At 38.9% G+C, this 134,834-nt stretch overlaps 8 protein-coding genes, 2 long non-coding RNA genes and 1 pseudogene across 10 annotated transcripts; 4 read left to right on the top strand and 7 right to left on the bottom strand.

The window, feature by feature from the left end:
* Nucleotides 1-11,156: 11,156 nt before the first annotated feature.
* On the bottom strand, nt 11,157-14,760 carry LOC121810344 (interactor of constitutive active ROPs 3-like; the record flags this gene model as incomplete). Its single annotated transcript, XM_042211135.1, has 2 exons — nt 14,740-14,760; nt 11,157-12,710 (listed from the first exon to the last, which is right to left on the bottom strand). Coding segments are annotated over exons 1-2 (1,575 nt in total), but the record flags the coding sequence as incomplete, so codon positions are not given.
* A 5,469-nt stretch (nt 14,761-20,229) lies between these two features.
* Nucleotides 20,230-22,357, bottom strand: LOC121741378. Its single transcript, XR_006037848.1, has 3 exons — nt 22,097-22,357; nt 21,103-21,191; nt 20,230-20,706 (listed from the first exon to the last, which is right to left on the bottom strand). It is a non-coding gene; the product is annotated as an uncharacterized LOC121741378 (long non-coding RNA).
* Nucleotides 22,358-41,799: 19,442 nt separating this feature from the next.
* On the top strand, nt 41,800-44,357 carry LOC121742569 (tetraspanin-3-like). The gene is made up of 2 exons (XM_042135745.1): nt 41,800-42,442; nt 43,732-44,357. The coding sequence occupies exons 1-2, from the start codon at nt 41,927-41,929 to the stop codon at nt 44,077-44,079; spliced, it is 864 nt and encodes a 287-aa protein (XP_041991679.1). The 5' UTR covers nt 41,800-41,926; the 3' UTR covers nt 44,080-44,357.
* Nucleotides 44,358-58,885: 14,528 nt separating this feature from the next.
* Nucleotides 58,886-59,998, top strand: LOC121811077 (LOB domain-containing protein 1-like). The gene is made up of 2 exons (XM_042211856.1): nt 58,886-59,190; nt 59,441-59,998. Exons 1-2 carry the CDS (start codon nt 58,969-58,971, stop codon nt 59,750-59,752), a joined length of 534 nt encoding a protein of 177 aa, XP_042067790.1. The 5' UTR covers nt 58,886-58,968; the 3' UTR covers nt 59,753-59,998.
* Nucleotides 59,999-64,643: 4,645 nt separating this feature from the next.
* Nucleotides 64,644-66,186, top strand: LOC121742600 (shewanella-like protein phosphatase 2). Its single transcript, XM_042135793.1, has one exon. It carries the CDS (start codon nt 64,751-64,753, stop codon nt 65,915-65,917), a length of 1,167 nt encoding a protein of 388 aa, XP_041991727.1. The 5' UTR covers nt 64,644-64,750; the 3' UTR covers nt 65,918-66,186.
* Nucleotides 66,187-70,642: 4,456 nt separating this feature from the next.
* Nucleotides 70,643-73,694, top strand: LOC121742429 (ATP synthase subunit d, mitochondrial-like). The gene is made up of 5 exons (XM_042135564.1): nt 70,643-70,952; nt 72,043-72,124; nt 72,605-72,669; nt 73,196-73,282; nt 73,387-73,694. The coding sequence occupies exons 1-5, from the start codon at nt 70,653-70,655 to the stop codon at nt 73,486-73,488; spliced, it is 636 nt and encodes a 211-aa protein (XP_041991498.1). The 5' UTR covers nt 70,643-70,652; the 3' UTR covers nt 73,489-73,694.
* Nucleotides 73,695-79,981: 6,287 nt separating this feature from the next.
* LOC121811249 (adenylate kinase isoenzyme 6 homolog) lies at nt 79,982-82,669 on the bottom strand. Its single transcript, XM_042212068.1, has 3 exons — nt 82,381-82,669; nt 80,488-80,633; nt 79,982-80,408 (listed from the first exon to the last, which is right to left on the bottom strand). Exons 1-3 carry the CDS (start codon nt 82,588-82,590, stop codon nt 80,222-80,224), a joined length of 543 nt encoding a protein of 180 aa, XP_042068002.1. The 5' UTR covers nt 82,591-82,669; the 3' UTR covers nt 79,982-80,221.
* Nucleotides 82,670-83,909: 1,240 nt separating this feature from the next.
* Nucleotides 83,910-87,213, bottom strand: LOC121811248 (annotated as a pseudogene).
* Nucleotides 87,214-92,214: 5,001 nt separating this feature from the next.
* LOC121741542 (elongation factor 1-alpha-like) lies at nt 92,215-95,143 on the bottom strand. The gene is made up of 3 exons (XM_042134358.1): nt 94,993-95,143; nt 93,356-93,836; nt 92,215-93,272 (listed from the first exon to the last, which is right to left on the bottom strand). Exons 2-3 carry the CDS (start codon nt 93,815-93,817, stop codon nt 92,385-92,387), a joined length of 1,350 nt encoding a protein of 449 aa, XP_041990292.1. The 5' UTR covers nt 93,818-93,836; nt 94,993-95,143; the 3' UTR covers nt 92,215-92,384.
* Nucleotides 95,144-104,079: 8,936 nt separating this feature from the next.
* Nucleotides 104,080-105,250, bottom strand: LOC121742312 (4,5-DOPA dioxygenase extradiol-like). The gene has a single exon (XM_042135420.1). The coding sequence runs from the start codon at nt 105,229-105,231 to the stop codon at nt 104,299-104,301; it is 933 nt and encodes a 310-aa protein (XP_041991354.1). The 5' UTR covers nt 105,232-105,250; the 3' UTR covers nt 104,080-104,298.
* Nucleotides 105,251-110,282: 5,032 nt separating this feature from the next.
* Nucleotides 110,283-112,210, bottom strand: LOC121740994. The gene is made up of 2 exons (XR_006037732.1): nt 112,057-112,210; nt 110,283-110,483 (listed from the first exon to the last, which is right to left on the bottom strand). It is a non-coding gene; the product is annotated as an uncharacterized LOC121740994 (long non-coding RNA).
* Nucleotides 112,211-134,834: the final 22,624 nt, after the last annotated feature.

Below are 134,834 nucleotides of genomic sequence, written 5' to 3'. Positions count from 1 at the left end.
TGATTAATAAAAAAAAGTACTATAATGTCGTTTGCTATGAAACAGATTCGAATACAATGCTTCCACAATTCATAATACTAATGGGCCTAATATTATTTTTGAAAGCGCAGTAAGAATTGCTTTGATGTTTTTGTTGGGTATTTCTATACACTTGTTCTGCTAAAATAGAAAATAAACAATAGTAGTAATAGGAGTACATTACTATGTAACAGTTTTATTTGTTTTTGGGGTCATGGTAATCTCAATTTTAGAGTTCTACTACTAAACTCCAAATTTGTAATCAAAACATGTTTAACTAAAAAACTTAGAAATTTTCAGACAAATGGACTATGGAAGTAAAGATACTATCACACAAAATTAGGCCTAAACTCTGGGTAGTATTTCATTAGTTTTTTCTTTCTTTGCCTCTCAGAATACTCTATGCATCATAAGACCAAATAACCAGTTATGGAACTCGTGAAATAAAGTATCATAATTGGAAATAGAAGATTTAATATTTTAGATGGTCTCACTCACAAAAGAATATAGGTGTTATAAAAAGTGAGAGGGCAACTACTATGTTAATTGCACTGAAATAAACATCATTGAATTCATGTTAATTCATATCTTCAACCAAATACCCCTAAAAAGAAGTGTTCTTAGGTGTTATAAAAAGTGAGAGGGCAACTACTATGTTAATTGCACTGAAATAAACATCATTGAATTCATGTTAATTCATATCTTCAACCAAATACCCCTAAAAAGAAGTGTTCTAAGAAAGAAAACACAGAGGTCATCCATCACCTCACAACAATATTCATCAACTCTACCCTTATTTCTGAGGCTTCTTCCATAGCACACCAAATGATGATTTAGCGAATTTTTGATGGGAATAAATGCAAGTAATAAATGAAGATCACAACACTGAAAATTACGTGGTTCGATTTACTGAGGTAAATCTACGTCCACGGGAAGAATAGAGGGCGAATTTGTATTGCTTGATCTAGCTTACAGATTACAATACTGATTTGCTATATGAGATTCAGGATCTAGAGAACTTAACCCTGGTCTATCTGATCTAAGTTCTATTTATACATTCGAACTAAGATCGTGGTTTGCAGCCCTGGTAGGGGGGTTGATAACTGCTTAATACCACTAAATAGATCGTGGGTGTAGTGGAGGTCGTGGAGATCCTGCATGGGTCCACTATCTCCTTGTTCGGTCGAATACTGAGACCGAACTGCTGAACTTTGCCGATCAGCTTTTGCCGATCTGAGAGTTGAGCTCGATTAGTCGGCTTTTACCGAGCTATAGGCTGTGACCGAACTCTTTGGTTGTGCCGAACTGATACTCTTTCTTGGGTTTTGGGCTGATGGGCCGTCACTGCTATTGGGCTCGCAATTATTGTTTAGTTGTTTAGTTCGTATCCCATCACCACCCCCCCGAAAAGCGAAGTGAATCACTTCAGCATTTTGGATAAGTGTAAGGGGGAGGCTGACGTCAGGGGACGTGCTCTGCACGTGTCTGCATTAAATGTGACAGCAAATACGGCCAGAGAATCCGGAAAAAGTGGGATTTGAAACGGTGCGACGAATTTGAAACGCCTCTGCGAATCTGATAACTATTTCCTTTCTTCATCATTGGAACACTTTTGCGATTATTTCTTCTGCATTCTCTCTCTTTTTCGTAAAATTTTCTTCCGCTTCTTCAAGAATTTCTTCAGAGACTTTCGACCATCAAAGAGTAAGAATCATGTCTTCTTCTTCTGAAACTGTTTCTGAATCAGGTAGTGGTAGGAAGGGGGGTAAGGGATCTTCTGGCCGGAAAAAGTCCGGGGAGAAGACGGTAGAATATTTTCACAGCATTTTGAGTAAGGATACCGTGATATCCTTACACAGAAAATATTTTCTTCCTGGGGGGTTAGTGGTGATTCCCGACGACACTCATAGGGCTAACTCGCCGCCGGAGGGTTATGCCACCGTTTACGAAGCCTGCTTAGAATGCGGGCTTCGTTTCCCTCTTCCCCCCGCCTTTGTAGAGCTTCTTGATTTTTTCCAACTTCCTTTAGGTCAGGTGACTCCAAATTCTTGGAGGCACTTATCGGCCTTTGCTGCCGAGCTGCGTAGACTAGAAAAGGATCTGTCTCTGAGGGCAATCCTTAATTTCTTTCAGTTTAAGAGAAAGGGATCCTGGTTTTACTTGATCCCTTTACAGCCCTTTAGAGCCTTCTGTAAAACCAAATGGCCGATGTGGAAAAATCGCTTCTTTTTTTACAATAGGACAGCGGCTCCGGACTTTTCCTGGAGAGGGCCGAAGTCCGTAATTCCTCATCCTCGGGTAGAACCGTTGGACGAGCTCGAGGGCGGGCTCAATAAGATTCCCATGATTAGGAAACAGTATTTGGAATCTGAGCTCGTCAAGGGTGACTTCGTGTTCGACTCCTCGTCTTCGGACGAAGAGACTGAGGGTGAGGATTTCTTTTTTATGCTTTACTGCTTTAGCGGCGAAAACTAACTTTGTTTTCTTGCTTTTTGGCAGTGAACATGCTAAGCAAGCTTGGTCGCAAATCCTCCGAATCAAAGGAGCCGGAGAAACAGAAAACCACCAGCTCGGCGTCTGATGCCGAGAAGAATCCGAAGAGGCAGAAGACCTCTTCGAGTCAGTCTTCGGATCCAAAAAAGCCGGGATCGACCTCGGCAAGGGGGAAGGCGAAGACTCAGAAACCCCCAAAAGCGCCAGAGAGAGACATTGTCCAGGGGGGTTATGGATCAGGAGTGGTTACGGCCACTTCGGAACATATCTCTGAGCCCTTTTTATGGCCAAAGGACTTTGTAGAGGTGAACTTTCTTCTTGATTTTCTGGCTTTGCTTCTTTCCTATATTTTTTTTGTGGCCCCTCTGTTGACTTTTTCCTTTTTCCATTTTCAGAGGAACAATATGCTCTGCAAACTCGTCACAGTTGAACTCTCTAAAGCGTCCAGCGATTATGATGAGATGCAGAGGAATTTGAATGCTGCTCGTCACCAGGCCGAACAGGCTCGGGCAGACTTTGAGAGGGCAAGGGCCGCTATGATCTCGGCTCAGGATGAAGCCCAGCGTGCCAAAGACCAGCTCGTCATCCAGAGAGAGCGGTCGAAACAGAGGGAGGCGGCTGCCGTGGTTGCTCAGGGGGAGGCTCTCCGTGTTTACACGGAGAAACTCTTTTTGAGCAATCAATTTTCGGCCCTTATCGGTGATCTGCTGAAATTGATGACCGATAATGTTGAGCAGGAACCCGAAGTCGTCTTGCCGCTGTATGGCCGAGAGATTGCAGCGCGTCTCCAGAGTCTGCCGCTCCTTGAGGAGCTTGCGTCTTCATCGGTCCTGCTTTCTGCTGAACGAGTCCGTAATTGCCGTGCTGACCGTGACGAGAACATGGAGGCCATCTTTGCCTCCTTGGGGCCTGTTTCACCCGCTTCAATTTTCAAAGAAGAGGGTGAGCAGGAAAATGAGGCCGGCAAGGAGACCGAGCAGAAGGATCAGCAGACCGGCGACGGGCACGCCGAGCAAGAGGTGCAGCAGATCGGCGATGGGGGCGCCGAGCAGGAGGGAGGGAGGAGGGAGGCCGAGGCTGAGACCGAGGTCGACAAGGAGAAAGAAGCTGAAACCCACAGGGAAGCCGGAGACGAAACTGGCGGAGTATGATTTCGTCTCCCTTCTCTTAGTTTAGTTTCTTTCTTTCTATTTGTAAAATGGCCTTGAAGCCCTCCTTGTGTAAATTTTTTCTTGTGAATGAAAAAAATTCTTCTTTCTACACTCGTGTCTTCCTTATAGCTTTTCTTAATCTCTTTTACTCCTATTGTGGTTTACTGCCTGCTCGGTAAACTGAAATGCCGAACTGACATAGCTGCTTCGTATTCTTAACTCTAAGGAGCTGGAGGTACTTCACTGGAAGCGGCTATACTCTTTGGCTTTAAATGAAGCTGAGAAAAAAGCTATAGATGACCAGATGAAGTATGATGAACTCTTGGCTCGTTTAGTGGAGCTGGAGTCCAACAATAAGGACTTAGAGTCCATAAAGAAAGATCTGGAGGCCGAGCTGAATACTGTCATCGCTGAGAGGACTGCATATGAAGGTTTCATCTGCGGGCGCGGGGGAATGACTATATCTGAAGTTCAGAATCAAGTTGATGAACTGTGGGAGAGGCTTCATGTACTCCGGAAGAACAATGTGCTGGAGAGCTCGGCTTGCCAACAAGTTGTGAAATCATTGCGGCGCTTGGCTTCTCTGTACGACATCATTCTTTCCCGGCGTCCCTCAATCGAGAGATTCCTTAGCCGTTTCCCGCTAACAGATGCTCACACTCCAACTCAAACCTCTAATCCACTTACTCAAAATTCTACTCCAAATCAGCAACGGACTCAGGAGCAACCGGAAACGTCAAGACAAGAACGCCCTGAAGTTCGTAGAGGAGTTGTGAATATGAGTGAGCAAGATCAGCGAATGCTTCGTGAAGAGACTCTTCGCCGCCGAGGTGCTAGAACTTCCCGGACTCAGGGAAGAGGCGGTAGGTCGATCAGAGCATCTCGTCCACCTACTTATTCTTCAACTGCTCGGAACGCCCGAACTCAGCATCATGAGGATTTTTCGGATAGGTGGCTCAACTTTAGCAATCGTAGACAGTAGAATAGTCCTTTGTAATAGTGTAACGCATTCTCGTAGGGCAGCGGAATTGTATGCCCAACAAGACTTAGTAAATGAAATTTTTTCATTTCGCTTCTATCACTGCGTATTTACAGTTCAGCGATTTTTTATTTCATTTATTGTACTCGTCCTCGGTCTTATGAAGTAAACTCTTCTTTGACCGGACTTAGTTAGTGTCCTTATTTGGCGAGTTTTATCGCTTGGATTGGACTTTCCCTAGTTAACCGGAGTGGTTTTCGGCTTATTGCAGTTCGTTTCAGACGAATTGCTTGTTTCTTAAGCTGAATTGTGGAATCTTGTATCTTCCTTAGAAGCTTGGACTCACAATTGTCTTTAATACATGATCTAAAAAAAGGGGATCAGCCTTTAAGGAACAATATACCTCAGTAACATTTGTAAGAGACAAAACGCACATAGAGAGACAAATAAAAAGGACGAAAAAGATTTTAACCTTTTTAAAAAAAACGACAAGTATAAAGAACAATAAAAATATGAAAGCACATAACCTTAGGACCGAACTAGACACAAGACTGACCGGACCTTGTCTCTTACAAATAGAACTTCTTGAGGTTGGAAATATGCCATGTTCGGGGTACTTGTTCTCCTGACATGTGAGTTAATTTATAAGACCCTTTTCCCAGGACTTCTGACACCCGATACGGACCTTCCCATGTGGGTTCAAGTTTGCCCAGCTTTTCTGCTCGGCTTACTTCATTGTTTCTCAATACGAGATCTCCCACTTGAAACTGCAGCTTTTTCACCCTTTGGTTATAATACCGGGTTACTTGCTCCTTGTACTTGGCTTCTTTTATGAAGGCCAATTCTCTTCTTTCTTCGGCAAGATCTAGTTCGGCTCTCAGTCCGTCGTCATTCAGTTCTGTTGAGAAATTAAGGGTTCGGGGGCTGGGTATGCCGATCTCAACCGGAATTACGGCTTCAGTGTCGTACACTAGACTGTACGGAGTTTCACCGTTGGAGGTTTTTGGTGTAGTTCGGTAAGACCATAGGACTTGAGGAAGATTTTCTACCCATTGTCCTTTGGCTTGTTCTAACCGAGTTTTTAATCCTTTCACCAAAGTACGGTTTGTTACTTCCGTTTGTCCGTTTGCTTGTGGGTGAGAGACTGAAGTGAACCGCTGTTGAATATTCAACTCTTGGCACCAATTCTTGAATGTTTTGTCAGTAAACTGAGTCCCATTATCTGAAATAAGGATATGGGGTATGCCAAATCGGCAAACTATGTTCTTCCAGACAAAATCTAATGCCTTTGAGCTTGTTATCGTAGCTAATGGTTCAGCCTCCACCCACTTTGTGAAGTAATCCACGGCAACGATCAAGAATTTCATTTGCCGGGGAGCTTGTGGTAGTGGTCCTACTATGTCTATGCCCCATTGCATAAAAAGCCAAGGGCTTTGCATAGCACATAGATCAGTCTGCGGCGTCCTTGGGATATTTGCATGGATTTGGCATTTCGTACATTTCTTAACTAGCTGTACTGCTTCTTGTACCAAAGTTGGCCAATAATATCCCCATCTCAGAACTTTTTTAGCTAATGCTCTAGCTCCGATGTGGCTACCGCAAGATCCTTCATGAACTTCTCTAAGGATGTAATCCGTCTCTTCTGGTCCTACACATCGCAATAACGGTTGAAGGTAGGACTTTCTATATAGGACTCCTTCATGAAGTTCATACCGACGTGCTCGGCATGTGATTTTCCTTGCTTCTCTCTTATCCTCGGACAGTTGTCCTTGATCTAGATACTTTAATATTGGCGTCATCCAGTTTGGTGAACTGGTTACTGAGTGTACTTCAGCTTCAACAATGCTTCTGCGCGGCAATTCCTCCACCTTTGAGCTCGGATATGAGGCCAACTTACTTAAAGTATCTGCTCGGCTATTTCCCGCTCTGGGAATGCGGATTATCCGAAAATAAGAGAAATTTCGGCTAATACTTTGCGCTTTGTCCAAGTATTTTTTCATCTTTTCTCCACGGGCTTCACTTGTACCCAGCATGTGATTCACTATGACTTGTGAATCACAATGAATTTTGAGAGATTTGACAAGTAGACATTGCGCTAACTGAAGTCCGGCAAGAAGGGCTTCGTATTCGGCTTCGTTATTAGTGGTTGGGAATAAGAACCGAAGTGAATAAGTTACTTCGTGTCCGTCGGGAGCGATAAGTAGAATACCAGCTCCACTTCCTGTCTTATTCGAAGCTCCATCTACGAATCCAATCCAACAGTCCGGCGGCTCTACTTCGGGTTTCTGGGGCTGTGTTAGTTCATCATTGGTAGGATTTTTCTGTTCGGCAATAATAGGGATTGCCTGATCGAACTTTGCCTCTACAAGAAAATCTGCCAAGGCTTGTCCCTTGATGGCTTTCCGAGGTAGATATTCTATTGAATGTTCTCCCAACTCTATGGCCCACTTGGCAATTCTGCCTGATGCTTCTGGCTTAGTCAAAACTTGCCGAAGTGGAAGATCGGTTAAGACGCATACTTTGTGAGCATAGAAATATGGCCGCAGTCTCCTTGCTGCATTTACTAATGCCAGAGCAATTTTTTCCAGAGGTTGATACCTTGTTTCGGGACCTCTTAATGCTCGGCTTGTAAAGTAGATAGGACGCTGTTTTAGGCCTTCTTCTCGTACAAGCACCGCGCTAATGGTTTGATCTGATGCTGCTAAATATAAGAATATCACTTCGGCATCTGTTGGAGCAGAGAGAGTAGGAAGTTCGGTTAAATAACTTTTGAGTTCGTCAAAAGCCTTTTTCTGTTCGGCTCCCCACTCAAACTTTGGTGCCTTCTTCAAAACATTGAAGAACGGCATTTGCTTTTCGGCTGCTTGGGAAAGGAATCTATTCAGTGCGGCTAGACATCCAGTTAGCCTTTGCACATCATGTATGGACTTCGGCATTGCCATGTTCTGAACAACTTGAACCTTTAGGGGATTTGCCTTGAGTCCTTCCTTTGAAACCCAACAACCCAGAAATTTTCCCGAATCTACCAAAAAGGTACATTTTTGGGGATTGAGTTTGAGGTTGGCTTTTTTGAGCACGTCGAGAGTGGATTTGAGATTGTTTTCGTACTCCGAAGTGCTTCTGCTTTTAACAACTATGTCGTCAACATATACTTCAACCTCTTTTCCGATCAGGTGCCGAAATAGCTTATCTACCATCCTTTGATATGTGGCTCCGGCATTCTTTAAACCAAATGGCATCTTTTTATAAGCAAAAATACCGAAGTCAGTAATGAAAGCCGTTTTTGAAGCATCATTCTCATCCATTAAAACTTGGTGGTATCCTTTATACAAATCAAGAAAACAGAAAATTTCGAAGCCTATCAGAGCTTCTACTTTTTTATCTATGTTGGGAAGGGGGTAGCAATCTTTAGGACAGTGCTTATTTAGATCCGTAAAATCTATGCACATCCGCCATCCTCCTTCTTTTTTCTTGATCATCACAGGATTGGCCACCCAAGAAGGATATTTTACTTCAAATAATACATCCGCTTTCAGTAATTGGCGGACTTCGTCATGGATGACTTGATTTCTTTCTGCCGCAAAGAGTCTTTGCTTCTGTTTTATAGGCCGGACTGAAGGATCAATATTTAACCGATGTGTAATTACCTCGGGAGACACTCCAGTCATGTCCAACGGAGACCACGCAAAGACATCTTTGTACTCTTTGAGGAGCTGGATGGTCTTTTCCCGGAGTAGAGGTGTTCCCGCGAAACCGATCTTGACCGTTCTGGATGGATCATCTTCGTATAACTGAACTTTCATCGAGTTCGGCTCCGGTGTGACTTCGTTCATTTCGCCTGCCTCTGACTCCGGCTGCTGTGATTGCTATGCTTGATGGTGCCGATCTGATTGTTCGGCACTTTTAAGCGCAATCTGCAAACATTCTTTTGCTCTCTTTTGATCACCTCGGATGACTGCTATCCCTCCTTTAGTGGGGATCTTGATTGTGAGGTGATAAGTAGAGCAAATGGCCCGAACTGTGTTGAGCCAGTCTCTTCCCAGTATAATGTTATACGGGGATCGAGCTTTCACCACAAAAAACTCGATCACCGTACTGGAGCTAGTAGGCGCTCTTCCTACCGTAATCGGAAGGCTGATAATACCTTCAGGGCGGGTGTCCTCCTGGGCGAAACTTTTCAGAGGAAGTGGGGCCGGACTGAGCCGAGCTGGATCCACTTCCAGTTTATCAAAACATTCTTTAAAAAGAATGCTAACCGACGCTCCTGTATCCACAAACACTCTGTGGATCAGTTTGTTTGCCACTCCAGCTTGAATGACAATAGCGTCTTGATGAGGAGAAATGGCCGGGACGGGATCTGCATCTGAAAATGTAATTACTTCCTCCTTCTTCAGCCTTTTATGTGTTGGCTCCTCTCGATTGAAGCCTCTGCGCTCTGATTTTAGAGACGATTTAGTCTTCCCGGCTGGGAGAGCGTCAATAGTCTGGATTACTCCATCATATTGCGGCTCGTCATCGTCTTCGGGATCCTGTTGCCTTTTAGGATCCTGAGGAGCGCAGTTCGCACTTCTCTGTTTCTTATTCTTTTTCGGCGGCTTGCTTTGGTATTTTTTTAACGTCCCTGCTTTCACAAGAACATCAATACCTGCTGCCAAATTTCGACACTCCTCGGTATCGTGACCGTGGTCTTGATGGAAGGAGCAATATTTATCCTGACTTCGGCGCGTGGCCAATTTCGTCATCGGCTTTGGTTTTTCGAACATATCAGAATGCAGTTCGAAAATTTCCGCTCTCGACTTGTTCAATGGTACGAACTGAGCGGGTGGTTTCTCAGGATTGAGACGTGGTCCCAATATGTCTTGTACCGGTGCCCTTTGAATTCTTTCAAAAGGAGTTCGGCGAGGATGTCCCTGATCGCTATGATCGGGCTTCCTCTTGTCTCCTCTGGAAGAGCTGTCTAAAGACCGTTTTCGACGGTCTGCCTCATCAGCACGAGAAAACTGGTCCGCAATGTCCCACATCTCTTGAGCTGTTTGCGGACTGCATTCAACGAGCTTTCTGTAGAGAGCTCCTGGCAGAATTCCATTTTGGAATGCCGAAATGACAAGTAGATCATTGAGATCATCTACTTGTAGGCATTCCTTGTGGAATCTTGTCATGAAGTCGCTAATTTTTTCATCGCGACCTTGACGTATAGAAAGCAGCTGAGCCGAAGTGATTCGGGTTTCAGCTTTCTGGAAGAACCTCCTATGAAAAGCATCCATTAGATCTCTGTAAGATCTAATGCTGCCTTGAGTGAGGCTATCAAACCACCTTCTTGCGTTCCCGATGAGCAGCTCGGGAAACAGCTTACACATATGAACCTCATTGAGACCTTGGTTCGCCATATTATACTGATAGCGTCCCAGGAAATCATGAGGATCCACTAACCCGTCATAAGTCACTGACGGAGTTCGGTAATTCTGTGGCAACGGAGTTCTGGTGATATCATCCGAAAATGGAGTCTTCAGCGCTCCATACATAGCGAATCCGACATCTCTACGGTATGGTGGAGATGTTCTCCTGTGATTTCGGTAACAAGGAGGAGAAGGAACATATCGGTGGTGAGGATTCTTTCTCCTGGAAGATACGACACTACTGCGGTAGTGACTTTCATGTCTGGAGGGGGAGGGAGAATCCGCCGTTTTCTTCTCCGGCTTCTAGCTCTTTTGCAGGAATGTTAAGAACTCATCCTGCTTCTCAGCCAAGAACAACTTGACAGCCTCATTCAAATCGAGCTGCTGGGGAGGCTCGGTGCGATGACTTTTTGAGTGGTTTGTTCTTTCACCGTGAGAACTGGAGGCAGATTTCTCCAGAGGCTGTTTTCCAGACCTACGGGCTGGACTAGCTTCCTCACGTTCATCACGGACGGAAGTATGGGTATTATGTGATCTGGTACGCATTTTTTGGTGGAAGAGGATCAAAAACTCACTTTTATCACAGTTTTGGTTTTCTGTGTTCCCACAGACGGCGCCAGTGATGATTTAGCGAATTTTTGATGGGAATAAATGCAAGTAATAAATGAAGATCACAACACTGAAAATTACGTGGTTCGATTTACTGAGGTAAATCTACGTCCACGGGAAGAATAGAGGGCGAATTTGTATTGCTTGATCTAGCTTACAGATTACAATACTGATTTGCTATATGAGATTCAGGATCTAGAGAACTTAACCCTGGTCTATCTGATCTAAGTTCTATTTATACATTCAAACTAAGATCGTGGTTTGCAGCCCTGGTAGGGGGGTTGATAACTGCTTAATACCACTAAATAGATCGTGGGTGTAGTGGAGGTCGTGGAGATCCTGCATGGGTCCACTATCTCCTTGTTCGGTCGAATACTGAGACCGAACTGCTGAACTTTGCCGATCAGCTTTTGCCGATCTGAGAGTTGAGCTCGATTGGTCGGCTTTTACCGAGCTATAGGCTGTGACCGAACTCTTTGGTTGTGCCGAACTGATACTCTTTCTTGGGTTTTGGGCTGATGGGCCGTCACTGCTATTGGGCTCGCAATTATTGTTTAGTTGTTTAGTTCGTATCCCATCACCAAACTTCCTCAGCACATTCACATTCTTCTTCTTGAACATTTCATCATCAAGATCATCCGCGTAGGACGAGGTGATGTTCCTCATCCGAGGGCTGTAGTTGTTGTCCATCGACCCCATCCTCTCCACTGCGTGCCCGTTGTTCCCAACAGATAGCATGGACGCAGCCACCTCCGCTGCCTTCCTCCACTGATCCGACTGCACCTTCAGCTTTCGCAGCTCTGCCTCCATCTCCGCGTTGGCTGCCTGCGCTGCCTCCAGCTGCTCAGCCACGCGAGCTGCCTTCCTGTTGCTCCTGTCCACCTCCTCTGTCATGGACCCCACCTTCTCCAGCGCCTCCCTCTCTGCTACTCTCGCTGCCTCTAGCTCTGACATAGCCTCGCTCCTCGTGCTATTGTAAGCCTCCATTTCTTTCCTCAATGCTCTGTTTTCCTCTGATATGTTATGGTATTGTGCTTTAATAGTCTCATTTTCTGCTCTCAGCTCGTGCTCCCTGTGGCCGGATAACGCGTTCTCCAGCTGCATTATGAGGGCGTCGTTCTCCTCAAAGATGCTCTGCAGCTCAGTCTCCTTATCCATGAGATTTGACCTCAGCTCCTCGATTTCATAGCTGCATTTTCGAAGCTCTGCCTCCAACTGAGCCTCTCTCTGCCCTGATGTGGACTTGATCTGTTCCACAATCTCACAAGCGTGCTTTACTTGCTCTGCGCTCCGAGCTTGATCCTCGTTCCGTCTCATCTCAGCAACAGCTAGAGCAGATCTCAACTGCTCCACTTCAAGCTTTGCAGAGGCGAATTCTGCTTCAGTTGATGATACCTTTGCCTTCTCGTCTTCAACTTCACCATTGAGTTTCCCAACAAGCTCTTCTAGAAGCTCTACACGAGCCTTCGACTGCTCCAGCTCACTGGCTGCAGCCTCGTAGACTCCTATGGTTTTACAACCATCCGACCTGAGCGTCTCCACCATCTTCTTGGCTGCTTCCAGCTGCATAAGTGTCTCACCAACAAGTTCTTGCGCTTCAGATTTCTTGGACTCATTTAGCTGCTTCCTCATTTCTTCCACAACCACGAGCGTCTCAGTTTGTGCAGATTCTAAGTGGCGAGCTTCAGACTCAGCTACCATCTCCAGCTGATCTTTGAGCCTTTTGATCTCATCTAATGCAGAGGCCAAAGCAGCCGATTCTTGCAACTGCTGCTTCTGTAGAGCTTCCAGCTCAGCTTGCTGTGAGCTGTCTTGTTGTTCACACGTCTCAGAGATCTCTACTGTGAGAGCATTCTGAGTGGCTGAAATTTCTAGAAATTTCTTCTTGGATTCTTCAAGCTTCGAGGAGAGGACTGAGAGCTCTTGGTTGGATTCCTCTGCATCTCTCTGGGCTTGCTTCCTAGATTTTTCTGATGAGCATAACTGATCCTTCACATTTTTCAGATCAGATTCTAGCTGAAAAATCTGCAACTCGAGCTCAGAAACTTTGGTCGGACGCTTCTTCTGCAGGTTGACTCATCACATGGTACAAGATTTCATTACAGCATCGTGGTAGATTCTTGTATATACCGAAGAATCTGTGTTTCGGTTCACTTTATGCTTCGAGCACAAAACAAAAAGATGCTAGTTATTTTTAGTACCTCAGAGAGTGGACTTGCCGGCGAGTTGTGATCAGAAACTCTAAGGTTTGTCTCTTTTGGCGATCGAGTTGCTAGGTTAGAAGAAGAGACTGTGGGCTCTAAAAAACGTGGACCAGTCTTGAGCTGGCGTGGAGAATGTTTTCTGGATGACTCGGAGGGATTTGACCGAGGGGAGTTCTTCCCCAACACCTCAGATGAAATTGTAGGAATATTTATTCCTATATATGACCTATGTATATATTGGTTTAATATTAAAGATCAAGTTCAAATATATCAGTTGGATTCTAACATGAAAGAAGATACCGTGATGGATCGGTTTCGATTAAAGAGTTAGAATCAGGTGTATTGATAACCCTCTTCTCTTGCCTTACATAGATGGTATAAATATGTGTACATTAAAGTATATAGAATATGAAAAGCTGTAGAATAAAGTCTACATAAAATCTGAAGAGTTTTACATGAAAGGGTATAAGTGAACGGATGCAACCTTTCGTGAACGGATGCAACCTTTCGTGAAAGGTTGCTTATATCTTATATAAACAAATCAGATTTTCAGATTTAAACACACAGAAACCTCTACAGAATCCTATATACAATAAAGTCATATTGATATCGAATTCTTCTCCATCAAAAGAATTCATAAAGGAAAGGCCAAAGAGACGATAATATCAACCGCAGCTTTTAGGGGAAACATCAACTCGTGGAATTCCACCCTACATCAAATATGAGCTATGGATGGAGGTTGGTAAATCATCTCTTTGATGTGGTATATATTATGGTTGAATTAATACGAATCTAGAATGTGATTTCGGTATAGAAATCGGTAAAGACGGCTAACAGTTGGTATCAGAGCCAATCTAGATTTGGTTAATTCACCATTTTTAAGTGTTCAAAATTGAAATATAAATATCATTGTTTCATTTTGATGTTATTTGATTCCGCTGCGCATTGGGTGATTGTTTCATGAAATGTTGAAACATGAAAATCGAAGGGAGAAAACGAGTACAGAGAAAACGCCCGATCGGGCGTTTCAAATGCCCGGCCCGGGCATTTTCAAAAGAAACGTCGGTTGGTGAACGCCCGGCCGGGCGATTACAGTTATTCAAAACGCCCGACCAGGAGAACTTTCTGGAGTCGACGATGCAAGGCGTTAGAACGCCCGGCCGGGCATTTAGACGGAACAAAAAAAAAACGCCCGACGTGGCGAACTCTCTGGACTCACCGATGCCAAACGCCCCGGTCGGGCATTTAGAAGGTATAAAATTGCCCGACCGGGCAAACTCTCTGGGATTTCCGAGTGTGTTATTTTTTAATCCTTTTAATATGCATGTTAATGTTATATAACTTGTTAATCACCAAAGTGGTCTTGTTATATGATATTATGATTATGGAAAAGGATGAAATGTTATTTATTGATCATGATTAAAGGATGCTAAATGACATGAAAGTTGATTGATCAATAACTTTATTATCTATATACTTGGAGATCACCCAAAGGTGGATCATTGTATATGAGTTAATAAAACGAAAAGGATCAATTTTGTCTACAGTATCACATGTAGTATGTATACCCAAAGGCAACATGCTTATTTGATATGTGTTTGATTTGATTGATCATTAAAGTATATTCTAGCATCAAATGAAAGTATGCGTGTTTAAGTATTGCCCAAAGGTTGCTTGAATGCATGTTGTTTAAAGTTTATTACAGTTATCTGAATCTGTGTTAAAGTCTCAAAGCACTAATAGAAAGCATGTATAAATGTTGTAGCCTCATAAAATTTGTATGCATTTGCAAACTCTGTCGTTAAGTTCAACGGGCAAAACTATGGTCAATGGTCAGAACAGATCCGGTTTTCACTTAGTGTTATGGTGCTTGACCATGCCATACTTACGGAAGATAAACCCTTAGCCATTACAGAAGAGAGCTTCGAAACGGAACAGTCTCGATATAAGACTTGTGAGCACTCTAATAGGCTGAGTCTAAATCTTATGAGGATGACGATGACAGAAAGTTTTAAGTCATCTATGCCTAAGACAGAGAATGCAAGGGAATTCATTAAAAAGATAAAGGAGTGTTCACAATCGGAATTGGCTAACAAGTAAATTGTAGGGAGCTTGATGATTGAACTCACTACAAGAAAATTTGACTGGTCCCAACCAATTCTCGATCATGTAACACACATGTCAAACTTGACAGCAAGGCTCATGACCTTGGAAATGGAGGTTCATGAACAGTTCTTGGTTCAATCCATCATAAACTCTTTTCAAATTAAATTTGGCCAGTTCCAGGTGAATTATAACACCATTAAAGTGAAATGGAATTTTTTAAAGAATTAAAGGCCATATTATTTCAAGAGGAGGGAAGATTAAAGAAGATGAATGGCCAAGTAGTGAATCTAATAGGTCACGGAGGAACAAGCACTAGTAAGGGTAAATCAAGTAAGAAGGACAAACATATGGATTCTTCTTTTCTGATAGACCTCAAAAAGATAATCCAGAAGGAAATGAAGTGTTTCTTCTGTAGAGAAACGGGACACTTCAAGAAGGATTGTCCAAAAAGAAAGGCATGGTTTGATAAGAAAAGTAAACATAACAGTCTCGTTTACTTTGAATTGAATATTATTGACTTGCCTAATAAAACTTGGTAGATTAGATCATGGTGTAACCAGTGTTGTTAATTTGGCGCTCGGGTCGCTCGGGCCGCCCGGGTCGCCCAGGTCGAGACCATGACCGCCACAACATGGGTGGGTTGATCGAGATGCATGGGTCGCGCTGGGTCGGTTGGGTCGGCGGGGTCGAGCGTTTCGGGTGGGTTCGAGCGTTTCGGCTACAGTGTTTCTGCGTTTTTTTTTACAGAGATTGAAGGAAGGGCTGAAGGAAGATGATGGAGAAGAGAGAGGAGAGAGGAGAGAGGAGTATAATTATGAGCCTTGGGAATAGAGTACATCATTTGTCACTATTCATTTGTTTAGTGGGATTAGGAATATATAAAAAATTGATATAGTTTATCTCATTTTTTAGGCAGCAATAAAAATATTATTTTACCAAATTTTTGATTAGTTAAATTAAATTCAATATATTTACATGGATATATTGTCAATCCAATGTTTGGAGTATAATTTAATGGTGGAAAATGAGTATATTATTTTAGGAATAAATTAATATTTGTTCTTCTACTATATACATGTTTCGAGATTCAAATTGTACTATTTAAAGTTTTATTATTTTATTTGTTTTATTATTTTATTTGTATAATAATCTATTGTATTAATCAAATTATTTATTCATTTTTCTGTAATTATTCCTCTCATATTTTATATAGGTTTGTCTACTAATACATATTCATTTATTTTTTACTAATTTTTAAAATAGATTTCACATTCCACTCCTATTTTATTATAAGTTAATACTACATACAAAATGACGCACATTTCATAACTTTTTTCTTTTGACATTTTCAGACAATGGTTTCAATTATTTATTTTGTGTTATACTTATAACTTATGAATTGTTTTGATATTTTGATAATTTTTATTTTCCACTTTATCTCTATTCACATGAATTACGTCTACATTTATATTATTTGATATATTATAAACATTAGAGTAATATATTTATTTGATTTAATATTAAAAGGCAAAAAAATTAGCCTAGATTAGTGGGTCTCTCGACCCAGTCGACTCGTCGACCCGCGACCCGAATTTTCACCTTATCGACCCGGTGCGACCCTCGACCCTAACAACACTGGGTGTAACTACTCATGTGTCTCATATTCAATAGGGATTCAGTACGATCCAACCTATAAAAGAAAAGTGAACAATACTTGTTCATGAAAAACAGGATCAAGGCACAAATTAAAGGCATCGGGACCTAAAAGATTGATCTTAGACACTGGATGTCATATAGATCTTAAGGATTGTTCCTATGTACCGGAATGTGCTAGATAATCTTGTTTATGTTAGTAGGTTGGATAAGTATAGGATTTAAAGTTAAGATTGTAAATAGTGTATTCTCATTGTACCGAAATGATTACTTCTATGGAAGTGGTACTTTGTTTGATTCGCTCTACATTTTCAATCTTGATGCAAAGCTTTTGAATCCCTGTTTAAAGTAGAGGCATAAAAAGTAGTATGTCAAGTGAATGTTCGGCTTACTTGTGGCATCAAAGACTAGGTCACATATCCAAAGAAAGGATAACGAGGTTGATAAAGGATGAAATTCTTCCTCAAATTGGATTTTAGTGATCTAGATATGTGTATAAATTGCATAAAGGGGAAGCAAACGAAACACATAGTAAAGAAATAAGCCACAAAGAATTCTCAACTTCTTGAGTTAATTCATACTGATATATGTGGTCCTTTTAATGCACCTTCGTGGGATGGTAGAAATTACTTTATCATCTTTATTGATGATTTCTCACGGTATGGTTATATATATCTATTGCGTGAAAGGGCTGAATCAGTGAATGTCTTGAAGATATTCATAGATGAAGTGGAAAGGCAACTAGATAGAAAAGTAAAGGTTGTGAGATCAGATAGAGGTGGTGAATTCTACGGAAAATTTAAAGAGTCTGGACAATGTCCGGGCCCTCGAAAGTAAGGGCATTTGTGCACAGTATACAAAGCTCGGTACTCCGCAACAGAAAGGTGTAGCGGAAAGGCGGAATCGTACTCTTTTAGATATGGTTAGATGCATGTTAAGTGGATGTAATTCACCTCTTTCGTTGTGGATTTATGCATTATAGACTGCAACGTATATGCTTAATCGGATTCCTAGTAAGGCAGTTCCAAAGACCCCTTTCGAACTGCGGACGAGAAGGAAACCGAGTTTAAGGCATATACGTATTTGGGGTTGCCCTGCAGAAGTAAAGTTGTATAATCCACATGAAAAGAAGCTGGATTTTAAGACGGTCAGTGGATTCTTCATTGGCTATCCAGATAAATCGAAGGGATATACATTCTATTGTCCTAACCATAGTACGAGGATAGTTGAGACGGAAAATGCTAGGTTCATTGAAAACGATGAAACTAGTGGGAGTGGTGAACCTCGTAAAGTGGACTTTAATGAAGTTCAAGAAAAAGTTGTTCATCCACCTATTGTTGCACCTAAGGTTGTTGTTCCTATCGAACAACATGAAGTGCATAACCCACTTGTTGTGATTGAAGATGAACCAGTCATAATTCAAGAACAGAATAATGAACCAATAGAACCTTTAAGGCGATCAGTAAGGGAACGTCGATCGGCCATATCGGTTGACTAGGTGGTATATTCTGTGGAAAGTGAATGTGATTTGAGCATTGATAAGGACCTGATCTCATTCCAACAAGCCATGGAAAGTGACGATTCAGAAAATTGGTTAAATGCAGCAAAGGATGAGATAAAATCTTTGAGCGATAACAATGTTTGGGACTTAGTAGAATTGCCTACAGGTTTTAAAGCCATTGGTTGTAAGTGGATCTTTAAAACAAAACGTGATTCGAAAGGTGACATTGAAAGGTACAAGGCTCGCCTTGTCGCCAAAGGTTTCACTCAAAAGGATGGCATTGACTACAAGGAAACCTTCTCTCTAGTTTCAAAGAAGGATTCTTTGAGAATCGTGTTGGCTTTGGTGGCTCATTATGATTTAGAGCTTCACCATATGGATGTAAAGACGGCCTTACTAAATGGAGTGCTTGAAGAGGAGGTATATATAAAACAACCCGAAGGATTTATGATACAAGGACAAGAAGAATCAGTATGTAAGTTGAGAAAGTCAATATATGGACTCAAACAAGCTTTTAGACAATGGTATATAAAGTTTAATGATGTCATTGTGTCATATGATTTTGTAGAAATCATCGTTGATCGATGTATCTATGTTAAAATCAGTGGGAGCAAGTTTATTATATTAGTCCTATACGTTGATAACATTTTGCTAGCCGCAAATGACATGTGTTTATTACATGATGTAAAGAAATATCTCTCTTTGAACATAAAGGATATGAGTGAGACATCTTATGTGATCGGAATAGAGATATTTCGGGATGGATCACAAGGGTTGTTAAGTTTATCTCAGAAAGGATATATCAATAAGGTCTTAGAGAAATATAGAATGGATAAATGCTCCGTAGGGATAGCTCCAATTCAGAAGGGAGAAAAGTTTAGTAAAATAAAATGTCCGAAAAATGAATTGGAGCATAAGGAGATGGAAAAGATTCCTTATGCATCAGTGGTTGGGATTTTGAACTATGTTCAAACATGTACTCGACCAGATATCACCTTCGCGGTTGGTATGTTGGGTCGTTATCAAAGTAATCCCGGTATGGACCACTGGAAGGCTACAAAGAAAGTCCTCAGGTACTTGCAAGGCACCTAGAGCACATGTTTATGTATAGATGATCTAATGACTTAAATGCCATTGGTTCAGATTCAGATTATGCCTGATGCATCAATGGTAGAAATTGATGATTGGCTATTTGTTCCTTTAATTAGTGGGAGCAATATCATGGAAAATGGAAAATAGTTTGTCATTGCTATTTCCATTATGAAAGTTGAATTTTGGTTTGCTTTGAGGCCAAAGTTCATGAAAAGTATGCGAAACATAAATCTTGAGACTTGGGATTGTTAACATTATAGCCAAGTCACTAAGATTTTGTTATGATTATTTCGCATAAATCTTCTTCATAAGAATGATAAGTACATAAAAGTGTGCGTACTTATTTGTAAAGGAAGAAGTACAGAAACATAAAGTGTCTTTTGAGCAGAATAGAACAATATAATAAGAACGTTTACGTTAAATGAAAGTTTACCCAAATGGCCATGAAAAGTATATGGGTATTATAGAGAAAGTCTTGCTATATGAATTATATTGTGCTCATAAGGAGTAAGACACTTGGAATTCAATAAAAGTCTGTTTCTGTTTATTGGTATGTTATCATTAAGGTTTGTATACAGTATGGTTATTAGATAACATATGTTGAATTGAGAATAAAGGTTCATCTCAATGGAAGGATCATATGAAGTTAGAATTGATTTGTGATACATGGAAGGAATCATGTCGACTAAATGAGTGTGTGACCGCCATGATCCAATTAAATCTAACTTCATAGGTATTTAAAGGATATATAAACTTGGTTGTAAAGTGCGCAGAAAAGTTATTAAACCATTGAGAGCTACAAAGGTCAAGTGGGAGAATGTAGGAATATTTATTCCTATATATGACCTATGTATATATTGGTTTAATATTAAAGATCAAGTTCAAATATATCAGTTGGATTCTAACATGAAAGAAGATACCGTGATGGATCGGTTTCGATTAAAGAGTTAGAATCAGGTGTATTGATAACCCTCTTCTCTTGCCTTGCATAGATGGTATAAATATGTGTACATTAAAGTATATAGAATATGAAAAGCTGTAGAATAAAGTCTACATAAAATCTGAAGAGTTTTACATGAAAGGGTATAAGTGAACGGATGCAACCTTTCGTGAACGGATGCAACCTTTCGTGAAAGGTTGCTTATATCTTATATAAACAAATCAGATTTTCAGATTTAAACACACAGAAATCTCTACAGAATCCTATATACAATAAAGTCATATTGATATCGAATTCTTCTCCATCAAAAGAATTCATAAAGGAAAGGCCAAAGAGACGATAATATCAACCGCAGCTTTTAGGGGAAACATCAACTCGTGGAATTCCACCCTACATCAAATATGAGCTATGGATGGAGGTTGGTAAATCATCTCTTTGATGTGGTATATATTATGGTTGAATTAATACGAATCTAGAATGTGATTTCGGTATAGAAATCGGTAAAGACGGCTAACAGAAATAGAGCGAGGAGAAATCCTCGGAGCTGCTCCTGAGGAACTGCTTCTGCAACAGAGTAATGTAAACCATCAAGATGTTCTAACTCATGAGGCTCATTATTTACATGTAAATTGTGTAGAACCAGAGACATGAAACCTCACCATCACAATGTCACTCTAAACATGTTTATAAGCAGTTACACACAGATGACTAATCACTATATATAAAGAAGAAATGGACAACCAAAGCTATGCAATTTCTCAAAAGTAATCCTTCAACCTCTAATGGCCTAATCTGGTCCCATCAGACAAGATTTACTCAATTTAGCATATTCATCGCGTATTTACTCAAAATCATTACAAAAAAGATGATCATTAGTTCCACAACACTTAAATCATTAAGTCAAATAAAAATAATCATTTTCATGAATGCTTCATTGTTCTTGTAGTCACCGAAAGTTACCTTGACTTAGGCGTCTGCATATTCAAACTAAACTTGAAAATGGAAAATATTTGGATGCTACTCAAATGCTTCCTGCCCCCACACAACACCTGCAACAGTGGAGAGACACCAAATGCATAAGTGAAAGAAAATTTTGTAGAGGTATGATGGAAATGACAATGATGTACAAGTCAATTGTTCATTTAAGGTAGGCATTTCTACCACATTGCAGAGAAATACAAAGTTAAATGTTTTATTGGGACAGAAGAAGATGATGGGATTGATTAGTAGAATGTCTCACTCCAATGTCTAACCAAAATATGACATCTATGAATCCTGCACCTCTGCAGCAGAGAGGAATTCAAGAATTCTTGCTGCTTTTGGCATTAGTTATTTATTACAGCATTTATTGAGTTGGTTGAGGCACATTTTGATAAAAAGAAGTGTGCATGTAGGCTAATAGTGACAAATGGTTCAACTAAAATGGCTCTTGGCCGGAAAAACATAACATGATGAAACAATTAACAAGAAAATGGTGAGTTGAATGTCATCATACAAGAAAGGTAACAATTATAACCTGCAGCTAAAGTAGTTTCCATCAGCAATAAGCAGATTGCTTTTTTTTCTTGTATTAGTACTCTTACTATACAACCAAATTCAAAAAAGAAAGCATCTTGGAAAGGAGAAGAAAAGGTGGAAGCAGCCAAATGAGAAAAGACATACAAGAGTTGTGAATTTACTGAAAATGGATTTATCATACACAGCCTTTGAACAAAGCCTGTAAAGTGGCTTTGAGGTATGGTTCTCAAAATATACCAACATCACATTTTGCATCCACCCCCATTAACCCAAAAAAAATGCATATTAGAAACTCTCTCACTCTGAAGCCTGAACCCACAAAATGAAATTCAAATGCAATTAATTTCCTCACATTGCTATCTCTTCCATTAGCCAAGAAAAAAAGAATACAAGTTGAGTGAAATGGAGGAAACAAGATAGAAGCAGCTTTTCTCACCCAGAGTTGTTTAGAGGAAGCTGTAAATTGAGGGTTGCAACGGACTAGTGCATAGTTTTGAAAGAATCAAGAATAAGATAGACACATCATCCAAATTAAAGAGCTTATTAGCTCTTATTCCGAGGGCAACTACTGCTTCTTTTTCTAGTCTCTGCAATTTGCTATGTGTCTGGTTGGTGAATCTGTATACGTAGGTTGGAATCTCAAATACTACAATTTGCTATAGTAGTACTACTTTCCTCCGATGTTTGTTAGCTTACACATTTATTTTCGATACGAAAATGAAATACTACAATTTGCTATAGTAGTGTTACTTTCCTCCGATGTTTGTTAGCATAGACATTTATTTTCATAAATAAATACGAAAATGAAGAATAGTTTGTCAATTAGATGATGAATAAAGTTAGAGAGATTATTTTAAAAATAACTTAATTAATTTATAATTTTTTAAAATAGAAAAATGACTCGAACTAGGGAGTACTATTTAATTTATTATGGTAAAAAGAAATAGAGTGGAGACAAGCATATGTATTACGAGGATATGAAAATGAAGAGATAGTGGTTGAGCTATAAAAGCTAGCCCTTTTACCTCTAACATACGATGAGTGATTAATGTTCATTTACTAAGTTTGACCTGTATCTTAATCATAACCCGCTACTCCATTTACTTACCTCAATTTTATGTAATTGTGGGTCCCGTGTGCTCCACCAACCCTTCCCAATGTAGTCCATAACATTATGATATATTATTATCATGTCAATTTATTCACCTATTAAGTTTATTATCATATCAAAATCTGACACGGCACATTTATTAAATGCAATTTGACACCAATTTGTGTAAAAATAAGAATATTTGGACGGTATAAGAATTATTATATAATTAATAAAGTAAGAAAGCACATTTATTAAATGCAATTTGACACCAATTTGTGTAAAAATAAGAATATTTGGACGGTATAAGAATTATTATATAATTAATAAAGTAAGAAAGATAAATAAAAGTGTATTTAAAATTTTAAAATATTGTTAGTGGATAGTACGACTCATATTGTTATAGAGCATCCTCATTCGTGCTCTTGCCAAAGAGCACGGATGTGGGTCCGGACCCATTTTTACTCTCTGCTCTTAGGCCATCCACAGTGGGGGCGCCCTAAGGCGCGCCTAAAGCCCACCCTATGCACCGCCACGTCAGCATTTTATTCTCCTGCCCTTCCATCTGCAGTGGGGCGCCCTAATGCGTGCCCTAAAGCCCGCCCTATGCACCGCCACGTCAGCATTTTATCCTTCTACCCTTCCACCTGCAGTGGGGCGTCCTAAGGGGCGCCCTAAACATTTTACTATTTTTTTGTTAATTAATTTAAATGTTTTCAAGTATATAAATGCAAACTTATTAAAAAACGCAACGATTAACTAAGAACGACAAAAAATTCAGTGATTATAAAAAAAATTACGCGAGTTAGAAATACAAAAATGACTATCCTACAAAAGCCCCAACTTCCGGCTCAACTCTTCGCTCAACATCTGGAGGCGCTCGGCTCTGGCCGGATCCGTACACTTCATAAGGGCGTTGTGCGTATCCAACAACGTCTGCGCCAACGAGGCTGTTGCCAAATCCGCATAGGCAAGTGTCGTCGCGGTCATGGTAGGGGTCGGGATCGGAATCGGCAATGGGGGGCGGCGGCCTAGGAGGATGTCGCCTTCGCCTTCCCCTTGTTCTTCGCAGCCTTGACGCATATGGGACGCTGCCGGGATGACATCGGTGTGCCGGAACTCTCTTCCTCCGTGCACGTCTGGTTGAGTTCCACCGGACGAGTTCCGCTTTCGCTGGTCGTGTAACCACCAGTGTCGGTGGTCTTCGTCCTCTTCGCCGCACCGGTATGCAGAATTCCGCCTTAGAACTTCTGCTTGTCCCTCAAGAGTGCCCAGATGTTGAAATGCTTGAAGTCGTCGTACATGGATTGGTATGACAACAGCGCTCTATCGCGCACGTCGCTCAAGCTCTCGCAGCTTCCCTGATCCCTCGAGCACTTCAAGTACTCCGCCGCGAACAAGTTGACTTGCTTCTTCACCTGATCTCAGTGCTTGCGGAGCTGCTCCCGTTGGCGCTTGTACGCGCTCTGCGACTTCACATTATTGTAGCGCTCGACAATGCGCTCCCAGTACGCGAGCTGCTTCTGGTTGTTCGCGAATATCGGGTCCTCCGATATATCCACCCAACACCTCGCTAAGACGAGGGTTTCATCCGGCTGATAGTTCGTACGGCCGGAGGCGTACTCTTCATTCATTGCCGGAGGTGGCAACTTGTGCGCGCGGTGCTTGGTCGCTTCTTTCTGGCAGAGGGGGCAGCGGCAGGGCGAGTTGGAAACGGCTCCATGTCGGAGAGACCATATGAATCCGTACTGAAGTCCGGATCGTACTGCGTGTTGGCGTCGAACGACCGATATTCGCCAGGTTATGCACTCGGCCACCGTGCGACATCTCTATACATCGGGCTACTAGGACTTGAGTATCCACCGGAATCCATTTTATTATAGCGTAATTTGAGAGTTGAAAAGTGAGAATCGAAAAGTTATAAATGAAAAGTGAAGCCGAGGGTTTATATAACAAAATTTTCGAATTTTAAAATAAATAAAAAAACTAAAACGCGTTGCATCGTTCGCACCATCGTCCGCGTCGCCCACAGTGGGCGGACGATGCCCTATTGTCCGCACTTCGTTCGCGGACTAAGCGTCGGGTGCAGACGACTTATCGTCCGTCGTACGCGGAGCACAACACCCACATCCGTGCTCTTTTGCATGGACAAGCTCAAGGGTCTCACCATTCTATTATTCAATTTAAATAAAAATATTTCCACAATATTAAAATACATTAAAATTACCCGGAATACTATTACAAATTATTTAAACAATTACATAATTAAAATCCTAAAAATTAAAAATTACATAATTAAACGCCTAAAAAATAAAAATTACATAATTAAAGGCTAAAAATACCGCCGTGAAAGACTATTCATCCGGCTCTACCCCCAATGTTCTTTGGAGATCCCGTATCATTGCCACATGCGATCGAAGTTGCTCGGGCATCATAGTTGACTTATCGGCCAAATTGAGTTGGGCCAAAACCCCCCACAACGAGTTGGTGGGGTTGAGGTGGCACAAAGAAAGCAGGATCGGGATCGGGGGCGGATGGAGTCGCGGCGTGGCGGCGGTTGGCCGTCGACTTCTTCCTTCCCTGCGGCCGGCGTTGGGAACTACTCGGGCAGGCGTCGGGGCTACCCAAGTTAGCTCCGGCGAGCTGGGTGGACACCTCATCGGAGCCGGTGTCGGATAGGGATACCGACCTCGACCGTTTGCTTGAGGAGCTAGAGGAGGATGATACGTGTCCCCTATACTTCGGATGCACACGCACCTCTTGCCAAACATTGAGGTACTTGAACGGTTTGTAGTGTTGGGATTGGTAGGTCGCCAATGCGGCACTGATGATGTCGACCTCGCTGCTGCCCCTCCCCGCCAACCGCTCTTCTTGGAGGTAATACCCCTGGAACTTTTGGATTTCTTTGTTAGCTCTGTATATGGCATTGCACACCATACTCTCGTTGCGCTCGATTGTTCCAGCCGGCCGGTTTTTATTGTACCGGCGACAGATGCGCCACAAAAAATGATCCCCGGATTGGTTCGTGCCAATCTCCGGATCTTCGGAGATAGACAAAAATGCTTTGAATAATTGATCCATCTCTCCCGGAGTGTATGGGGTGCGGACACCACGAGTAGGAAGATGAGGAGTTTGAGAGTTGTTGCTCCCTCCCGCTCTAGGTAAGGGTGATTCGGGTGCCCACCCGTATTGCCCATCGGGGGCATCTTGGTCGTCCACCAGGTAAGGCCGATAGCCACCCGGAGCTTGCGAACTTTGGGTTTGAGGAGGGACCGAAAATTCCGTTTCTGGACTAGCAAATGGTTGCGAGCCGAACCATTCGTGGTTCCAACCACGGAAGTTGGAGGGGTGAAAGAAATATTGAGAATTGTAAGAATGGAAATGAGAGAATTTAGATGAGAATTGTGTAGTGTGGTGTGAAATTTTTTACGTGGAAGTGGGGTTATTTATAGATGAAAATGTGGATATTTTGGGGGAAAATTGAAAAATAAATTAAAAGTTGGGAGAAAATGGATATACTTTTTTGGGAAGTAGGAAAATAATTTTTTTAAATTTTTAATCGGATTTTTTAATTAAAATCTGATATAAAAAAAAAAGAAATTCAACGGCATTGTCGTTGGCCAATCAGGCGTTGACACGTGTGCTGCTCGCTGGCACGGACGTGCTCGATGCATCGAGCAGCGCCCCGCCAGCGGCGAGGAGCGGTGGGCCGCGCCACTGGCACGGACGGACGGACGGTGTCACCGCTACGGATGCTCTTTCTGTTTAATGGTGGGACCACTATAAGTTGCAGTAGTAAATAAATTGATATATATGAATAAATGAGTTTGAGAAAATTTTCCAAAAATGAAAAGGAAATATATATTTATGGGACACATGCAAAGGGAAGTGTTCTTATTTTTATGGGATGGAGACAATGTTTTTTTAATAAAGATGACAAAATCAAATTTTTCTTATAAAAAGTTGCACGTTTAATTTATTAGCGCGCACACATATATTTATATATATATATAGAGGTGTGATCAAATATAAACTCTTTATGATACAAACTATACAAACTGATGTCAATGGAGTATACAAATTCTGTCAACGGGGGCTGATGTCAACAGGGGCTAATGTCAACGGAGTGTACAAATTCTGTCAATGGGGGCCGATGTCAACGGAGTATACAAATTCTGTCAACGGGGGTTGATGTCAACAGGGGCTGATGTCAATGGAGTGTACAAATTCTGTCAACGGGAGGCTGATGTCAACGGAGTATACAAATTCTGTCACGGGGGGTTGATGTCAGCAGTGTGTACAAATTCTGTCAACGGGGGTGTATAAATTCTGATTGTTCGATGTCAATAGAGTGTACAGATTTGTAGGAAATGTTGACATTAGAAAAATCTTTTATATTAACCGTTGATTAATTATATTAAGTGAGTAGGATTAAAGTTTGTATAGTTTGTATTATAAAGGGTTTGTAGTTTATCACACCCCTATATATATATGATATATCTAATGAAGTAGTCGGGAAATCATAATTTGCAAGTATAAACAGAAATCCTGTTTATTTAAATTTTACTGCTACCATATTTAGTACTTCATCCGTCTCATATTAGATGTCACACACTTGAGAGATGTATGAAATTTTATGAGACGTTATTTTGTGTGTTAAGTGATGAGAGAAAATATAATTTTATAATTGATGTGAGATGAAAGTTTTTCCAAAAGAAGAAATGTGACATTTTTTGTGAGATAAATAAAAATGTGAAAACTAATAACACACGTACTCACTGCACATATATATATGTGCAACCTGTGTCCATATACAACGTCTCTATATACAACAACATATATATATATATAGGTGTGATCAAATACAAACTTCCTATAATACAAACTCTACAAACTATGTCACCGGAGTGTACAAATTCTGTCACCGGAGTGTACAAATTATGTCAACAGGGGTCGATGTCAATATGTCACCGGGGGTCGATGTCAACGGAATGTACAAATTCTGTCACCGGGGGATGTACGGAGTGTACAAATTCTGTCGATGGGGGTGTCCAAATTCTGATTTTTCGATGTCAAAATGTTGACATTAGAAAAATCTCTTATATTAACCGTTGATTAATTGTATTAAGTGAGTAGGATTAAAGTTTGTATAGTTTGTATTTTAGAGGGTTTGTAGTTTATCACACCCCTATATATATATATATATATATATATATATATATATATATATATATATATATATATATAGGGGAACGTTATTCTCCTATTCATCCCTTAGATCCTTTATTCTTCTTAATATGAGCCGTTAGATCTCATTCATCAACGGTCCAGATGATCTGCATTATTACACTATAATGGTGCATTATTAGTCGGTGTGCATTATTCAACTGAAAATCTGCATTATTACACTATAATGGTGCATTATTAGTCGTTGTGCATTATTCAACAGAAAATCTGCATTATTAAATGACACGTGGCACCAATCTAACCGTCGGATGATAAAATCGTGGGGCTAAGATCAAGAAGGAAAAAGGAGAAAATATGCAAAAAGTAAATGAATACATCCCTATATATATATATATGTGCAACCTGTGTCAGTAGCCGGGTGATTTATAATCTAAATATTTTTCTAATAATAATGAATTAATGTCCATGTAATGTCTTGTGAATAGACTTATTTCGCAAGAGGAAGGAAATTAATTTAATTAATTTAGAAGTTAGTGATAATTTAGAATGAATGTAATGAAAGTAACAAATGGAAATTAGTAAAAGAATGTGAACAGTGTATTGCTTACTTTTTTAGTGATCAATGACTGAGGGAAGCATTTAAAAACGGGTGAATAATATAGTGCTCAAGGATTATTGATACTTTTATCTTTTCAGGTCTTTTCAATCTAAAAGAATTGCTAATTTACTTGCATGAATTTTAATAAAAATTGATTAGTAGATGTGGTTTAAGTGATTAAGTATATATACTAAGTTATAGTTCTCTTATAGCATCTCCAAGGAGAGGATACATGGAGATGTAAAGTCATATAACTATTATATTTTTAATATTTCCATGAAAAATCATTCTTTAATGGGAGAGGTATTAAAAAGGTATTATACCTTTTTTCCCAATGTGAAAGAGATATTTTTACCTCTCCGTCAATGGAGAGGTAAAATCTTATAACAATAATATTTGGTTTCTTTTCATGAAAAACCATTCTCCAAAGAGAAAGGTATATGAAAAGGTATTATGTGTTATGTTTTTTAATATATTTGTAGTATTATTTAATTTTTGATTTACCTTTCTATATACCTTTTTTCCTTTGAAATGTGTTATTTTTTGGAAATGTATATTTCACTTTTTATAAAGATAAATAAATGATATATCTCTTTTATTTACTTTTCCTTGTTTGAGATGCTCTTGCCGAGACAGAAGGGGTGTTTTGAACGTTAAGTTGAGTGTGAGGTCATATTTTTAAATGGAAATTGATGTACATTTGAGAGATACTACTAAATACAGTAAATGTGTTATTTTTGGAGAATATATTGTGTAATAAGCATTTGTTCAACGTTTGGTCATTTTTTTGCCAAACCATACCTTAACCAAAAAATTCAAAATCTGAATTATGAAATTGATTTGAACTGGAAAAAAAATTGCATAAAATATTTAAAAAAAAACAAAAAAGGTAAAATATATATGTATAAGGACACAAAAATCAAGAAGCAGTTACTTCGAATTTTTTTTAAAATAACAATAATTTATAACGCAAAAGAAAACGTCTCTAGATTAATAAAAGATTAACTTAATATTTTACTTTTTTATGACACTTTTATTAGCATCTTCTAAATGTAATTCAGACACCCACAATAAGGACACTTTTTGAAGTGTTTGTGATATATTTAGGAACACAAATTAGCATTCTTAGTTGCATTAAAAATGTCCATAATAGTTTTTTTAGTGATGTAGCCGGTTACATTTTTTTTAATATCTATATACCATTACATTCTCATTTAAAAATAAATAGAATTCATCATTATTTAATAAAATATAAACTCGAAATGGTGGAGAGAGAGAGTGAAGCGTTATGAGAGAGCCAACACACATGGAACTCAAGAAAATAATAAAAATAATCATTTTTTATTAATAAAAACATTCTCATATTTTTATATACATAAACTGAATTGAGCAAAAAAAATTGAACTATTTGAAAAATCAAAATCCAACTTTTCCCAAAAATTATAAATATCAAAATAAATTTTAAATTAATTCAAATTGAAAATATGATTTTAAGATATTAAAGCATTCACAATAGTGGACGAGCGCGCGGACGAGCATTGTGACCGGCGAGCGCGCGACGGACGAGAGGTCATCCATCGGATAATGCGATCGTCCGTCCGCTCGTCCGCTATGTGGGTGCTCGACGGACGAGAGCATTTTTCGATTTTTCCCCTCAAAACTCTATATATACGGCTCATTGCACTTCATTTTCATTTGCACCACTTGTATTTACGAGTTTCTCTTCTTTCTCTCTACATTTCTCTCTACATCCCGAAATGACTAGTGGTAGTGGTAGTGGTGCGGGTGGTAGTGGTGGGGATGCTAAGGATGTAAGTCGGCGAATTAACGAAGAGTTGCGGGCATGTACGTCTGCGGAGATAAATCGCTTGTACAAGCGGCCTTGCAGCAGCAGCAGCCGGTGGTACCTCGTCACATCCAGCATCGAGCTGTAGTAACCCGGGACCACGTCGTTACAAACCAACGGCTGTTTGACGACTATTTCATTGAACAGTCGTTGTTTGGGGACAACTTTTTCACACGGCGTTTTAGGATGCACCGGAATCTATTTCTGCGTATCGTGAACGTTTAGATTGTCGGTACAAATATTTCCGGTTCAGGTTGGAAGCGAGTGGCAGCCCCGATCACTCACCTATACAGAAGTGCACTGCCGCAATAAGACAGTTGGCCTACGGAGGCGCGACCGACATGTTCGACGAGTACCTCCTCATCGGCGAGACAACTGCCCACGAATGTCTCAAGTATTTTTGTCAGGGCGTCATTGAGATATTCGGGGAGAGGTATATTCAGAAGCCTACCCCCGAAGGCTGCCATGATCTAACGGCTATGCACGGGTTTCCCGGGATGTTGGGCAGCATAGATTGTATGCATTGGGAGTGGAATAACTGTCTCACCATTTGGAAAGGGATGTACACGACCGGCTTCAAAGGCAAGAATCTCACGATGATCCTCGAAACCGTAGCTAACTACCGGCTGTGGATTTGGCATGCGTATTTTGGGGTATCCGAGTCGAACAACAACATCAACGTCCTCCAGTCGTCGCCCCTTTTCAATGAGCAGTGCATGGGCGTTGGTCCGACCATCAGTTTCGTCGCCAACGGCAACCAGCACGATATGGGCTACTAATTGGCGGATGGGATATACCTTAGGTGGCCCGTCTTTGTGATGATGATTAGATGCCCAACAGATCCAAAGAAGATCTACTTTGTGCAAAGACAAGAGTCGGCGTGCAAGGATGTGGAACGAGTATTTGGTGTGCTCCAAGCTCGATGGGCGGCGGTAAAAGGTCCAACACATTTGTGTTATGAGGATCGAATTGCTGATGTCATGTACGCATGTATTATCATGCGCATAATGATCGTCGAACAAGAAGGTGTAGAACTGACTGATTGGGCCAATGAAGATGCTGTCGGTCCAAGCCACGGCGTGGCCACCGCCAATATACGAATGTGGATACCTCATGGGGATGCCGACCGAGTCCGTGCATTTGCCGATCTTCGACAACAAGAAGCTCATATTCGACTCCAGTTGGATATAATTGAAGAGTTATGGGCACGGAGGAGTGCACGTTGATATTTATAATGTAATTTGTGGAAATCATTTTTTTAATTGTACTTTTTAATTATTTTTATTTTAATGAAATTATGATTGCACTTTCTCCGTCTGCATTTGAAATTTTAATTCCGTATTTGTGAATTTGTGAATTTGTTTGTTGGGATGTCCTAGTGCTTGTCCACTATTGTGCAGTGCGCTGTCTAGTGATGTGGCGGTGCAGTGGAATGTCCTAGTGATGTGGCAGTAGGTGTTTTGTGGATGTCCTAGTGCTTGTCCGCCGAGATATTCGCCCTTTTATGGATACTCTTACTCCTACTCCCTTCGTCCCAAGGAAGATGACCCCTTCCTTGGGCGTTACAGGATTTTATGCAACTTTATTTTATATATTAAATGGAGAGAATAAAGTAAAAGAGAAAGAATAAAGTAGAGATAAAAGTATTTTCATTTATGGTAATAGATTATCTTAGTTGAGAGAAAGAAAAAAAAGAAAATTGATCCTCTACAGTAGAATTGGACGGTGGGAGTACTACTTTCACCTCAGATATTCGAGAAAATAGAAATAAAATTGACATGAGTAATTTTTTGGATTGTGTGAATATGACAGAAAGATAAAGGAAATAACACTAAAGACGATGTTGACCGGAGTCTGTTTGAATTGGGCACAATCCACCATGCCCATGTGACCAACTGCAAATTGTGGGCCCACAACCGCTCATTTCCGTTTCTTTTTTATTAATCCTTTCCTTTAGTTATACTCCAGATTAATTATTTCATTATTCTCAAGTTAAGAGCATTTATAATTATATTATTTTTATATTCATCAAACAAAACGGTGGTTAGTACAATTATTATTGTTCCTGTCAATAAATGTTAACATTTCATATAAATAATTTTGAGTGCCATTAACTGCATACTGTGTGATTGGCCTGTTATGAAAGCCCAATATGATATTTATAAAAATAGGCCCAATTGTTGATTAAAAAAAAGTAAATGAAAGAGAGTAAAAATTGAAACCTCCATCAATCATGGCCCAAATTCAAACTAGATCAATCGACACTCGAATGATATAACTCATACATACACAAATATAATTTTTTACTAAAGTTTCATGAGAGTATGATGCGATGCGGGCTCAAACTCGTCTCAGCGAGACGAGCCAGCATCGAGATAGCGATGCAGCCCTCCCGTCGCGTCGCGTGTCCCTCCGCCTCGATGACGCTGGCGAGCTCTGGCTCGAGGCGTGACGCCCACTCGCCGGCCCGCGAGTGGGCGTCGTCATGCTGAAGCAATAAATAATTTTATTTTTTTAAAAAATTGATTTTCCGAAAAAAATAAAATTTAAAACGGTAATATTACCGTTTGAATTTAATTTTTTTAATTTTTTAAAGATTTTAATTATGTGTTTTTTTTATTTTTTTAGGATTTTAAATTGTAATTTTTTTTATTTAATGAAGTGTGTTTTTATTAATTGAATTTGTTGGAAATAAAAATAAAAATAAAAATTGAATGAATAGTTAAGGGATGAGATGGTTAGGGTGTCCACTATGGTGCGCTCGCGGCTATAGCCGCGGGTTGGGGGCGGAGGGCGGGCGGCTTATAGTGGAGAAGTTGTCCGCCCCAGGCGGACGTGGTTTGGGGGCGGGTGGACGGCGGACGACGGATAGGCGACTCCGGGGAGAGGACGCGCCTCCTTCGGGGCGGACGCGGCTATAGGCGCGGCACCTATAGTGGCGGGGTGTCCGCCGGGGGTGTCCGCCCGCCTTTTTTAATTTTAATTTTAATTTTAATTTTAATTTTAATTTTAATTTCAATTTCTTTAGGTATAGTCGACTTCTTCTAACTACGTATAGCCCGATATTTTATTCATAATTGTTTGAAACATTATAAAATGAAAATTGATTATAAAATTTGGGGGGCTATTGGAGGTGTCCACTATAGTGGCGTAAACAAAATTTTGGGGTGTGGACAACAAAATTGGGGCTATGTACAAAAACTGGGATGGGGCTATTGGAGGTGTCCGCCTCATAGTGGACACTCTTAAGAGATGGAGGGTTGTAGGTGCTGTCTCTTAGTTAAGAGATGAGATAAAAAGTACAGTGAGACCCATGAATAGTTAAGGGATGAGACGGTATTGAGACAGTGATGTGGATTGCCTGATCAATTTCTACATTTTCAAAGTATGAACATATTTACACATACTTTTCTTTTTTTTTATTGTAGATAATAATCAAATTCATCAAATTTGATTAAATTTAAATCTATCCTCTAAGATTTGAAAAAAAAATATTAAATTTGAATTTAAAATCCTCTCAATTGATTCATTCATGTACAAATTAAGGTCATTTAGTGATGTCAAACAACGTTGTTTCACACAAGTAAGAATATAAAAAAATGGAATAACGAAAAAGGAAATACTAGTGCTTATTTTAATAAGAGATGCTAGTTCGAGTATTATCAAATGATGTTGTTTAATGTTCACAATGAGGAACTGTGAATAATATAAAATTTTGAATTTATTATGTTATTTAAAATTTTTATTGAGAATCAAAATGTCACCAATTTTTATGATTGTATAGATGGCTATCCATTTTTTTCGAATAGAGCAAACTATATAAATAGTTTTTTAACTTTGTATGTCGTACATTTGTGATTCCTGGAAAAAATATAACATGCAAAGTTAAAAAACAATTTATATAACATTGCTCCGATGCATAAACATAATTGACTTTTTTAGCATAAAATAAAGTGACAAGAGAGAGAATGAGATACTAATAGATGAAAATAATTAAACAATCAGTCTAAAGATATATACAATGTATTTTCATTGAGTATCACAAATATGCATTATGTATTCATTATTTTTGTACAGTAGGAGTATGGTATTTAGTGCTACTATGACTTTGGGTATCTGATATGCAATTTATTTGAAATCTTTAAATGATTGCTAAATTAAGTGATTATTTTAGTGTAGAAAACATAAAAATACCTCAAATATGATAACATCAAAATCTATATAATTTCCAATATTTTTACTAATTCAAGTGGATAATTCTTGATTCAAGTGGATAATTCCTAAATCGGCAAATCACCGATTTATAGGTGGATGTTGGACCACTATTTGAATCACCGATTATTTTTTCTCCTCGACAGGGAACCACCGACCAAATTGGCATATACACTGCTTTTGAAATTTAATATTTTTAAACGGGAAATGATTTTTTATTAGTCGGATTGCTATTCTATCGTGCACTACTCCATATATTATGTTTTGTTAGTATACTCTTATATTATAGATAGAAATAAATTAATTAACGACAATAATTTATCTCGAAAATTATGGAAATCACGATGGAGCTATGTTAATATCCTCATCCAAATAACAATAAAAAAGTACTACTCCGCTACATATGTTTCCTGAAATAACTCAAATCCTTGTTTGTGTATAATGTACTACCCATTTCACATGTAATAGTGATATTTTATTTTTGCTTTCATTTAATAGAATAAATTGCCATTCTTTCAATTCTTTATCATTTTTATGAATGACTCATCACTTTTTTTTATCTTATTCTTTACTATTTTTTGTCTTTCTTTCTCTTATTTATTTTAACTATCGATGCTTTAAAATTCTTTTAACTCTTATTTTACAATTTTTATGGAGTAGGCGAATAGAGTGCTATTGAAAATGGAGTATCAGTTAGGTTTTTGTAAATTATTAACCACATATTTTGTTATATTTGAATAGATTCACGCTTAACTTTTGGCTTTTATTTTCGGGATCGGGTGATAAACTAGAATTCGCTGTGCATGATTGTTTTAAATTTTATTTTATGGTTAGTTTTTTATATTTAGGTTTCTGAAAATAAAAATGTTTGTTAGGTCGACTCGTAAGGATTTATAATGATATTTCAGCTTAAACAATTGCAATTGTTTTTAGTTATCAGCTAGCAATTTATTGCAACTGTTAACTACTGTTGATTATTTCATTATTAATGTGTACTATAACTTTATTTTCATATTTATATAAACAAAGCTGAACAACAAAGTAATATAAAAAAGTAAGACCCACCTTCCACTATCTTTTTTCACCAATTTTCATTTACATTTCTTAAAATCCGTGCCGAACTCAACTGAGACTCTTAAAGTGGGACGGAGGGAATATTTTATTTTATTTTATGATGAAAAAGCAAATTTCATAATTATACACATTAAAAGTCAATAGCTTTAATTTTCAATGCTAGCATCATCCGCATAAGCCAAGCAAATCACAAGATGGGCTAGACCATCTAAAACATCATACCTTTTCTTTAATTGATTGAAATGTAACATTAGTGGAATAAGTATTTAATGAAAAAAATAAGCTCTTTTACATTTTAACTTTACAGTAAAAATATAAATGAAATGATTAAATAAAGGTGGGACACAACTATTAAAAATAGTAAAAATATACTTCTTCCATCCCACAAGAATATGCACTATTTCCATTTTAGTTCGTCCAATAAGAATATGCACTTACCAATTTCAGAAACTCTTTTCTCTATAATGAGGTGAGACTCATTTCCCCTCAACAATATCTTAATTATTTTTTCTCTTTACCTCTCTCTTATTTCACCAATTTTGACAGAAACATAGTCTAATTTGGTCAATCTCATAATTTTAAAAAATAGTAAATTTTTAAATTATAATTTTAATAATTTTTTTCTCAATTATCCACCATAATATCAAATTAGAAGGAAATTATAGATGATATGACAAATGAAAAATATTATGCTCAAAATGTTCAACTAATTTAATATACTTAGTCATTCACATTTATAATTTTTGCACATATGCTGGCATGTCAATAAATTCAACCACATAAAATTTTCCTTGCGTGACAATTAAGAAAAATATTAAAAGAGTAAGGGTTATTTCTTTCCAACATTACTATTTAAAAAAGTTGTCCTATAATTGTCCAAAATCTGAACAAATTTGATTTTTTTAATAGCGCCTAAACTGAAATCATCTGAAATAAGATATTTTTTTACTAAGAAAACTTGAAAGGTCTAGTAAAACATTTGTAATAGTACTAAGAGCATCCCCAGCGGTGCTCCTGCGGAGGATGACGTCCGTGCTGCTGGCACGTCACGCCCCTGTCTGCTGTTGTGCTCTTGCCAACGGCATGACTCTGCTCGATACATAGAGAACGCCCGTGCCACTGAGCAGGGCGACGTGACGCGTTTCTATTGGCGGTTGACATTTTTTTTAAATCGAAAATAATACCAAAAATTAAAAAAATATATTTTCGGATTCCCAAAAATATAGCCGTTTTATTACCATTTTTATGAATTTTGTTAAAAAAAATTTAATTCCAAAATCATCTATAAATACACACATTCATCATCCATTTGGGCGAAATTAGGCCACGAGTAGTGGTTTTTTTAATTTAGTTATGTAATTTTTAATTTTTAGGATTTAATTATGTAATTTTTAATTTTTAAGACTTTAATTATGAAATTTTAATTTTTTTTTGTAATTTGTAATAGTATTCCAGTTATTTTTAATGCATTTTAATATTGTGGAAATATTTTTATTTAAATTGAATAATAGAATGGTGAGACTCTTTAGCATGTTCTTGCGGAAGAGCATGGATGTGGGTGTTGTGCTCTTAGGGAAGAGCATGGAGAAAAAAATTAATAAAAGTGGATCCGGGCCCACATCCGTGCTTTTGCCAAAGAGCACGGATGTGGATGCTCTAAGAAATTTGGGGTTTTGAGTAGGGTGTGTGGGGAGTAGACCTACACCTAGACCTGCCCAAGGTTTACCAAACCAACTGTTAAAATCGAAACCGTAACCGCCGGTTACGGTTTTGAACCAAAATCGTGAGAATTTACCCGAACCAAAACCGTCGATTTTTGAACCGTGATTCAGTTCAAGTTCAAAAATTTTAGAACCGAAACCGCGAAAAACCGCCGGAAAACCTTCGGTTCGGAACCGAAACCGAAACCGGTGGTTTTGGAACCGGAACCGGAACCGGAACCAAAAAACACCCTCACGGTTCGGTTCCGATTCGACAATTTTCAAAACCGGAACCGGCAGTTTCGGGACCGTGGGCACCTCTAAGAGTGTTTACTATGGGACGCCCGCGGCTATAGCCGCGGGTTGGGGCGGTAGGCGGGCGCGCCATAGTGGCGGAGTTGTCCGCCCCGCGGGCGGACAACATTTCCGGGGCGGTAGGCGGCGGACGCGCGTTCGCCGACTCCGGGGCGAGGACGCGGCTATGGCGGGGCGGACGCGGCTATCAGGCGCGGTGCCTATAGTGGCGGCGCTGACCGCCGCGGCTATGGCGATTTTAATTTTTTTTTTTACATTTCAATTCACCTATAAATACACCCCACTCCATTCATTATTTTCACACCATTCCAATACAACATCTATACAAATTTCTCTCACTACAATTTGGGGTAGGAAATGAACAATTTGTGGAGAGACAACTGGAATGCTCTGATTCAACAGGTGCAACACCAGGCCGCCCAGGAGGTAGCGGCCCGTTTGGCGGAGGAAGAGGAGGATGCGGAGGGTGCGATCCCTCGTGCCATTACTCATCGGCGGATAATCCCACGAGACCACGTCAGTGCTCACCAACGTCTGATGGATGATTACTTCGTGGATAACCCCCGTTATCCATCCGAGATATTTCGCCGGAGATTCAGGATGTCGCGGCGGCTGTTTAACTATATAGCGACGAATTTGGCAGAGCGTTACCGGTGCTTCACCCTCCGGCGTGATGCGGCTGGCCGGATCGGGCTGTCCACACAACAGAAGTGCACCGCAGCAATCCGACAGCTTGCCTACGCCGGACCAGCGGACATGTTCGATGAATACCTACAGATGAGTGAGACGACTGGCCTCACGGTGCTTAGGCAATTCTGTAAGGGGATCCGGGAAATTTTCGTTGGGGAGTTTCTACGGAAGCCCAACCCGGATGAGTGTCAGCGGCTACTGGATATGCACGGGTTCCCAGGAATGTTGGGAAGCATCGATTGTATGCATTGGGAGTGGAGGAACTGCCCCGTGGCATGGAAAGGCCAGTTCACTACTGGATTCAAAAGCAAACATCCGACGATGATACTGGAAGCCGTTGCGGACTACCGTCTGAGGATCTGGCATGCGTATTTCGGCGTGGCAGGTTCGAACAACGACATTAATGTTCTTCAGTTGTCGTCGCTCTTCAACGAGGAGTGCCGGGGGGAGGGGCCAGAAATCAGCTTCGTAGCCAACGGTACGTAGTACAGTAGGGGCTACTATTTGGCATATGGAATATATCCGCGGTGGCTCGTATTCGTGAAGACTGTCCGCCAACCCGTTGGACCGAAGAAACAATATTTTGCGCGCAAACAAGAGAGTGTTAGGAAGGACGTTGAGCGGGCTTTTGGTGTCCTCCAATCGCGGTGGGCTATTATACGGTGTCCGGCACGAGTTTGGCACGAAGATGATGTCGCGAATATTATGTTAGCATGTATCATATTGAATAATATGATAATAGAAGATGAAGGATTTGCGGCAGAGCGATGAGCGACGGAAGAGCGAGCAAGTACAAGTCACGGTGTCGCCTCCGCGCCGATCCAGATGGGCGTACCACAGAGCAATGAATATTTGATCCAACGCTTCGCTGATATGAGCAGGACCACATCACATAACACACTTCAGACCGATTTGATTGAAGAAGTGTGGGCACGTTGGGGAGGTGGTGGTGCTGTGTAAACATGGTAGTGATTTGTACTAGATTCAATGTAGTGTGTAATTTTAATTTTAATTTTAATTGTAATTTTAATTTAGTGTGTAATTCTAATTTTAATTTTAATTTGTATTTTATTTTTGATTTTAATTTAGTCGGCTTCTTCTAATTACATATAGCCCGATAAATTTGTTCATAATTACTTGAAATATTATAAAATGAAAGTTGATTATAAAATTTGGGGGCTATTGGAGGTGTCCACTATAGTGGCGGAAATAGAATTTTATGGCTGTGGACAATAAAACTGGGGCTATGGACAAAAACTGGGGCGGGGCTATTGGGCGTGTCCGCCTTAAGGTGTCCACTATAAGGCGGACACTCAAATAGCCCCGCCCCAGTTTTTTGTCCATAGCCCCAGTTTTTTTGTCCATAGCCCCAAAATTCTATTTCCGCCACTATAGTGGACACCTTCAATAGCCCCCAAATTTTATAATCAATTTTCATTTTAATATATTTTTAGTTTCAATCAAGTTTAATTTAAATAATTGCAGTGTAAATAATTAGAAAACGAGGTAATTAGGCCTGAATATTCGTTGTATTGCAAACCGGTAAAATTATACAACGAATAGCCAAAATAAAATACAACTACAAAACACCGCCACCGTCTACTCGGTGTCGGAGTCGGCTTCCTCGTCTTCCTCTTCTTCGTCTTCTCCTCCTCCTCTCTCACTGTTGCAGGCCGCGGTATCCCCAGGCGCATTATCATCCAACCCCAGTCGAGTCTCAAGCCGATTGATGAGCCTCTTGTAGACGTTCCTGACGTACGGGTCAGTTTCCCCGGCGTATGACCTGCATACGTCTTGCAATTGTTGCATCAACGTTATGTCTATGGTATTGGTCAATACCTCGTGGGGTTGCACATTGGGCAGTGGGACTCCGCCGGGCTGGGGGAAGCGCGCCTCGGACGCGCCACCCGAGAGGCGGGAGGCACTTCTACCCCCTCTGGCACTGCGGATAGAGGCCTGTTGTCCCATAGGCCGTCGTCGCCTTGTGTGAGTGGCGGCTGGCTCTTCGACTTGTTCGGCGGACTGCTCGAACTCGTGCGAGCCGCTTCCACTGCTGTAGTCGCCGGCAATGTTGTGCCTTGTGCGCTTCGGCCCAGGCGCTGCTCCCACCTCGAGCGCCACGATCGACCTGAATTTCGGGCAATCCGCGAGGAAAAGATACTCCTCCCACGAGTTGAACTTCGGCCTGCCCTTCGTGTGGTATTGGCCCTCAGACAGGACCTTAACATCTGTAGCGCTGCGGCCACTCTCAGCGTGCCGAAGGTTGTTCTCGTATATGGCCGCGAACCGCTTGGTCGCCCGGAGAATCCTACCCCACTTTTTCCGGAGCTGTTCGGCGCCTTCAGGTTTGAGCTCCTCGTACGCAATCATGACGCGCCTCCAAAAGCTCCCCTCGGCTAGATCGGTGCCCACCACGAGGTCCGAAGTGACAGCATCCCAAGCCTTCGCCACGACAACGCTCTCGTCTTTGGTGTATGGCTTGCCGCGGTTGGACCCCGAACCAGAGCCACCGCTCGTGCCATCGCCATCGCCCTGGCCACTCGGTATGCCGGTCCCGGTGCCACGACTGCCGCCTCCGCCCCTACTGCCTCCGCCCCTTGAGCCACCCGAACGTCTACTGCCTCTACCTGCTCGGGTCGGAACGGGTGTTTCCACCCGTGCTGCCGGCGTATCTGGGATGTCGGAACTGAGCAGACCCATCATCGTTTCAAATGCGTCGTGATCTGCTTCGGTGAAGAGAGATTGGCTGGCCTGGAAAGGCGAACCCGGTCGCGGCTGGTTAAGCGCGTCTAAGTTGGGTCTGTAATCTCCAAAAGCGGAATGACTCAGATTCCGCTGTAAAGGTGGCGGAGTTGGAGAAGACCTCCACGACTGAGATGGAGGAAGGGGTGGACTCGAAGCCCACGGTGGGGGAGATTGATTCCAACTCCATGGCTGGGACGGAGTCACATATCCGCCAAATCCCGACCCCTGACCTGCATATCCGCCAAATCCAGCTGGATGCGAAGGATTAGCCGACTGGTTTGATGGATTGCTGCCATATCCCGATTCCTGAGAGTCGGGTGATTCGTCGTCTCCTCGGTGCATTTTTTAGAGAGTGGTTGTGTAGATAGTGGGTGTATGATTTTTGTGAAAATGGTAAAAAATAAGTGGGGAAGAGTTGTATTTATAGAGGAAAAAGGAAAGGAAAAAAAAAACCCAACGTCCATAGCCGCGGCGGTTGTCCGCCACTGTAGGCTCCGCGCCTAGAGGCGCGGCTATCCCACCTCGTCCGCCGCCCTTCGCCCCCGTCGCCGCGTCCACCCCCGGGGCGGATACCCCATCCACTATAATCCGCCCGCCAACCGCCGCGTCCACTCCATAGTGGACGCGTGGACACCCTTAGTAGACCACAAATCACAATAAATAAATGAAAATCCACACTTAAGTTTCTTAAATAAAATAATTGCCACCAAAACCTCAATCACAGAAGAAAAGCAAATCACAAAAACAAAAGAGCTCCCTTTCCCTCTTCCAACACTTGAAACTCCTCCTCCTCCTCCGCCGCCGCCGCGATGAGAACGAGCAACCACCTGATCGGTTTCCTAAACTTCCTGACCTTCCTCCTGTCCATCCCCATCCTGGGAGGCGGCATCTGGCTGAGCACCCGCGCCAACAACACCGACTGCGTGAAATTCCTCCAGTGGCCCATCATCATCATCGGAGTCGCAATCATGGTCGTCTCCCTCGCTGGTTTCGCCGGCGCCTGCTACCGCAACAACTTCCTCATGTACCTCTACCTCTGGGCCATGTTCCTCATCATCGCCGCCCTCATCGGCTTCATCGTCTTCGCCTACGCCGTCACCGACAAGGGCTCCGGCCAGCCCGTCCTCAACCGCGCCTACCTCGAGTACTCCCTCAACGACTACTCCGGCACCTGGCTCGCCGACCGCGTCACCAGCCCCTCCTACTGGTCCAACATCCGCTCCTGCATCAGAGACTCCCACGTTTGCCGGAATATGGCCAGGAACTTCAACGGCGTCCCTGAAACCGCCGACATCTTCTACACCAGAAAACTCAGCCCTATTCAGGTTTAATTCCAATTTCAATTTTTCGTCTCTTTACATTTTCGATCTGGGTTTTTTGTTTCTTCAAAAGGGCTTTGTTTTTAATTTGTGAATTTGCATTGATTGATTCCAAGGTGTGATCTTTGAGTTCGATTATCATTATTGCTTGTGGTTTGAGTTCTTGTGATTAGAGAAAGAGGGTTTTTTTAACAGTTCAGAGTCAATTAGTCAGAGAGAGTGATTATGATACCCTAACCACCCATTTTTGTCGTTTAATAATGGAAATTGAGACCATCGTGTTCTACTTTTTCTCCAACAAAGTAGATATTTGATGTAAAAAGACAAGAACAATTATTTTTTTTGAATCGATAATTAACCAATTTTATTTTTTGGCGCATGAATAAATAAATTAGTCTTTTGGGTTTTTGTTTTATTGTTTGTTTCTATTGATGGTCTATTTGGATTTCCATCTCAAAAATGTTTTGATTCAAATCGTTTGAATTGTTATTTATATATATGTCGATGCAATCAGATTCTTTGTGTGGTTTCTTTGCTCCCCTACATTAAATATACCTTGATTCCTTTGTAGTAAAATTTTTGTATACCAGATTCGAGATTCTCTTTTCAATTTAGTGTCGTTTTGAGATCTCAAAAGCCAAAAAAGGTTTCTTTATCATTGTCTAAACTTCCAAGATTTCTACAACTTTATGGAAGGGAAGTTTTCACGAAATTGGTAGGAGGAGTGGTATTTTTTACCTATTGAGCAACTGCCAATGACGTGCTCCATACTTCTTCACGTGGTCCGAGTAATAAGATGAAGATGGGACCTTTAATTATTTGGTATGGTGATATGGTGATTGAAAAGTTATAGGTACATCCTTTTAAATTCAATACTATTATTATTGTTATGATTCCTCTTAAATGGAGTAGTTGGAAACCCTTTAGCAGCTGATTTGAAAAGTTTTAAGAAATACTTATTAAACCATAGTATGAAATGAATTTGGTGGAGTGCTAAAAACGGGGAGGGAATTTTGCGTGCTTGCTTGTATTTATTGTGTGCCATACTTTTCTAGTACTATTGGGAATTTTCTTGGAACTTTTAGTTGCATACTTTTATCTAAATATTGATTTTGGTGAGCAAAGGAATCAAGGTGAAAATTAAGTATGCAACAAAAATACTTTATAGTGATGGTGAAAAGCACTTCTTCAAATCTTTTTTGGCTTATTTCATGTTTCTATATTACTATTGGAATATGAAATATATGTTGTGATGTAACACACATCTCATAGTGAAGCATGGGCTTGTTATGTAGTCTGGATGTTGCAAGCCTCCCACATCTTGCGGCTACGTCTACATGAACGAGACGTATTGGGCACCTGGAGCAGGGCTCGTGGGGACTGATCCGGATTGTTTGAAGTGGAACTACAACGACCAAGAGCAGCTCTGCTACGACTGCGACTCCTGCAAGGCTGGTGTGCTGGCAAGCTTGAAGAAGAGCTGGAGGAAGGTCTCTGTCATCAACATCGTCATGCTCATCATCCTCGTCATAGTGTACTGCGTCGCCTGTGCGGCCTTCAGGCACAACAAACGGATCGACAACGACGAGCCCTATGGGGAGACCCGGATGGAGAAGTCGCGGCCGAGCAGGATACACTTATGAGGACAAAAGCAGTGTGAATAACAGAGATTTTCAAGAAATTAAAAGAGTGTGGGATTTCAGTATTTAGTAGATGATGGGAAAGTTGCTTGGTTAGTTTTGTTTTGAAAGAAAATATCTTGTGTAATATTTTATTATCATACTCTTGCGTCTTCATGGATAGGGATCGAGAGAGAGAGTGTGTGCACATGGAGCAGTAGTGTATAATACATATGGGGTGTTTTTGCTACTCCAAGAAATTATAAATGTTGGCGTGTTTACGCAACTATTATTGATTTTTAGTGTTGTTTTGGCAATTAAGTTAGGTAATTCTGTTGCAGAGAGAGAAAGCGATTACGTGTGCAGGAGAATGCTTCAGACATGGATCCGAGGAATCGGGAATGTGGGTGGGGGCAATTTCAACTAAATCCGTTGAATTCAAAATATATTTTTTTAAAATTAACTCCTATATAATGGAGTAAATTACAAATAAACTCATATACTATAGATAAGAGGAAATTACAACTGATGTCAAGAGGGCTCGAACTCGGCACCTCATGCAATAATGTCTAAGCTCCTTGCCGCTAGGACAAAGGCTCTGGACTCCGTTGAATTCAAATTAGAATAGTAAGTCGTTGCTATTTTCCGACATCAGATTCCAAGTCCGTGTGTTTAGTGAATCAATATATAAGCAAGGGCATCCACAATAGTTAGGATATCCGGGTGGATTAACACTAGGGCTAGCCAAAAATATCTCATGCCACGTCATTAGGACTAGTCACTGCACCGTCATATTATTAGGACATCACACTGCACAATAGTGGACTAGCACTAGGACTTCCCAATAAAAAAATCACAAATTCACAAATTCACACAAATACGGAATTAAAATTTCGACATATAAATTAAAAAAATATACATAATAAAAAAAATACGTAGTTCACGGAAAAAAACCATCCTCCATGCATCGACACCCGCTGCCCCCCTCTCACTCCTCGTCGCCGCCTTGGCCAGACCCGGCGGCATCAGAGTCCTAGAGGCTCCCCCTGTGCCGAGGGGTGGGAGCCCCAAATCGCGCCGCATACTGTCAATGACCCCCTTGAGCATCGCCTTATGTAATGGGTCAGTCGTCGTACTCCACTTTTCGATGACGTCTATCATGCTCTGCTGCTGCTGCTGCATGCGTGCGAGGTGGGCAAGCTCGGGACTCGGCTGGACACTAGGAGCTGCTAATTGGACCTCCTGGGACCTGTCGGTGCCTCCCCTAGACATCCAATGTGCCGTCTTATGCCCAATCGGGCGACGACGGGAAAACTTGGGAGGGGTCCGAGCCTCTGCAGCATCGTCGGGGAGGTCGTGGGAACCGGCGCTGCTGCTGTACTCGCCGACGATTTTGACCCTCTGCCGCTTCGGCCAGCCAGCGTCAACACCCGCACGAAACTTGGCGGAATCCATCAGCACCAAATAGGCGTCCGAGTATTTAAACTTGGCGTACTTCCCTTTCTCGGGGAACTGCTGCATCAACAACGTCTTCACATCCTCCATAGTCTGGCCACTGGTCATCATGCGGCTGTTGTTTTTGTAGATGCCGGCAAATCGGGAGACCGCAGCCCTGATTCGGTCCCATTGCTTCTGGCACTCCTCAGACAAATATGTCTTCCCATCCGGGGTAAAAAACCTTGTAGGCTTTGGTGATGCGAGACCACATGTTGTCGATTCTCTGATTGTTCGACACAAAGAAATCGTCGCTAACATTGATCTATGCCTTGGACAGCGCGGCGCACTGCTCCTCAGTCCAAATGATCCTTGGTTCCTCCTCCTCCTGCGAAGACTCGCCTGCCACCCCTTTGCCCTTGCCGCGGTCCTTGCCCTTCTTCTTCGAATGGCCCCGACGTCCTCCCGCCGTTGGACTCTGAGTGTGAGGCACCCCAATGGGAGATATACCCAACTCCTCCAGTGAGAAACTCTGATCAATAGTGAACTGAGACTCCAATGGAGTACAGATCTGGGAAGCCCATGTCAAAAAGTCAAGAGTGGGCCGATAGACATTGTCCCCGGGGAATTCGGAGACCCCCACCCTACTACCACCCGCAGCGGCAGGTTGCCCCCTGCATCACCCCCGTCATCCCGCTCACCCCGTCATTCCCATCATCTCGCTCGTCCCTGCACTCATGCCCGCCATTTGGGGCATCCTCTGGGCATCATTCCACTCACCCCCGTCATCCCTGCACTCATGCCCGCCATTTGGGGCATCATCCCTGCCATCCCGGCCCAATGGTACATATTGTAGTACCCGGGCATCATCCCCGCCATTTGGGGCATCAGTCCAACCATCCCTTTGGTGTTCCCGCCCATCCAACCTCCAACGGAGAACGTCAAAGTTTGCGATTCGCTCGTGGCTGGAGAGTCTTTGTTCTGCTCCATTTATCTTGAATAGAAATGAGAGTAGAGAGAGAGAAACTCGTTAATACAAGTGGTGCAAATGAAAATAAAGTTCAATGAGCCGTATATAAAGAGTTTTGAAAAAAAAAATCGAAAAACTGCTAGTCCGTCCGCTCGTCCATCGGGAACCCACAACAGCGGACTAGCGCCTTATCCGACGGACAAGAGCTCATTTGTCGCTCTCGTCCGTCACCCGCTAGCCGGTCGCAGTAGTGGACTAGCGCGACGGACTAGCGGCTTGCCGGTCATTAGTCCGCGTACTAGTCCACTATTATGGATGCTCACTTTTATTTTTTTTGATACTCAATAAATGAGTAACTTAACCTATGGATTTTGTAATAATGTCATAGGACTCATTCATCCTTAATCAAATAGTAGCAGCTTTATTTTTGGGCTAGTTGTCCCACCCTTCGAGATGTCTATCAATCAGCGTGAGGAATAGTCGCTATTTCGCCGGTGGATACTCTTGGTCTAATAACAAATGAGTAACTTATTTTCCTTTTGTTATTTTGACCCCGTTTCCAAAAGTTTTTGAATTTACCGAATTTTGCAATTAAGTAGTACAACCACATACTTTTAGTTTTTCAAATTGATGTTTCTCTTAAGTACTAGGAAAATAAGAGATAAATAGTGTAATTTAATTTGTTCGAAAAATCATGGGCATTCATCCGAAAATCCCCAAATCGGTTATGTATCAACTTTTATCAACTTTTGTAAGTTGGTGTTCGGTTTGTAAGATAAAATAATATAAAGATACAATCTATGATTGAGTTGTAAGATTTTTTTAGTCATAAGGGATTAGCTATGACTAATTACCAAACACACAACAAATTTAATCTCGGATACAATCTTGCAAACCGAACACCCCTGAGTTTTAGCTTTAGCTATCTTAAGAGGTTAGTGTGACATATGAACACTTGTATTTAATTATGTTGTAATTTAACTATACGTTTGTTTATATACATAGTTATTTTCTTTACTGTAATATCGCATTTTCTTATCAGAGTATACTGTATTTTCTTTTCCATATTAGACTTTTCATTGATAATAAGTCATTTGCATACTAGTACTACTAAATTAGGTTTAGATGTGAAAATTTGAGAAAAGATTAAAAATAGAATAGAAAATTAGTAGTATATCTGATTAAAATCATGAAGGCAATGGGATATTTAACCAAATTTAATTTCTAAAATTTTTATAGCCCTAAATAGTTATATCTTAATAAATGCTTGATTTGGAACTAGAATAGGTAATTTGCCTTTGAAAATTTTAAACTTTAGTGAACTTCAAGTTTTGCATCTTGATTCACAATTTGTCTGAAGACAGACACCCTGTTGGGCCTTCTTAATTCCAAAGATGAGCCCTAAATAAAATTGAAAGATTGGGCCTAATCTTTATAAACATTATTGCCTATAAATCTATAATAAAGAAATCATTAGGCGAAATTAATTCAGATATTTACATTAGTCCCTTTAATCATATTAATGAATGTACTATTTTATCTTAACAGAACCAATATTCTTCCAACAATTTTGCGTACCTGCAATTAATAAATCAACATTAAGTTTTTTTAGGAGGATAAACGATGGTTCCCCATCTACCACCGAAATGACTCGGACCCCCGACCTAACGGTCGGAGGTGAAGCGTCTTACCACCGAGCTGCGCTTGAGCTTCGTTGTCCCCTTGGGAACAAACGAGTCAACTTGCCACCCCCAGAACTGGTGCATGGCTAGTCAACTGTCACCCCAAGGTTGGGTACAGACGAGTCAACTTGCCACCCTCAGAACTGGTACATGGCTAGTCAATTGTCACCCCCAAGAAAAATTAATCCCATATTGGACCTCCCAGGGATCGAACTCGTAACCTTCAGGATGGACGTGGTATCCCGCGCCCTCAACATTAAGTTCAGTAGTCAATCATTTTTCGTCATACACTAGAGTTATATAATTAGTAAGCCCATTTGGGATTGAGTTAATTTATTCTTAATTAATAAGATCACTAGCTGTATTCCTCATTCTTTAGCGCGTATTTCCCAATCATAACAAAAATTATTACTCCCTCCGTTCGGCATTAGGAGTCCCGGTTGAGTTGGGTGCGGGTTTCAAGAAATGTTTGAGTGTGTAATAATTGGAGTGTGTGATAATGGAATGTGTGACCCATTTGCATTATTATTTACTTTATTATTTGGATGTGTTTTTACTTGTGCTTTTTAGTGTTTTATTTTATAATATTTTTATTTCATTTTTTATGGAAATGTCTAACCAGGACTCTTAATGCCAGACGGATGAAAATGATCAACCGAGACTCCTAATGCCGGACGGAGGGAGTAGGAATTTTTCCGTATTGAGTGCGACTTTGTTAGTATCATACTATCAATCAACCAATAAATTTATTTAAACACTAGTACTACTTTCTTGAAGAAGAATATGCATTTAAAGTTAGTCCTGATGGCTAAACTAATTTCTAGGCTGCGTGGGCCTCTTAAACGTAAAGGGAACAACTAAATTCTTACGTTGACCCAAAAACATCGATTTGGCAGTTCAATCCTTTCATGTTTCTTAATTTCATTTACTGTATTATTTATTTTTTTAATTTAATGATTAACAAAACAAAACCTCACATGTCAAAAGGAGCGCCACATGATAATTTTTTTATGGTTATAAGATCTGGTGGATTAAGATATACTGCTATTGCTCGCCAATTTTTAACTCTGGATATCTCTTTTGTATTAAAAAAACTGAAAAGATATGTTTTTCATAGACTTGTTTGCTATGCAAAGAAGATCATATATGGTAAAACTCAATAATCTCCACTTTAAATGATAATTCTTCTTGTCACGAGAATGTGAAAACCATTTTCAATCATTGAATGGTGAAAATTTTTGTAGTGAACCATCTCTTTAATGCATGAATATAGTTGTTTAGGTCAAACCTTAGCAAAATATTTACACGTGTACATTCTTGGCGGATCTAGAATTCGTATTATATTAATGAGTAAAAACACATTAATTAGGCTCACAATTCGGGTCGAGTCCACTTCCGATTTTGAACGATATGATATGTGTGTGTGTGTTCGTATGTGGAATGTCATTAATTAGGTATACAAACTTAGGTATATATCACTGGCAATGAAAACGAATGTTATTTGGTCAAGAATGTTTGGCCAATTAATTAAATTGTCATGCAATATAGTGTTATTTATTGAGAATAAGGTATTTATTTATTTACATACTACAAAAAAGTTAAATCATTTGATTTGTGGACTGTGGACTGTGGATATAGGCGTAAATTATATGATTTAACCATTGCGATTGCGATTTTTCTTTAATATATTGCATTAAACTTATAATCTAGTCAAACGGAAGCATTAACTAACTTTGATTAGTCTCCCTCAAGGACAACCAGAACTAGACTTACTAGAAATATAATAATAATAATAATAATAATAATAATAATAATAATAATAATAATAATAATAATAATAATAATAATAATAATAATCTATATCCATGTCAATATTTTCGTTTGGATCAATCAAATATTTGTCATCAGTTATCAATCAAGTTATATTCTGTTACAAATATATTATTTATTTTTGGAAATTTTCATATATTGAGTAAGGAGATATATTTGAGAAAAAAAATCAGATGTCGGAATATAACTAGATTGGGTTAGTGATATCTAAGCTGTCAAATACTGTATTATTAATTGAGAAGAGTGGTAGAATTTGACCAATTAATTGCGCCATAATTATTCCCAGTCCTTTACGGTTGTTGACACGTACCTTTTATTTTTCAATTGCATACTTTACCTTAACACCATCATTTTCTAGAAACAAAAAATTACTTGGAATTTCTTATATTAATTGGGTAACCTAGCAAATGTCATCTCTTTGCCTTATGGACTGCTGAGAATTTTTTCAGACAGACCTCTTCTACAAATTTTTAGTAGTATCACGTTTATTTTTCAAAGTGGGATTTTTTCAATTTTAGTTGTTAACTGATTGATAATATATAATATAGGAGTTATTTAATTTGTAGTATTAATTAATTTGTTGTTTTAATTGTGAGAAATTTTATTTAATATTTTTTCAGTTTACAGACTAACCGTTTAGTTAGTCTATAAATAAGGCTATTTTTTTTATGTATTTTGCAGTTGAATTTTGATCAATTGTATTATTGTAATTTTTATCAACGTTCTTTTTTGGTAGTAGTATTATATAAATTCTAATCACCAGAGTAGATGTTTTCCATGTATCAGTTGGTATTAAAATCTTGATACGAGATTTCCACATGTAGTCCACACGATAGTAAATATTTTGCAATTTTGGACAATGCTATTGCTCAATTTATATGGCTGATTGTTCAAAAACTTCGATTTTATGTTCCAAATAATTTTTTTGAAGATAAATTTCCTATTCACTGATGATTTGTTTCGATACAGGGGAGAATGAATTTTATGATATACTAGTAGTATAGTAGGAGTATTTAAAATTTCAATTAACAAACTAGACACATTAAACTTTTTGTTTTAAATTCGATAAAAATTTTGTACAGTAAAAATTTAAAACTGTATATCATGATCTTAATATTTGCGTGTATTATTGATTAAAATTTTCTAGGTATACAGATATAATTATAGTTGAAATTGAAAACGATATTCCAGAAAATTTGGAGTAGGCAATTTCTTAACCGTCAAGACACAAGTCAATTTGTCAAATTAATTCCACGATAAATTAGTCCATGTCCAATATTTACAATTTTTGTTGCTAAATTTTCTCTGACAACTCAGGTAAACAAGTGACACATTTGGAATTATACATTCTTTCCAACTCGGAAAGGTAGAAAAATCGATAAATTTGAAATTTTGCATCATTCATTTGAATCTGAGTGTACAATACTCGAGAAAAAAATTATCGTGGTCGTAGAAACTTAATAGTACTCCATATAAGATTCAAGTTAATACTGCTATAATTGATTTCTTTTTTCATGTATAGTATTCCAAAAGATATAATCCAACACGCATTCATATTAGTCTTAGTTCCAGCTTATCAAAACGATTGTGTTTAGATTACCTTATTAGTTTATTTTTTTTATTAATTGATTGTAGCCTTTTAGTAGAAGATAGAGCTGCATTCCGGATTTTCTTTATCGGTTCTTCTGTATAATAGGTAGCGAAGTTAAAAGCAAATTTAAAAAGTTTTAAAGTATGGATTTAGTTGTAGTTAAAGATATAATCAATCATCATACTACTACTAAAAGATTTACATTTAATAAAAAAAAAAAGTGATCCCAAAAAACGTGCCAAACGAGCTGATCGAATTATATCTTGCACCATGTTCCACGCTAGAGTGATATGACACGTAGTGAAATGGTAGTTACAAGGTAAGAAAATTCTGCATTCTGAGTTTGATCTTTGATTTGGTTTACATTCATGTCTCACAATTCAAATTTTCTCATTTTTAATTAATCATAATGCAAAATTGAACAATATATAGTTTCATTTGATCTTGTAAGTAGAGGAAAAGTAATTTATTTTATGTGAGTGTGTTGGAGACAGATGCATAGATACAGTTTGCGTGGGCTAAAAAACAACGTTGATAATTATTGGAACATCAACAACATCTATAATAAGAACAGATTCAAATGCTATTTGATATTAAAATTCACTAACTCACATAAAGTTACACTGAATAAATCCTAGGCGACGAATTTGGCATATCATGATTATAATGTTTTAGTACATAGTTACTCAAAAGTATGGCATATCATGTTCAATAAATAAATGAACATTATTATCATTTTTAGTTATTCAATTATTAAAATCTCATACATTATACTATATAGATACATCTTCTTGAATATAGATCTTCGATTCAAATCCCGGAGGTATTTTTTAATATAGTTAATTAATGACGAATATAGTGTATTTTATATACGTATAGTATTCTCATGTTCGAACAATAAGAGTTGTTTTTTGAATCAATATATATTTATGTATATAATCGAATTACAATGAATAATAGTAGTACTATATGTAGGAGTCAGTGACAGAGTAACCAATTTTAATTTTACAACTGGATAAAATGAAGTGATGAAATCCAAATAATTGAAGTTTCATCTGAAAGAAGAATAAATCCGTGCGCAGCCTTGAATTTTTGCGATAAGAGTCGGGACTTCCAGTGCGCATAAATCCAAAATGTTTGGAATTTGGAGCTATACTTGCATGTAAAGAGTCTCCCTTCACACAAAACAAAAGTAGTTTCTCTTTGGTCTTTCTTTCATGTGAAAAATGCACACACTGACATACGGGAGATGAATATTTAGAAATCAAATACAACTAATAACATGATTTTCATTGAAAAGGGTTATATATGCCAGCATTTTTTCTAAAAATGAAAAAGGAAGGGGAAGCAAACATTAAACTACATATCTTATTGTTTTGGAGGAAAATTGGAGCCCCGATAGATAATCAACGTAGAAATTATGAGATTCAAGGGCCCTTTTATGTGCGTGGAATTGCAACTGAAGGATTTAATACGAGTACTATTGATCACTGCACTTAGAGCATGTACAACGGTGGATGGACGGCGTCCGTTCGTGTCGCTGGAACGGACAAGCTCCGCCGCTGCTGCGCTCGCGCCGCTGGCACGGCGCTGCTAGCTGCATCGAGCACGTCCGTGCCAGCGAGCAGGCGACGTGGCTAGCAGCGATTGGGTAACGGCATAGCCGTTACCTTTGAATATTTTTTATTATTAAAAATCGGTTTTTAATTAAAAAACCGATTAAAAATAAAAAAAAATATTTTTTTCAATTCCCAAAAAAAATATCAGTTTTTTACCGTTTTTCCACTTTTAATTTTTTTTTATTTTTTCCCCCCCAAAAATACACATTTTCATCTATAAATACCCCACTTTCACACCCAAAAATTCACACCAAACTATACAATTCTCATCTTCATTCTCCCATATCCATTCTCATCTTCATTCTCTCATATCCATTCTCAATCTTTCTTCCACTCCTACAACATAACAATGTCCGGCCAAGGCGATGACCCCCCCTCCCTCCCACGGTTGGAACCCTGAATGGTTCGGTTCACAATTGTTTCCTAGTCCGGAAACGGAATATTCAGCCCCTCCTCAAACCCAAAGTTCGGGCGTTCCGGGTGGCTACCGGCCATACTCAATCGACGACCAAGGTGCCCCCGAAGGGCGATACGGTGGACACCGGAGCCTAGGCCGATCGCCCCCTCCCAAACTCAGGCTCCTCCTACTCGCGGTGTCCGCACACCGAACACTTCGGCGGAGATGGATAAATTTTTCACGACGTACTTGGAAATCTCCGAAGATCCGGTGGTTGGCACGAACCAATCCGACGATCACTTTTGGTTGCGCATCGCTCGCCGGTACAATGAAAACCGGCCGCCGGGAACAGTAGAGTGCAACGAGAGTATGGTGCGCAACGCCATCTTCCGAGCCAACGAAGAAATTGGCAAGTTCAATGGCTATTTCCTCCAGGAAGAGCAGAATGCGGGGAGCGGCCGGAGCGAGGTCGACATCATCACTGCCACGATGAGCACCTACCAATCCATGAACTACAAGCCGTTCAAGTACCTCAACGTTTGGCAGGAGACGCGGACGCACCCGAAGTATATGGGAGGCATAACATCCTCCTCCAGCGGTTCCTCCAAACGGTCAAGATCGGTATCCCTATCCGACGCCGGCTCCGAAGAAGTGGCTAGCCAACTCGCCGGAGCTAACTTGGGTAGCCCCGACGCCGGCCCGAGCGGTTCCCAACGCCGACCGCAAGGAAGGAAGAAGGCGGCAGCCAACCACCGTCGAGCCGCAGTTGCAACCGACGATGCTCCAGTTCCCGCTCCCCGTTCCCGTTCCATATGCGCCACCTCCACCCCCACCAACTCGTTGTGGCAGCTTTTGGCCCAACTCAATATGGCCGATAGGTCCACTATGATCCCCTCGCAACTTCGATCGCATGAGGCCATGATATTGGGCCTCCAAAGACAATTGGGGGTAGTGCCGCCGGATGAGTAGTCGTCTACGAGGTATTTTTAGCTTTTAATTATGTAATTTTTAATTTTTAGGAGTTTAATTATGTAATTTTTAATTTTTAGGATTTTAATTATGTCTTTTTTATTTTATTTGTAATTTGTAATATTTATTGTGGTTTTTTAATGAATTTTAATATTATGGAAATGTTTTTGTTAAATTGAATTTTAAATTGAATTGTGCTCGTTCTTGCGGAAGAGCACAGCTGTGGGTGTTGTGCTCTTGCCAGAGAGCAGACAGAAAAAGTGGGGTCGGGCCCATAACCGTGCTCGCTGGCAAGAGCACGGTCGTGGGTGCTCTTATACTTTATTCCGTTGTCGTCTTATCATTCCAACTCTAATCTTTATAATTATTTTCACACATCTTTATCCAATAAAAGAATGATTAAGAAAAAAATTGAAACGCTTTCATACAATTCAAGATAGCCAACACAAAACACATTTGCTTAACTTATTACCAATAATCTTGATTTGGATATACTACACAGATTTAAATGCAAAATACTTTATAAGTTTTAAAAAATAATTCCAACTCTAATATTTATAATTATTTTCACACATCTTTATCCAATGATTAAGAAAAAAATTGAAACGCTTTCATACAATTCAAGATAGCCATCACAAAACACATTTGCTTAACTTATTACCAATAATCTTGATTTGGATAGACTAAACAGATTTAAATGCAAAATACTTTATAAGTTTTAAAAAATAATTCCAACTCTAATCTTTATAATTATTTTCACACATCTTTAACCAATAAAAGACTGATTAAGAAAAAAATTGAAACGCTTTCATACAATTCAAGATAGCCAACACAAAACACATTTGCTTAACTTATTACCAGCAATCTTGATTTGGATAGACTACACAGATTTAAATTCAAAATACTTTATAAGTTTTTAAAAATAATTAGAACATTAATAAGATTGAGTTTCACCTTATTAAAAAGAGAAACATAGAATAAAATGAAAGACTTTGATTTTTATAGATGGACTAAAATGAACAAATAGTATAACTTAATAAACAAAAAATATAAATGACCGAAGCTAATAAAAATGAAACATGACATTAAATACTTTATAAGGTACTCCACTGCTAGTAAGTACTAACAGTGGCGGACGCAGAAATTTATTTTGGCAGGGGCTCCACAGTAAACTTCATTTATTTAGATTTTAAGTCTCGCCCCGTAAGTGGAAAAAATAAATGTAGTATGTGTCATACTTTTATATATTAAGTTTATAATGAAATATGAATCTAGTGATTTAGAAAAGTAATAGGTTCACTTATCCAAAAAAGTGAATCAGGCTTTAAGTTGCGGACGTATTAAAAAGACAAAATGTGATATATTTCTCGAGCGGCGTGAGTATTTTATCTAAATAATAGTTGCATTGAACCTACAAGATAAAAATCAAATAGGCAAACATCAATTTTAATAAATCACTAATTTTATACTCTTTCCATCCTATCTTAAGTGGAATATTTTTATGTGGTACAAGATTTTATATACTATATGAATTAGAGTATCTCCATCCGTGCTCTTGCCAACGAGCATGGATGTGGACCCGGACCCACTTTTACTCCATATCCTTAGGCAAGAGCACAACACCCACATTCGTGCTCTTCTGCAAGGACAAGCTCAAAGGTCCCACCATTCTATTATTCAATTTAAATAAAAACATTCTACAAAATTAAAATGCATTAAAAATATCCGGAATACTATTACAAATTAAAAAAAATAAAAAATTACATAATTAAAATCCTATAAATTAAAAAGTGCATAATTAAAATCCTAAAAATTTAAAATTACATAATTAAATTCATAAAATTAAAAAAACTCACTATTCGTGGCCGAATTTCGCAAAAATGTGTTTTATTAGGTCTTCTTGTAGCTCAATGTGGGCTCGGGTATCGCGCATTGTGTTCCTTGTTTCGATCCTCTCGCCCACCGTCGTATGCACACCTCGGCGTGGGGGAGACCTCGCGGTTGAGCTTCTAGATTCATCCTCATCGTAAAAGCTAGCTGCCATCGGTCCTTCGTCAGCTATTATCATGTTGTGCAAGATAATACACGTGTACATGATGTCGGCGATATTTTTCACGTACCAAAGCCGAGACAAGGCCTTCACAATGTTAAATCGGGCTTGAAGGACCCCAAAAGCTCTTTCGACGTCTTTCCGAGCGGACTCTTGATGCTGCGCAAAAAGAACCCGTCTCGGGTCTTGTGGGTTGCTGAGTGTCTTCACGAAAGTCGGCCACCTTGGGTAAATACCATCGGCGAGGTAGTAACCCATGTGGTATGCATTTCCGTTGACGGTGAAGTCGATCGCCGGTGCTACACCATTCAAAACATCATTGAACAATGGTGAAGAATAAAGCACGTTCAAGTCGTTGTTGGATCTGGCAATACCAAAATATGCATGCCAAATCCATAGGCTGTAGTCGGCGACCGCTTCAAGGATAAGTGTTGGGCCGCCACCTTTGTGGCCGCTTAAGTGTTGCCCCCTCCAAGCAGTCGGGCAATTCTTTCACCTCCAATGCATGCAGTCAATGCTGCCAAGCATAACGGGAAAACCATGGACTGTTTAGTGAAGACGAAGCAACCATTGACAATCATCGGTGGTGGGTGCCCGAAGGAATTCCTCACCGAAAGCTGAACGGACGTCGTCTCAAAATATTTGACTCACCGACATGCAAATACTCGTCGAAGAGGTCAGTCGTTTGCTCAGTAGCAAGTTGTCGGATGGCACACGTACACTTCTACAACGCTGAGAGACTTTACGACCGGTTGCGTCTGTACTTGTTTGAAAGTATTCAACACGGGCGGATAATGTGTTGACAATACGCATAAACAAGCGTTTTGACATGCGAAAACGGCGCCGAAAGTAATCTTCCGGAAACTGCGGCTGGTCGAAAAAATAGTCGGCAATGAGCCTTTCGTTGGCTCCCTCCCGGTCACGATGGATGTAGCGGCGAGTTGATCTAGTTGGTCGAGGAAGAGGGGCGGGGGTATTCGCGGTGACATAGGCTTCATAGGCGGCACGATATTGTTCATAGTATTCTTGTTCTTCGCACTCCGCTTCCGCAATGAGATTGGTGAAATCCATTTGAGAGGGTTTGAGTGAGAGAGGAAGATGTAGATAAGTTTTATGAAAAAATATGAATGAGAGATGCATGGGAGATGATTTGATGAGAAAAATGGATGATAAATGTGTATATTTATAGATGATTTTGGGAATAAAAAAATTAAAAAATAAAAAAATCCAGAAAACGGTAAAAACAGCCATATTTTTGGGAATTTTTTTTAATTTTTGGTATTATTTTTGATTTTTTAAAAAAATTGAATTTCCGACGGTAATGCCGTTGGTCAATCAGAACGCGCCACGTCAGTTACTCGCTGGCACGGACGTGCTCGATGCATTGAAAAGCGCCGCGCCAGCGGCGAGAGCGCAGCGGCGGACAGCGGGTGCTTGTGCCGCTGGCACGGACGGACGGACACTGTCCTTCAACCACTGCAGATGCTCTTAAGTAGAGAAAAAATAATATAGAAATAATGATGTTACCATTTAATAATGTGTCAATTAGAATGTGATGATGAGTATAAATTTAAACGACGAACTCTAATTTTTATTATGAATTTTTTATATTAAAATAAATAAAAAGAATTGTTAAAACCATTTTTTATATAATAGAGTTGAAAGATAATTAAAGTTAACCGTCAAAAATTTGTTAGTGTTAAAATAATGAAGAAATGGTTTTTTTAAGCACGTTTCGTTTCCAATTTCTTAAACTAATAAATTAAAATACTAGTAGTATTTCTAACAAAAAATATTGTCACATTAACAAAAAATTAGTACATAGTTGTATAAATTTTAAATATACTCTTTAACTTTAAAGTGTTGATACAGGTCATATTTTAAAGGAGTATTTTATAGAAGTTAAATACAAAGCCTTTATGGGCCTACAACTATTTATAATAATATTAATATTATATTCTTACTTAACTTTTTAGTCATCTTCTTCAGGAAAGTTACGACAACCATTTTTATCTTTTGCAATTTTCGATTTTCCAATTTTTTCAGCCCCTTTTATTCATTAACATTCGACAATTTACCCTTCCGTGGTAAAATATTAGGAAGAGATATTGATAAGTTTTGAATTTTTTAAAAAATTTTAGAAGAAGAAAAACATAAAAAATAAAAACTTTTGGGAAGGACTTAAGCCCCTCCCCACTCACCCCTCCTTAGTGTGTCCGCCACTTAGTACTAATGAGTAGGACCAATAGGTGTATGTAAACAAACCACACTTTTTCAACGAAAGCAACTCTTCCTCCGCCTCTCTATATATATCCAATACTCTGCTTTCACAACCATTCAATTCCCCTGTAATATTTTGAGAGCCTCAGACATGGAGGGCAGCGACACCATCAACACATCCTCTTCCTCCTCTTCCTCTTTTCAGCCTCAGCCTCAATCCGTCGTCATCAGCCCTTGCGCCGCCTGCAAAATCCTGCGCCGCCGCTGCGTCGATAAATGTGTTCTAGCGCCTTATTTCCCCCCACACGATCCCCTCAAATTCACCACCGCTCATCGCGTGTTCGGCGCCAGCAACATAATTAAGTTCTTGCAGGTTTAATTAACAAACCTTCGCGCTCTCATGGTGTTCGATCAAAGTCCTTTATACTTTATTTGCCGCGTGGATTTTATTTTCACATTATAGACAGCAGCAGCAAAAATGAAGCGTGATTTAATATTTTATTTTAAAAATTTCTGAAATGGATCAGATCATCAGAATTTAACTAAATTTCATGATTTAAATGTCTATTACCTTAGTTTAGACACGAGAATGTGTAATAGAATTTGAATGATATATTTATCAGGAACTCCCGGAGGAGCAGAGAGAGGACGCGGTGAGCAGCATGGTGTATGAGGCGAAGGCGAGGCTGAGGGACCCAGTGTATGGGTGCACAGGGGCGATATGCCAGCTACAGAAGCAAGTGACCGATCTTCAGGAGCAGCTAGCCATCGCACACGCTGACATTCTCAACATGCAATCTCAACACTCCAATCTAATGGCCCTAATCTATATGGAGATGGCACAATCCACAAACGCCGTCGACCACACCAAAACATCCTTCTTCGTCGAAGACACCAACAATCTGGGGCTCCTCTTGGAGCCCCTCTGGACATAAATTTGCATCTCATCTAATTAAAACTTATCGCCAATCAAAAATTCTGGCTTCGCCACTAGCTGCTAAGTTATAGTACTACCTAGGATTCTTGTATTTGGCGGCACGAGAAATGTGACCTAGTAATAGTCTGTTCCGGGACAAATAATTAATCTTGTAACATAGGTGATTAATTAAGTGAGTATTTATGTTTGTCATGATTGTATTAAAGCAAAAAAATGAGATTGAGATTGACTGGTCTTCTTCCTACCGTGTTATCTTATCATAAAAAAGAGGAGAGATGTCACTGTCTTAATTTCCATTGTCAACTTGACCCAACTTTCTGGTTACCTAATGCTTTTGTTTTCTTTACAACCAGTCTCAAACATTGATCTATTTTTCAACTGAAATACCTTTCATGAGTGAGTTATACAATAATATTTTGCATGTGTAGTAATTTCGTTATAGATTAGGTAATTGTTACTGTTTCAATAGTCTAATGGTTGACGTATTACTGTGAGTGTGGAATGTTAGAACTACAGAAAAACAGAGTAAATTGGGCAGGGCAGGATGATGTTTGATGTAAGGTACATGTTTTTTTCACAACTGCGAGAATTTATGGTTTTGAAAGAGAGACGTACAAACTAGTTTTACTCTCTCGTTTGGGATTGGGTTTATGAGTTTCTCTCCGAGGTTGCCCTTTCTTCGCTTGTTTCAATTGCCAACACCCTCTCTTAAACCCTTCAAGGTGAATCTTAGAGGGGTTGGATTTTCGCTTAGCTTAGTTATCTAGTATTTCAGCTCTCTAGCTTAGTTTAGTTCATTTCTCTAACTTAGTTTAGATAGCTTAGTTAAAAGAGCGACCAAAGGGAGCGCTGCAGAATACTCATTTCTGTTAGCGTAACTTAGTTATCTAGTATTTCAGCTCTCTAGCTTAGTTTAGTTCATTTCTCTAACTTAGTTTAGATAGCTTAGTTAAAAGAGCGACCAAAGGGAGCGCTGCAGAATACTCATTTCTGTTAGCGTAACTTAAGTTTCCCGCTGAGATTCTTCTCAGTTTTTACCGCTTTTTAGTTTCCGAAGTGTTAGCATAGTTTAATTTCAGGCTGTAATCAGTTTTTCTAGTTTAATCGAAGTTATTTTCGTTTACATCCTCGCATTTACTTTTTCGCTGTTACCTGCAATTCACTTGACCCAGTAGTTAAATTTCCATTGATCAAGCTAGTTAATTTAATTCTGCCTAGATTAAAAACAGTAGTTAAAAACTCCCAAGTTAGAGGGGTCGGACTTTTTTTTATACTGCTCAGTCATTTTTTTCCGTTTCAGCCCAGATATACTAACCCACAATCGGCCCAATCTTTTTATCTTGGAGGGGCCTTCAAGGTGAATCTTGTGGGATATTATTATATTCATTTTTATGTTTGTGAATCTTGGGTTGGACTTTTTTATGATCGATTGGACAATCGGCCAATCTTTTTTTCGATCGGTTGGACCACTGACCCAAATTTTCAGCCCAGTTATACTGCTAGGTCAGTCATTTTTTTCAGTTTCAGTCCAAATATACTGCTGGGTCAGTTAAATATGACCCACATTCGGCGACCCGCTCTGATACCATGATAGAAATCAATGAGTTACATTCTAAAACCAATTGGTGATAGGAGGAGAGGTTCATGAGACTTATATAGTGAATTAAGCTCTTTGTGTACAGCGGTGTGAGATATTATTATATTTATTTTTATGTTTCAATTGCCAACAGGATATACTAAATGACAGAGTTGAACACTTATTTGAAATCAACTAGCCACAATGACATTAATATGCCGCGATGACAAGAATTCAACGAAAATTGATAATCGTATAAAAATTTAGAATAACTGAAAGTACATATGTTCGGAGACAAAAAAAATAGTTTACATGCAAAATAAGAATCGAATCAAGGTCCTAGTGTCTAAGCATTACTTTCAAAAATAATTTCAAATTTTAGTTAGTGCATCTGACCAACACTTGGAAAATGTCGTCGGCCAAATGCCATGTTAATTGAGATTAATTAACAGTGTGCAATCACTGCAATGTGATAAAAGTATAAATTAGTTAGATAGCAGGTTTTGATGAACTATAATAGCCCTAGTTGTGGATTGGGCAAGGGTTCATGATTAAAGATGTACAATGAAATATGAGTATTATTATGTCAGTTAACATGGATGGTCTGTTCTGTTCAGTCTATGTTCATTAAGCTTTAATCCCACTTTGGTGATGTTATGTTTCACCTGCAGTTTATAGAAACTATGATTGTTGGTCCATGACTTTAGTAAAATGAGATATATTGCTGGTATGAGGCAATTATTCACAACAGAAAGTGAGTTATCTTCTACTGTGTGTCCTTAATCAAGGATGATTACAAGAATCCGTTTAGTTTATAGTGAAAATTTAAGCTGTCGGCAAATGGAATAAATGATATGGGGCATGCTTATAGTTCCTAGCTACACCTAATGTTGCCTAACTACATAAATATATCATTTCTCTTTAGTAAGTAAGCATCATGGCAATCGCCTCCATCTTGGTGTTTAATTTGTACTCATCACTTTTATTCTACTTTAGGGGTACAACTATCATCATTGGCTACCTCCATTCGAGAAGATTGCGTCTTCACACCTATCTTAATTCAATCAATATAAATTAGAATATTGGTCTTTAAAATAATAAATTTTGTACAAATCCTAGTATTTTCAATTGACTTTAAAATTGGTTTAAAGAGTCAAACTTTTCAAAGTGCAATTTTTCCAATTTTTCCAATTTGATTCAAGTAGAAATTTTTCGCCGAATTTTTATTCTTAACATGAATACATGAAACGACATTGTTTCGATGCCCTAATTCTTGAATTTAAACTTTGAATATCTGTTCCTATTAAAATAAATAAAACCTTGTGGATCGTTATGGTTTGAAGAATGACCCCGTTGTGGGAAATTGATACCAATATTAAAATTTATGATTTTTAAGATCATATTCAAAGTTCATGAAAAATACTCTGTATAGTTCACCTAAACATTATGATCTTTAAAACCAATATTCCATATACATTTCATTTCCCAAAAGTAAAGGGAGCAATGCGTGTGTCAGTGTGTAGATATGATTGATATTTAATTTTCTATATAGGCAAGTATTATTAAGCCCTAATGCTTGTGGGCAGTGTGAATGTGAACCATTTCATCCTTCAAAGTTCAGATTTAAAGAGAAGAAAGAAATTTGTGAATTTCCAACAGTTTATTCTATTGGATTACAAAACCGATAATTTCCCCTTAGAAAACACGATTATTCAACTATGCCGTTTAAAAGAATTTAGACAAAGACGATTAAAAGAATTAATTCCTAAACCAACACTATAGTTTGGTTCGAGTTTTCAATTTTTTGTTTAGTATTATTCCAAAAAATAAAAAGAATTCAGTGGTTTAGAATATTTACAGTGGAGCCCTATATAAATATATGGAGGAGTATTATTCAGTTCAAAAATTTGTTCAACTTAGTTTAGCGCATCCACAATGGGACGGATGTCCCGGCGGACATCCCGACGGACTTCCCAAAAACACATTCTGCCACGTCATAAGAACATCCCACTGCATTGCCACGTCATAAGGACATCCCACTACACAATGGCGGACATCCCGACGGACATCCACAAAAAACAATAAAAAAATCGGGACGTCCGCCGGGACGTCCGTCATGTCAACGCAATGGCGGACGTCCCGGAAAGCCGCGGAACTCCGATGTCCGCAGCGGACGTCCGTATCCGTATACATGCTGCCTAATGGCGGACGTCCGCCGGGACATCCGCCGTTGCGGATGCTCATATGTTAAACGCAATTGAATCTTGGTAGGGCGTAATTTATGTAAGAGCCAATCCAGATAGTAATAAAGCTGAAGTAAGAGCCAATCCAAAAGCAGGCCTGCAATTAATAAGATTGGGCTAAAATTGAATGGTCCACTAAAAAAAACACAAATTTTCAATTAAATATTCTAATAAGATTTAATTTATTCATTTGTTTATCACTTTATCTGAGATTAACTAATATGAATAAATTAGAATATTTCGGTAAATAATAGTACTACTTAAATAAAATTTAAAATTGGATAAATACGTAGTACTACATAGTTGTTTAATTAAAATATTATTTTTATTTATATAAAAAATTGGTTAAAGATAGCTTGATTTCGTTTCTATATAAATGTATACCTTTCAAATCAATGCAAACATAGGCCATAGCTCCGATTATTTTAGTTTTTGAGCATCCAAAATAAAATAAATAAAATTTTAATTGATATAGTACTACTTAAAAAATTCTCATAATTAAAAATGATTAACTAAAGAATAAATCAAATTTATTTCTTTTTAATTCAAAATCAAAATTTATGACAAGTTCATCTAAAATAAGTTGTTGAAGAAAAATATATGTACGTCCTTAAGTCTTAATGGACCCCTGGTTAAAATAGAGTATAAATTTCCAAAAGAAAGACTAGTACTACTAAGTTTGATAATATTATAATCCGTCATACAACTTTGCAAATCAATTAAAAAATACATATAGTTTGGATTGATTCTCAGTTAAATTTTTAGTCTTCTATAATAGTACTTAATACGATATTGTAGTTTTTATGAATAAACAATGCTCCTATTATTCAATTCTTGAGATATCCACTTATAATTTTTCGAATTACCAGTAATTTCACCAAAACTTCTCTATATGGTCCAAATTTCATAATTTTTCAATAATTTACCTTAAAATAAAAGATAAAAACTTGTGATGATATTTTCAATTTCTAAAGACTTGAAAATATTTTTAAATTTTAAAAATGTGAAAATACAAATTGAGGAACTGAAAATGAAATTTCCCCCAATAGTAATCGATGTATTCTCATTTCTCAAGCTAGTAACCTAATTTCCAGTTAAGAAACGTTGAATAACTATCTTGGGTCAAAAAAGAGGGCTTCTAATTTAACGGCTGATTCCAAACAGCAAAGAATCGGCGATGGATTGCGCAACCGTTCCGTCTCTCATCTCCGAATTCGTTAACACATTCGTCGATTTCTCCGTCAGCGGCGGCATTTTCCTGCCTCCGGAACCGGAATCGGTTAAAAACTCCACCAGTCCTCTGCGAACCGTGTTTCCTCAGCCCGCCCGCCTCGTCGCCGTTGGAGACATCCACGGCGATCTACCCAAGGCTAAATCGGCCCTGAGGCTCGCCGGCTTGATCGGAGCGGACGACCGATGGTCTGGCGCCACCGCCACCGTTGTCCAAGTAGGCGACATATTCGACCGCGGCGGCGACGAGATTAAGCTTCTTTATTTCTTCGAGAGATTACGGAGGGAGGCGGCCAAGGCCGGCGGCACGGTCATCACGATGAACGGGAACCACGAAATCATGAACGTCGACGCGGATTTCCGGTTCGTAGCGCGCCAGGGGGTTAAGGAGTTCGAAGATTGGGGGTTTTGGCAATGTGTTGGTAATGGTATGAAGAGAATGTGTTTAGGAATTGGTAGCGATCTCGTGTTTAGGGATTTGCTTGACGGCGTGCCGGATGAGATCCCGGGGATTCCGCCGGAGTATTTGAACGGAATTAGGGTTCGGATTGCTGCTCTGCGCCCTAATGGATTGATCTCGAGTAGATTTCTGTCGAAGAATCAGACTGTGGTGGTGGTGGGGGACTCGGTGTTTGCTCACGGCGGCTTGTTGGAGAAGCACGTGGCTTACGGACTGGAGCGGCTGAATGAAGAGGTGAGGGATTGGATTCGTGGATTGAGCGAGAAGGTGGAGAACCGGCTGGTGAGGGGATCGGACTCGGTTGTTTGGTTGAGGAGCTTCTCGAACAAGCTGGTGAAGGACGGGGATTGTTCGATTCTGGAGCATGTGCTGGAGACTATCCCGGGGGCGAGGAGGATGATCATGGGGCACACGATTCAGGAAGAGGGGATTAGCTCTGCCTGTGGCGGCCGCGCCATAAGAATTGATGTGGGAATGTCTAAGCTGTGTGGTGATCGTTTTCCTGAGGTTTTGGAGATTGATGAGAAGTCAGAGCTCAAGGTTTGGACATCCAATCCTTTGTATATCAAACGGCAGTATGATGCTATTCCGAAAGATGGTTTAGGTTCTTTGATCCCTGATCAAAGGCCAAGACAGGTTGAGGTGAATGCTTGAGCATTTGATGGTTTCTTGATTTACTACTGCATTATGCTTGCTAGCAAATGTAGGTGATTATGACTGTTGCTGATTCAAAAGCCTTCAAGAAATATAGAATTCTTGAAGCTGCAGATTGTTTGGCTGGATTGTTCTTGCCAAATTGCTATTAAGCAAATGAATTGCTCTGAAACTTTTCATTAAAAATAACATGTATCTCTAGCACTTAGTTTTTGTGTTAAAATGGTAGCAGAAGACATGAATGGTGTGTTCTTGTGTTTGCATTTTCACTGCTAGCTGCATTGATTCCTATCGTTCTTGTGGTGTTTTGATTAAACATTTTGGTAATCTGATACGGGCCTCCCATCGCCAATCCATCACCGTGCAGCCCTACATCGTCACCATCCGTCAAGCAGCCCACCTTCATTGCAAGGTCCATGCGTTCGTCGAACATTATCCGAATGAATCCACAAGAGCGTGCTGCAATGTGATAAGGCCAACAAAAAGTCGAGACTCTATCTAGTTAGCGTTTTAGAATTTAGGATAAAGTCATTATTAGTTTAGCTAATTAGAGAAATAATATTTCATTAGTTTTCTCCTAACCCTACTTTCAATAGCGTTGCCTCTTTTTTACCTATTCTATCAGTTCTTTGGTTTGCAGGTGTTCTTCGTGGCGCTAATATTAGTTAGCGCCTATCATAATTTGAAAGCGCATGCAAAGTAATTACCACTCTTCTAACAACTTCTCTTTGATATAATAGAGTTGACAAACTTACGAAATACCCAACTTAATAAACCGAACTTACGAAATACACAATCAAAATATAACACCATCTCCAATCATACACCAAAATTCATTTTTGGCATAGACAATTTCTCCAACCATACACCAAACCAAAACTCATTTTTAAATTTTTCAATGGAATAGCAACAAATATGATGTTACTGAAACAAATACTCACAAATGGTTTAAAACTTAAATATAGTGTAAATGATTGGAGTAAAATTACTGTTTGGTATGATCTATACTAAAAAAATGGTTTGAGTTTAGCATAAATGGTTGGAGATGACCTAAGTAAAAACTAAAAGAATACCAGATAGATTTGAGGTGTAATAACTAGGGATGTCAATTGGGCCAATCCTACTTAAATTTCTGAGTTAATCGGACTGCATACCGGTTAGAAATTTTAATCCCTAACCCTAAATGTTCGGACTCTGAATTAGTCCATCAGACTAGTCGGACTAAAAACTACATGAAATTATCTTACAGTATAGTACTTTATAATCTTAAAGATTCTATATTTCTTGTAGATAATAGTATGTCTATATTATTAACAAAATTAAAAGTATGTTCTACTTTATAAATAAAAATATATTTAGCACAAATTTAAAATATAATGTGGATATTTGGAAAACATTAAATTCATAAAAATAAGGAAATATAATCAGTTCGTAAGCATTAATTTATATACTGTATAATTTTATTTGTCCTTGCTCTTTTTTTGAGACCAATATATATTTCCGTCCATCTTTACTACTCGCAAGACGAAAAACAAGTTAAAAAAATCAATTTTTCTTACAAGCCAAACGAACCTGATTAACCCGCCAACCCGAACGGACTAGCCTAATTTCTAATCGAATTGAAATTTTCTAGTCTTAACTCTAATTTTAGCAGACTAATCGAGTCAACTCATTGGGTTCAGGTTGAACTGGCATCTTTATTAGAGCATCTCTAAGGAGAGAGTCAAATAGTGAGGCAAGTCTTATAACTATATCATATTTATCATTTGAGGGAACATCATTTTTGGTCTATGAACTTTGCCAAAGTATCATTTTAGGTCCGTGAACTTTGAAAATATCATTTTAGGTCCGTGAACTTTGAGTTAGTATCATTTGAGGTACTTTTTACTATTTCCAAGTTTTTTTGGATGAAAATACCCTCAATACCTTAAAGTGTATATATTTTAAATAAATTTATCATATACTCATAATTTTTTATAAATATCTTTACAATATATTTTTGACAAATTTTCTAAATATAATTTGACCTTAAATATTATCACTTAATTTTGTGACATGCAAGTAAAATTGCTTCTTCAATTTTTTATATTAGTTTTTTTTTTAAATTGAATAAAGAACTTTTCTTTAATAATAAAAAATTGAATAAAGATCTTTTCTTGCATGTCACAAAATTAAATGATAATATTGAAGATCAAATTATATTTAGAAAATTTGTCAAAAATATATTGTAAAGATATTTATAAAAAGATCTTTATTCAATTTTTTATTATTAAAGAAAGTTCTTTATTCAATTTTTTTAAAAATTAATATAAAAAAATTGAAGAAGCAATTTTACTTGCATGTCACAAAATTAAGTGATAATATTTAAGGTCAAATTATATTTAGAAAATTTGTTAAAAATATATTGTAAAGATATTTATAAAAAAATATGAATATATGATAAATTTATTAAAAATATATACTTTAAGGTATTGAGGGTAGTTTCATCCAAAAAACTTGGAAATAGTAAAAAGTACCTCAAATGATACTAACTCAAAGTTCACGGACCTAAAATGATATTTTCAAAGTTCACGGACCTAAAATGATACTTTGGCAAAGTTCGTGGACCAAAAATGATGTTCCCTCTTATCATTTTTTCATGAAAAAATATTTTCTAATGGGGATATTTGAAAAGGTATTATACCTTTTCGAATTTTAAAGAGGTATCGTTATTTTTCCATGAATGGAGAGGTCAAATCTTGTAACTACAATTACCTTTTTCTTTCATGAAAAATCAATATCCAAGGGAACAAGTATTTGAGAAGTTATTACACATTTATGTTTTGGGATGCATCTTGTACAATTTTTTTATTTTAGAAAATAATTTACCTTTCTATATACCTTTTCCTTTTGGAGTTTGTTTTTTTTTGGAATGATATATTTCTCTTTTTGGAAAGGTAAATAGAGGATATATCATACATTTCCCCCTTAGAGAATGGAGATGCTCTTAAGAGCACTAGCAATGGTGGCCTATCTCCGGAGCCCATCTCCATTTTTTCCTGCCACGTCAGCAGGCTCATCTCAGAGCCTATCTCCCTGCAATGAGAGCTATCCCAGAGCCCATCTCAGAGCCTATATCTTTTCCACATCATCACTATTTTATATTTTTCACTTTTAATTTAGAGAAATAAAATGATAGTATATAATAACAAGAAATAAAGACAACTCAATAAAAAAGTAAATTTTATTAAAAAGAAAACATCCTACATTTAAAAAAATATAGAATAAAACAAACAAAAAACATTAATAAAAATATTAAAAAACATTGTGACTAGAGAGAAGTAAAATATAGAGTGAGATAAAATGAAGTGGGATAAATGTGAATAATTAGTGGGGAATGGGTTATATATAGGGGATAAAAAATAAATAAAAAATAAATAAAATTAAGAGGAGGAGGAGATCGGTTGTGCCGATCAATCGGCCCTGAGGAGGATCCCATGGTGGGTGGCCATTGGCCCTTGCTCCACAATGAAGGCCTTAGAGAGCCGATGGAGAGGCCGATCGCTTGGCCTCCATTGTGGGTGCTCTAAGGGTGTCCACTATAGGAGCGGCGCGCCGGCCGCCCCCATTCCGATACCGCCCCGCCGGCCTATAATGGAGGGAGCGTCCGCCCCGGGGCGGACGGCACTCCGGCGAGTTATGTGCGAGGACGCACCGGTCCCCGATCGCCGCGCCTATAGGTGCTCCAGCGATCGGCGCGCCAGCCGCCCCCATTAAATTTTTTTCCGAAAATCCTACTATAAATACCACTCCACTGCCACCCATTTTACACCATTTTCAAACAATCTCCATTCATTCACTCTCTACACTTTCACTCTCTAAAAATGCACGGTGGAGACGACGAATCACCCGGCACTGACGAATCGGGATATGGCGGCTATCCTTCCCAGCCGTCGGGTTGGAGTCAAACTCCCCCTCCGTGGGGATCGAGTCCAACTCCTCCTCCATCTCAGTCGTGGAGGTCGAGTCCCACGCCCCAACCTTTTCAGAGGAATTTGAGTCGGTCGGCGTTTGGAGATTACAGACCCAACCTCGACGCGGTTAACCATCCGCGGCCGGAGACCCCTTTCCAATCCAACCAATCTCCTTTCACCGATGCAGATCGAGACGCACTGGACGACGATGATGGGTCTGCTCAGTCCTGGCGTACTGGAAACGCCGGCAGCACGCGTGGATATGCCCGTTCCGACTAGAGTCGGTGGGGCGGGTGGAAGTAGTGGCAACGGGGGCGGCGGAAGAGGCGGCAGCGACGGTGGCGGCTCGGGCAGCGGCGCGGGCAGCGGGGCAGCGGCACCGGCATCCGGCGGTGGACGGGCCACGCACTACACCAAAGCGGAGTCCATTGCTGTGGCGCGGACGTGGGATGCCGTCACATCGGACCCCATAGTGGGCACCGATCAGACTGAGGGGAGTTTTTGGAAGCGCGTCCTGTTGGCATACAACGAGTTCAAACCTCGTTACGGACAATTTTTTTTGGGACTATTGGAAGTGTCCACCTTATAGCCGCGGACTATTATTTTTGTGGGCGCGAACAAATAAACTGAGACTGTGGACCAAAAAGGGGGCGGGGCTATTGGGGCTGTCCGCCTATAGTGGACACTCTAATAATACAATTAGACAAAAGTTAGTATAGTAGTAATAATTATTAGAAGTTTGAGTGGTAAAATATCAATTATGTAAAAATGATGGGGTAAAAATGAAATCTCCGAGTAGGATTAGGCTTCCTAAATCAGAGCCCTCGTTCCCACAAAAGCACCGCATTTCTGCTTCGTCACAAATCCGCACACAGCCGTTCAATCAGATCGATCTAATCTCGCCGGGAGAAATGAGTGGACCGGGGAAGAAGGTTGTCGACGTTGCCTTGAAGGCCGGGAAGGCTATCGATTGGGAAGGGATGGCGAAGCTGCTGGTCTCCGAGGAGGCTCGCCGCGAGTTCTTCACTCTCCACCGCGCTTTCGACGAGGTCAACACCCAGCTCCAGACCAAATTCAGCCAGGTCCATTATTTTTCTTCAATTTATTTATCAATCTGTGCCTGTGTTTACGATTCACTTATGTAGCGTTTGAGCTTCGTTTACATATATCTATTGCGGGGCAGATCTATTTACATCTCCTTCCTGGTTTGATTTTTGGTCCAGCATTTGTCATTTTCCTTTTTTGGTATTAGGTTTCTATGATTTCTGTAGGGGTAAGGAATGAAAAACAATGTGCATTCGTTGAGTGATTGAATTCGTTGTTGGTTGGCTTGCAATTGTTTAATCCTATGTTCTTTTTGATATTTTTTTGTCAATCCGATCCTTTTTCAACCTGCCCAATATCAAGTGCGATAGAGCTTAAATTAGTTGGTTGGACTGCAAGCTAGAGTCTTCTCATATTGTATTATTCTATAATCTATTCAGGTTATCACATTACTGTCTAGTTTTCTACTTTCCTGGTATATAAAATAAAATTATGATTCTTCAACTTAATGTGGTTTCACTAACTCAGCCATCTAGTTTGATGTGGCTGGACTCTGGAGGATGGGGATATCTTAAAGGCATCATGTAATGGTCTTATAACTCATTTGAATGTATATGTCAACTGCTATTTATGTGTCTTTCTTCAAGGTATAGTGGGACGCTAGTGTGTTGGGCTCATAACTTAAGAACCATTGTATGAAATGCCAATTTTCTTCTTTTTTGACTAGTAATGCTACCTCTTTTCCCCACCTTTGGTTCTTTTTAAATGTGCATTCTTTTCCTAGTTTTACTTGAAATTGCTTATTTGCTATATTGGTTGCAAGGTTAGCAGGAATGGTTTTTACATTAAATATTGGCATCTTACTTCTGATGTATATAAAATATAATTGAGTAAAAAATCAAAAAGAAATTTTTATATATTGGAAATATCATTGATACTTTTCACTTTGTTTGAACATTTTCAATAATTACCCAATGATCTTGTGATTTTGTCCAATTAGTATTTCAAACTAGTGTATATTGACATTGATATTGATCTGTACCTAAATTTGGATGCAAGTTTCTTGCTGGGGATACATTGCAGCTATTTCCTGGTTGTTGGATTTAATATGTTTATATACACATGTAGGAACCAGAGCCTGTTGACTGGGAGTACTACAGAAAAGGGATTGGATCTCGTTTGGTTGATATGTACAAGCAAGCCTATGATGGTATGCATTCTGTTTCGTTTGTTTTCTCTTACATTACTGATTTCCAGAACAGCACTAAATTATTGTGATGTCTAGTTGCCTGTTTCAAAGGCTTTATATAAAAGTTCTGAAGTTTGTTGTGATGAGAGGTTTATTCTCTTGTATGAAGTATCTTTCTACTTTCTAGTTGAGGTAATTTTATACTGATAAGCATGTTTAACTTGAAGCTGAACGAAATATATATGAGGCTGTGGTACTATTAATTAGAGCACAATATTTTTTAAGCATATTTTGGTCCATGGCGAGGGAGATAGTCATACACCAGTTTTTTTAACCTTATAAACACCAACATGTGTGTGAAGAGATCCATGATAATTATTCAATGCATAATGGCCCTTCCAAGCCTTTCAGTACAGATGCCAACAAATATCTGTGATGTTCACCTAATCATCTCTCCTTTGTTTTTCAACTTGCTAATCTTATTTCCTCTATTGAATGCAGAAGTTCAAATTCCTAAGTATGTCGACAATGTCACACCTCAGTACAAACCTAAGTTCGATGCTCTGGTGAGAAAATCATAAATATTGTATATACTGCTACTATGATATTGGTCTCTCTCTGTATTTTTTGTTGCCTAATAACTGGATTACATTCTGTTAAGAAGATAGCTTTGGAGTTAGAAAGTGAAGTGCTACTCAAATCATGGCTTCTTTAGCATTAACATGCTTCATTCTAAGTAGCACTTTACAAGTAAAAGAAGTTAAAGATATAATTTTTTTCATGTAATTTGATGCTTTAATGCTATCTCTAGACTGAATACAGTCTAGAGATTCCCCACACGTATGCTTGTATGTTTCTGAATACAGTCTTGGAACTTTTACATGACCTCCCCTGCTCTGCTCACACGGCAACTTAAAATTTGTGCGATGCTACACTTTGTGAATACATGCAGCAAATGTAGTTTTTATTATCGAAAGGCACAATTGCACGCATCTGATGTATACATGTGCTAGTCAATGTTCTACACAATTGGAAGTCACGCGGTGTCCTTAGAACAAGGAGAATCTTATACTGAAATTTCTTGAGGTGCAGCTGGTAGAATTGAAAGAAGCTGAGCAGATGTCACTGAAGGAGTCTGAAAGATTAGAAAAAGAAGTTGCAGAAGTTCAAGATTTGAAGGTGGGACTGTTTCACTCACTCAAATCATACAATGACGCATGCCTACACACAAAAACATGTATGCTTGTGTGTTTCTAATACCTTCTTTTCTTTTGGTGAAACAGAAACGTCTTAGCACCATGACAGCAGATGAATACTTTGAAAAGCACCCCGAACTCAAGAAGAAGTTTGATGATGAGATTCGGAACGACTACTGGGGATATTAGATTTGATCGAATGTTGCATTCCAGACAATCCTGAGGTGATCTTGCTGAGTTTTTACTGCAACTCAAATAAAGAAAACGATGATGTTGTCAATTCATTCTGTCGGTTTGTAATGACCGCGGACATGAATCTTATACGCTATGAGCCTGAGATGCTTTGTTCAGTTTCTGTTGACGATGATGAAAATGAATCATCCCATTTCTAGTTACGTGCATGCTGTGTTATCTACCATTATGTTTTTCTATTCTATATAAAAATGCGTAGAAATCCAGATAACTAGCTATTCTTGCATCATCATCTATCTAGTCTTCTGCCCTCCACCACCAGAAGCAACCGGTTTCCATCCGTGGCGAACTCACTGCTTTAACGCTCCATGCACACAAATTATTGACAAAGGCGAGTCTTCAAATTTGATAAGTATGATCAATGTGTTTGGAACTTCAATCATACATTAACAAAAGAGAAAGTTTAACAAAGTACGCCCTTATAGGATTGAGTCCGTCCAAATTTGATGAGTTTCTTTTTCTCTGTTCCGAACATACAGACATTGACCTTTCTAATTCGGAAAGGCTTGTCTATTCTTTTTCTGAAAGAACTTAGGCCATTGTTTTCTTAGAAAGGTTAGAGCACTTTTTAGAGAAAAGAGGTAAAGAAGGCTGGAAACGAACAAAAGTGAGGTGGAAATTGGAATGTACTGGCACAAATAATGATAACAATCCTCTATACAAATATATCAGCAGAGCTGGGTCATAAGAATCAAAATAGTGTGTTTTTGTATTACGTGCGTCTATAACTATTTGTAAGAAAAGGGAGTGCTCATTCAGTTACAAGAAAGGAAGAAAGAAGTAAAGTTAGAGGCTGATGAAGAAAAGAAGCCTAGAGAAATTAGCCATTGGAATAGCAGTTAGTTTGTTAAATGTAACAGTTAGCTTTCTTGTTTTCTTGATTCTGATTGATAGTCAGTCAGTAGCAGTTGCTACTCAGTTGTAAGAGCTTTAAATAGCTCAAACTCGATTGTATGTAGTTAGAGTGTATTCATTCAATAAAGAGATTCCAATTTCTCCAAGAAATCGCCTACTTTCAATACTAAAGTGTTAGTGTGTGTTTCTGCATAAAGTGTGTGAGTATTTCATATTGCTGAGAGTGTGTGTGAGCCTCGTGTGTGAATCCTAACAAGTGGTGCCGTATGTGGGAAGATTGAAGCTGATTTGCAGAAGATCAAACGGTTTCAGAGATGGCAGCAAGGCTCGATGCAGAAAAATTCACAGGCAAGAATGATTATGGCCTGTGGAAGATGAAGATGAAGGCGGTTTTGATACAACAAGGCTTGGCTGCAGTCCTTTCAAAACCTGATGAGAAGGGAAAGGCTCCAGTGCTTGATGATAAAGCACAGACAAAGATGGAGGAGATGCAGCTCAAGGCACACTCCGCAGTGATTTTGTGCCTTGGAGACAAAGTCTTGAGGGATGATGTTCAAGAGGCCAAGACTGCAGTGGAGATCTTGGACAAGTTGGATGAAGTTTACTTGGCCAAATCTTTGGCTAACCGGCTCTATCTCAAGAAGAGGCTTTATGCCTATAGTTTTTCTGGGGAGAAATCTATCATAGAGCAGTTAGAAGAATTCAACAAGATCATTGATGATCTGGGCTCACTGGATGTCAAGGTTTCAGATGAAGACAAGGCTATTCTCACATTAAATGTTTTGCCTAGCTCTTATGACCAATTGAGTGATGCAATTATCTATGGAAGAGATAAGCCTATTACCTATGCAGAAGTCTACTCAGCCTTGATGGCCAAAGAACTCCAGAAGACTACCAGTAGAGGCTCTGCAGGCTCCAATGTTCAAGCTGCAGAGGCCTTGAATGTTAAGAAGTTCAAGAAGCAGAATTTTAAGAAGAAATTTGAGGGCTCAAAACCCTCAAGCTCTGATGCTCAGAAAGAAACCAGAGCATGTTATTGGTGCAAGAAACCCGAGCATTTGAAGAAGGATTGCCATGCATGGAAGAGAAAGCTAGCTACTGAGGGCCACAACACTTCTGATAGTGTGGAGAGTACTGACCCCCCAGCACAACTCATGAATATCAGTGACAATGGGGTCAGTCACAGGTGGATTATGGACTCGGGGTGCAGCTTCCATATGTGCCCCAATAGAAGCTGGTTTCATGACCTTCAAGAAGCATCAGGTACTGTGGTGCTGGGTAACAACCATGTCTGTCAGATAAGAGGGATAGAGAAGGTAAAGCTAAGCCTACAAGATGGCTCTATAAAGATCCTGACTGGAGTGAGGTATATTCCTGAAGTGAAGAGGAACCTCATCTCATTGGGAATGTTGGAGCAGAAGGGATTCACTATACTAATGAGTCAAGGAAAGTTGCTTGTGAAATCTGGGGATGCAGAGATGATGGAGGCAGAAAGAGAGCATATTCTCTACTATCTAAATGCCAAGGCTGTATATGGGGAGAGCAATGCAGTGTCAGAGGACTCCCTAATGCTATGGCACAAGAGGCTGGGACATCCAGCAGAAGGAAGCATGAAAGAACTCATCAAGAAAGGCCTAATCTCTGGAGATTTCAACAAGATGGACCCCTGTGAGCAGTGTATACTTGGAAAAGCAAAGAAGGCATCCTATCCTACAGGTATTCACTCTTCTACTGCCCCTTTAGACTATATACACAGTGATCTTTGGGGGTCTTCACTTGTGTGTTCAATTGGTGGAGGAAAGTATTATCTAGCTATCATTGATGACTATACTAGAAAGCTGTGGGTGTATATCCTTAAAGAAAAGTCAGAAACACTCACAAAGTTCAAGATATGGTGTAAGGAGGTGGAGCTAGAGAAGGGAAAGAGTGTTAAATGCTTGAGAACTGACAATGGCTTAGAATTCTTATCTGCTGAATTTGATATGTTTAGAGAAGGGTATGAAAAGGCACAGGACTGTTCCTGGTAATCCTCAAATGGAGTTGTGGAGAGGATGAATAGGACTATCCTAGAGAGGGTAAGGTGCTTACTACTCGGTTCTGGTCTGAGCAGCAGATTTTGGGGTGAGGCTGTGTATACAGCAGCCTATCTCATCAATAAATGTTCATCTACTGCCCTTAAATCTGAGACTCCTGATTACATGTGGCATGGAGATCATAGTGATTACTCAAAGTACAAGGTGTTTGGGTGTGCAGCCTATGCTCATACTAGGCAAAGCAAGCTTGAAGCTAGGGCTCTGAAATGTATATTACTGGGATATCATAGGGGAGTTAAGGGGTATAGGCTCTGGTGTGTTGAGCTTGGCAAGCAGAAGGTGGTGGTGAGCAGGGATGTGGTGTTCTTGGAGGATCAGATGCCCTACTTGAAAGAAGGGCTGGACTCCAGTGAAGCTGAGAGTGATTTCTTCAGGGTGGAGCTTATGGGACTTGGCCTAGGAGCAGGTGGAGCTACTGACTCAGGAAGTGAGTCTGATCCAGAGAAAGATAAGGCTCCAGCTCAGGGCAGGAAGAATGATGAGCCTACATCAGATTCTACCAGAGAATACCAAATTGCAAGGGATAGGGGCAGAAGAAATGCAAGGCCACCTGAAAAATTCTCTGATGTGGTCTACTATGCTCTATGTGCTGTAGAGAGTATTGATGGTACAGACCCTCTCACTTATAAAGAAGCCATGGAGAGTAAAGACAGAGAAAGGTGGATTGAAGCCATGAATGGGGACAAATCCAAGCTGATTACAGATGGTAAGGAAAGGAGGCTGGTAAGTTGTAAGTGGTTGTTTAAAAAGAAGATTGAGACCACTGACAAGGACAGAATCAGATTCAAGGCAAGGCTGGTGGCTAGGGGTTTTACACAGCAAGAAGGAATTGATTTTAATGAAGTGTTTGCTCCAATTGTTAAGCACACTTCAATTAGGATCTTGTTGGCAATGGTGAACCAGCTAAATTGGGAACTACAACAGCTTGATGTGAAGACTGCTTTCCTAAATGAAGACCTAGAAGAGACTATCTTCATGGAACAACCAGAGGGTTATGTGAAGATTGGAGAAGAAAGCAAGGTATGCCTGTTACAGAAGAGTCTTTATGGGCTTAAGCAAAGACCTAGACAGTGGAATAAAAAGTTTGATGCACAGATGAAGAGGATTGGCTTCACCAAGTCAGAGTTTGATGATTGCATTTACATAAATAAGGCAGGCAGGACTCATATTGCCTACCTATTACTCTATGTGGATGATATACTACTTGCAGGGCCTTCTATGGCAGAAATTCAGAAAGTTAAGGAAGATTTGAAGTCTAGCTTTGAAATGAGGGATCTAGGAGAAGCAAGGAAGATCTTAGGTATAAATATTCAGAGAGACAGAGGCTGCAAGAAGCTATGGATGCTGCAAACTGATTATATTGAAAAAGTTTTGCAGAAATTCAAGATGGAGAATGCCAAGTCTGCATCAACTCCATTATCCCAAAGCTTTAGGCTATCTAAGGACCAGGCTCCTAAAACTAAGCAAGAGGCTGAGGAGATGGAGTCTATCCCTTATGCTAGTGTGGTTGGAAGTGTTATGTATACTATGATCTGTACAAGACCAGATCTTGCACATGCTATCTCAGTAACTAGCAGATACATGGCTGACCCAGGGAAGGAGCATTGGAATGCTCTCAGGTAGATTCTGAGATACATGAGACACACCAGTGATTGGGGGTTGGTTTTCACTGGCTGGAAAGGTGAATCTTATCAGGTTGTGCAGGGTTATTGTGATGCAGACTATGCTGCAAACCTGGACAACAGGAAGTCCCAAACAGGCTATTTGTTTACCATGTTTGGAACTGTGATTAGCTGGAAGTCAGGTCTACAAAGTGTTGTTGCTCTTTCAACAACAGAATCTGAATATATAGCTCTTACTGCAGCTGTACAGGAGAGTTTTTGGATCCAAGGGGTGATCTCTGATTTTGGTTTTGACCAAAAGGCTATGGTGGTTCATTGTGACAGTAGCTCAGCTATGTGCTTGGCTAAACATCAGTTTTTCCATGAGAGGAGCAAGCACATAGACATTAGACTACATTTTATTAGAGATGAGATTGAAAGGGGAAGGGTGAAGGTGATTAAGATTAACACCTTGCACAATCCGGCAGATATGCTAACTAAATCTCTAAGTAGAGATAAGTTTGATCATTGCAAGAAATTGATCAATGTTTGTTGTAAGAACTGAAGTGAGCTCTCAGGTGGAGAATTGTAAGAAAAGGGAGTGCTCATTCAGTTACAAGAAAGGAAGAAAGAAGTAAAGTTAGAGGCTCATGAAGAAAAGAAGAAGCCTAGAGAAACTAGCCGTTGGAATAGCAGTTAGTTTGTTAAATGTAACAGTTAGCTTTCTAGTTTTCTTGATTCTGATTGATAGTCAGTTAGTAGCAGTTCAGTTGTAAGAGCTTTAAATAGCTCAAACTCGATTGTATGTAGTTAGAGTGTATTCATTCAATAAAGAGATTCCAATTTCTCCAAGAAATCGCCTACTTTCAATACTAAAGTGTTAGTGTGTGTTTCTGCATAAAGTGTCTGAGTATTTCATATTGCTGAGAGTGTGTGTGATATACTCTAGTGTGTGTGAGCCTTGTGTGTGAATCCTAACACTATTGCTTGGCCAATCTTTGGCAAATTAAGACAGGTCGGCAAGATGCTGTATGAATGTAATGTCTTGCAGAAAACTATATATGATTTTGTTGTTTTTGCCCATGTTATTAAGGACTGTATAAATACTTAGGAGAAACAAGTTCCATGATCCACATATCCTAGCAAAGCAGAGCTATTCCTTGAGCAATATGCTAAGCTTTGATTGGATCTGCTGGTAGTTTATTTCATTAGAGTTGAAGATGATTGAGGGAGGTCAAGATGAGGAGGTTGGGAGAGTTTTATTTTCAAGGAAACGGATTTATGGTTTTCTTTCCAGGTAAGAATTAGTTTTAGTTTTATAAAAGAGCTAATAATGCATTGCTGATTGCTCCTTGTTATGTACTAGTATCATGAAACAATATCCATGTCCTTGGAACTCTTATTGGCTCGATAAATTCTTGTTCTTGGAACTCTTTCCGGAGATTCAGCACCAATAATAGTTTTGAAACTTTGTATTTGCATGAATATTAAAACCCAAAGCTGATAGCAACACTGAACTCAAATGTGAAGAGTTATCTTCTGCTCCTAAGAGGGCTGCTGTGCTGATTGCATGCTACCATCAAGTTCATTCTCAGGGCTCTGCTGACTTTGAATTTTTTCTTTTCTTAAGGAATCTGGTCAATTTTCTATTTACTCATACTTTCTTTCATATTTCTACTTATTGGTTTGTTTCATCAGCCTTCTCCCGCAGGGACTGAATCAAATCTGTTAAGAGTGCCCCAACATGCTATTAATCCAGTAATAATGACATTAGCTGTATTCAGGTCTCTTGGAACAGTTAAACCTGATAACTAGTTTATCAAGTGTTGCTTCTACAATCTTTATGAGGGCATGGCAAGGTAGAGTAATTTCAGTCTGCAATGGCAAAACTATTACATCTATCTGAATTTATTTAAACAAAAACACAAACTTGTTAATCGATGCCATGTTCTACAATCCGTAAGATGCACAGCTATGGTCCGAAACTGAAATATAACTAAGAAAAGATACAGCTGTAGATGGATCAAAATTTGTATCAAGTGATTTCACTGAAACAACTAAATTACAAAGTGCAACAGCAAGGAAATTAAAGTTGTATATTTCCAAGACAATTGCATAAAATCAAGGCAAGGAGCTCCAATTTCTTACCCAATCGGTTATAGTAGAAACATTTCTATCTATATCTTCGACGCAGTCGCTCCCAAGTGCCACCACAATATCTTCTGAATAACTGTCTTTGGCCTCCTCCAACAGAACCTGAAAGATCTCACACTCAACGTTGTTTGAGAGTTTTTTCCCTGTATAGCCCCTACCATTACCAAATTAAGAGCTTAGTATAAACAAATAATGAGAGAAAAGAATATCACATAGACAGAGAAGCAAATCACCTCTTCGCTAGCCGATCATACAACACGGAATTATCAGTTTGAAGCACCACAACACGATCAAACCAACGTTCAGGAAAGAAATCGCAACCATGGTGATCTACAATGTTTCCACCTTGTTCCATCACATCTTCTAGTTCATCGCATACCTGCCAAGGACATGTGTTCCAATATCTTAAATGTGGGAACAAAATCAATTCCTTTCGGATACAAACACTTTACCAGATGTGATACTAGACTACAGCAGAGTATCAAACAGAATTCGATCATCAAAAAGCTTGCGTGTTTGTAAAATCACTGAATAAATTCTGGAATGTTAAGAAAATAAAATGTACAGTGATTTCCTGAGTGAAAGTAACACTAGTGCAAATACAATGAATGAGAAAACATTATGTCCATATAATCAGAAAAGAAGCCTATTTCCACTGAGCAACATACTGCGAGGCAACAAATAGGGGCTAATTTCCACGATGTACGTCATGGGAGATGATATCCGCCATTTGTACCCGAAAAAAAAAAACATTTCCAGTGATGGGAAAGACGCGTGAGGCTCTCGCGTCTTTGATAAACCAAACACGCGATAGCCTCTTGCGTGTATACAAAACACGCATCAAACTCATGTGTGTTTGAAAACACCCGATCGGGTGAATTTCCAGTTTCAAAACACCCGGCCAGGTGAAATATTTAAGACAGGAGGAGTCCAGAGAGATCACCCGGTCGGGTGATTTTAACTTTCAAATCACCCGGCCGGGTGAAATTCGTGTTTCAAAACACGCAATTCTTTTTGTTCATTGAATCTACAATGATAGGAGCATTGTGTAATAATTGGATAATTGATCATATTGCTTTATTTTAAACTGCTATCGGTGTTAATAGATAAGTCATGTAGTTTATGGATAGTGTTCTAGCCAAAGCTCTTTTCTGGTCTCAAATTGGCTTTGTAGTCGATGTGGTGTCTGGACTTCACAATTTTGCTTTATGGACTGTCGCTTGATGGATTAGTAGAGATGATAAGCGTAATTGTCCACTTTATGGGAGAGAAGAAATAAACTTATTGTAATTTGACATTATTCGTTTTTTTGTTGTTGCAGCAATTGGGTTCAATGTGGAAACAGTGCAGTATAACAACATAAAGTTTCAAGTTTGGGATCTAGGTAAATTCGTGCACTATTTGATTATGTTAATCTCTTTATCATGATAAAATTTTTGTTATTATACATACTTGAAACACGAATTTCACCCGGCCGGGTGATTTGAAAGTTAAAATCACCCGACCGGGTGTTCTCTCTGGACTCCTCCTGTCTTAAATATTTCACCCGGCCGGGTGTTTTGAAACTGGAAATTCACCCGATCGGGTGTTTTCAAACACGCATGAGCTTGATGCGTGTTTTGTATACACGCAAGAGCCTATCGCATGTTTGGCTTATCAAAGACGAGAGAGCCTCACGCGTCTTTCCCATCACTGGAAATGTTTTTTTTCCGAGTACAAATGGCGGATATCATCTCTCATGACGTACATTCGCGGAATTTAGCCAACAAATAGGCCTGTGCTTATGTAATCAGAAAAGAACTAACACTATTTCCATACAAAAGTAAGAACTTTGCGAAGATTTCGGGCAAAAGAACTAAACCCTAAACCCTAAACCCTAAACCCTAATTCAATCAAGTGATTGATGGAATTTACCACTCATCATCACGTCTACAAATATTTCGGGTAATTCGAATTGATTGATGGAATGTAATGATGATTTCATCAAGAAAAAAAGTATTCCGATGTTTTAATCTAATAAGTATTCCTTAGAGAATATCTAGGAATGCTCCAATCTATAGTTTTTGTTGATTTTACGCTAATAAAGTGTTAACAAACATCGATTGAGTGAAGATTAGTTGGCTTACGAGGTCTTCGTTGAGGAGATAGCACTCGAACTCGTCGTCCCAGCCGTCGTGGAGGCTCTTCTCCTTGACCAAATCACCAACGTTGATGTGGCGGAGATTGGCAGCCTCGGCGAGGGCAGCCGACGTCGTCGTTTTGCCAGTCCCCGGCGTGCCAGTTATGAGTATGTTTGGCCTCTCTCGTTTCGTCCTAGCGCCGCCATTCTGTGCCATTCCTGCTCGAGATTTAGGACTTGGTGTGGTTGGGCCGACAAGGGTTTTTGTTTTCTCGCTGTGTTTTAGTACGCGGGTTTCTTCTTTAATTAGCCAACACGCTTTTTATCCGACTCGACAAAATCCTAATCCTCCATAAATAGTAAGTGGAGTACTATACAATTTAGCTTGACAGTTGGCACACGCTATAAGAGCATCCACAATAGCGGACGTCTTGACGGACGTCCAACCGGCGAGCGGCTTGTCCGTTGGTGACGTCCACTATTGGGTGGACGAGCGCATGACAGACGTCCCTGACGGACGAGAGGTCGTCCGCAGTCATGCGCGGACGTTCGTCGGGTCGTCCGTCCTCTTGTCCGCTATTGTGGTGAGTCAACGGACGTCCCGGAGGACGGGAGCAATTTTGATTTTTTTTTCAAAACTCTATATATACGGCTCGTTGCACTTCATTTTATTTGCACCACTGACGAGAGACCGACTAACACATGTATTATCATGCACAACATGATCATCGAAAATGAAGGCCTAGAACAAAAACATTATCATGCAAAAACATATCAGCGAGACCCCGTTCGGCAAGCGGCAAACTATACAAATTCAAAGCATACTAATGTATTTTGTTTGAATCATTTTTTTATAATTGTACTATGTTAATTTTTTTATTTAATGAAATTATTGTTGCACTTTCTCCATTCGTATTCGTATTGAATTTTAAATTCTGTATTTGTGATGGTTTTTTTTGGTGTTAAACTATGTATTTTTTTAAATTTAAATATGTATGTTTTTTTAAAAATAGAATGGTTGCATTTTCTCCGTATTCGTGTCGAATTTTTAATTCCGTATTTATGAATTTGTGAATTTTTATTATTGTGCTTGTCCGCCACGATGTCCTAGTGCTTGTCCGCTATTGTACAGTGGGATGTCCTAGTGACATGACAGTACAGTGGGATGTCCTTATGACGTGGCACGAGGTGTTTTAAGGATGTCCTTGGGCTTGTCCGCCGAGATGTCCGCCCCTATTGTAGATTCTCTAACGATCTAAACATAACATGATTAAAACTTATCACAATTTAAATCTAATTTTTTTAATAAAAATTAATATAATACTTTATAATTAATAAAATAATAATTTTATTCTTAACCCCGCCCAACCCTAAGTTCGACCAAAAATCATCAGGTATTTATTGGGTCTACTTAATAAGGACCCAAACTCATTAACTTCACGTGTATTCGTGTTGATTTTCATGTTTTATCAAAAATTGAATGTAACTCTGGGCAATCCACATGTACTATATCTAAAAGACAAGAAAAGAACAGAGGATAAAATGTATTTTCTCTTTCATTTATGGGACAGTTTCAGGTGCATTTTTACAATGCAGCAGTAAATTTAAATACAATATCACAACTTCCTATTTGACATTTGACCCTATGTTACAATAAACAATAACAATGAACTTACAACAGTATTAAACTGCTCATTAAAATTAAACCACTTATTAAATCCTCCTAATGGGAGAAATCAATAGTAACAGCCCCAGCAAGAATCAAGGAGATTATCAAACCGCTCATTTTCTTTACCAAGTATCAAGAATGGCTTACTTAGGTGTCAGATCGGGCGAAGGAATTATCTTCACCCTTTTTAATTGGAGAATCATCTGGGTCCGAGTTAATTGGACATACAGAGGCGAACTTGCAGAACTTGCACTTCCAGAGCTCCTCCATCGGAGGGTAACTGGCTTCTCTGTTGCCCAGCCAAAACTCGAGACATGACTTAATTTGATCTTTGACCAAATCAGGGTCATACATGAATTCATCTTCTCCTAATAAGGAATGATCCTCCTGCAACTCATACCTGTTTAAGGAAAAACCCTCCTTGTAACGGTCTATGCGATGGGAACTCTAAACTAAAATACAGGCAACAGAAGTATGCATGAAGAAAATGTTGATAACAGATTTAATAGCTACAAAGCAGAAAGACGAATAACTACAAAGTTAAAGCAAGCTCACCTCAACAATAGCTGGTCATGAGCCATAGGCAGCGACCTACAACTATTTCCAAAATACCGTACCACATCACTCAGAGTCTGCATGAAGAGCAACAACATGAATGTCATATAAAAAGCAAAAACCAAATTTTCAGTTATTACTGTTTTGTTTTAGCTTATTTTTGTAAATATTATAATTAAGATTTTACTGTACACCCTGCCTCTCACGCTCAAACAACTTGACTTTCATTTTCTTCGCTCACAATCACTAGCTGATGTCCCAATCAATCAATGTATCTTGAATTGCATCCCAGCAATATAATCAGGTATGTTTCAAGCGACAGTACACCACAACTGGTATTACTTATGAGAAAGTTCAGTTTCTGTACTGAAGAGAAACAAGAAACCTCCAGTACTCTTATGGTGTGATTGGAAGCTTATGCTTCATAATATCTGTTAGATTCATTTGTCAAAATTTCCATATGCAAAAGTCACAGTGAATGCTGTAGTTGGGAAGAAACCATTTACCTCTGACGGAAAGCCTGATTTGGTTGTATTATCTCTAATTTCAGGAGATAAAATATGATTGGGATTCAATGAAAAGAAATCAAAGAACTTTTTGGTTGGAAATTCGTCTGCAACTAAGTGTCCCACATATACTTGTAGCACATAAGTTGAAACCTGCCACAAAGATTTTGACTAGATGACTCAGAGGAGGAGAAAGTAAAAGGGAGCTGTTTAATCAATTGTGAGTAGCCTCTACCTTCCATTTCTTTTTTGTGGTTCACCTGGAAGGGTCGGCCGGACACGAGTTTTGGTGTCAACTAATACTGGAAATCTTGTGGACTCGGATACAGGCATCCGAAGTTCATCAATTATCCCCACCATCCATACACCTTCTACAAAGCATACTCTGAAAGGGCAATGCATCAAGTAAAAATGCACAAGATAGTCAACATAAACAACTCATATTCTCCATATATAATCAGCATTTTAAATACTCCATTTTTGCACATTAACAAGATAAGCAAATATGTCCACATAACAATCTTCAAACCAAGTGCAAAAAGAATTAGAAAAAGGTTATAACAATCCGCTACACATCACATGGCAGGGGATTCGGGTAAGTAAAACTTTCTCATTTGGTAAAACACTACTCTATCTTTTATGCAGATAAGGAAAACACTGGATGATGAAGGTGGCAAAGTTCTGACCAAAATGAGACAAACAGCCCATGGCCAAAAACATTCATCTCTATCATTGTCTAATAGAACAGAATGACACATGCGTAATCACAAATGAAAGTAAGAAATACTACTATACAAAAACTTACAAAGGTAACTCGCGTGTTAATCCATCAAACAATAGTTGATTGCTACCTACAATGAAATTCATAAATTTAAGAGCCCACGCATCTTCAGCACTTTCAACCTGAACTTTCACCCTTTTAATTACCTGCCCACATTCATAAGAAAGGTCATATATCCTCATCCTACCAGCAATCATACAAGAGAAGTTGCATAAACACACTACTACTGTTTCCTACCTGATATATTTGCAAAGATAATTGTCAAAATTCACAAGTATTAAAATTAAGCATCTAACAAACACTCAAACAGTGGAGCATATTCACATATCGCCCACAGAAAAGAAAATGCAAGGTGCATACAGTTTCCATGGGATGGGAGAAAAATCATTTGAAAAGTAGTCAAATACATTTCACATTGCACATTTCACATTTCACATTTCACATATCACATAAATAAGGAGTACATGCATTTGAAACATACCTCTTCTTCAAGTACTACATGCCGCGCACTGCCTGCTTTCATTGCTTTCGTCCTTTTCGGTTTACCAAAGAGTAGAATAAACTCCGTCTGTTTTTCACACCATTCCTGAATCAAACACAAAAAACAAAAATGTATCAACATGACAAATATTTGCACATGTGGAAGTACTCTGCTTATGATTAATTGATTATAGTACTAGTAATTAGTGAACCTTAGATACTGCAATTCACGAAGTCAGCACTCGCAAAACCCTTCTCACAATCCATGAAATTTCAAAATCAATTTTTAGGCAAAAACCAGAAAATACTGCTTATAAGGAATTGGGGAAAGCTAGGATACCGTGCCGGTAAGATCGGTGACGGACAAGCCTCTGCCCTTTCGGAATCGATTCAGAAATGACTCAAGCACTACGTTCCTCTTATTCTTCTGAGGCCTGGACCCGCAGGCGGCCCGGCCCGAATCCTCGATGTCGGGCGGGCCGGTAGACGTGCAAGCGGATATTCCGCGCTTGGACAAGAGTGTGATGGAGCGGAGTGATTTCGAATTTCTGTGGAGGTGAGAAGCAGGTATGGCGGTGGCGGCGGCCAGGGCAGCTTCGATGAGAGCCATTTCCTCTTCGCTGATGATGTCGATGGGGATTTTCGCGGGCTCTGCAGCGGAATCGGCGGTGGTGGGAGAGGAAGAGGAGTTGGTGGTCATGGTGTGTGGTGGATGACGGTTTGTGCGGGCGGGGTGACCGTTGGAACACCGCCTCTGACGGCGGGGCAATTTCGTAAATACTGATGGCGTCACGTCACGTGTATGTATTGCCTGCGACGGACTGATGCTGAAGGGTGAGATTAGTTTGAAACTGAACGGCGTGACAGTTCCGTTACATATAGTACGATTTTATTTTTATTTCGATTTTTAAAAATTTGAATGGCGTCACATGTACGAGAATACTTAGATAGTTAGAGCATCCACTACGCGTCCCGCGTTCCGTCCCGGAGGGACGGTTCCGCCGCGGGACGCGTTGCAACGTTTGTCCCGTCCCGTAGCCCGTAGCCGCGAGACCAGGGACGCGCAGTCCCGTCACGCGCCCGGGCGACGTGTCGCGCCCCCGATGCATGCGTGACGCCCACTCGTTGGCCCGCGAGTGGGCATCGTCACGAATGACGCAATAATTCGTTTTTTTATAAAAAAATCGAATTTTAATAAAAAAAATTATTTTTTAAACGGTAATGTTACCGTTAAATTTTTATTTTCTTTTTATTTTTATTTATTTTATTTATTTACTCTATAAATAATCCTATTTCATACTCATTTCACACACAAACACACATCTATTCCTCTCAAATCATCTCTATAACCACTCCAATTTCATCTTAAATTAACTCAAACAAATGGATCCTTTTGAGCAAATGCGTCAACTAATGGAACAATCACTTGAAAAAGATCGACGCCGAGAGGCGGAGGAAGCCGCGCCGCCTCCACGACACTCCCGGACATACATCCATCGCAACCGGCTGTATAAAATGGGGTACTATCTCGCCGACGGCATCTACCCGAAGTGGCCGACCTTCGTGAAGACGTGCAACAGGCCTGCGAACCCAAAGCAGGCTCTTTTTGCGCAGAAGCAGAAGGCTGCTCGCAAGGATGTGGAGAGGGCGTTCGGGGTTCTCCAAGCGCGCTTCAACATCATCAAAGCCCCGGCTCGTTCGTGGTTCATGGAGAGCATGGTCGACATCATGTATACGTGCATAATCTTGCACAACATGATTGTCCAAGACGAAGGACCCGAGGCGGGAAATTGGTTTGACCCTGAATCCCCCGGAAGCTCAACCGCAAATAGTCCGCCGCGAAGTGGAGCGCATCCGTCAATACAAGAACGGTTGTCTATTCGGGCAAGGACACACGACTCTAACGCCCACGCCCAACCCCAAGAGGATCTAATTGAGCACATTTGGAAAAACTTTGGCGGAGAAAATTAAATTATGTCATTTTTATTTTTTTAGGATTTTAATTATGTCCATTTTCTATTTTTTTGAATTTTAATGTTGTTTTAATTTTAATAAAGTGTGTTTGTTTTAATTGAATTGAGTTGGGAAAAAAAATGAAATTTAATGAATAGTAATTTAAGGGACGGAATAAGGGACGGAGCGTTGCATGTTCCGTCCCTTAGTTATGGGATGGAGGAATGAAGTATAGTGGGGCGCTCAAATAGTAGTTTAAGGGACGGTGGGGGGACAGCTTAGTGGATGCTCTTAACCAAAAAACCACGGGTGTTTAAATAAACAAACTTTTAAGAAATTATTGGATGGTTTGAATTGTTACCTTAAACATATTATCTCCGTCCCGCATTAATTGTGTCACATTTACTTTTCTGCACTAGTTTTATAAAAATGATAATAAATAGTTAAGGTAGAAAAATAATAAAGGAAGATAGAGAATAATGTAAATAAGATTCTTCTCTATCTTATTCTCTCTCTTATTTTACTATTTTTCCACTTTAACTATTTTTATAAAACAAGTGCAGAAAAGTAAATGTGACAGTTAATGCGGGACGAAGATAGTATTTTCATACCAAATATATATATAGAGAGAGATAGAGTTGTGATCATATGATAACCCCTAAATCACGTAATAACCCTATAACCAAATCTGAACCACACATATTTTCTAATCTTGTGGTTGAGATTCAAACTTAGATTTACTTCATAAAAAAAAACGCGGGGGTAAATATGTCATTTCCCTCATTTAATTTCTGAATTTCGCCAAATATCACGTAAAATGATAAAATGATATATGTTAGGTTTATTGCATAGAATGATAGTTTTGTCGGATAGAATGATACTCTGAGTTGATAAAATGATACTTTTTGACTGACTGATAAAATGATATATATGTTAGGTTTATTGCATAGAATGATAGTTTTGCCGGATAGAATGATACTTTGAGTTGATAAAATGATACTTTTAACTGACTGATAAAATGATAAAATGATATATGTTATGTTTATTGCATAGAATGATAGTTTTGCCGGATAGAATGATACTCTGAGTTGATAAAATGATACTTTTGATTGACTGATAAAATGATATATGTTAGGTTTATTGCATAGAATGATAGTTTTGCCGGATAGAATGATACTCTGAGTTGATAAAATGATACTTTTGACTGACTAATAAAATGATATATGTTAGGTTTATTGCATAGAATGATAGTTTTGTCGGATAGAATGATACTCTGAGTTGATAAAATGATACTTTTGACTGACTGATAAAATGATAAAATGATATATGTTAGGTTTATTGCATAGAATGATAGTTTTGCCGGATAGAATGATACTCTGAGTTGATAAAATGATACTTTTGACTGATAAAATGATACTTAAATAAGATTTTTTTTATTTAAATGAGCGAAATTTGTATATCATGGGAAATAAGATTTTACGTATAACTGAACCTTATACGTACGTGTAACTGAACCTCATACATCTATATATCATGGGAAATAAGATTTTACGTATTTAAATGAGCGAAATTTGGATACGTAAATTTTATCATGAGCGAAATTCAGAAATTAAATAAGCGAAATGACATATTTACCCTCTGCGCCTTTTTTATGAAGGAAAACTAAGTTTGAATCTAAACCACGTGATTTTAAAAATGTGTGGTCCAGATTTAGTTATAGATTTATTACGGAAATTAGGGTTATCATTATAATGCACCTCTATATATATAATTCGTCAAAAACAAAAAGTTAAAGAAAAGTGAGATTAAGAATAAATTAGATAAGAAAATATGAGAGTAAAATATAAAAGAAAAACTTATAAATGTATTTATTTTATCAAAAAAGAATATGGCATAATACTATATAACATCCCAAAAAATTGATCCAACACTAGTGAAATTCCTATTGTAACACTCTTTGTCTGATTCTCAACTTCATTTTAAAACTCAGTGAAATCTTTTCGATTTATTCAAATGGCATTTATATTTCATTAGCGTATTACAAAAAGTGTCAATAAATTTGTTCGATGGTGTTTATATAATTATATTATGTAATTGATATATTACTTCTTTGCCAAGTAATATAACTCATCTTTTAGACGATACTGGATTTTATGCAGTGATGGATCCAGAAACTATAGCTCGAGGGGTTGGACTTAAATACTATGAAAAAATTAATTAATAAAATAATAAATAATCATTTTAAAAAATACATTAAAATTTAAATAGTTATAATTATTTTTTATAAATATTCATTTGTTCAACTACTAAATTCATAAATATTACTCCGTAATGCAATATATTTGTTTATGTTTGTCATCGTAAAAAATAACAACACAAATAAATTCGTATTTAAAAAATAAAATTTAAATCTATTCAAACAAACGATAAAGAAAACAAATGCTACTCCATATTGCAATATATTTGTTTATATTTTTACAAGAATTATATGAATTCAATTAATATGCATATACATTTTTAATATTATCATTCAACATAGTATATTCATGAGATAAAAATGAGACTGCAAGACAAAAAAAAGTAAAAAAGAAAGAATAGAAAAGACCATACAATAACATTAGCAGTATTCATCAAATTTAGTACCCGTTCAGTTTATAAGAAATGACTAAAAATGGGTTCTATTCTTTACAATTCTCTTGTTTAGATTATACTATTTCAAACTTGCGAGCCCTCAAAATGAGGCAGGGCCCGCACTATTCACATCCTAATACGCAAGAATCAAATCTGAACAATAAGGTGGTTTTCAATTCCGCATTGAAAGCTTAGACCCAGAATTGGAAGCAAATTGACTAATTGACCCCTGCATTTTTCATATCCCCAATTTTAAATTGCACAAATCAATACTTGTGTAAGGGTTTTTTTGGTCAACTCACTCAAACAAGGAGCCGTCATTTTCTTGAAAATGAAGCCAAATAATGTAAACTGAACACATAGATACAATTACCTATTGGTTTGGCCATCCCAATGTAATTCCACCCATGTTTTATTTCTTTGCCTTCACTTAACTGATAAAGCGAACGATAAGAGGTAATTCAATTCGTCGAATAATGATGATCAATTGTTTAATTAAAATAATAATGGGCTAAAATAGATTTGGGAATAGGTCAAATTGTGAATTATAATGGTTAATTTTTAAATATTCAAACACCCAAAATTAATGGGCTATGGGACATTTCGTATATTTAGCCCAACTTCTCAAAACCTCATCTTCTTCACAGTTCTTCTTCTTCTTCTTCTTTGTTGTGGCCTCATGGGGTTGGATCAGACTGCACTAGAGTCAGCGGAAACTCCTAAGCCCGACTCTAGTGGCTCTATGATGGGGTCAGTCTACCTCACCCGACCCCACCTATATCCGTCCTTGATTTTATGTAGTATTGTTTTGTGTAAATAATGAAAAGAGAATAAAATAGAGATAAAAGTATATTCCATTTTGAGAAATGAGTTACTACTACTACTACTGATTTTCGTTAGGATTTATGACAAATCAAAAAGGTATCAACAGTCCGTAATTCACTCATGGCGTGTGAAATGTGGTACTATTGTTTAATGTGTGATCACGCCGCTACAGCCTACAATATCATACAGTAGCTTGCACTATATTCAGCTTTAGAAACCAATTGTCTCAGAATCAAAAAAAAGTTGATCTAGAAGAAATACTTGAAGCAGCAACAAGAGAACAATTCTGTGATGATTCTGTGTAAATTACCACTGTAATAACCTTAAGCTTCTAATGATTTTCTACTGTATGATGATTCTGTATAAATTACCACTATCATTCATTACCTGAGTAATATATAAAAGAAAACAGACACCGAAAATCCTTCAAAAAGCGCAAGATAAAAAGGAAGGAAAATAAGTTCAAATTTTTAAGAAAGTCTCCATCTCAAGCTCTAAAACACAAGTAGCAATACTCTCACCACCTAACAAACAAAAGTAAAACCAGAAAATTGCAAATTTTGAAACCTCATGGAAGTAACCAAAATTAAGGCTGAAATGGTTGTCAACCTTCACTTTGCTCCCTTCTTGACAGCAGCCTTGGTAACCTTGGCACCAGTTGGGTCCTTCTTCTCAACGCTCTTGATTACACCAACAGCAACAGTCTGTCGCATGTCACGGACAGCAAATCGTCCAAGAGGAGGATATGCAGAGAAAGTTTCCACCACCATGGGTTTGGTTGGAACCATCTTAATCATACCAGCATCACCATTCTTCAGGAACTTGGGCTCCTTCTCCAGTTCCTTACCAGATCGCCTGTCAATCTTGGTCAAGATCTCAGCAAACTTCACTGCAATGTGAGAGGTGTGGCAATCGAGCACTGGGGCATATCCATTTCCAATCTGTCCCGGGTGGTTCATGATGATGACCTGAGAGGTGAAGTTGGCAGCTTCCTTGGCGGGATCATCCTTGGAGTTGGAGGCAACATACCCACGCTTCAAGTCCTTGACTGCAACGTTCTTCACGTTGAACCCCACATTGTCACCAGGAAGAGCCTCTTGCAAGGCCTCGTGGTGCATCTCAACTGACTTGACTTCAGTTGTCAAACCAGATGGGGCAAAGGTGACAACCATACCAGGCTTGATAACACCAGTCTCAACACGACCCACAGGCACGGTACCAATACCACCAATCTTGTAAACATCCTGAAGTGGGAGACGGAGAGGCTTGTCTGATGGTCTCTTGGGCTCCAGGATCTGGTCAAGTGCCTCAAGAAGGGTTGGGCCCTTGTACCAGTCAAGGTTGGTGGACCTCTCAATCATGTTATCTCCCTCAAACCCAGAAATAGGAACGAATGGGATTTTCTCGGGATTGTATCCAACCTTCTTGAGGTAGGAGGCAACTTCCTTAATGATTTCATCAAACCTAGCCTTGGAGTATTTAGGTGTGGTGGCATCCATCTGCATGATAATGGTAGCAATAAGTTAGACTGTGTAATGAAAAGACGCTACAAAAATATTACAAGTTAATTAAATAGATTTACCTTGTTACAGCAGCAAATCATTTGTTTCACTCCAAGAGTGAAAGCAAGCAATGCATGCTCACGGGTCTGACCATCCTTGGAGATACCTGCCTCAAAACCACCAGTGGTGGAGTCGATGATGAGGACAGCACAGTCAGCCTGTGAGGTACCCGTAATCATGTTCTTGATAAAGTCACGATGTCCAGGGGCATCAATAACAGTGCAGTAGTACTTGGTGGTCTCAAACTTCCACAAGGCAATATCAATGGTGATACCGCGTTCACGCTCAGCCTTCAGTTTGTCGAGAACCCACGCATACTTGAATGACCTCTTGTTCATCTCAGCAGCCTCCTTCTCGAACCTCTCAATCACACGCTTGTCAATACCACCAAGCTTGTAGATCAAGTGACCAGTGGTGGTCGACTTTCCAGAGTCGACGTGGCCAATGACCACAATGTTAATGTGAGTCTTCTCTTTACCCATGATTTCTCAGCAAATAATACTGCAACAGCAAACCATATTATTACGATATAATCAAACAGCTTAAACTATTGGTCAAATTACTAATAAATAATTGAAAAACTCCAAAACAAGCAAGCAAATATCAACATCCATCCTTCAATAATTGTCTAATACTACTATTTTCTACTGTCAGTTCAACTATTCAGGATTATAAAACGAAACCCATAATTTTGTTGAGAAGTTTAATCGTCTCGGCAAAGTAAATGGCATCCTCATCAAAGTTATGATAACCAGCATCAAGAAATTCTTGCCATGAGCAATTAGGATTTGAGCGTCGATACTCGTGGAGCCATGCGGATGCTGGATGGTCAAAAAATAACCTCTCAAAAGAGAACAAGTGATAATCAAAATATTCTTGAATTTCCAAAATACAAGTGATAATCAAAATATTCTTGAATTTCCAAAATCCACCTCACTGGGTTAACACCAGAAAACAGAGGAGGAGAGTCTGGAGGAGAGTTTGATAGCAAGACGGACATGGTAGAAATCGAAAAGAGGAAAGCACCAACTGATGGAGGTTAAGTTCCCTATCGAGAGGTTTGTAGAGCACGTGAAGATTGAACGGTGAAGTTCTAGGGTTTTTGGAACAAGAATGAGAATAGAAGTTTATTTCATATTTCTCAATAAATCAAAATGATAGAGAATTCTATTATTTATAGAATTCTAAACCCTAAAATCTATCTTGCTAAGCAAGCAAAATAAATAAATAAATAAAAAGATTACAAAAGATATGCAAAATCAAATCAAATACTATTAAAAGATACATTGCAGGTTGAGAGAGATTTGGACACAATCTTGAGCGTGATTTAGATGCTCGACGGCCCTATCACATAGGCACAGGAGAAGCATGTGTATTAAAAGACATCAAATTAAGCATGCAAGCTTAAATTCATAATGGAAATGAATCGGTATACACGCAATTCCATAAAATAACTGAATGAAAAAAGCTAATTCATTAAACGATCAGATAAAATTGAAAGCATACAATAAACCAACATATAACTACACATCCATAAATAAACGGAATTAACAGATTTCAAATGTTTAAAAGTTGAAACGATTAGCATTTTGCAGATTTATACATATACAGCACACACACAAACGCTGAGATATAGTGAAATAGCTAGAATGCGGACCTTATTATTAGAGAAGTTGGAGAAGGCAGCTCAGTGTCCGCCGTGAGGTTTTTGAAAATGAGAGAGGAGTCGTAATGTGAGAGGGCTCGCAAATTTATACCTGAATTGTCTGATTGAAAATAATGGAATTCGGGTTTCTCATGGCCGTAGGATCAATTGTGATCCGACGGGTGAAAATAGGCGGATTTTTTAAAGAGCTGCGGCGGCTTTAACTCTGCTTTGCCTGCCCTAGCAGCGTTGGCGCAACCCAACGTCTATATACCATTGCGTAATTACTTCCTCGTCCTCATGTTTTTGGTCAAATTACCACCTATATTTCTTTCATTTTTCCCAAATAAATAAATAGGGTTATTATACTTCAAATTATAAATTTTGGCACAAAATTCAGTATTTCCACATACTTAACATGGGTACTTATATTATCCAACTACAATTTCTAGCGAATTTTGCACAATCAATTTTCCTCTAAATTGAATTCGACGTGGCACATTCTGATTACATAGGTAAACATATCAGTCAATATAAGAAACGATGTTGCTTTCAATGGGTGTAAAAGGTATTGTTATGTGTAAATATTTGAGTTTAAAAATTAATCCTATATTTTGATGGAATTCTAAATTGTTGTGCCAAAAATTTGAGTACATTCAAAATACTAAATTTTGATTAAATTTTACTATAATTTTAGGATTAATAGGCTAGCTCATAAATAAATCCACTGTAGCACTTCCTACATAAATGTTATTTCCATGGTTTTTTATGGAATGTTACTTCAATGTTATTTGCATGTTATTACATGAGATGAGCTTGATTTGTGCTGTACTTATCTTCAAGATAAAATTTGAGAAACTTTTAAAATATGAGATGAACTTGATTTGTGTTTTATAGATTGTCTTCAAGATAAAATGTAAAAAACTTTTGCAACATGAAATGAGCTTGATTTCGTGCTTTATAAATTATATTCATGATAAAAAATACTAAGAAACTTCTTCAACATGAGATGAGTTTGATTTGTGTTGTTTAAATTATATTCAAAAGAAAAGTAAGAAACTTTTGCTTACGATATTTCCTTAATTTCAGTATTTGATATTTTGTCTTCAAAAATCAAAAGTCACATTATTCGTACATTTATTTTTGGGATGCACTTCAAAATTGATACATGATTTTTCAATTTTGCACAAAAATTGTCCATAATATTTTTTTATGGAGTAGCATTTTTAGTATCTGAAAATCACATTTTTTGTTGCTGATTTTCACCCTAAAATACCCTCCAAAAAAATACATTTTTCACATTTTTTACATATAGGACATTTGTGGGCTTACACGAAAAATGACCTAAAATGATATTTCATCCGTCCCACAAGAGTATGCATTTTTTTTCCTTTTTAGTCCGTCCCACAAGAATATGCACTTTCTAATTTTGTAAACTCTTTTCTCTCCAATGAGATGAGACTCATTCTACACTAACAATACTTTAATTACTTTTTCTCTATACATGTCTCTTACTTTACCAATTTTGCATTAAAACTCGTGTCGAACCCAAAGTGCATATTCTTTGGAGACGGAGAGAATAATAGTATTATAAAAATCTTCTCTCTTTCTCCTTTTTTCTTCCCTATTTCACTTCTCTCTCTTCCAATTAAAATGTACTACTATCACATATAATCATGGATATATTTATAAAACTAGTCTTTTTGACAATTGGAGCAGTTGGATATATTTTTCACTGCATTATTCTCTTTCTTACTCGACTGTTTCTCCATTTTAACTGTAACACCCCGACTTTTTCTACCTTTTTATTTTGTTCTTGAAAGGACCGTCGTTTGTGCAATTAAAAAATTTTTCGACCTTGTTTCTTTTATCGAGAGAAGTATTTAACTTTTGGGGCCAAACAATTATTCTTTCATAGCCCAATTTAAAACCCAATTGTTACGAGCCCAAAATGATACCTACACGAAAGAATAGACCACGTATCAAATACACTTTCGACAACAAATCAAGACGAAAAGTTGGATAAGTACCGCGTCACATCAAGACGAAAAGTTGGATAAGAACCACGTTGCATCAGGCACGTTTTCCAACGACGGCCGCATTAATTACTCGTCGCATCGAAACGAAAAGACGTGAATTTTTGTCTTTTATGAAAAAAAAAATTCTATAAATACAACCTCCCTCCACTTCAAATCATTTACTTCACTACCAAAGAATTGAGAAATCCGAGAGAGAAAAGGGAGAGGGGATGGAGGAACGAATTTCCGACCACCTACCTGTCGGGAACGGCGTCGGCGGCTGGGGGAGATCCTCGGCGACGGTGGCTGGGGCGGACCGCGACCGCGCGCGTACAGCAGCGGCCGCGCGTACAGCAGCGGTGGCGGTAGCGTGGTGGCGGCGTGAGCATAGCCGAGAAAGAGAAGAGGAGAAAGAGAGGAGCACGGCGTGAAGGCTTTAAACGAACGAGGTATGGCTTTTTAACTAAGTTTTTCGTGGGCTTTCTAGTTACCGTACAATTTTTACGAGAAGTTTTTACGTGGGCTTTCGAACTAAAGTGTTTCCAAGAACTTTCATATATCGGTTTGAGCATCATGTTATATGTGATCAAAGTGAAAGTGTTGTTGCGCATGTTATGTTGTGCTATGTGTTGATTTATCGAGTGAATTGTGATTTGCTCGACTCGTTGATGTGATGTGAGATGATGCTCGACCTATGCAGAAAAATGATTTATGTTTCAAAAACGTTTTGAGGAAAATAAAGTTGAAAAGGTTATGTCAAGCCATATTTTGTTTTGGAACTATGCCTATCTGACTGCAACGATGAATGGAATGGATTGATGGGAGACCGTGGGAGGTAACCACTTCCCCGACACTTGAATGTTAAAATATGATGAATGATGAAAGGAATGATGAATGACGAACGGATTGATGAATGAACAAGAGATAGGGAAATCGGGTTTGTCAGATACGGCATATGTTCCAGGAAAATAGATCGAAAGATCGCTTTTGAAAAAGGAAAAGAAAAATGTTTAGTGTTCTCGGACTTTTCCTAAAATCCCGAGTTCACTCAAAGAGTGGCTTGACAAAATCTGTTTTTATAAAATATATTTTGGCACGTGTCCACTGAGTACACCAAGTACTCAGCCCTGCATATGTTTTCTCTATGTGCAGGTTGAGCGGTGACGAGCGCGGTGGGTGTTGAGCATGAAAGTGAAGAAGATTGTAAATAAAACTTTCTGAATATATTATGTCTTCATACATAATGGTATTCTACTCTCGAATGCTTCCGCCAAGTGTTGTTGAGATAATTTTATCTCGAGTTGCTGATTGTTGAAAAGACACTCTGATTTTATTCGAGCTTTTCCCCGTTTGTTTGGAGCTAAAGTCGAGTTTGCACTCTGTGTATCATACACTCTGATATATATATTTCTTTTAAGCTAATTGAGCCTTTCTTATGAACTGTTATCTTTAAATGCTATTCTTAATGTTTGTCCCTTGGTCACGATCGCCTCGTTTGTAACACCCCTGGGGTGGGCGGGCATGACATTAACGATTTATTGTTTTATCTATGTATTATTCTCTTTTATTTTTCATTCAAAACGAATGCATAAAATAAAATGTCTCTATTAACATGGAACAGAAAGAATACAATTTAAATGAAATTTCTCAAAAAATACCTTTTATGACCCAAAAATTACATGTTTGATACCTAAGATTATTTTCATTGTAAAATACCAAAAATGCTAGTATAAAAAATGAGGAACTATGATCAAGTACACTCTTTTTTTTATTATGTACTCCAATAGTATAGTATACTCTACATGAATACAAAAACATTTTTTTCGTAACAAGCTCTGTTGCTGTAAATAATTATTTCAATCCTACTCTTTGAAATTTAGCTAATATACTTCAAATTATGAGCGTCTCTAATCAAGGGTGTATCTTCCACTTTAGGAGGAGCAAAAATATACTCCACAATCTCATAAAAATGTTACTCCCTCCGTTCCAACTAAGTTGAATATCTTCTTTATGACACTCGTTTTGAAAAAATCGTACTAATAAATTGTTAAAGTGAATATATAGTAAAGTGAAAGGGAGAATAATATAGAGAAGAGTCGTATCTACATTATTCTAGCTTTTACTTTATTATATATCCACTTTAATTATGTTTTACGATTTTTTCAAAACGAGAGCAAAAAAGAAGCGACTCAATTTAGTTGGGACAGAGGGAGTATAAAAATAGAGATTTTTTCAATTTTAGTTTGTCGTATAAAAAATAGTCAAATTCTATTTTTAGTAATTTCTTTCTTTACAATGAGGTGAGCCTCATTCTCAATTACCAATACTCTAATTACCTTTTCTCTATATTATCTTCCTTATTTGACCAATTAGGTACTAAAACTCGTGGGGTCTCAAATATCACTATTTTTATGGCACAAAGAGAGTAGTGTGTTAGAAAAAATTTATATATATGAGAGAAGACATTTAGTGTAGTTTATAGATATAATTATAATTAAAAATCTATGTATTATAAATATGCATTGGTGTAGTAGGGACGAGGGGCATTTGCCCCAGGGGTGATAGGCTGGATCTGCCTTGTCTCTAATGGAGGAGATAATTGTGTCATGTTTATCACTTCTTTCATTAAAAACTCATTCTTCATTAGAAAGGATATTTGAAAATGTATTGCTATAACTTCTTCAATTTCTACTCCGCCTCTTTCCCTCCACTCCAGACCAGCCTCCTCCACAGCGCCTCCACTCTTCACCGTCTTTGCAGCTAAGATATATTTTATAACTTCATCGGCAGTTTCATCTTCCTTTTAGATATAACAAATATTTTGTGAATCTAGTAAAAATATTTTATGTACCCAAACTTGCAAATGTATAGTTTTATATATTATACGTATTTAATACACTTACAACTCTTCCAGGAAACAGTAATGAAATTTATATGTTTGTATTGAAAAGATAATTCCAAATGAAAGAACATGTATTTATAGACAAAAATTAAAGATCTCAACAATTTTTAAAACCTCACCATACATCATAGAAATAAAATGCATTTATCTTATTAATAATAACAATTAAAATGACTCTTAATTTATAATTAAATCATTATTTGATAAAATTAGTGTAACCGCAAGACATCCTTTAACCATGGTTGAATCATAGCATGTTTTGTATATGCCATACGCTGAATTATGAAGTATATATTTGGGTCATGTTTCGTAACTGATATCCACATTCAAATAGTAGTATAAATTTACATGCGGTTACATTTTTTTTTGCTATGGTTGAATTTGTTTAGTCACGTGCGTGATATTTTATAAGATGTCATATTAAATAATTTTTTTATATAAAAATAACTAAAATAGTTGCATACAAAATCATGTAAGCGCCGATTATTTATTCCCTCCGTCACATAAAAATATGAGCAATTGATAAGACACAGGAATTAAAATAAAATTGATAAAATAAGAAAGATGAGGAAAATGAGAGTTAAAGTAGTGTTAGTCGATAGTAGAACTCACATTATTAGTAGTGTTTAATGGTGGTATTAGTTGTAAATAAGTTGATGTATAGGGATAGTAAATTGGGATATGTTTCCAAAAATAGAATGCACATATTTTTGTGAGACAGACGAAAATAGAAATTGCACATATTTTTATTGAACGGAGGGGTATTAAGTATTCAATATTGGAATTTAAAGATATTTAAATTCATATCCAAAACTTATAAATTATTAAAATTAAGGCCAAAACTCGCCTTTTTACATAGTTATATATTAGAGCATGCGCAGCGGTGGCGTCCGTCGCCACCGCCGTCCGCGCTGCTGGCACGGACGCCATCCGCCGCCGCTGCGCTCGCGCATCGAGCAGCGCCGTGCCAGCGGACGCACACGTGGCGCGCTCCCATTCGTCAACGGCATAGCCGTTGTGTTTAAACATTTTTTATTTTTATTTTTAAAAATCGGTATTTAATTATAAATAATGCTAAAAAATAAAAAAAAAATATTTTCCAAATTCCAAAAATATGGCCGTTTTTTCCCATTTTTTCTGAATTTTTTTTATTTTTTTTTATTTTTTTTCCCAAAATCATCTATAAATACACACATTCATCACTCATTTATCACATCAATTCATCTCTCATTCATAATTCTTATACAAACTATCAACACATTCAACATTCACTCAAAACATCAAATGGATTTCACTCATCTCATGGAGGAAGCGGAGCGCGAAGAACAAGAATACTACGAACAACATCGTGCCGCTTACGAAGCATATGTCGCGGCGAATACCCCCGCTCATCCTCCTCAACGCACTAGATCAAATCGCCGCTACATCCATCGTGACCGGGAGGGAGCCTACGAAAGGCTCGTTGCCGACTACTTTGCCGACCATCCGCGGTTTCCGGCAGATTACTTCAGGCGCCGTTTTCGCATGTCAAAGCGCTTGTTCATGCGAATTGTCAACACATTGTCCGCACGTGTTGAATACTTTCAAACAGGTGTAGATGCAGCCGGCCGGCAAAGTATCACGGCGTTGCAGAAGTGTACGTGTGCTATCCGACAACTCGCTACTGGGCAAACGGCCGACATCTTCGACGAGTATTTGCATATCGGTGAGTCCACTGGAATCCTTTGTTTAAAGAATTTTTGCGAGGGCGTTCGTTTTGCTTTTGGGGATGAATTCCTTCGGGCACCCACCACCGATGATTGCCAACGGTTGCTTCGTCTTCACGAATCAGTCCATGGCTTTCCCGGAATGCTTGGCAGCATTGACTGCATGCATTGGAGGTGGAAGAATTGCCCGACTGCTTGGAGGGGGCAACACTTAAGCGGTCACAAAGGCGGCGGCCCAACACTTATCCTTGAGGCGGTCGCCGACTATCGCCTATGGATTTGGCATGCATATTTCGGCGTTGCCAGATCCAGCAACGACTTGAACGTGCTCTATTCTTCACCACTCTTCAATGATGTGATGAATGGTGTAGCACCGGCGATCGACTTCACCATCAACGGAAATACATACCGCATGGGTTACTATCTCGCCGATGGTATCTACCCAAGGTGGTCGACGTTCGTGAAGACGCTCCACAACCCGCACGACCCGAGACGGGTTCTTTTTGCGCAGCGTCAAGAGTCAGCGCGGAAGGACGTCGAAAGAGCCTTCGGGGTCCTTCAAGCTCGATTCAACATTGTGAATGCCCCGGCTCGGCTGTGGTACGTGAATAATATCGCCGACATCATGTTCACGTGTATTATATTACACAACATGATTATAGCCGACGAAGGGCCGAGGGCAGCTAGCTTCTACGACGAGGACGAACCGGAAGCTCAACAGCGAGGTCTCCCCCACGCCGAGGCGAGCATACGACGGTTGGCCAGAGGATCGAGACAAGACACACAATGCGCGATACTCGAATCCACAATCAACTACAAGAAGACCTAATCAACCACATGTGGGCGAAATTCGGCAACGAGTAGAGGTTTTTTTAATTTTTAGGATTTTAATTATGTAATTTTTAATTTTTAGGATTTTAATTATGTAATTTTTCATTTTTAGGATTTTAATTATGTAATGTTTAATTTTATTTGTCATTTGTAATATTTATTGTGGTTTTTAAATGAATTTTAATATTATGGAAATGTTATTGTTTAATTGAATTTTAAATTAATTGTGCTCGTCCTTGCGGAAGAGCACAGTTGTGGGTGTTGTGCTCTTGCCAGAGAGCAGACATGAATAGTACCGCCCGGGCCCACAACCGTGCCGCTGGCAAGAGCACGGTTGTGGATGCTCTTATAGATATATTTACTTCATTTCCATACAAAGATAAGTATGGTAATTATTTTTGGATATCTTTATCAAATTATCTTCTTTTCTTGGAGTGCACTAATTTACATTTTTATAAAGGTAAATGAAGAATATATCTTCTCAATTTACCTCTTTTCCTCGAAGACGATGCTTTAAACCCTAAGCCGTAATGAATTTCCCCTTCCCACCTCTAGAATAAAAGTAATGTTCTCTTAAGTATAGATTGGTGTTTCGTTAGTGGTTCCAGACTTCGAGTAATAAGTTATACTACGTCAAAGAAAGACATCCATGCAAAACTTAACTACAAAAATAAATAAAGAAGAATACAAAAAGGTCTTGAGTTCGAGTCCTATGTGACGCGACCTTTAAATTTAAATTCATTTACTAATTAAAAAAAAGAATACGAAACATGCTATTGCTAGTTGTAATTCGTAAACATGAGTATAATAGTATGTGGCTTATTGACAAAATATATGATTAAGTATATAAATAATAATTTGGTCGAATAAGTTCAAAATTAATCAATTCATCAAACATATAGTAGTACTAGTATTATACTCCTACTTAACTTATTATTTTAATCAATTCATCATACATTCAAAGTAAACGCTCCGATAGTAAAATGCATATTTTAAAACTTGAAGTTGGTCAGGACTAAATGTTGTAGTAGGCAAGTTTTTTTGGTATTGAGACTGAGTTCGAGTTCCCGTATCTGTATAGTCACAATCTTGAGGTCTATTTGTTATTGCGTCGTATATGTTCACAACCTAGGAGATGCATACAAAACTTGTTAACGGATTCTAAAACTCACTAAAACAAGTAGGTAGAATACACAGAAGAATAAACAAGTATTGACATTTGTGATCTTTTTTAACTTTCACAAAAGTAGTTGTTTTTATGAACAGAACCCCTGGCTGTCTTTTCTAATGTAGGGAGAATTAGGATGCAATATTATTATTAAAGGTCAACACCAACTATAGTAAGAGACTCTACTGCGGTGTTGGTGAAGGCAGAACAGATGGCGGATCCATGAGTCTCTATATTCGTTAAGCAGATCTCTCAATCATACAAAAACTACTACTCCTATTAAATGCAGGAGTCCATGACTTGGAATAATTTGTTCACATTAGGCTATCAATCATGACTGCTTGGCCGGCATTCACAGAGCACTAAAAGAATTTACTTTAACAAACTTTTTATGACACCAAAACCAATACTCAAGATTTGACGAAGTACAAGTTGCTTACGAAGACGCTCCCCATCAATCAAGAGGCAGTCAAATGCAACCCAAAAACAATGAATTTCACAAAATTAAGTCGAGAGCTCTAAACCTCTGTTTTCTGGAAACACTAAATTAACATGGATTTCAGACACTAAATACAAATAAATGAGTGAAATGCCAATTCAAATTACAACACCGTCTATTCATCTACATATCGCACGAGCGAGGCATATAATTTGGTCTCGACTAAAAGTAAAACAGTAATATAAGATATTGAATTACTTAGCCGCGAACTTGTAAGACGCATAAGAAAGCGTCCCGTGCGTCCAGCTATGGTGGATGAGCTCCCCCGTAGTGTTCTCCCCAGCGGCGCCCATGGCCACGTGCAGCGGGTAGAAATGGTCCGGCCACGGATGCGCCATTTTAGCATTGGGCGCCTTCTCCTCGTACTTATTCAGGTCCTCGTACCTCCCCTCCGTCAGCGCCTCCTTCACCCAGCTGTCGAATTCCTCCGCCCACTTATCCACCGTCTTCCTCCCGTCGCGGATCATATTCCTCAGATTGTGCGTGGCCGAGCCGGATCCCACGATCATGACGCCGTCGTCCTTGAGCGGCCGCAGCGCCTGCCCCATGCGGTAGTGGTGCGCGCCGTCCTTGTTGGTCTGGACTGACAGCTGGACGACCGGGATGTCGGCTTCCGGATACATCAACATGAGCGGGACCCACGCGCCGTGGTCCAGCCCCCGCTTCTTGTCCACGTGGACCGTCTCGAAACCGGATTTGAGCAATAGGCCCTTGACCCGGTTGGCCAGATCGGGCGAACCGGGGGCCGGGTACTTGAGCCGGTACATCTGCTCGGGGAAGTTGTAAAAGTCGTAGATCGTGTCGCTCGGGCCGGAGACGGCGTTGACCGCGGGCTCCGAGGTCTCCCAATGGCCCGAGATTATCAGGATCGCCTTGGGTTTGGTGGAGAAGCATTTCTGTTGGAAGGATTTGAGAAAATGGCGGGCCGGGAGGGAGTCGTCGATTGAGAGAGTCGGGGAGCCATGGGAGATGTAGAAGGTTTCTGGAATCGCTGCCGCCATCGTCGTCGTGTTGTGGGAGAATAATCGGTGATCGATTTGGATTGTAATTGACAAAATGAGGGAGATGATTATGCAGAAGATGAGGGATCCGATTGCGTATATAAAGAAGATATTTTTTGCGTGCATTCCGTGGGGTCGATTAGAATTTAAAACCTACCCTTCTCTCCAACATATCGGAATTCCTTTTAACTATCGTGGTAGCTGGTGCTTACGTATGCAATAATAGGAAGAGTAAGGCCATCCACAACGATGTCACTAAACCGTCACTTAAATTACTATTCGCGGGCCCAATTGTACTTTTTTACTCCATCCCTTAACTAAGGCCATCAGTAACCCCGGCTCGGTTTCAGGCCCCAATCCCCTCCACGTCATCATTCCTCTACAGTTGCGGCTCAGGCCCCAACTGCTCTAACCCTGCAGGCCACAACCCTGGCCGCAACTAATAAATGACACTATTCACAACTTCAACATATTTAACTCGTAAATGCAATTCGTTGAACAATTGAAACCGGGAAAATGCATTGTTCATTAGAAATTAACATTACATTTCCTAGACGAAGCAGATTAAAAATACTAGAAACCCGGGCCACAACTACTACTTCTTCATTTGGGCGCGAAGGTAGGCGATCATCTCACGGTGCAACTCGAGATCGAACTCCGACATCGTCGAGGTATCCCTCGATGTCAACTCCGTCACCTGGCTCATCCGTCATGTAATACTCATCTTCGACAAAGAGTCGGACATTTTATCCAGAGACGAATTGATCGGCGGTGGCACCATGGCGGAGTTGCTCGCAGTTGCCTTCCCCTTTGCTTTCCTCTTTGCAGCCTTTGTTCCCATCGGGCTGCTCTGAATACTAGGAGAGGAGCCGAAGACGTCGTCGTCCGTCACGTTGAGGTCGATCGTCGGACCTCCTTCGCTCGAAGAGTAGTTTCCGGAGGCGGAAACTTTGGTTCTCTTCGCCCTCCCCAGTTGTCGTCGGCTCGGCACCGCTGGTGTACTTCGGCTCTTCTCGACGAGCTTCCAAACGTCGAAGTACTTGAAGGCCTTCTTCCCGTCAACGAAGAACGCCTCCTTCGCCTTCTCGACGAGGTCCGCCTCGCTGTGCCCACTCGGCCACATCCGGACTACGTTAGCCCAGTTTCCATTCCACTTGCTCATATCCGCCTGGACCCGACCCCAATGCTTGCGCAGCTTAACGTAGCTACGCTCGATCGACCCTTTAGGACGCCTAGCGTTATACCTCTCAGCAATCCGCTCCCAGAAAACCTTACCGGGCTGCTGGTTGCCGATGATAGGATCCTCGGCGACGTCGATGTAGTTCCTCGCAAGCCACATTGTCTCTTGCGGACTGTACTTCTTCGGCCCATCCTCCTCGTCGACCTTGCCCTTACCCCGCCCTTGAGCGGGCTCCATCTCACTGATCTCGAACTCTACGGTTTTGATCGGCGATGTTACGTCGACGTTGCTACTGACTCCCGGACTAGGCTGTTGTTCGAGTTAACGAACTCGTCCATCTGACGTTCATCGCTGTTGAACCACTCCATTGACGCCTAAACAAACGGTATAATAGAGGATTGAAATGGATAATGCACGTGTAAGAATGATGGACGATAGTCTCGTATTTATAGACACAAAATCGGAAAATAAATAATTTTTGGGGACTTTCGGCCCGACCCGAAGATCATGCAACGCGGAGCATGGACTCGCGGGATGCGGCCCGTGACGCGTTAACGCCGGCCAGGCCAGGCCGCAAATGCGGCCCCGGGACTGGCCTGGGCCGTGACTCGCCTCCATCCAACGCTTGGGACGGGCCGGGACTCGCGATTTGCGGCCCGACCCGACGCGTTATTGATGCTCTGATGGACGGAACTTGCAACCCTCCGTCCCTTAACTGTCCCTTAAATTACTATTCATTCAAGTTCATTTTTTATTTTTATTTCCAACCAAATTCAATTAAAAAAAAAACACACTTCATTAAAAATAAAATAAAATTACAACTTAAAATTCAAAAAAATAAAAAAAGACATAATTAAAATCCTGGGTGCCCGGCGTCGACGAACCCTGAACCAACCAATGTGTTGTACATGCTCCCCCAGTCGTCGAACGCGTTGAGATCCCACCCGCCGGAGTCGCCACCGCTGGAGTTTTCGTCGCCGGACATTTTGTGATGAGATGTTAGATGAAAATTGGAGAGGAAATGGAGATGATTTGGGAAGAATAGATGCGTAAGTGTGTGTGAAATGAGGATGAATTATGAGTATTTATAGAGTAAAAAAATTTTTTAAAAAATAGAAAACGGCTATATTAACGGTAATATTACCGCTTTTAATTTTTAAATTTAATTTTTATTTAATTCAAAATTTTAAAAAAATGAATTATTGCGTCAACGTGACGATGCCCACTCGCGGGCCGGCGAGTGGGCGTCACGCATGGTGCCGGCGCGCGCGACGTCGCCTCGGCGCGTGGCGAGACGTCTCGCCACTCGTCACGCCGTGACAAAACGCGGAACGGGCTGGGGACGAAATGGGGCGCTGCAACGCGTCACGCCGCTTCCCGTCCCTCCGTGACGGAATACGGGCCACCCGCGTGACGCGTTGCAGATGGCCTAATTATATGAAAACAAGAAAAATAATAGCTGTACAAGTTTATAGAATTTTAATTATTCAATTTTTAAAAAGTTTCTTTTTCTTAGATTTAGAATTATTTATTTAAGTATTTAAAACCATAATTTCTAGTATTATTTTATACAATTAATAGTAATTGATATTGATATTATAAAATAATGTATAAAATTATAAATCATAGTACCTAATTATAATTAGAATTAAATAATAATAATAATAATATTTTTATATTATTTATTATTGTTATTTCTATTTGGAAACATAATCCTCAATAACAACTTTCTTGATAAACAAACAAGTTAGTATTATATTTATATTAACAATTTTTTAAAATTATTGTCCATATTAAAAATCTCAACTTCCATTTTTATTCAACTAGTACCACACATGTGCGATTTATAAAATTATAAATAAAAAATATTCTACATCCACTTAGTTTGGAATATATTTTTCCAATTGCATACCACAACATTTTATCATTAATTTATATATAAATGTATAATTTATTTAATAAATTACAAACTTTGCAAATTTAAATACATTAAACATACTATATGTATTATGCAATTTATTTAAGTTATGCCTTAAATCCATTGTTCATAATTTAAAAAAAAAGTATTTTAACAAAATAACCTCATTAATCTCACTAAGCAATTCATATCAATAATCTCATTAATTGCCAATCAATTCCATTAATTAGGAAACAATCCTATAACTGATTATGATCATTATTTTGGTAATTTCGAAAATTTTAAATAGCTTTCCATAAGTGAATTTTGTTGTTGATTATTTTAGTAATGTAAAAAATGTACTCTCTGTTTATGTTTAAATTGATTACACATCTCATCAATTCCTCTTAGTTACCCAAAAAAAGGCATTACCCATTATTGTATGCTGATTGAAAAAAAAATACCAGTTTCATATAATATAGTAATATTTTAATATATATCCAATATTTGATTAATCTTGGTAGTGGAATAATCTAAATCTTCCAATTGGCACCGTATAATTACCCAAACTATGTCAATATTATTGAAAGTGAAAATTACACTATTATAAATGATTGTAGACTTTCCGTGCTAAACTCAATTAGCGTTCCATGATTCCATCACTTAAGAAATCAATCAACAATAGACCATTAATCAAGAAATAATGAAAAAAATAAATTTAATTAGGTTAAAGAATTCCCCTTCACCTTCTCTTGTATATGCTCTAATACGTTTCCAGTTATCTTTTCCCCCAACTTTTTCTTTCCGCCTCCATTATATGAATAACCTTCATCTTCTTTGGTAATATTTTCTAGTACTTCCATTGTCATACGGCGGCGTCATTTTTTTTCATCCAGTCAGTTTGCTTCCATTTATAGGTAAGAACTTCAAACAAAAATCAATCACGTATCTTATATTATAATTTTGTGTTTGACCACAAGGCAAGAGTTCATGATATAAAATTATGCAAGAAGTCCACTATTGAAAATTGCAATATTACAAAAGTTCATGACTATAAAATTTCATAAAATACTACCAATTTCAAAACCAAATTCGACAATTGCATTCCTTGTTAGTTTGGATCACTAGCCATCCTTACTTTCTTCTTATTTTTTATTGTCAGAATTTCGTTGAAAGAAGTTGTTTTGTGAATGGGTACTTATAGAGACTTGTTTTAAGTTTTATTTCATACTGCAATAATATCAATTAATTGTGGCCAATTAACGTATAATTTGAAACGGTTCATTTTCTCTATTAAAATTTCAAATCAAATGCACCAATAAATTATGTAATCGATTGTTATATGGTGACAATGTTAAATTACTTTAATTTTGCATTGTTTTCCCATCCATGACAAAAAAAAAACACTTCTAAGTTTGCATCATTATCGATTATATACATCAAATTCGCCTAAATGGTGTAGTGCTCAATTCATTAGGTAATTGCCATATTAATTAATTATTTATTTTATTGTTTAATTCATTAGGTAATTGCCATACTAAGAAAATATGCAAATTAGTCCAAAACTTATCAATATTCAAATTCATACCCAAAAAATCATAAATATTCTAAACCAAGGCGAAAACTATTTATATATGTATAGATAGCCTTAAACTGTCAATCATTTTATAAAATATCTTGCTATAAGATATGAGGTCGCTTTATACATAAAAATGGAGAAGAAGAAAATAATAAAATAATAATTTCAGATTAATGATATACTACAAACACTTTCACCCCACTAATGCAGCAAATAATCCACTTTAAATAATCGAACTTAGGAATCATTGTTGTCACCATACGTAATTTGTAGTTGTATCAGCAAGGGAATCTGTTAATAGGTTTTATATTTGTTTGCTAAAATAATGTTGTTTCATATAGTGAGTAAGACACTGATAAAATGAATACATTTTATCACCAAATTTTATCTAATAAGATAATTTATATATAAAATTTAAAATTGGTGGACTTGTAACACCCCCACCCGATCGTCCGCCGGCCGAGTAGTTGATATCACAATTCCGGTACCGTAAAGTATGGCAATATAAAATTTTCATTTTCTGAATTAAAAAAAATAAAATTAAATCATCAATCAATATTTATAATTACAGCGGAGTTAACTTAGTATAAAATTTAGTGCTAACATGCCGCAACTAATAATTCAAAAGATCTATCTGTAATATAGCTCAGTGACCCACCAAGGATGCAGCGCTGAGACGGACATGAACAAACATCGACTGGTACTCTCCAATGCCAACTAACCTATAACACACTCAACACTTAGCCAAAATTCTCTTCAAGTAATATACAACTTAAAATTCTAACAAATCTTATTATTATTTTATTTACCAATTATTACCACCTCTATCATATTGTTATCATTTTATTAATTTCTAACATAATTTAAGCAGCATCTCCCCTATAACCATCACATGCCCAGAAACCAACAATGAGTAATATCAATCCCAGAACATATCAACAGTCATCATCCTCTATATCTCATGGAATTTACCAGATTTATAATCATATATCACTTCGTAAACCAATAGGATATAATACAAAGTAAAATGTATATCACCAATTATTATTCACATACTAACACGTATATAGATCACCAACATTTTCACATAATCAAACACATATAGCCCCATTAAGTGCTTAGTGACAGACTATGGTACACGGACCAGATCAGAAACAGAATCAGATGCAGACACGGATTTTGTCCTCGAAAGGACTCTACACAGACCACCCATTTAAGGAGCAGACAAATATACAGACCAGAGATCAGAGACAGATCAGATTTGATTTCAGACGATACTCGCTTCGGTTATCCAGAAGACGAGTGATCACAGATAATGCAACCCTGCTGTCCTATGGCATGCCAATTGTACCCACAGAATACACTCAAGCACGGGGCGTAAACACAATCAAATCTACTCATTTTCATCTCAATACATATTCTCAACTATTTCCAAAATAACACATCAACAACTTATTTTCACACCATATCATATCGAATTTATAGATTAAATTCCAACACTCTCAAAACCATTCAAGATTCCCATCAACACAGACAGATCAGACCTCATCACAGATAGATAGATCAGACATAATCACATTTAATCATATTTGTATACATCTCATCATCATATATCATATATCATATCCACCTTAATGCTCATTTCCACATTATCTACAGTCACAATCATATTCTTCCCTTTTCATATCTCATTACCAAATCATTCAATAGTTCATCATATTCTCATATTTTACTTCATAAGTCTTTTATCACATAATAGGAGATATCATCATTTTTCCACAAGCTACCAGACAGTTCTGGCAACGTTTTTCAAAACAATTTACATACTAAATGGATTCCTAAAATCTCCAAATTATTCAGGTTACTAGAAGACCCATCAAAGATATTTTTAAAATCGTTAAACAAACGTTTTCACTTTTCTATGTATTGCAAACAATTCGGAACAGGTCATTGAAAAACAAGGATTTAATCCTCTTTAAAATTTTAAATCAAATTCTAATTCAATCCATGTTTAAACATCTCATAAACCATACACTTGGTCTAGCTTGAACATCTAACAACTAAAACCACAAAATCTAATGTATATCTTCAATTTCGTATTAGAGCTAAAAAGCTTCTAAATGATTGATTAAAACATGATTAAACCAAACCATTTACCACATATATATCAACAAATTCAAGAAAAATAGATCACTATCTATTCATACTACATAGGTTCGAAGTATACAACCCCCATTCTCAATGTCTTATAAGTTTTTACACCATAAAAAAAATAAGCTAGGAATCACTGATTACCTTGATAAAGCTTCGGTTAAACATTTGGTGAGACGAATCGACAAAAGCATAGTTAAACTTGATGGAAAAATTCATATCTTGGGATCAAGGTGGTGGCTGACGGTTTGGGGAGTGAAAATGGGAAGAAAAATAGTTACTTTTTTTTATGTAAGTATGCTTAAAATATCTTCTCTAAATATATGACTATTAAAGTGGACAAATGGCATTATTTAGATGTGTATTCCTTTTTCTAGATTCCTCTTTTAGTTTCTACACAATTTTGAACTCTAAGGCTTTCCCATAAAAAAAACGCCCCTCTAATCAATTATATTTAAATTAAATGAACAATCTTTTTCTCACATTATACTAATAATAATACTTAATGATACTTTAGTTATATTGAATTTTAATTAAGTATGCTATTTCTAATATCAAATTATTCAAAAAAACAGCTTTACTTCACTCTTTTTTTTCTTTTTATCTTTTTAAAAAAAAAATCAGAGTAGCAACTTTCGTCTAGGATATTTTAGGGATGTTACAGGACTTGTATAGAAAATAAAAATTAAAACACGGAAACAAAAAATTGTGATTTTAGATTAAAAAAACAAAAGTTACAACCATTTTATGGAAAGTGAGTTAGTGGCAATGCTTGACAAATCTTATTACTAAATTCTATCGCGTTAATATACTATATCGACATAAGAGCATCCACAATGGATACTCTAGTGGGCGCCTAGTGAGTGCCACATCAACAATTTTTAGTCCGCCTCTTCTTTCTGTAATGGTTTCGCCCTAGTGTTCGCTCTATCAATTAAACTCAGTTTGCATTTAATTTTTAATATTATTGTAATTTATTTTTATTTTTAATTACTAAAATACCAAAACATATTATATTAAACACCACAAATTTTAAAAAACAACTACATTACGTAATTAAAAAAAAAACTACATCATACTTAGCTAAAAAAAACTACATTACTAAACTAAATTACTAAATTCATAAAAACCTAACTAGTCATCTAAATTTAACTTCTGGCTCATATTCTTGATCATCCTCTCAGCCCTCCGTCGTTTTTCCGGATCAGTTTCCTGATAAAGGTTGTTTTGTGCGTCAAGTAAGAACCTATACTCGCACACCTCGCGAAAACCACTGAACTCCTCGATCGCTGAGGCCACGAGTTGAGTTGACAGAAGAGGCGCAGCCTGTGGGGGAGCCGATCCAGACGCGGCCGCCTTCGCCTTTCCTTTGACAGCCTTGGTGCTAATGGGACATCTAAAAGTAGACGTAGGCGTGTCAGATCTCCCTTCCGGCTCAACGTTCAGATCCACAGGAGATGGGTCGTTGCTCGTGTAACCGCCAGTGGCGGCGTTCTTCGTCCGCTTCGCAGCTGAGGATCCAACCGGTATCCCTCTGTTGAACTTCTCCTTGTCCTTCAAGATCAGCCAAATGTTGTAGAACTTGTGCTGAGGTTTGTATACTAAAAGATGCTTTGAGCGTACATGCCTTTGTACAGTCAGCTCATGCATATATACAAGAAACGCCACATCCACTTGTTTACCTAATTATGAGAATAAATAATATAATATAATGATTTATTATTGGAATATAATAAACAAGTCTAAGGCTTCTTATTAAGAAGGTTAAAGTAGGGGAATACAATGACTTTCATGTGTTCACCAGTAGGGGACTTGACCAGATCTAGTAAGAAGAAAAATGAGTTCACAACCTAGATAGGTCTTGGCTACCTATTGGTATGGTTGCAGTGTTTGTGATAATTCTCTTGTAATAATGGAGTGCTCATTTCAGTTGGAAGAAGAAGGCAGAAGAAGGAAGCTCGGCTTTGAGCTGGAACTAGCCGAGAAGGGAGTTCGGTTTTGAGCCGAGAAGGGAGTTCGGTCTTGAGCCGAGAAGGGAGTTCGGTCTTGAGCCGAGAAGGGAGTTCGGTCTTGAGCCGAGAAGGGAGTTCGGTCTTAAGCCGAGAAGGGAGTTCGGTCTTGAGCCGAGAAGGAAGAAGCAACCTAGAGAAACTAGCCGTTGGAGCAGCAGTTAGTTAGTTGAGATGTAGCGGTTATTCTTCTTGTTTTCTTGATTCTTGTTGTAGTTAGTTAGTAGCAGTTGCTACTTGATTGTAGAGCTTTAAATAGCTCATAAACCGTGTATGTAGTAGTAGTTTAATCAATAAAGAGTTTTCCAGTTTCTCTCCAAGATTATCATCTTCAATACTCAAAGTGTGAGTGTGTGTGTTTCTGCATTGTGTGATCTCATACAACAGTGAGTGTGTGTGTGATCTTCTTGAGTGTGTGAAAGCCTTGTGTGTGCAAATCCCAACAAGTGGCGCCGTCTGTGGGAAGGGATATTGAAGCTGATTTGCAGAGGATCAAACGGTTTCAGAGATGGCAGCAAGGCTTGATGCAGAAAAGTTCACAGGCAAGAATGATTATAGCCTGTGGAAGATGAAGATGAAGGCGGTTTTGATTCAACAAGGCTTGGCCGCAGTTCTTGCAAAACCAGAGGAGAAAGGAAAGGCTCCAGTGCTTGATGATAAAGCTCAGGCAAAGATGGAGGAGATGCAGCTCAAGGCACATTCTGCAGTGATTCTGTGCCTTGGAGATAAGGTCTTGAGGGATGTTCAAGAAGCCAAGACTGCGGTGGAGATCTTGGACAAGTTGGATGAAGTTTACTTGGCCAAATCCTTGGCTAACCGGCTGTATCTCAAGAAGAGGCTGTATGCCTATAGTTTTTCTGGAGATAGGTCCATCATTGAGCAGCTAGAGGAGTTCAACAAGATCATTGATGACCTGGGATCTGTTGATGTCAAGATTTCAGATGAGGATAAGGCCATTCTCACATTGAATGCCTTGCCTAGCTCGTATGACCAGTTAAGTGATGCAATTATCTATGGAAGAGATAAACCTATCACCTATGCAGAAGTCTATTCAGCCTTGATGGCCAAAGAACTCCAGAAGACAGCCAACAGAGGCTCTGCAAGCTCCAATGTTCAAGCTGCAGAGGCCTTGAATGTGAAGAAGTTCAAGAAGCAGAACTTCAAGAAGAAGTTTGAGGGCCCTAAACCCTCAAGTTCTGATGCTCAGAAGGAAACCAGAGCTTGCTATTGGTGCAAGAAACCTGGACATTTGAAGAAAGATTGTCATGCATGGAAGAGAAAGATGGCCTCTGAGGGACACAACCAATCTGATTGTGTGGAGAGTGCTGATCCCCCGGCTCAACTTATGAATATTAGTGACAGTGGGGTCAGTCACAGGTGGATAATGGACTCGGGGTGCAGCTTCCATATGTGCCCCAATAGAAGCTGGTTTCATGATCTTCAAGAAGCATCGGGTACGGTTGTTCTTGGAAATAATCATACTTGTCAGATAAAAGGGATAGGGAAGGTGAAGCTAAGCCTACAAGATGGCTCTGTGAAGATCCTGACTGGGGTGAGGTATATTCCAGAAGTGAAGAGGAACCTCATCTCATTGGGAATGCTGGAGCAGAGGGGGTTCACTATATTAATGAGTCAAGGAAAATTGTTTGTGAAATCTGGAGATGCAGTGATGATGGAGGCTGACAGAGAGCATATTCTCTATTATTTGAAGGCTAAGGCTGTTGATGGAGAAAGCAATGCTGTGTCAGATGATTCCCTAATGCTATGGCACAAGAGGCTGGGCCATCCAGCAGAAGGAAGCTTGAAAGAACTCATCAAGAAGGGCCTGATCTCTGGAGATTTCAACAAGATGGACCCCTGTGAGCAGTGTATACTTGGAAAAGCAAAGAAGGCACCCTATCCTACAGGTATTCACTCTTCTACAGCCCCTTTAGACTACATACATAGTGATCTTTGGGGGCCTTCACCGGTGTGCTCAATTGGTGGAGGAAAGTATTATCTAGCTATCATTGATGACTATACAAGGAAGTTGTGGGTATATATTCTTAAGGAAAAATCTGAAACACTCACTAAGTTCAAGATATGGTGTAAGGAGGTGGAGCTAGAGAAAGGAAGGAGTGTTAAATGTTTAAGAACTGACAATGGCTTGGAATTCTTGTCTGCTGAATTTGATATATTTTGCAAAGAGAAGGGTATGAAGAGGCACCGTACTGTTCCTGGTAATCCCCAGCAAAATGGTGTTGTGGAGAGGATGAATAGGACTATCCTAGAGAGGGTGAGGTGCCTGCTTCTTGGTTCTGGTTTGAGCAGCAGGTTCTGGGGAGAGGCGGTGTATACAGCAGCCTATCTCATCAATAAATGCCCATCTACTGCCCTGAAATCTGAAACTCCTGATTACATGTGGTATGGAGCTCATAGTGACTACTCAAAATACAAGGTGTTTGGGTGTGCAGCCTATGCTCATGCTAGGCAAAGTAAGCTTGAAGCTAGGGCTCTGAAATGTATCTTGCTGGGATATCAGAGGGGTGTTAAGGGGTATAGGCTCTGGTGTATTGAGCCTGGTAGGCAGAAGGTGGTGGTGAGTAGGGATGTGGTGTTCTTGGAGGATCAGATGCCCTACTTGAAAGATAAGCTGGACTCCAGTGACTCCAGTGAAGTTGAGAGTGATTTCTTCAAGGTGGAGCCTATGGGAGTTGGCCTAGGAGCAGGTGGAGTCACTGACTCAGAAAATGAACCTGATCCAGAGGGTGATGGTGCTCCAGCTCAAGGTAGAAGAAATGATGAGCCCACAGCAGATCCTACCAGAGAGTACCAGATTGCAAGAGATAGGGGAAGGAGAAATGCAAAGCCTCCTGAGAAATTTGCAGATATGGTCTATTATGCACTGTGTGCTGCTGAGAGTATTGATATTGTTGATCCTCTCACCTATAAAGAGGCCATGAGAAGCAAAGACAGAGAGAGATGGATAGAGGCCATGAATGAAGAAATAGAGTCTTTACTCAAGAACAAAACCTGGATTTTGGTGGACAAATCCAAGCTGAATACAGATGGAAAGGAGAGGAAGCTGATCAGTTGCAAGTGGTTGTTTAAAAAGAAGGTAGAGACCACTGATAAAGACAGAATCAGGTTCAAAGCAAGGCTGATGGCAAGGGGATTTACACAGCAAGAAGGAGTTGACTTCAATGAGGTGTTTGCTCCGGTTGTTAAGCACACTTCTATTAGGATTTTGTTGGCTGTGGTGAATCAGCTAGATTGGGAATTGCAGCAGCTTGATGTGAAGACTGCCTTCCTAAATGGAGACCTAGAGGAGACTATCTTCATGGATCAGCCAGAGGGCTATGTGAAGAGTGGTGAAGAAAGCAAGGTGTGCTTGCTACAAAAGAGTCTTTATGGTCTTAAGCAAAGTCCTAGAAAGTGGAACAAGAAGTTTGATGCACAAATGAAGAAGATTGGCTTCATTAGATCAGAGTTTGATGATTGCATCTACATCAAGAGGAAGGGCAAAACACTTATTGCCTATCTATTGCTCTATGTGGATGATATGCTACTTGCAGGACCTTCTATGACAGAAATTCAGCAAGTCAAGGAGGATTTGAAGTCTAGCTTTGAAATGAAGGATCTAGGAGAGTCAAGGAAGATCCTAGGCATACACATTCAGAGAGACAGAGGCTGCAAGAAGCTGTGGATGCTTCAAACTGACTATATTGAGAAAGTTTTGCAGAGATTCAAAATGGAAAATGCAAAAGCTGCATCAACTCCTCTGTCCCAGAGTTTTAAGCTTTCAAAGGAGCAGGCCCCTAAATCTAAGCAAGGGGCTGAGGAGATGGAGTCTATTCCTTATGCTAGTGTGGTTGGAAGTGTTATGTATACTATGATCTGTACCAGACCAGATCTGGCACATGCTATCTCAGTGACTAGCAGATACATGGCTGACCCGGGGAAGGAGCATTGGAATGCTCTTAAGTGGATATTGAGGTACATGAAGTCAACCAGTGGCTGGGGAATTGTCTTCAATGGCTGGGAAGGTGAATCTGAGGAGGTTGTGCAGGGCTATTGTGATGCAGACTATGCTGCAAACCTGGACAACAGAAAGTCCCAAACAGGTTATCTTTTCACCATGTTTGGAACTGTAATCAGCTGGAAATCAGGTTTGCAAAGTGTTGTTGCTCTCTCAACAACAGAATCAGAGTATATAGCTCTCACTGCAGCTGTACAGGAGAGCTTTTGGATTCAGGGAGTGATTTCTGACTTTGGTTTTGACCAAAAGACAATGGTGATTCATTGTGACAGCAGCTCAGCTATGTGCTTGGCTAAACATCCGGGTTTTCATGAAAGGAGCAAGCACATAGACATAAAGTTGCATTTTATTAGAGATGAGATTGAGAAGGGGAGAGTGAAGGTGATTAAGATTAACACCTTGCACAATCCGGCTGACATGCTAACAAAGTCTCTAGGTAGAGACAAGTTTGATCATTGCAAGAAGTTGATCAATGTTTGTGCAAGAACTGAGATGAGCCCTCAGGTGGAGAATTGTAATAATGGAGTGCTCATTTCAGTTGGAAGAAGAAGGCAGAAGAAGGAAGCTCGGCTTTGAGCTGGAACTAGCCGAGAAGGGAGTTCGGTTTTGAGCCGAGAAGGGAGTTCGGTCTTGAGCCGAGAAGGGAGTTCGGTCTTGAGCCGAGAAGGGAGTTCGGTCTTAAGCCGAGAAGGGAGTTCGGTCTTGAGCCGAGAAGGAAGAAGCAACCTAGAGAAACTAGCCGTTGGAGCAGCAGTTAGTTAGCTGAGATGTAGCGGTTATTCTTCTTGTTTTCTTGATTCTTGTTGTAGTTAGTTAGTAGCAGTTGCTACTTGATTGTAGAGCTTTAAATAGCTCATAAACCGTGTATGTAGTAGTAGTTTAATCAATAAAGAGTTTTCCAGTTTCTCTCCAAGATTATCATCTTCAATACTCAAAGTGTGAGTGTGTGTGTTTCTGCATTGTGTGATCTCATACAACAGTGAGTGTGTGTGTGATCTTCTTGAGTGTGTGAAAGCCTTGTGTGTGCAAATCCCAACATCTCTCTTACCTAAGAAGAGATTAGTAACACTGGTGTGGTAAATCATTGAAAGGATCTAATACGTAATGTATTCTTTATTGCTATCTACTGAAAGAATATATTTCAGAAAGTTTAGTATTTTCTAGTCTATGAAAATAATATTAATATTGTTTATTTAGTCAGACGCCACTTTGACTTATCAATATGGGAGAGTTTTTCGCAACTCAAACATGATATCTTGGGTGGTAGTAATTGAATAACATGAAAATATTGGAATATTATTTCATAGAATTCGCGTGCCCAATGTGGTATGATTTCATCCCCAAGAGGTGTTTGAAAAAAGAATTTATTATTCAGAAATCTGCGCAGTTGGAATTTTATTCCACGAATAATAAATAAAGTTTCAAACTAGGAAAACACTTTGGAGAATTAATTTAATTCAAGTCACATAGTAGACAAAGAATTAAATTGATGGACCAAGATAATCTTAAACGCGAGAAATATTGTAAAATAAAATGGAACCCAAGTTCTTCGTAGATTGGTGATTTAGACGAGAGTGCAATATTATTCATTAGTGGAAAAAATAATATTCCATTAATAATATATTAAATCATGGGTTACTTGATTTAATTAGATATTTATCTAATGGGTGAGCCCAATATATAATTCACTCCATGGATCCCCATTCTAGCCCAACAAGTCTATCTTATAAATAGAGAATGAGATGGGAAACCCTAGCAAACATTACACAATTCACATCACTTTTCTCCTAACCCTAGCCGCCATCATAGGCGTTTTCTCTCTCCCTCTTTGCCTTGGTTTTCGTGCCTTTGCACGAGGGAGAATAGGGTTTTGGTTTTTGTTCTTGTTCTTGTTCTATCCTAATTCATACGATTAGATCAAGACAATCTCGTGTTTTGTGTGGTTTTCCCACGATCTCATTTCACCATTATTGATTCTTCGAGATCCGCCCACACGGATGAATAATCAAGGACATGGGAATAGAATGGAAGATTTTTGGTCGAGAAATCAAGGATTACCGGGAGGATCAGCAAGCAACGTCAATCCTTCAATGGATCGAGAGGTAACAATCAGATCTACATCAAATAACATGTTTGTGTGTATTTTTGATGTGTTTTCTATAGATCTAATTTAATTGCATGAAAATTGGATTTAATCACATAGTCATTTTAATAGATCCGTAAGGACCTGTTTGATTTTCGTGTCTTCCGTTGCGGTAACCCCAACAACTTGAACTGCCCGTACTCCGACTGGTACTCGGCCATCGACTTCTAGATGAGATCCTCCATGCTCTCACCGCTGCCCCTTCCGTCCCTGTTCTTCGTTTAGATATAGGTGAAGTTGTTGACGTGGACTTTGAGCCGATCCCAACACTTGCGCAGCTGATCCTTGGTCCGCTTGTACGCCCAACTCGGTTTCATCGAGTTGTATCTGGCCTCAATGCGATCTCACATCCAGCCTGAAGTCTGGTTGTTGGAGTTTATCAAATCCTCCGATATATCGACCCAATATTGAGCCACCTTCATGTACTCCTCCATCTCGTAGTCAGTACGCCCCGTGGCGTACTCTTCATTGGGCTCGTTGGATGGGAGTGGGAGTGGGAGTGAGAGTGGGAGTGGGAGTGGGAGTGGGACGGATGGCGCCTTTTCCTTCTGCGCCTCTTCTTCTTCCTCCTCGGCGGGAACAGGGGGAGGAGATTGCCCACAACTAGGGCTGGCAATTTTAGACACGATACGATAATCAGACACCAATCCGCACGAAATTATTAGGTTTGGATCAAGCCTTATTGGGTTCGTGTCCTTATCAGATTGACCCGTTAAGAACCCGATAATTCTGGGTTGGGTTCGGGTTGGATGCGGGTTAGATACGGATAACCCATTAAGAAATAACATTATTATTTTTATTAGAGTGAACTACATAAAAAGTCCCTGACGTTTCCATTTCTTTCACTCTAGACCCCTAACAAAAAAAAATATCCCCACAAGTGCCTAACCTTCAACCTAATCACGAATGAGATATTTTTAGCCATTTTCGGACCAAAAGGCCCTTTTGCCTTGAAGGGCATTTCAGATAATTCCATTCCCTGTCGCAGTCCTGCTCTGCTCTGATGATGCACTTTGCAGACAACAGGCTGCACATTGGTCAACTCAATTTTGATGTCCACAAACTACCGTGTTCCGTTGTCTATAGTTAAGAGTGTGAAATAATTTCTCATCTTCCTTCTCTCACTTCACTTCCTTCTCGCAAAAAGGGTTCAACAATCAATTCATTCGTCGTTTGAACTCTACCGTATAATCTGTTGTAAGATCCCAATTTATGTACTGTCTCCTGCCGCACTGAAATTCGTCCGTGGCTTGGGGATTTTTATTGGGTCGTAATTGCAGCGGAATTTGGGTGTATTCAAAGTAGGGTTTATGGTTGTTTGGCTGGGTCGAGGTTTGTTTTTGGGATTTTATTTGTCCGTGAGATGGCGATGTTTGTTGTAGTCCGATCAATTTTAGTTTATTTTGTTGCTGAATGTGGGTGGATTTTGTAGCTGAAGCTGGCTGTTTTGAATTTAGGGGTTATGTGTGGTCGGCTGTGGGGTGCAATTTTATTTGTGAAATTAATTTCATAAATAGTGACATATAAATTAACTTTAATATGTTTGGGTTTGAATTTCCAATTTAGGTCGCTCTTGCAATGTCTTCTTCAAGTACGCAATCGTTCGGTTCAAGTTTCAATTGGGATTGGCCTCGTCCACCGGTTGTTCTCTGTAGTCACGATGTCGCGGCCGAGCTGGTGACGTCTAGGACGTCGGCTAATCCAGGTCGATGTTACTATCGGTGTCCATTCTGGAAGGAAGATGATTGCAGATTCTTCCGTTGGTTTGATGTTGGTCTATCGCCAAGCCAAGACACTTACTTTCAACAAATCAAGCTCGAACGAGACAGGTTTGAAGAACAACTCCGATCCAATCTTGAAGCCAAATTTAGCATGAAAAGTGATGAATGTGAAGATCTGAAGGGAAAATTGACCATGAAGACTGAGGAGTGTGCATGTCTTACTTCAGAACTTTTTAGAACAAAAAAAAACGTCCCGAATGCTGAAAATTGTAATCTTATTTTTATGCTTTGTAAATTTTTTCTTAATTTAATGGTACCACTTATTTTTTCAAGCAATGAGGGGGAATTTTGGTACTAAAAATTTGAAGTTCCACTGTCGAAATCTGAAGAATATGGTTTTGGAACACTGGCATATGCATTTCCCGCTTAAAAAGTGTGCACTAAAACTAACACTTTGAAGTTTTTAGTTTATAATCACTTCCGAAGTACGCATCTTCTGTTGAAATACCACCTCGCGTACACATCTCCTCAAATTGAATAACACCCGACGTACAGAACTTTGTGTGATGTAGATTATGGGCACTTGTCATACAGAATACACCAAAGACATACCAAAAGTTCTCAAACAAAACAGGCATTAAGTTTGACAAAAGCATAGTTAAAATACACCATTGTTTACGAGATACAAAATGCATAGTTAATACAAGTGTCTTCTAATGATGATCCCTACCGATCACCAAAGGTTATATCCGAATAATGTTTGACAAAAAGGGTTCGCATTCACCATTATTTACGAGACACAAAAAAAATCAACAAAATTGCCTCCTGTTTTAAGGTTCCCAAACTACGCAAGCGCGGGTATTCAATCACGATCCCCTCGACGGCCACAACGTTGAGGCTGAGTCCTGGTCCGACGAGTACTAGGCCTTGGAGGAAGAGTGTTATTGTCCTACAAATATCACAAAAAATTGTGATTGTTAACTAGATTTTATGGAAATTAAAAGTGCAACAAGGGTGTTGAAAACTACCTGGCTTGACCGTGTAGCCTAGAAACCATATCCACTGTTTGTAGCTTTCGGCCTCGGTCACCGCCCATGCAATAGGCCACCAACCATTATTTGGATCAATTCCCATGGCCGTCATAAGTTGGCCTCTGTACATACCACGCAAGAAACATGCATCCAAGAAGATAATCGGATGACAAAAACGCATCCAACCCTTTTTCAAGGGCCCGAGACAAGTATAAAACCTCAAGAATCTCGGGCCCACAACTTCAGGATCCCTGAAGTTGTCGTTATGTATGTGCACACTAGAGTCAGCGTGTGTCCGTTCCAGTTCATCTTTGTAATCGAAAAGTCTCCGATACTGGAGTCCCGCATTGCCAAAAATACCTTCCAATGCACTGTCTCTTGCTCGGTACGCCTTCATCCTGCCAACTTGGAGTCCGAACTCCTCATCCACACACTGTCTTATGGCTGCCAATGGGATATGGGGATTCGCTTTTATCTTCTCCATGTATCGCTCAACTAGCCATTTTGACGTCAACCATCTCTGATCCAACACTTGAGAGCATGTGTGTGCATGGCCTCTCTGCATATTCAATACAACAAAATCGGTATCGTTGTGGGATTCGACCCGTCTTGCATATACATACCATTCACAAGACTTTTCTCTACAAATAGCACGAAGTCTTTTGCTATCATTCTTCTTCACATGTACCGGGCGTCTCGTCATTATTGCGTACTGTCGAATAACCTTGAAAAAAAATTCTCTATCCTTAAAAAAATCACCAGGCTTCCAATTTGGTAAATCATTTGTCAGCTTGAATGGGGTGTACTTGATACCCTCTCTACTTAAACCTTCCAAATTCTCTAGATCCTCGAGATCTTGCAGCTCATCGACCGTCTCTTGCTCGAACAGAGGGTTTGAGTATGCCGAGTTCCTTTTCTCAACAACAGGGGAGTACTTTCGCCTTTTCTTGGACCCGCCGCTGCCTTGGCCAGACCCTTCTGCTTCGCCGGATGGCTCCTCAATCCCGTCTTGTCTGGCCACCTCCTCCGGCTGTTGTTCCCGACGTAACGACTCGTAATACGAGGTAAACATTTGTTCATCACGACACATTTTGGCCAACGAGATAAAGTGGCCGACATTATTATCATCATCTTCGTCGTTACTGCCCTCGTTATGAAGATGACATCCGTCGGGAACATAATCGGCTGACGGACAAAAAACTCCTTCATCAGCCTGTTGGGGTACATCTCCTACCACCGGTACGGGTTCTGCACACGCTGCTTCAGCTGGAGCTGGCTCTTGCACTTGGGTGTTAGCTTCGGGCATGAACAATTCATGAGTAATGTCCTCAATGATCGGAAAGAAATCATTGTCTACCCGTATGTCCGGCTGTGGCTGACTACCATCATCCAATACCGGTCGGTACACATCTGCTTCTATAAATGCTCCTGGCCCGACCGAAGATGGTTGGTGAACTACAGATTCAGACTCAGTCGCCTGTTCAGCGACATCGACAATCGGATTGGAATGGTCAACAGATGAAGCTGTAGCTACATCCTGCAAAATGCAGTACCACAAATGCAGGACTAAATTACAAACAAGACCTAAATCACAAATTAGGTACTAAATCAATATGAAAATCACACCAATTCATTACCTCTGCTACTTGTGCATGGGAATCGACAATCGGATTGGAATGGTCAACAGATGAAGCTGTAGCTACATCCTACAAAATGCAGTACCACAAATGCAGGACTAAATTACAAACAAGAACTAAATCACAAATAAGGTACTAAATCAATATGTAAATCACACAAGTCATTACCTCTTGTACGTGTGCATGGGAGTATCCACCTCAAGCTTCTGCTTCTCCAACATAGTCAACTACACATATTTTTTCTGCTACAAATTCCTAGTCATGTATTGATACTTCTCCAAAGTCAGAGACCGGAGCTTCAAGGGACACGGCTTCAAATGCTTTCGCCAAATTTTGCCTGGCTACCTCCTCAGCCCTCTTCCTCTGAGCACGATCATCTTCTAAACTTTTCGTAAGATATTCCTCGAACTCAACATCCCTATCATACCAGCCAATCATTAAAGGCTCATGCCGTTGCCCTTCAAACTGAGACCGTTGCTTCCTCTTCGGTCTAGGCTTTTGCCTTGGCACATTCGGTGTGGCTTCTTCAATCTCTTCAATAATGACTCCTCGGGGTTTAGACGCCTTGAAACTAAGAAGCTCTTGCGCTTCTTCCTTCATTTTTTTCAGTATGGCTTGAGCCCGGGTTATCTCCACAACGTAGATGTGAACTAACTTTGTCGTTGTAGACGCTACTTTGAGGAAATCCTTCAGATGTGTTTCCTCAACAATGGGCAACAACGGGCCTCCGATTAAAACCCCTGCGCAGTCATGACTGTACTTTGGATCACAGTAGTAGAACTCACATATCATCTTTCTATCATACTTCAACCTTAATACCATGCTCGATAGGTCTATAAGTTGGAATTTGTCTATGTTACAGAAATCGAAGTATGTCAAATGCCCACCAACATAATTTTTCGCATCATTCGTAGAGAAGAGTGAACCTCCATGATGGAAAGCAACTGAAAACTTTCCAGGTGCATCCCTTATGAAGGAAGACAATAAACGCACATATAAACTCAAACCAAACAGTAAACCAAAATTCACAACAAAATCAATTTATGGAGCCTCAATCACAAAATCAATATCCGGCTGATCAAATATATATTCACAAAAAATCAATTTCGTACACCCTAAATCACAAACCGAGGATTAAAGGTTAACTTACTATATTCATCCTCTGGTATGAAAAATCAAGGGCAGGATCTCGGATATCCCAGGTTTCTTCTTCCACATCAATGACCACAGGTGCATGTCTCGGTGGTGGTCGGTGTGGTGGCGATCGCGGGGGTATTGGTTCCCTTTTACGGCGAGAGTTTCGTGATGTGGAAGTACCTGAGGACCCAGCTCGCTTCCTTTTAGGAGCCATTCATGCAATGGAGAGTAGGGAGAATGAAGAAATGAAAACAATGGTTTGCAGTTTTAAGGCGGTAAACTCCCCTTTTTGTTATTAACTTTAGGCGGGAGTCAAAATAAGCCAGAAATAATGCTGAATAGAGCCGGAAACTTTATGCAATTTTTGAAACTTGTTTTGTTAAATCACGTAGGAAGTCTTCAACACGTGTTGCAATTGTATGGGTAGTCCACTGAACAGCCGCTGACGCCCCTGACGGCTGACGTGCGCCGTCACATCACACCATGTCGTCGCAGACATCATTGCAGAGCCGCCACTGCAGATTAATTGCGCTTTGACTGAAATGCCCTTTTAGGGCTGAAGGGTATTTTCGTCTGAAAAACCCCATTCGTGATTAGGTTGAAGGTTAGGCACTTGTGGGGATATTTTTTTTGTTAGGGGTCTAGAGTGAAAGAAATGGAAACGTCAGGGACTTTTTATGTAGTTCACTCTAAATATATTTTACTTTAATTTTTAAATTTATTGTAAATCAGGTTTAAATCATATAAAACAGATTTTAATCGTGTAAATTAGGTTGAAAAATAAGGTTTGATTGTTTAATATTATAGATTTAATCATGTAATATTAGGTTTGGGTCGTTATCGTGTTGTGTCAACCCAAATTATATCGTGTCGTTTTCGTGTCGGATGCAGGTCGTGTTCGGATTTGAAGGTAGCAGGTTGGGTTCGTGTTCGGGTTTAGAGTTTTCTTAACAGGTCGGATTCGGGTTAGGCCTTAGTGGGTTGGGTCGTTATCAGGTTGACCTGATAACGACCCAATCCGCACGATTCGCCACCCCTACCCACAACTGGGCTCCATGTCCTCAACCTGATACGCGTCGGTGTTGAAGAACGAATCAAACTCAGAGTCAGAAACGTAAGTGGACCCTACAGATCCAGGAGTCTCAACCCGGTAGTCCTCGTGGCCGGGCCAACGGGCGCCTCCGCCGTCGTCGCCACCGCCAAACATTGGCATATCGTAGTTGACACTATGCGGGTTTGAGAATTGACTCGTATCCATTCTTGAAAGTGTGAAAGTGAGAAAAGAGAAGAGAAAGAGAGTAGAGTAGAGAGTATTGTGTGTAAGTGTGTGAAAAGTGAATGAGGGTTTAGGGTATTTATATTGGTTTAATAAAGTAAAAAAATAAAAATTGCAAAATCTGCGAGATCGGGCTCGGGCGAGACCCTGCAATGGGCGCCCGATCTCGCCCGAGCCCAATCTCGCGCGATCAGGTGCCCGATCTCGCCTCCATTGCGAATGCTCTAACCAGGTAAACGATTAATCGATTATCGATTAAGCGATAGTCGAACCAATTATCATATAATCAATAAATGAATTTTCAATTTTAGTTCGGGTTTGGTTCTAGGTTTCTAATATTAACGTTTATCGATTGGTTAACCGAAATAAATAAAAAACTGAATTTTAATTAAATATTCATTTTAACTAAAAAATTACTAATAACTAAGTGGACCAACACTGGTTTGTGTAAAAATTCTCGGATTAGACCAAAGGGCATGACACGACCCGTGTGGTTAGTCATCCATACGTGGACACGGGACACGACATCACGATGATGTTTTAGAGATAAAATTTAAAATTTACCTCTAAATTAATATTAAAAAAATTGAATTTAACATCATATTCCAATATACATATAATTAATTTGTAGAGTATTTGCTAATGACTTAAGTTCATAATCATGTTTGAAAATTTTGACAAATAGATAAGTTAGAAAGAGGAAAAACAGTCTTTAAATCCTTAGCCCTTTTTGATATAAGTGAAAACCTACAAGAATGTATTTTCACTTATTTTGTTTCTCGAACTAATCATGTAAGTGGTGTTGCACAAAAATACTAGTATGTGAATGTTTAGGAGACATAAGACTATGCATAAAAAATGAGATGCAAGTCAATTCATTTTCACATAAGTGTGACTTCTGATTATCTCAAGATTGTATTTTCACATATGTATTACTTCTAATTATTTCATACTATTTGACTCACTCCAATTTGACTATACTCCCCAAGTCCCAACATCCACGAAAATAGTCACATTTTGTCATTTTGGGTGTCCACATAAAATAATCTTATTTCTATAAATGGAAAGTCTCCCTCTCATATATACTTTGCCTACTTTTTCTACTTATCTCTTGCTTTATCTACTTTTTTTCCCCATATCTCTCTTATTATACTTACTTTTTCTCCATGAATGTTTTACTTTACCTACTTTTTCTCTTTATTTATTACTCTACTAAATTTCTCATTAAAACTCGTGTCGTCTATAAATAAACTATTTTTTATGGATAGAGGAATTATATAATTTTATGCTAGTATAAACATATGTTTTAAACGATGCGGATATATGTTAAAATTTTGAGTGAACTGCATGAATAATCTCTAATCTTCTGCCTAATGAACATGAATACTTTTATGGGGGAATATTTTGGTACCTAAAAATTACTACTGTATTTTTGGCTATATTAGCGTCACATCAATTTTGATTTGTGTGGAAATTGAATTCGGAAAATATTAGAAATGATCAAAGTTAGTGTTTTTTTATCGATCATTGTACCCATACTTCATAGGGTCATACTATAATGCACACTTGTATCAACATTTTTCATTAACGTTATTATTGAAATCAAATCTAAAAATCTAATAGTTCATATTACTATAATGCACACTTGTATCAACATTTTTCATTAACGTTATTATTGAAATCAAATCTAAAAATCTAATAGTTCAAATTTTAGTTTGTACAGTTTATAGAAAAATATAGTTTGTAATAGATTACACCTCATATTTAATAATATAAAGAAAGATCTCATCTATATTATTTTTATATATTTATTTTTTCTTCATTTTACCTATTTATACTTATTATTTTTCTAAAATAACTGTGAAAGAAAAAGTGTGTCAAAGTAGCTTGGGATGAAGAGAATAGTTAACATGTACTCTATGTATTCACAATCAATTAGCCACTTATTAAAGTCATTTTAACCGATGAGCTATCACTTTTGAAGTCTCATTTTATAGCTCTCTAATAAGGTAATAATTTGTACTTAAATTGAAATATATATTCATATTTTTTATTTTCTATTCATACTTTAGGTGTGAATTTATGCTCAAACATACCATGTCTTGAATTATTGTTGGAGCATTTTTTTTCTTCGCTAATCTGAAATTATAATTATGCTTGTTCCTTCGAACCACACATGAAAAGGTAATATTAGTGTTAGGAATTCTTAACGATTGGAACGGCTAATATGATTGCAATCCCATCTTCACTACATGATTTTCCTTTTCTCTCTACCTTTATTTCTCCCATCTTCTCTCTAATTCTCATTTCTCCTCTTCCCTTCTTTTACTTGAAGTTGGCAGATAACTGTGTTTTCTGCCCTTTTGCAAAAGCTTGAAACTGGTGTCATAGTTTTGTTCATCAATTTATTTATTTTATATTTTATATATTAGTTTTATAGTGAAATGTGAGTGAAATAAAATTAGTGTAATGTGAGGTTCATTACCAAAAATAGTAAAAAAGTAAATAAGATATTTATTGGTAGACGACGAAAGTAGCAAAATGAGACACTTATTAGTGTACGGAGAGAGTAATATTTTCAGAGCGAAAACACCTCTATAGCTTAAAAGTGCTATACTTTTGATACTACCTGTACTGAATACTATAATTGAAATACCTTCTTTTTTTTGTTTAATAGTGTATACACAAAAGATTGTAACTTTAGTTTTTAACACATACTCCCTTTGTCCGTCCATAAAAGCATGTGTATTTTAAAAGACACGGAAAATAAAGGCATAATTGGTATAGGGTGGCCCGAATAGCCCGCCAAATTGGTAGGATAGCGTGGATTTTTTATTTTCTATTCATACTTTAGGTGTGAGATCTCAATGTAGCCCGCAACCCGTTTGTTGGCCCGAATAGCCAGCCAAATTTGTAGGGTTAGGGCTGGAAATTTCTATCCCGATAAAATTAAAACTCGATTAGCCCGCACCCGATTAACCCGCTACCCGTTAGAGCTAGACCCGAAAACCCGATGGACTGGCCCGAAAACCCGATAAATTTTCTATTATTCTATTTTATACTCCTAATTAGACACTTCATTGATTAATTTTATAATATAGATTACTAAAAAATAACTTTCAATTTTATATTAAATATATTGAATTTTTATTAATATAATAATTGATAAATAAATTTAAAACTTCAAATTCACTTAAAATATATTTAAATTTTTAAAACATGCATTAAAATTTCACGAAATATTTCAAATATTAGTATTTGATCATGTTTATGATTGAGTTTGACCATATATCTCAAATTTATCATAGTTAAATATTGTACATTTTATGAATATACTAATTTTCATCATTATTTATTGGATTGATCGCATGTTAATCTTATCGGTAGCAACCCGATTAACCCGGTGGGCTAGCCCGAAACCCGAGCTTTTAGGGTTAAGGTTGAACCTTTACAACCCGAAAGAATTCACAACCCGATTAGCCCGAACCCGATTGACATCCCTAAAAAGAGAGGAGGAGAAGTGTAGTTAAAGTAGAGTTAATGGATAATATGACCCACATTATTATTAGTGTTTAATGAGTTGTAATTGTGAACCATAATACTAGTATAAGTTGTAAATAAATTGATACTTCATATATATATGAGTAATTAGTTGGGGACAACTTTACATAAATGAAAATGTCTATTATGAGACGAACGTAAATAGAAAATTCACATATTTTTATGGGACGGAGCCAGAGTAATAGCAAAAACAACTTTCAATGGTATTTTAGCACAATAATACTTTTAAAACTCTATTTTTATATCGATATCGATATTGATATTGATATTGATATTGATATTGATATAGTTATAGATAAACAATAAAAGGTGTGATTAATTGTTAACTCATCAACGCAGTATTTTTAAAATGTCAACACAAATTTAATTGACATACTTATGTCTTTGTGTTAGCTTTTGAAAAAAGATGTCAACACAAAAATATAAGTATATACTATAAATTACCCTTTTAAACTCTAGTATAAACAATGTTATATGTATATTCTGTTAGGAATTATTGACCTGATAAAAAAAGTACAAGTAATAACATGAATCGAGATCCATATGTAAATAATGTGAAGAGCTAATAATCACACAACAATTATGATAGGTTATTATTTGTTGCATAAAAAGCTTCCAATGCTTCCATAAATTCATTATCTCAACGTTTTTGCCCTGATACTAGTATATACTCCCTTCGTCCCAGTTTAAAAGTCTTGTTTTGCTATTTCTACCCATCCCAATTTAAAAATCTCATTTAGAATTTATCATATTTGGCCATAAAATTTAACCCCATTGTTGATGAAATTTACACTCAAATGCCATTACTTTCATAAAAATAAAACAAAACAAAATCATAAACATACAAAAAGTCAAAAGGGTCTCACTTTCCACTACTCCACTTCAATTATTACACACTCTAACAACCACTACCTCACTTAATTTATTACATACTCCATTAATTTCTTAAAACTCGTGTCATAACTAAATCTTACTCTTAAATTGGGACGGAGGGAGTAATTTACAATGGCTAGAAAATCTGTAATTGAAGTACTACTATATTATTGTTTCCTATATGGCAAAAGACATGTAGATAGTACTTATCTATTTTCGAGAAATTGACATTGGCCTAATATTATTATTGTTTCCTATATGGCAAAAGACATGTAGATAGTACTTATCTATTTTCGAGAAATTGACATTGGCCTAATATTATTTGTCTTGTTAATTAATTAACAGTCGAACTATTAATTGACAAATTTCATCAATAATGTTTTTGTTAATGAGTTTTCACAATAAATTGTTATTTGTGGAGTATAAGGGCACCCACAGTGGGGTGGACGATGTTGGAATATAGGAAATATATTGGAGAAGTATTTTAGTTTGGAGGAAATATTTGAGGGGACAATGGGTGGAATATGTGGGAAATGTTTTAGGAGAAATTGGTGATGTGGGAAAACAAGGGAACACTCTTTATTTCTCAAATTCTCTCAACCTCTCAACTTTTTCGACTTATACAAAATGTTACAACTCACCCCTATTTATAGGCATCCCAACTCATTCTAGAATTCTCTACTTAATTCTTTTTATATTCTAAATATCTAGAATTTTCTCCTAAAATATCTAGATTATTTTAATGCCTACTAATTCTAGAGAATTCTACATAATATCTATTCTAGAGAATTCTTGATAATATGTAGATATTTATCATATCTAGATAGTTCTACTACAAAATCAAGTTTAATTATTTTATTCCAACACCCCCCCTTAAACTTGATTTGTCATTCCGAGCAATGTCCTGATCTTGATAAAGTCTTCATGATTGAGCGGCTTTGTGAAAATATCGGCAACTTGATCCTGCGATTTCACATACTCGACTTGAATCTCTTGATTTGCAATGCATTCTCTGATGTAGTGGTAGCGGGTGTCGATGTGCTTGCTTCGGTTGTGGAATACTGGATTCTTGGAGAGCGCAATGGCCGACTTGTTATCCACACAAATAGTTGTTGGCTCCTTTTGTGGCCACCCGAGCTCCGATAGTAAACTCCTGAGCCAAATTGCATGACAAACACTGAAGGTAGCAGCCACATATTCGGCTTCGCAGGTTGATAATGTGACAATGGGCTGCTTTTTAGACATCCAAGTGAAGGCAGTGTCTCCCATATAGAACACATATCCACTTGTACTCTTTCGGTCATCAGTGTCTCCAGCCCAATCACTATCACTGTAGCCAACAAGTCTATAATCATTAGTAGCTGAATATAATAGGCCATAGTCGATCGTACCATTGATATATCGGAGTATTCTCTTCGCTGCCTTGAAGTGGGTAGTGGTTGGATTCTCCATGTAGCGACTTACGAGCCCAGTAGCGTACAATATATCTGGCCTTGTGCAAGTTAAGTACCGTAGGCTTCCAACCAAGCTCTTGTATAGTGTCAGATCCACCTTTTCTCCTTTGTCGTTCTTAGATAGCTTGACCCCGCACTCCACCGGCGTGTTGATTGGCTTGCAATCCTCCATTTTGAATTTCTTCAAAATCTCCTTTGCATAGTGTTCTTGTGTGATGAATACTCCATCTTCAAGTTGCTTCACTTCCACACCGAGGTAGTATGCCATCAGCCCAATGTCCGTCATCTCGAATTCGTCAGTCATGGCCTTCTTGAATTCCTCGAACATGCTTGGATTGTTTCCTGTGAAAATGAGATCATCCACATACAAGCACACTATTAAGACATCATTTCCTTTACTTTTCACATAGAGTGCATGTTCATGTGGGCATTTGGTGAAGCCGTTATCTTCAAGATACTTGTCGATCCTGCTATTCCATGCCCTTGGTGCTTGCTTTAGCCCGTACAAGGCTTTCTTCAACTTTAGAACTTTATCTTCTTGGCCATTCACCACGTAGCCATCAGGTTGCTTGATGTAGACTTCTTTATCAAGGAATCCATTCAAGAAAGCCGACTTTACATCCATTTGATAGATCTTCCATCTATTTTGAGCTGCAAGAGAGAGTATTAGTCTAATAGTTTCTAGGCGAGCAACGGGAGCAAATACCTCATCATAGTCGATTCCGGCTCTTTGGCTATATCCTTTTGCGACGAGTCTTGCTTTATATCTTTCAACTTCACCATTGGAATTCTTCTTAATTTTATATACCCACTTAACTCCAATGGCCTTGTGTCCCTTTGGTAGTGTCACCAACTCCCACGTATCATTCTTCTCTATAGCCTTAATCTCTTTATCCATTGCGACTCGCCAATTTTTACTTTCTGCAGCTTCTTTATAGTTGACTGGTTCACAATTAGCAAATAAGCAGAATAAGGTAAGATCTTCTAACCTTTCAGTGTCGTCATACACTTCAGCCAAATTTCGTGCGCGTTGTGTGGCTCTTTCGTTCAAGAAAGATGGCGGCGAGCCTCCAACAGATGTAGCAGGAGATGCAGGTGGAGTTGTTTGTTCTTGTTGCTCCTTTCTTATTTGCTCGTCTATTCTTGGATCTCCAAATGGAGGTATGGAAGTGGTGTCATTGTCCGAGCCGAAATCCCATACTCCTTCTTCATCGAACTCCACGTCTCGGCTAATCATTGTTTTCTGCAAAGTTGGATCATATAGCTTATAGCCTTTAGTGTTAGAGTCGTACCCGATGAAGATGAATGGCTTGCTTTTGTCATCGAGTTTACTCCTCGTTTGATCCGGTACGTGTGCATAGGCTTTGCTCCCGAACACTCTTAAGTGTGCGATCCCTGGTTTTCTTCCGTTCCAAGCTTCTTGAGGAGTCATTCCCCACACACTTCTAGTTGGAGACCGATTAGACAGGCATACAGCGCACGCCACTGCTTCTGCCCATAGCTCCTTGGGCAAATTCTTCGTCTTTAGCATACTCCGAGTCATCTCAACGATAGTCCTGTTCTTTTGTTCGGCCACTCCATTCTGCTGGGGGGATCTTGGAACCGTTAATTGCCGCCGAATTCCTCTTTCTTTACAAAATTCTTGAAACTCCCCGGATGTGAATTCTCCACCTCGATCAGTCCTCAATCCTTTGATCTCTAGAACGCTTTCCTTTTCTACGGCAGCCTTGAACCTCTTGAATGCATCAAATGCTTCTGATTTCTGCTTCAAGAAATATACCCACGTCTTTCTTGAAAAATCATCGATAAATAGTAGGAAATAATTATTTTTACCGAGGGAACTTGGCTTGATGGGTCCACACACGTCTGCATGGATTAACTCCAATGGTTTCTGAGCTCTCGAACTTGACTCCTTTGGGAATGGCTTTCTGAAGTGCTTCCCAACTAAGCATCCTTCACAGAGTTGATCGGGGTGCTTGATGGGCGGTAATCCTCGTACCATTTCTTTATTTGATAGCAATTTTAAGCTACCAAAATTCAGGTGCCCAAATCGAAGATGCCA

Source organism: Salvia splendens, chromosome 7, assembly GCF_004379255.2.
Source record: "Salvia splendens isolate huo1 chromosome 7, SspV2, whole genome shotgun sequence".
Taxonomy (NCBI): Eukaryota; Viridiplantae; Streptophyta; class Magnoliopsida; order Lamiales; family Lamiaceae; genus Salvia; species Salvia splendens.
The sequence above is the reverse complement of the archived record's forward strand: the minus strand, read 5'-3'. Positions and strand labels throughout refer to the sequence as shown.

What these genes read in the sequence shown, in the direction of transcription:
- LOC121742569 (XM_042135745.1), top strand. Translation starts at nt 41,927, where the DNA reads ATGAGAACGAGCAACCACCTGATCGGTTTCCTAAACTTCCTGACCTTC. An exon ending in GAAAACTCAGCCCTATTCAG is followed by an intron (nt 42,443 to 43,731) that starts GTTTAATTCCAA and finishes CTTGTTATGTAG; the next exon opens with TCTGGATGTTGCAAGCCTCC.
- LOC121811077 (XM_042211856.1), top strand. Translation starts at nt 58,969, where the DNA reads ATGGAGGGCAGCGACACCATCAACACATCCTCTTCCTCCTCTTCCTCT. An exon ending in ACATAATTAAGTTCTTGCAG is followed by an intron (nt 59,191 to 59,440) that starts GTTTAATTAACA and finishes TATATTTATCAG; the next exon opens with GAACTCCCGGAGGAGCAGAG.
- LOC121742600 (XM_042135793.1), top strand. Translation starts at nt 64,751, where the DNA reads ATGGATTGCGCAACCGTTCCGTCTCTCATCTCCGAATTCGTTAACACA.
- LOC121742429 (XM_042135564.1), top strand. Translation starts at nt 70,653, where the DNA reads ATGAAATCTCCGAGTAGGATTAGGCTTCCTAAATCAGAGCCCTCGTTC. An exon ending in TCCAGACCAAATTCAGCCAG is followed by an intron (nt 70,953 to 72,042) that starts GTCCATTATTTT and finishes ATACACATGTAG; the next exon opens with GAACCAGAGCCTGTTGACTG. An exon ending in GTACAAGCAAGCCTATGATG is followed by an intron (nt 72,125 to 72,604) that starts GTATGCATTCTG and finishes TATTGAATGCAG; the next exon opens with AAGTTCAAATTCCTAAGTAT.
- LOC121811249 (XM_042212068.1), bottom strand. Translation starts at nt 82,590, where the DNA reads ATGGCACAGAATGGCGGCGCTAGGACGAAACGAGAGAGGCCAAACATA. An exon ending in ATCTCCTCAACGAAGACCTC is followed by an intron (nt 80,634 to 82,380) that starts GTAAGCCAACTA and finishes TGTCCTTGGCAG; the next exon opens with GTATGCGATGAACTAGAAGA. An exon ending in TATGATCGGCTAGCGAAGAG is followed by an intron (nt 80,409 to 80,487) that starts GTGATTTGCTTC and finishes TGGTAATGGTAG; the next exon opens with GGGCTATACAGGGAAAAAAC.
- LOC121741542 (XM_042134358.1), bottom strand. Translation starts at nt 93,817, where the DNA reads ATGGGTAAAGAGAAGACTCACATTAACATTGTGGTCATTGGCCACGTC. An exon ending in TGATTTGCTGCTGTAACAAG is followed by an intron (nt 93,273 to 93,355) that starts GTAAATCTATTT and finishes ATTATCATGCAG; the next exon opens with ATGGATGCCACCACACCTAA.
- LOC121742312 (XM_042135420.1), bottom strand. Translation starts at nt 105,231, where the DNA reads ATGCACGCAAAAAATATCTTCTTTATATACGCAATCGGATCCCTCATC.